The sequence below is a fragment of the Salvelinus alpinus genome, chromosome 16 (genome assembly GCF_045679555.1).
Source record: "Salvelinus alpinus chromosome 16, SLU_Salpinus.1, whole genome shotgun sequence".
In the NCBI taxonomy this organism is placed as follows: Eukaryota; Metazoa; Chordata; class Actinopteri; order Salmoniformes; family Salmonidae; genus Salvelinus; species Salvelinus alpinus.
In genome coordinates this window covers 12,620,215-12,762,307 of record NC_092101.1, presented here as the reverse complement: position 1 = coordinate 12,762,307, position 142,093 = coordinate 12,620,215, and the positions used below count along the sequence as shown (strand labels likewise).

General features: G+C 42.5%; 5 protein-coding genes and 1 long non-coding RNA gene across 13 annotated transcripts; 4 read left to right on the top strand and 2 right to left on the bottom strand.

Moving 5' to 3' along the window:
• Nucleotides 1–20,636: 20,636 nt before the first annotated feature.
• Nucleotides 20,637–28,677, bottom strand: LOC139540835 (U6 snRNA-associated Sm-like protein LSm4). The gene is made up of 5 exons (XM_071344832.1): nt 28,505–28,677; nt 26,295–26,336; nt 26,020–26,118; nt 25,558–25,747; nt 20,637–21,321 (listed from the first exon to the last, which is right to left on the bottom strand). The coding sequence occupies exons 1-5, from the start codon at nt 28,505–28,507 to the stop codon at nt 21,212–21,214; spliced, it is 444 nt and encodes a 147-aa protein (XP_071200933.1). The 5' UTR covers nt 28,508–28,677; the 3' UTR covers nt 20,637–21,211.
• Nucleotides 28,620–33,031, top strand: LOC139540833 (pyroglutamyl-peptidase 1-like). 2 transcript variants are annotated; one of them, XM_071344831.1, is made up of 5 exons: nt 28,620–28,723; nt 30,798–30,850; nt 31,545–31,661; nt 31,776–32,008; nt 32,182–33,031. In XM_071344831.1, exons 4-5 carry the CDS (start codon nt 31,803–31,805, stop codon nt 32,372–32,374), a joined length of 399 nt encoding a protein of 132 aa, XP_071200932.1. In that variant the 5' UTR covers nt 28,620–28,723; nt 30,798–30,850; nt 31,545–31,661; nt 31,776–31,802; the 3' UTR covers nt 32,375–33,031. The 2 variants fall into 2 exon arrangements, with proteins under 2 accessions (XP_071200932.1, XP_071200931.1); XM_071344830.1 differs by having other exon boundaries at nt 28,647–28,806.
• A 4,692-nt stretch (nt 33,032–37,723) lies between these two features.
• LOC139540830 (regulator of nonsense transcripts 1-like) lies at nt 37,724–64,113 on the top strand. 4 transcript variants are annotated; one of them, XM_071344827.1, is made up of 24 exons: nt 37,724–38,114; nt 38,792–38,931; nt 39,082–39,171; nt 39,320–39,487; nt 40,274–40,454; nt 40,727–40,888; nt 41,027–41,111; nt 41,341–41,439; nt 42,055–42,163; nt 42,422–42,581; nt 42,849–42,967; nt 43,179–43,343; nt 46,315–46,429; nt 46,628–46,771; nt 46,923–47,136; nt 47,578–47,695; nt 47,829–47,985; nt 48,249–48,391; nt 48,747–48,921; nt 49,206–49,287; nt 57,445–57,606; nt 57,886–58,112; nt 59,970–60,092; nt 60,234–64,113. In XM_071344827.1, exons 1-23 carry the CDS (start codon nt 37,944–37,946, stop codon nt 60,087–60,089), a joined length of 3,306 nt encoding a protein of 1,101 aa, XP_071200928.1. In that variant the 5' UTR covers nt 37,724–37,943; the 3' UTR covers nt 60,090–60,092; nt 60,234–64,113. The 4 variants fall into 4 exon arrangements, with proteins under 4 accessions (XP_071200928.1, XP_071200926.1, XP_071200927.1 ...); XM_071344825.1 differs by having other exon boundaries at nt 42,040–42,163; XM_071344826.1 differs by having other exon boundaries at nt 41,027–41,114.
• A 7,370-nt stretch (nt 64,114–71,483) lies between these two features.
• On the top strand, nt 71,484–114,359 carry LOC139540873 (homer protein homolog 3-like). Of its 4 annotated transcripts, XM_071344889.1 has the most exons (11): nt 71,916–72,045; nt 72,999–73,031; nt 73,647–73,696; nt 89,534–89,690; nt 90,304–90,435; nt 90,541–90,648; nt 100,746–100,882; nt 102,316–102,472; nt 110,839–110,952; nt 113,146–113,226; nt 113,575–114,359. In XM_071344889.1, the coding sequence occupies exons 3-11, from the start codon at nt 73,674–73,676 to the stop codon at nt 113,758–113,760; spliced, it is 1,095 nt and encodes a 364-aa protein (XP_071200990.1). In that variant the 5' UTR covers nt 71,916–72,045; nt 72,999–73,031; nt 73,647–73,673; the 3' UTR covers nt 113,761–114,359. The 4 variants fall into 4 exon arrangements, with proteins under 4 accessions (XP_071200989.1, XP_071200992.1, XP_071200991.1 ...); XM_071344888.1 differs by lacking the exon at nt 72,999–73,031 and having other exon boundaries at nt 71,484–72,045; XM_071344890.1 differs by lacking the exon at nt 72,999–73,031 and having other exon boundaries at nt 71,858–71,991.
• Nucleotides 114,360–119,035: 4,676 nt separating this feature from the next.
• Nucleotides 119,036–121,309, bottom strand: LOC139540874 (ubiquitin-ribosomal protein eL40 fusion protein-like). Its single transcript, XM_071344892.1, has 5 exons — nt 121,007–121,309; nt 120,434–120,545; nt 120,205–120,291; nt 119,629–119,731; nt 119,036–119,202 (listed from the first exon to the last, which is right to left on the bottom strand). The coding sequence occupies exons 2-5, from the start codon at nt 120,534–120,536 to the stop codon at nt 119,109–119,111; spliced, it is 387 nt and encodes a 128-aa protein (XP_071200993.1). The 5' UTR covers nt 120,537–120,545; nt 121,007–121,309; the 3' UTR covers nt 119,036–119,108.
• Nucleotides 121,310–128,010: 6,701 nt separating this feature from the next.
• Nucleotides 128,011–136,503, top strand: LOC139540871 (uncharacterized). The gene is made up of 4 exons (XR_011668281.1): nt 128,011–128,299; nt 134,843–135,163; nt 135,323–135,487; nt 135,850–136,503. It is a non-coding gene; the product is annotated as an uncharacterized lncRNA (long non-coding RNA).
• Nucleotides 136,504–142,093: the final 5,590 nt, after the last annotated feature.

The window sequence follows — 142,093 nt, the reverse complement described above, 5'->3', positions numbered from 1 at the left end:
TGTATTGCTAGGCTGGGACAAAAGCCTGCACACACGGCAGCCCTCAGGGAATGAAGAACACTGCAATGGGGCCGCTTCCAATGAACTTGTTTCCACGATGAGTCTTGATTTCACAAAGAGCTAAGGAAATCCCGAGATATTGTCTAATGTCATCTGCTGACGCTATCCTGCTTCACTAACACCAGGAACCTGGGTCATGTTTAGTAAGCACGAAATCAGGGAAAAAAATGCCCGAAACGGAGTGAAACGGGGACATATCTGATCTTGTGCAAAAATAAATGTTCGTTTTCTGTTTCAAACTGTTTTGCTACAGTGTACCCCAATGAACACAAACCTATACTATAACTGATACTGCAACAACAGGTTAATGATACAAATAAATCAGGAGAAGAGAATCAAACCTGTATAGACAGACGGTGGATATAGACTACACATCTTTCAATGCTACAAGTCAAGGCACAGTGAGATAACACATCAGGAATGTTTGGCATCACTAATGCACGCTGGGAAAGGAACACCTTTAAGCCGTGGCCAGGCCCAGGTAATGAATAGGTAGTGTGTGTTTATGTTGAGCAACATGTCATTTGCTGAGCTGTTGTATGCGAGGCATCGCCCAGGATTTATGTCCCTGATTGGAGTGGTTTAGCGTTGTTAAAAGGTATTTGGCGAGAGCATCTGTCTTCATCTAATCAAATAGTACCAGTCAAAGGTTTGTACACAACTACTCATTCAAGGGTTTTTCAATATTTTTACTATTTTCTGCATTGTAGAATAATAGTGAAGACATCAAAACTATGAATTAGCACATATGGAATCATGTAGTAACCAAAAAAATGTTAAACAAATCAGAATATATTTAATATTTGAGATTCTTCAAAGTAGCCAACCTTTGCCTTGATGACAGCTTTGCACACTCATGGCATTCTCTCAACCAGCTTCACCTGGAATGCTTTTCCAACAGTCTTGAAGGAGTTCTCACATATGCTGAGCACTTGTTGGCTGCTTTTCCTTCACTCTGCGGTCCAACTCATCCCAAACCATCTCAATTGGGTTGAGGTGGGGTGATTGTGGACGGCAGGTCATCTGATGCAGCACTCCATCGCTCTCCTTCTTGGTCAAATAGCCCTTACACAGCCTGGAGGTGTGTTTTGGGTCATTGTCTTGTTGAAAAACAAATGATAGTCCTACTAAGCCCAAACCAGATGGAATGGCATATCGCTGCAGAATGCTGTGGTAGCCATGCTGGTTAAGTGTGCCTTGAATTCTAAATAAATAACCGACAGTATCACCAGCAAAGCACCCCCACACCTCCTCCTCTATGCTTCATGGTGGGAACCACAAATCCAGAGATAATCTGTCCAACTACTCTACATCTAACAAAGATACGACAGTTGGAACCAAAAATCTTACATTTTGACATGAAGGTGTTATTCACGCAGTCTCCTCTGAACAGTTGATGTTGAGATGTGTCTGTTACTTGAACTCTGTGAAGCATTTATTTGGGCAGCTATCTGAGGTGCAATTAATTGCCGATTTCTGAGGTTGGTAACTCCAATGAACTTATCCTCTGCAACAGAGGTAACTCTGGGTCTTCCTTCCTGTGGCGGTCCTCATCATAGCGCTTTATGGTTTTTGTGACTGCACTTGAAGAAACTTTCAAAGTTTTTGACATTTTACGGATTGACTGACCTTCATGTCTTAAAGTAATGATGGGCTGTCATTTCTCTTTGCTTATTTGAACAGTTCTTGACATAATATGGACTTGGTCTTTTACCAGATAGGGCTATCTTCTGTATACCACCCCAACTGATTGGCTAAAAACGCATTAAGGAAAGAAATTCCACAAATGAACTTAAGGCACACCTGTTAATTGAAAATGCATTCCAGGTGACTACCTCAAGAAGCTGGTTGAGAGAATGCCAAGAGTGTGCAAAGCTGTCATCAAGGCAAAGGGTGGCTACTTTGAAGAATCTCAAATATACTTTGATTTATTAATACTTTTTTGGTTACTACATGATTCCATATGTGTTATTTCATAGTTTTGATGTCTACACTATTATTCTACAATGTAGAAAATAGAAAAAATAAAGAAAAACCTTGGAATGAGTAGGTGTGTCCAAACTTTTGACTGGTTGTAGCCTCTGATACAGAACGCGTTATATCCCCTCCTATGGCAAGTCTGGGATGGCAGTAACAAGCACAAGGATGTTAATGATTGCATATCTCAGAAAATATAAATCACCTAATTAGTTTATACCTGATGCCATGTATCACAGCATGACTTGCTTTGATATGTGTTTTCTACCTTAACCAAATTGTGGTTCTGCAGCGTTTTTACCGTTAGAATGAGCAAGGGCAGCAGTTTCACAGTACGTTGTCTGCCTTCACCTCTGTTCCCACAGATGTGCACTCTACCATGCCCATGACGCAGTTTCAACATGTAGATGACGTTCCACACTCACGGCTATGGGGGAATCCCCGTGTGCGGGGGGGTAGAGTAGTTTCACATGCGAGGTTAGAGGGAGCCTACGGTGGCCTGTCACACACACCCACACACAGACATGCACTCAAAGCCACAAACCCACAGCCACGCATCACAGCAGTGGTTTTGTGTTATGGCTTTGATACTGATGTGTTGACTGTTATACAACATGCAATGGACAGGACAGGTGGACAATTAGCATTTAGTTAATTCATCATCATTATGTCCTTCTGAACAAGAAAAAAAACAAAACCTCAAAATACTATTACGAAATGTCAAGATTTTTTCCATTCATTCTCATCTCACTTTCTAAAAGGAAAGAGGCATGCAAATTAGTGATGTTTGAGGGAAAAACTTGATGGAAAGTAATATGCGGCCAACAACACAGCAATAATTGAACAATATTTTTATGGAAACCATGTTACTAAGATTAATATTAATGTATGAGGGGAAAACGGTGAAACAAATCCATAATTTGTTTAGTGGGATCAAATGTTCTGGGTGTGTTGACTCCTACAGAAAAGGAATGACATATTAAACAGTATTTTCTCTGTAGATTTTTTCCTGAAAGTCAAAGGAACACTACATCACTGAACTAAGCCTAGAAGGAATTCTGTGATTCAGACAAAAAGTTGACCTGCCCTCAGTGCCCAAAAATGTTTAACATGCCCCTCTGATATCCAGTCACAACGAATAAGTCTTCACTTGACACCCTCTTGATAAGATCAAAGAATTGGGGAATGAATAAGTAATTCCTCAATGACAAGAAACAACAATAAATGCCACTTATAGCCACACAAATATGCAAAGGTGTTTAGCACTAACAGTGAGCTCCAAAAGTATTGGGACAGTGACACATTTTTTTGTTGTTTTGGCTCTGTACACCAATACTTTTGGTCCCCTAAAATGGGGGGGGGGGGGAATGTACAAAAAGTGTTGTAATTTCTAAATGGTACCTTCAAATTAAAGCTAACAGTCTGCACTTTAACCTCGTAGTCACTGTAATTTCAAATCCAAAGTGCTGGAGCACAGAGCTAAAACAACAACAAAATGTGTCACTGTCCCAATACTTTGAGCTCACTGTATGTTTGGTTAAAAAAAGTCAGAGTGGTTCAATAAAGCGGAATAAAAATGGAATCAAAACAGAGTCTTTCTTGTGGGGCTTGAAATTTTGACAGATGTCCTTACAAGAGAACATTCTGTAGGCCTACGATGTTTCAGATCAGTCCATCCAGGTACTTAGTATAAGGAAAAGACCCTGTAACATCATGTCTCACAGTGAGTGTTAAATCCATTCACAGGATGCTCAACAAACTCAGACAACTGCTCAGGAGACATTATCCAAAGTAATAGAACGCCTTTCAAAACAGCAGCACTGGAATAATCTTATTTCACCACTTACACTGAAATCAAATAGACCAAAATTACAGGAAAGGAAAAGCTTCTCTTTAATGTGATCGGTGAGAGAAACTAAAAATGTTTCCTGGCAGCCTGCATTAGATACAAGTTTCCATAAATACATGGGCAGGCTGGTATATCTGTGCCCTGCAGTAAAAATAGCCCCGATTCCAAAGGGAAGTGATGACGTCCACAGCCTGCCTGCATCAGCAGTCGTCATCATCATCCTCGGGTAGCGGGGGCATTGTCGACCATCGCCATGGCAACACCTACATGCAGCATGACGCAGGAGAGTGTGGCAGAGGAGCGTGAGGCTGCGATTGGATGGGCTGGTGCAGTGTTGTGTGGGCAAACAATGCGTGGGAGGATGGGAGCAAGGATGTGAGGAGAGGGAGAGGAAGAGGAGGATATAAAGACCATCTCTCAGATGACTTCCACCCTCCAGGTCAAAGCCAGTTATCACAGCTAAAATTTCAGCGAAGCAATTACCGAAGATCTGATCCGCACGCCCCTTGAGCAATGTCTGAGAAGCAGAACAAATGTTTTTCCTCCCTTAGCAATTCATTTTTTTATATTGTTCTGCATTTGTGGTGAAATTCTGTCTCTCAGAATGAAAGGGAAACTGTGAATTAATTCCAATGCAGCAAGAAAAAAGCATTTGGCAACACACTTAACACTGGTGATTCAGAGATGCCGAATCCTTTCGATATTATAAGAGGTTTCCTTTGATTTAGTACACCCACAGATATGGTATTGTAGGGATAGTGGGAAACTGTATTCCAATGCATATGGCATGACACAGATTGATCCACCATATGAAAGCTGATGGTAAAATTAATATCCTTCCAATCTTCAACTCCTTGGGCACCCTGTACTTCCCTTGTTCTAGCATGATTTGATTAATTCCAATACCACTATTGATCCCTTCAGGGACAATTTATAAAGCATAATCCACCCACATACAGTTACGATACATCCTCCACATCCTCCACAACGCATGATACAGTGGCAGACAAATATATTGGCACCCTTGCACATTTCTTAAAGGTCCAATGTAGCCGTTTGTATCTCAATAGCAAATCATTTCTGGGTAACAATGAAGTACCTTACTGTTATTTTAAATTAAAACTGTAAAAAATTAAACACAAATTGCTTCTAAGTAAAGAGCAATTTCTCAAACAATTTTTGCCAGGACTGTCTGGGAGTGGTCTGAGTGGGGAAGGGAAACCTGAAATGTAGCTGTTATTGGCAGAGAGGTTAGGAACTCTTTCTTATTGGTCTATTAACAAAATTTACAGCCTGGTGATGTCCCCAGGCAGGTCAATACTCCATCCCACCAAAACAGGCTGAAATTTCAGACAGCCTTTTCAAACATCACTAAAAGACCATTATCATCATTTTCACAGTATTATTCCAGAGGTGGCAGAATGAAGTGCTCGAGTTGGGGTGTAGGGTTTGAGCATAGCCTGTAGGTAGGGAACTGCCCCTCCCTACCTTCAGGCTGTGCTCAAACCCTACAACCCAACCACTCCGTTCTGCCACCTCTGGTCACTTGCCCCTCCCACCCCTACAAGAGGGCAGCTCACACTCAGCCCAGTCCAAGCTCTTCTCTGTCCTAGTGCCCCCAACCAACTTCCCCCTGAAGTTAGAACAGCAGAGTCCCTGCCCATCTTCCGAAAACATCTGAAACCCTACCTCTTCAAAGAGTATTTTAAATAATCCCACAGCATCCTGACCCCTCTCTAAAAAAAAAAGCATTTTGTGAATTAACTCGCACTTGACTTTTACTAGCTCTGACCTTGCTGATAGCTACTTTAAGGAAAATGTAGTTACTATGACTGTGATATGTCGCTGGCCCACCTAGCTATCTTAAGATGAATGAACTAACTAAGTCACTCTGGATAAGAGCATCTTCTAAATGACTAAATTGTAAATGTATTCCAACCTCAGTGTGGAAATATATGACACAGGAAAATCACGTTGACTGAAGATAGCCTGCTGCCACCCCAGTGCTTCACGGTTGGGATGGTGTTCTTCGGCTTGCAAGCCTCCCCCTTTTTCCTCCAAACATAACGATGGTCATTATGGCCAAACAGTTCCATGTTTGTTTCATCAGACCAGAGGACATTTCTCCAAAAACTACAATCTTTGTCCCCATGTGCAGTTGCAAACCGTAGTCTGGCTTTTTTATGGCGGTTTTGGAGCAGTGGCTTCTTCCTTGCTGAGCGGTATATGTCGATATAGGACTCGTTTTACTGTGGATATAGATACTTTTGTACCGGTTTCCTCCAGCATCTTCACAAAGTACGTTAATCTCTAGGAAACAGAACGCGTCTCCTTCCTAAGCGGTATGACGGCTGCGCCATGGTGTTTATAATAGCGTACTATTGTTTGTATAGATGAACGTGGTACCTTCAGGCGTTTGGAAATTGCTCCCAATGATGAACCAGACTTGTGGTCTACAATTTGTCTGATTCCTTTTGATTTTCCCATGATGTCAAGCAAAGCGGCACTGAGTTTGAAGGTAGGCCTTGAAATACAGCCACAGGTACACCTCCAATTGACTCAAATGATGTCAATTAGCCTATCAGAAGCTTCTAAAGCCATGACATAATTTCCTGGAATTTTCCAAGCTGTTTAAAGCCACAGTCAACTTAGTGTATGTGAACTTCTAACCCACTGGAATTGTGATACAGTGAATTATAAGTGAAATAATCTGTCTGTAAACAATTGTTGGGAAAATTACTTGTGTCATGCACAAAGTAGATGTCCTAACCGAATTGCCAAAACTATAGTTTGTTAACAAGAAATTTGTAGAGTGTTTGAAAAACTAGTTTTAATGACTCCAACCTAAGTGTATGTAAACTTCCGACTTCAACTGTATATCTGGCTGCCAATGTATGTACACCTACATTCCTACTAGGGTTGGGCAATATGGCCAAAATATCATATCAAGGTATTTAAAAAAAAAAAATGGATGGTATTTTATGTTTTTTAATAATAGAAGTTCTTACATTTGCTTTATGAGTAGTGCGTGACCCTAGGGTGGCAACAAATACATTCAAATACAAGTCATTTCAATGGGTCTTTCTCCATTCTGATTGTTTTATACTGTTCAATTCAACCAAAAATTATTTAAGACTCATCAATTTCTGCATTTCCCGCACTCCTTTGAGATCCTTTCCACACTGCCATGTAGGGCTGCCACGATATGGGCAAACAACCTAGGCCTTATTTTTAATCAAATGTTGCAATTCCGATTTGACTTGCGATTTAGTGAAAAACACTTGGGTGAACTGCTGGAATCATAGAAATAAAATGATTATTCTAATTCTACACTTAGAATATAATACTGGGCACTTTGAATAGTGTTTGACATGACAACGAATTAAAATGCCAGGGAGGAGTTATTGTGACAGGGTAGTAACCAAAGTGTTGACAAGTGTTTCCTAGGAGACCCTATAATCTTTGGCTACATTTTCTTTTAGCTACTTTATGTAGCTAACATATTCATGCTTTGCGTATTCCGCTTTGATTTAGAATATACTATTGCACAAATAACATGCTGATTTAGGTCTACACCATCACTGGTATTATCAGGCTGTATAGCTAATTACGTTTGCTCTGACTCAGTACATTTGTTAGCTAGCTAGCCAGCTAACTAGCGATTAGTGGCTAACAAGTTTTAGGCCCAACTTGCTAAGAAAAAGACAAACTATCTGTTTGCAGATGTAAGACACACAAACTAAGTGTAATTATAGAACGGTAGTGGATTTATATTAAAGAAGCAAAGTGAAAACAGCAACCTTGTCATCAACATTATTGCATGTGCTGCATTGACCATGCAGACTAGACTGAATGCAAGTGTCTCATGGTCTAGGAACAACAATGGCGCTCTTTGAGTGACAGGGGGTGGGGCTAGGTCTGTGTGGAAAGTGGCATGTAGAGAGAGCATAGAGAGATGACTCAAGTAGCGAAGTAAACTATAAAAATGGACTTCACACGCGGCTTGTCCCAATTAACAAACATTCCAATACAGTTATAGAAGGTAAAGTAAAAACCAAAACCGGTCTGTGCATCAATACCGGTATATCGTAAAATACTATATACCGCCCTGCTCTAATTCATACACGGCCATTATCATCAGGCATGAGTCACAGGCCTTCTGACTGACTGTCCATTGTCTACCAGCTAGATGTACTAGTTCCAGTTAGCTGGTATGGGGATAAAATAATTGCAACCTGTAGTAATTTTAGTTTGACATGTTTTGCTGTCTGCTAGGTTTAAAACTATGAGCAAAGAAATAGGCTAGTTCTAAGGTTGTAATTAACTCTAAGGGTATCATTTGGAAACTGAAAGACAGCAAAGGTAGGCCTGTATTAGTCAAGCTTGTAAGTTTTGTCTTGGCCCTTTTGAGAAGGCAGATGAGAGGGCATTGGGCTCTAATTGAAGAGAACCATTTGTCTTTATCTCAGGGCTTAGCAGTACTGTGGCATAACCTGTCAGAGGAAAATATCTTCCAACCAGAGGACATTAGCTCAAACCTCTTAACACAATATCTTTCTCCCTCATACATTGCTACACAAACACTCACCTACCCACACACACATTCTCTTAAGTAGTCCCCCACAATGGTGTGAAATTGTAGCTTACAAGGACATATAATACATATGAGTAATGCTATACCCATGGATTTGGGTACAGGGTAACTTCAACCGTCATTAAAGTATCTCACAATCGAGGCCTCCAAAAACTAAAAGTCGGAAAAAGAAAGCACATTAGCATGAAACTTCTGTTAACGTTATCTTTCACGACGTCCCAAAAGTGCTGTAAAAAAAAAAAAAAACATTCCCCACAGGCAGGAAAAAGGCGAGCAAGCATTTTTCATGACCGAGCGCCAAATATGGAGAACAACATTCTGCTAATTTGATAATATAAGTGCTAGATAACTTTTATATCCTGGGTCGTATCCTTCAAGAGAGCTGTGGTACATTGGTCTCATAACATTTATGGGACACAAGGGACACAAAACCAGTGCCTAGGGATTTTGGTATATTCTGGTAACACTTTTGCCTCATACAAATACAGTGCATTCGGAAAGTATTCAGACCCTTTAACTTTTTCCACATTTTGTTAGGTTACAGCCTTGTTCTAAAATGGATGAAATAGTTTTTTCCTCCCCTCATCAATCTACACACAATACCCCCTAATGACAAAGCAAAAACAGTTTAGAAATTTGTGCTAATTTATGAATAAAATCTGAAACGTCACATTTACATAAGTATTTTGTTTAAGCACCGTTGGCAGCGACTAAAGCCTCGAGTCTTCTTGGGTATGACGCTACAAGCTTGGCACATCTGTATTTGGGGAATTTCTCCCATTCTTCTCTGCAGATTCTGTCAAGCTCTGTCAGGTTGGATGGGGAGCGTCGCTGCACAGCTATTTTCAGGTCTCTCCAGAGATGTTCGATCGGGTTCAAGTCAGGGCTCTGGCTGGGCCACTCAAGGACATTGATACTTGGCCGAAGCCACTCCTGCATTGCATTGGCTGTGTGCTTAGGGTCGTTGTCCTGTTGGAAGGTGAACCTTCGCCCCAGGTCCTGAGCGTTCTGGAGCAGGTTTTCATCAAGGATCTCTCTGTACTTTGTTCACTTCACATTTCTCTCAATTCTGGCTAGTCTCTGCCAGGCCCTGCCGCTGAAAAATATCCCCACAGCATAATGCTGCCACCACTGTAAATAACAGCTGGTGCACGATATCTAAGGAAGTCTCGAGCTATTGCTCGCCTGAGGTAGAGTACTTAGACCACACTATCTACCTAGAGAGTTCTCATCTCTATTTATCGTAGCTGTTTACATACCACCACAGTCAGAGGCTGGCACTAAGACAGCATTGAATGAGCTGTATCACCCAGAGGCGGTGCTCCTAATAGCCGGGAACTTTAATGCAGGGAAACTTAAATCCGTTTGACCAAACTCAGGACCACCTGAGAGAGACGCATACAAAGCTCTCCCTTGCCCTCCAGTTGGCAAATCTGACCATAATTCAATCCTCCTGATTCCTGCTTACAAGCAAAAATTAAAGCAGGAAGCACCAGTGACTAGATCAATAAAAAAAGGTCAGATGAAGCAGATGCTAAGCTACAGGACTGTTTTGCTAGCACAGACTGGAATATGTTCCGGGATTCCTCCAATGGCATTGAGGAGTACACCCAATCAGTCATTGGCTTCAGTAGTAAGTGCATCGATGACGTCGTCCCCAGTGACCGTACGTACATACCCCCAACCAGAAGCCATGGACTACAGGCAACATCCGCACTGAGCTAAAGGCTAGAGCTGCCGCTTTCAAGGAGCGGGACTCTAACCCGGAAGCTTATAAGAAATCCCGCTATGCCTTCCGACGAACCATCATACAGGCAAAGCGTCAATACAGGACTAAGATCGAATGTACTACACCAGCTCCGACGCTTGACGGTTGTGGCAGGGCTTGCAAACCATTACAGACTACAAAGGGAAGCACAGCCGAGAGCTGCCCAGTGACACGAGCCTACCAGACAAGCTAAACGGCTTCTATGCTCGCTTCGAGGCTATTAACACCGAAACATGCATGAGAGCACCAGCTGTTCCAGAAGACTGTGTGATCACGCTCTCCGCAGCCGATGTAAAACCTTTAAACAGTTCAACATTCACAAGGCTGCAGGGCCAGACGGATTACCAGAACGTGTACTGCGAGCATGCGCTGACCAACTGTCAAGTGTCTTCACTGACATTTTCAACCTCTCCCTGTCTGAGTCTGTAATAATCAAGCAGACCACCATAGTGCCTGTGCCCAAGAACACTAAGGTAACCTGCCTAAATTACTACCGACCCGTAGCACTCATGTCTGTAGCCATGAAGTGCTTTGAATGGCTGGTCATGACTCACATCAACACCATTATCCCAGAAACCCTAAACCCACTCCAATTTGCATACCGCCCCAACCGATCCACAGATCGGAAACACCTATATGAGAATGCTATTCATTGACTACAGCTCAGCGTTCAACACCATAGTGCCCTCAAAGCTCATCAATAAGCTAAGGACCCTGGGACTAAACACCTCCCTCTGCAACTGGATCCTGGACTTCCTGACGGGTCGCCCCTAGGTGGTAAGGGTAGGTAAAAACACATCCGCCACGCTGATCCTCAACACAGGGGCCCCTTAGGGGTGCGTGCTCAGTCGCCTCCTGTACTTCCTGTTCACTCATGACTGCACGGCCAGGCACGACTCCAAAACCATCATTAAGTTTGCCGATGACACAACAGTGGTAGGCCTGATCACCGACAAGACAGCCTATAGGGAGGAGATCAGAGACCTGGCCATGTGGTGCCAGGACAACAACCTCTCCCTCAACGTGATCAAGACAAAGGAGATGATTGTGGACTACAGGAAAAAGAGGACCGAGCACACCCCCATTCTCATCGACGGGGCTGCAGTGGAGCAGGTTGAGAGCTTCAAGTTACTTGGTGTCCACATCACCAACAAACTAACATTGGCCAAACACACCAAGACAGTCGTGAAGAGGGCACGACAAAACCTATTCCCCCTCGGGAGACTGAAAAGATTTGGCATGGGTGGGTCCTCAGATCCTCAAAAGGTTCTACAGCTGCACCATCAAGAGCATCCTGACTGGTTGCATCACTGCCTGGTATGGCAACTACTCGGCCTCCGACCGCAAGGTACTACAGAGGGTAGTTCGATCGGCCCAGGACATCACTGGGGCTAATCTTCCTGCCATCCAGGACCTCTATACCAGGTGGTGTCAGAAGAAGGCCATAAAAATTGTCAAAGACTCCAGCCACCCTAGTCCATAGACTGTTCTCTCTGCTACTGCACGGCAAGCGGTACCGGAGCGCCAAGTCTAGGCTTCTAAACAGCTTCTACCCCCAAGCCATAAGACTCCTGAACACCTAATCAAATGGCTACCCAGACTATTTGCATTCCCCCCCTCCCTTCCCCTCTTTTACACCGCTGTTACTCTGTTATCATCTATGCATAGTCACTTTAATAACTCTACCTTCGTGTAGATATTACCTCAACTAACCGGTGCCCACAAAAATTTACTCTGTACTGGTACCCCCCTGTAAATAGTCTCACTCTTGTTATTTTACTGCTGCTCTTTAATTACTTGCTACTTGTATTTCTTATTCTTATCTGTATTTTTTTAACTGCATTGTTTGTTAGGGGCTCGTAAGTAAGCATTTCACTGTAAGGTACCTGTTGTATTTTGCGCGTGTGACTCATATAATTTGATTTGACTAGGGCTGTGGCGGTCACGAAATTTAGTCGGCTGGTGATTGTCAAGCAAATAACTGTCGGTCTCATGGTAACTTACCGTTAATTAACAAACACATTTAGCATCTCCTGGCTCCCCTGATGCAGAACATCTACATTTTAAAAAGTCTAATAAATCCATGTAATATATCCTACACCTTCGCAATAAATCCATTATTATTTTAGACAGGTCTAAAGAAGTATGATATGAAGAAAATCGAATTCAGAAGAACAGAATAGCATACTCTGAGTTGTCCTTATGTTAGGCTCTGATCTGGCTATGCCAAATGGCTGTGGGCTACATTAGTTAATTTAGCAGACAAGATTTGCTTAGAATTCCTTGGGATTATTTTATATAATCTTTTTAGTATGAAGAATACACTTGAACAAAGCTGAATAAAATAGAAAGGCGATTTACTCCAAACAATTTGAGTGCGCAATTCTGTGTTAACAAAGAAATAGGTATTCCTATATGCTTAATTTAGTTATTATTGTAACTTTAGTTGTTCTACAAACATTGATCTATATGTTTTGATTTTTAATACATTGTAAGGCTGCATGACGTGACTAAAGATGATTTGAAAAAAAGTTGCTTTAAAAAAGGCATGAGCTCTGCTTTGTGTGCTTTATTTGTTGCGCAGGACATACACTCTACATCAGTCACTCATTCACAATTTCACGGCAGCATCCCCTTTGTGTGGCTGTAATGCACCCTAAAACAAAATCTGTGCCTTTTGCGGCCAGTGGCCGTTGTGCCCTTCTGCTGCTCGCTCAGAATCACCTCTCACTCACATGACTCTCCATCACGTGATCGGGTCTTTTTCACAGGCTACAAGTGAAGACAGACAAATAGGGGACGCAACTGCGTGCATCCTTATCTAATTCTGAGGTGCATATTGAAGATGTTGGAAGAACTGTCCACATTTACTTAGTCAGCCAACAAGATGAGTAGGCCAAATGAACAGCAAAAGCACTAGCCTATGTCAATCTACTATCCCCCATAGTACAAAAGTCGACCTATTCTATTAGAGAAATAAATATTCCAAACATAGTCTGGGACAATTGTGGGATGCGATAGATCCCGAATTAATACAAACACTAGCATCAAATAAAACTTTTTTACGCAATGTGGCTGACGCAGCAGATCAGAACGTTTACTTAAAATGTTGATAAACTATTAGTCTATTTCTTCACATTATAAGCGCAGCAATGCACACATGGTAGTAGGCTAGGCGTGAATGTTCCATTAGCAGGAAAACACCATTATCATAAGTGACCGCAATGCAATTATGAATGTAATGCTTTTATTATAAAAGGTGCAATTTTATGGTGAAAATAATCTTCCCCAAACTTGAAACTCATGCGCTGCTTGTGTATGCCAGTTTGGCTCTAAACCCCTTGTAAAGCGGATTAATATGCTTAAATTTTAAGAAGTTATCAAAACATATAGGGCTAGGCTAATTTGAAAATGAGCCAAAAATAAATAAATAAAAAGGCTTTGTTTCTTATGCTGGGCATCATTCACAAGTGATAGGCTAATATTGTCACCCATCAGACTACTCTTGATTTAATCGTCTTTGCATATACTAAATAATATATGTGTGAAATTTGTTTTGATTTAGAATGGACATTTATCATGCACCTTTATCGAAACAGGGACAGCAGGAAAAAAATACATGTCATCTATGCACATAAATAGCGAATGGAGGACACTTTTTCCGTGGTTCATTTTCATGCCAGCCAGGTAGGCTATACTCCTGTTATAAATAAGTAATGTGCTTAATATTAGGAAAGTTGAGAAATAAATATAGTAGGCCTAGCCTATAGAAAGCTGATGGGATCCTCTTTTTAGTAGAGGCCATCACTCTGTTTTCTCATGTAATTGCATAGCCTATAGAAATGTTGTGCAACATGAGCTCATGGGCTCTCATGAAGTGTTTGATTAGATTTTCAATTACATTTGCATTGATGTCAGTGTGATTAGAGGGACAATAGTGTTGAGTACCAGGCAGTTAGCACGTTTGGTAGGCTACTAATGAGACCAGCAGCAGCATCAGAGCTTGGAGAAGCCTAATTACCATGACCGAACGGTCATGTGGAATTTGACTGCCTTCATCACTCGTGACCGCCGGTGTGGCAGTAATATGGTAACCTCAACAGCCCTAGCCACCACCATGCTTCATCATAGGGATGGTTTTGGCCAGGTGATGAGCCTGGTTTCCTCCAAACGTGACTCTTGGCATTCAGGCCAAATAGTTCAATCTTGGTTTCATCAGACCAGAGAATCTTGTTTCTCATGGTCTGAGAGTCCTTTAGGCAAACTCCAAACGGGCTGTCATGTGCCTTTTACTGAGGAGTTGCTTCAGTCTCTCCACTCCACCATAAAGCCTGATTGGTGGAGTGCTGCAGAGATAGTTGTCCTTCTGGGAGGTTCTCCCATTGCCACAGAGGAACTCTAGAGCTCTGTCAGAGTGACCATCGGGTTCTTGGTCACCTCCCTGACCAAGGCCCTTCTCCCCCGATTGCTCAGTTTGGCCGGGAGGCCAGCTCCAGGAAGAGTCTTGGTGGTTCCAAACTTCTTCAATGCTGCAGAACTTTTTTGGTAGCCTTTCACAGATCTGTGCCTCGACAAAATCCGGTCTCGGAGCTCTAAGGACAATTCCTTCGACCTCGTGGCTTGGTTTTTGCTCTGACATGCACTGTCAGCTGTGGAACCTTACATAGACAGGTGTGCCTTTCCAAAACATGTCCAATAAATTGAATTCACCACAGGTGGACTCCAGTCAAGTTGTAGAAACATCTCAAGGATGAACAATGGAAACAGGATGCACCGGAGCTCAATTTCGAGTCTCATTGCAAAGGGTCTGAATACTTATGTAAATAAGGTTTAAAAAAAATATAAAATGTATTACATTTGGAAAAATGTATTAAAAACCTGTTTTCGCTTTGTCACTATGGGGTATTGTGTGTATATTGATAAAAGTTCAAATGTTCCTCATCAATTTTAGAATAAGGCTGTATTGTAACAAAATGTGAAAAAGTGAACAGGTCTGAATACTTTCCGAAGGCACCTTATTTCAGAGGTAGGGAAACCATCTCCTCATAATTTCCAGCAACCCATTGTCAAAAAACACTTATGCATTTTACATTTTCAATTGAAGCTGGCTTTTCATGCAAATGAAGGTGAGGTTTGAGTTCTTTTTGGGGGTTTCATGTGGTTACTGAAACTAATACAGATGTTCCATTTCAATTCATTAGAAACAGCCACAATACTTGCAACACTACAGTAATAAAACTCATGGAACAGCATCCTAAATCAGTCAGCATCATGTGATATTTAACTTCATGAATTATAACTATGTTAAATCACGGCTTGCCTTGCTAGCTAAACCCCTTGCTCTGGCCAAATGCTACGCCACGCCACAGACATCAGTTTCTTTTCCGCAATAGAGCCCCACAGTGGAGGTGTCATAATACCCATAAAACCTAGCTGTTACAATCATTTTTCCACCATTCATTTTATCCTCTCAATTTTTTGGGAAAAAGCTGTTGCGCGGCAACTCACTGCCTTCCTGAAGACAAACAATGTATACGAAACGCTTCAGTCTGATTTTAGACTCCATCATAGCACTGAGACTGCACTCATGAAGGTGGTAGATTACCTTTTAATGGCGTCAGACCAAGGCTCTGCATCTGTCCTCGTGCTCCTAGACCTTAGTGCTGCTTTTGATACCCTCGATCACCACATTCTTTTGCAGAGATTGGAAACCCAAATTGGTCTACATGGACAAGTTCTTGCCTGGTTTAGATCTTATCTGTCGGAAAGATATCAGTTTGTCTCTGGATGGTTTGTCCTCAGACAAATCAACTGTACATTTTGGTGTTCCCCAAGGTTCCGTTTTAGGACCACTATTCTTACACTGTCAACTGCATATATTTTCAGCAAACTTAACATGTGTAAATATTTGTATGAACATAAGATTCAACAAGTGAGACAAACTGAACAAGTTCTACAGACATGTGACTAACAGAAATGGAATAATGTGTCCCTGAACAAAGGGGGGGGGGGGGTCAAAATCAAACGCAACAGTCAGTATCTGGTGTGGCCACCAGCTGCATTAAGTACTGCAGTGCATCTCCTCCTCATGGACTGCACCAGATTTGCCAGTTCTTGCTGTGAGATGTTACCCTACTCTTCCACCAAGGCACCTGCAAGTTCCCGGACATTTCTGGGGGAATGGTCCTAGCCCTCACCCTCCGATCCAACAGGTCCCAGACGTGCTCAATGGGATTGAGATCCGGGCTCTTCGCTGGCCATGGCAGAAGACTGACATTCCTGTCTTGCAGGAAATCACGCACAGAACGAGCAGTATGGCTGGTGGCATTGTCATGCTGGAGGGTCATGTCGGATGAGCCTGCAGGAAGGGCACCACATAAGGGAGGATGTCTTCCCTGTAACGCACAGCGTTGAGAATGCCTGCAATGACAACAAGCTCAGTCCGATGATGCTGTGACACACCGCACCAGACCATGACGGACCCTCCACCTCCAAAATCGATCCCGTTCCAGAGTACAGGCCTCAGTGTAACGCAAATTCCTTCAATGATAAACGCGAAACCGACCATCACCCCTGGTGAGACAAAACCGTGATACGTCAGTGAAAAACACTTTCTTTTTGCCAGTGCTGTCTGGTCCATAGATGGTGGGTTTGTGCCCATAGGCAACATTTTTGCCAGTCATGTCTGGTGAGGACCTGCCGTACACCAGGCCTACAAGCCCTCAGTCCAGCCTCTCTCAGCCTATTGCGGACAGTCTGAGCACTGATGGAGGGATTGTGAGTTCCTGGTGTAACTCGGGCAGTTGTTGTTGCCATCCTGTACCTGTCCCGCAGGTGTGATGTTCGGATGTACCGATCCTGTGCAGGTGTTGTTACATGTGGTCTGCCACTGCGAGGACAATCAGCTGTCCGTCCTGTCTCCCTGTAGCGCCGTCTTAGGCGTCTCACAGTACGGAATTGCAATTTATTGCCCTGGCCACATCTGCAGTCCTCATGCCTCCTTGCAGCATGCCTAAGGCACGTTCACACAACTGAGCAGGGACCCTGGGCATCTTTCTTTTGGTGTTTTTCCAGAGTCAGTAGAAAGGCCTCTTTAGTGTCCTAAGTTTTCATAACTGTGACCTTAATTGCATACCGTCTGTAAGCTGTTAGTGTCTTAACGACCGTTCCACTGGTGCGTGTTCATTAATTGTTTATGGTTCATTGAACAAGCATGGGAAACAGTGTTTAAACCCTTTACAATGAAGATCTGTGAAGTTATTTGGATTTTTACAAATTATCTTTGAAAGACAGGGTCCTGAAAGGGGGATGTTTCTTTTTTTGCAGAGTTTATTTTACCTCTTGGTGATGCCATTCGGAAACATAATGTTAACTTTCACTACTATGCGGACGATATACAGCTGTACATTTCGATGAAACATGGTGAAGCCCGAAAATTGCCCTCCCTGGAAACCTGTGTTTCAGACATAAGGAAGTGGATGGCGTCAAATGTTTTACTTTTAAACTCAGACAAAACAGAGATGCTAGTTTTAGGTCCCAAGAAACAAAAGAGATCTTCTGTTGGATCTGACAATTAATCTTGATGGTTGTACAGTCGTCTCAAATAAAACTGAAGGACCTCTGCGTAACTCTGGACCCTGATCTCTCTTTTGACAAACATATCAAGACTATTTAAAGGACAGCTTTTTCCCCCCATCTACGTAACATTGCAAAAATCAGAAACTTTCTGTCCAAAAATGATGCAGAAAAATGTATCCATTCTTTTGTCATTTCTAGATTAGACTACCGCAATGCTCTACTTTCCGGTTACCCGGATAAAGCACCAACTTCAGTTAGTGCTAAACACGGCTGCTAGAATCTTGACTAGAACCAAAAAATGTGATCATATTACTCCAATGCTAGCGTCTCTACACTGGCTTCCTGTTAAGGCTAGGGATGATTTCAAGGTTTTACTGCTAACCTACAAAGCATTACATGGGTTTGCTCCTACCCATCTTTCCAATTTGGTCCTGCCGTACATACCTACATGTACGCTACGGTCACAAGACGCAGGCCTCCTTACTGTCCCTACAATTTCTAAGCAAACAGCTGGAGACTGGGCTTTCTCCTATAGAGCTCCATGAACGGAAAGGCACTGGAGCAACGAACCGCCCTTGCTGTCTCTGCCTGGCTGGTTTCCCTCTCTCCACTCGGATTCTCTGCCTCTAACCCTATTACGGGGGCTGAGTCACTGGCTTACTGGTGCTCTTCCCTGCCGTCCCTAGGAGGGGTGCGTCACTTGAGTGGGTTGAGTCACTGACGTGATCTTCCTGTCCGGGTTGTCGCCGTGGGGGAGATCTTCGCGGGCTATACTCGGCCTTGTCTCAGGGTAGTAAGTTGGTGGTTGGAGATATCCCTCTAGTGGTGTGGGGGCTGTGCTTTGGCAAAGTGGGTGGGGTTATATCCTGCCTGTTTGGCCCTGTCCGGGGGTATCGTCGGACAGGGCCACAGTGTCTCCTGACCCTTCCTGTCTCAGCCTCCAGTAATTATGCTGCAATAGTTGTGTGTCAGGGGGCTAGGGCCAGTCTGTTATATTTGGAGTCTTTCTCCTGTCTTATCCGGTGTCCTGTGTGAATTTAAGTATTCTCCCTCTCCCTGAGCCCATGCCTCAGGATTAACTGGCCTGATGACTCCTTGCTGTCCCCAGTCCACCTGGTCGTGCTGCCGCTCCAGTTTCAACTGTTCTGCCTGCGGCTATGGAACCCTGACCTGTTCCCCCGGACGTGCTACCTTATCCCGGACCTGCTGTTTTCGACTCTCTCTCTCTACCGCACCTGCTGTCTCGAACTCTGAATGATCGGCTATGAAAAGCCAACTGACATTTACTCCTGAGGTGCTGACCCGTTGCACCCTCTATAACCACTGTGATTTTTATTATTATTTGACCCTGCTGGTCATCTATGAACATTTGAACATCTTGGCTATGTACTGTTATAATCTCCACCCGGCACAGCCAGAAGAGGACTGGCCACCCCTCAGAGCCTGGTTCCTCCCTAGGTTTCTTTCTAGGTTCCTGCCTTTCTAGGGAGTTTTTCCTAGCCACTGTGCTTCTACATCTGCTTTGCTTGCTGTTTGGGGTTTTAGGCTGGGTTTCTGTATGGCACTTTCTAACATCGGCTGATGTAAAAAGGGCTTCATAAATACATTTGATTTTAGAAACACTTAAAATAAGGTCTGCGTTTTGTATAGGCTTACGCTCGCGTGATGTTTTGATAGCCATGCAAATCTCTCTCGGACAAGGTGACTTTAATATATTCGGAAATATTTACTCTCAGATTTGAAAAGTAGACATCATGCAAAACTACAAATCCCTGCAAATCATCTCTGGCAGACACCTTTGCTAACAGGTATTGTGTCAATTTAAAACTTGCACAAGGCAGTTCACAGAATTGACCATTTAAATAAATTTTGCCAATTTATTAATTACTACATTTTGCTAACATTCGATAGTTAATCCAGAGATTCTTACCTTTGCCTCGATTAGGCAGTCTCGTCCAGATCATCATGTCATTTGTAGTTCTTTATGATAACCACATTAGCATTTCATTTTTGGGGGGTAAATACAGGCAAATATATTGATAGAAGTCACCTTCTCCTAGAAAGATTTACAGGGTTATCAAAACGTCACGGTAAGCCTACACAGCCCTTATTTTAAATGTTTCTAAAATCACCTAATGGAAAAACTATTTGAACGATTTCCCTGTTGGACCGCTAGGTTTTATTGGTATTATGACTCATACTGTGGTACTCTACGAATCTGGATCTAAGTACCTTGCAGATGATTTCTAGAACGCAAACACATTCTAACCGTTCTGATTGGTAACAGAAACCAGTTGGGCCAGAGCCAGAACACACGTGGGTAAAGCGGCGTTTTGAAAATCAGTCATTTGCATTGATACTCTGATTGGTTAGAGATGATCCAATCGCTAAGGACGTTGTTTTGTACAACACCCCTCATTTTGACGTCACCACAAACGACTTCAACGATGGCAGTCTCAGATTGACGTATGCAACGAACTTAAAGCAGTGGAAGAATTCAGTTTAAGTCGTCACGCAAAATCTTGGCTGCATTATTGCCGATTCAGCAGCTCTGTGATTGAGGTTGTGCTTTAGGGGGTTAGAGGGTTACACCAGCTTTGTTATATGCACGCCTTATTGTTTGTTGACCAACGACTGCTTATTTTACAGCTAGTTATACAAGAACATAAACCTAATATGCAAATTGTGTTTTGTCACTTTAGGAGATAAGTGAGCATGAGTGTAACAAAAGGCTTTTTAATTCTGTATGTAGACCAATTCAAACAGATCTGAATTCGTTTTTTCTTCTTTCATATATAAAGTACAGTGTATAACATAAAATTGTTTATTCTCATATAAGTAAATTACAAAGTTATTTTCTTGGGTTACAAAATGCAAATAAAATTCAAAAAGTAGAACATTTAGAAACACCCAATTGGGACTCTTTAACCAACTAGGTATTTTTCGCTCATATACCCCAATCAACTTAAGTTTTCAAATTCCAAGGGCATAAAATGTGCTTTAAGTTGAAAACAATTGGATATACATTAAAAACAATTGGGTAGAATCAGTTGAATGTAAATGTCTCTTGGCACAATAAAAACAAACTTCTGGACGATAATTATACGTTTTTGACGGTGGCCTAAAATGATAACTTAACAAAAACTAAGTAGGGGAAAAGAAAATTGTTGATAAAACAAAACCCTGCATTTTCTGACCTGAACGGACTATTCATAGTTCTCACAGTGGAGTTCAAACTCACACAACACGCATAGCTAGAAACAAAGCACAGAGGGAGCAGTAATGGCCATTATACAAGACATTGTGTGAGATGATCTCCACTGAGTTGTTATTCTGTGAAAACTACACTCTCTCTTACATCTGACCTGTCTGTCTGTCCCTCTCCTCAGTGCTGGTTCTTGACTCCCTGAGGTTTGCCACCACCAGGCTTCTTCTCCTGCTGCTGCTGGCCTCTGCCCACTCCTGGCATACCCCGGCCACGGCCTCCAAATACACCTAAACATTGAGCAGAGACATACAGCATGACCAAAGTTAAGCCACATTAGGAGCACCAGAAAATAATGATTGACAAACAGCTTATCATTGGGCAAATATAATTTCTAGGTACCTTTGAAGCACACACTGTGCCCTAGAAACATTTATTTTTTAACTAGGCAAGTCAGTTAAGAACAAATTCTTAATTACAATGATGGCCTAGGAACAGTGGTTTAACTGCCTTGTTCAGGGGCAGAACGACAGACTTTTACCTTGTCAGCTCAGGGATTCGATCTAGCGACCTTTCAGTTACTGGCTCTAACCACTAGGCTACCTGCTGTCCCAAATGTGGATGCATATGCCCATCATTGAAATTACAGATCTGCGACACACACTGCCTAAATCATAGGCAAATGCACCTTTTTTTTGCCTAATAATGATGTTATCAGAAGACTGCCTCAGTAAGAATGGGAGGCCAATGTTGGCTTAAGGTTGGGTAGGGGGGGGGGTCCGGAAGTGGTCAGTCAACTTCCCTAACTGAAAGTTGGAGCAATTAGCATTTTTGAAAAACCTGGAACTGCCATTTCCTGAAACCTAAACTGTGTTCAAATACTCATACGAACCGCACTATTTGTGACATAAATTGAGTATGTAGTATGCTAAATTGGGGGCGGCAGGAAGCCTAATGGTTAGAGCGTTGGGCCAGTAACCGAAAGGTTGCTAAATCAAATCCCCGAGCTGACAAGGTAAAAGTCTGTTGTTCTGCCCCTGAACAAGGCAGTTAACCCACTGTTCCTAGGCCGTCATTGTAAATAAGAATTTGTTCTTAACTGACTTGCCTAGTTAAATAAAATTGTTCACAGATATCGTACTAAATTCGCCAAATTACGAAGTATACAAGCAGTGGACACTATTTATGTGCTTTTAGGGCCTAAAAAGCAATTCTTCAGAAAATGGTCGTGGCTTCACATTTTCAGATTTGAAGAAAATGGCAGCCCAAGTCCGACGGGGGCGGATACAAATTCATTGCTTTAACTAATGACAAATGTTAAGAAAATGTTGAACAATGTAATAAAGTAATGCCTTATCAAATAAGTTACACGTTATGTTGGCTGACAATTTGTTAGCTACGCTATCTTTACAAACCGCATACCGGTACATACTGCTGTAATGTTATGTTAGCTAGTTACCTAACGAGTAATGTTAATGTTAGTTGGCTACTAATACGTCAAACTTGCCAGGCAGTATAAACTATAATCTAACTAACTATCCAATGTTTATTGACTTGATTATTCACGTCATTCTTAGCTAAGTGGTATAGTCGTTGTGCGTTCTCAATGGACATGGTTCATTTCTGGCCATCTACTCCGATTTCAGAGCACTCTCGTCTGAGTGTGCCAGAGCGCAGAATAACTGATGAATTTACGAATTTTCAACACCCGTTGAATATATGGCCAGTGTCAGTAAACGTTGGCAAAAAAAAGCGTAATTAAATTGTTGCCAGCATCATAGTTACAGTCACAAACGCTCTGGATAACATGAACCAGCCTAACCAGCTCTGCTAAGGCCGAGTAAAACGGTCAGAGTAAGGTATTCTCTCATTTGTGTCTGGAAATAGTTAGCAAGCTAGCCAACGTTATCCAGTTAGCTTGGGTGCTTTACTGTGGTTGTAAGGTCAGAACGCTTGGATCAACCCTATTCCTCAGCCAGAGCGCGCTCCGAGAGTGAACCACTCTGAAACGGACAATCTGACAACGTTCTGGATTTACAAACACCCAGCGCACTCTGGCACTCCAGATGGAATTTACGAACACACACAAAATTGTAAAATGTCTAGCTAGTCATTTATTATGCTAACAAGCTAGCAAGAGGTTGCACAGCAACAACATCAACTTCCGATAGACAGGCGAAGCGCTAGTTCGCTCAACTGAAAGGATACAGTTTGTTTACAGTATACTAAAATGAACTAATAGTATATACTCAAACAATGTGTCCAACAAAATAAGTCTTGTTTGATCCTACATTAAATTGAGGTGGTCTCAATGACACCTTCACATCTTTCTGTGTAAAATTTAGGGGTAATGATTATTCGATTTCATAGGTGTCTTTATGTGGATAGTCTAGTGAAAATGTGAACTGACTTCGTAATTGTGTTTGGGGAGAAAATTCTCAATTCAATTACTAGATGCAATGTAGTAGTCTAGTTTACTGTAGACTATTTGAAACAACTGAACTAGGCCTATATGAGCTGGTTTCAGATCTCCATCCCTGACCTAATCCATCAAGGTCTGACTACTAGTCTACCATTCACTCAACATGCCTTGTCGTCATTGGTGAACTGACTATTATGACATCCTTAGCAGCCTACTGTTGACATACAGAGGACAGATCAATAACTGATTAATTAACATAGGCCTACTAATCTTTAAACCGTCTAAAATAACTTTCTGTGAAGGACGGTATTAGCGGAACAGCTCTCTGCCATGTCTGTTTCCATCCACACAGGAACATGCTCTAAACTACCGCACGTTTCCTTGATCGGCAATGCGCTCGTGACTACTACCGTTGCGGAATACAAAGCATGTGCAAGTTGACAATGTTGTAGCCAACTATCTTCATTGTAATGACACCTTAGCTAAGGAGCTGACTACGAAAGAATAGTGATTATGTGCTTGACTAACATACAATTTTGGAAAATATATTTGGCAAACAGTTCATTCTCCATTTTTCGTACCCTTTCCCCCCCACACATCAGTGGTATCAACGGATGATGTGGACATCTGCCATCCAGCTCAAGGGTGGAAAATAGTACTATGACTACAGGGGCTGGCCTGAGCTTACAGCTAGAGAATTTTTCTCCTAACCCAAGTCCTCAGATTGGCTCAGCTCCAACTTCCGACCGTTGAGTCAAAAACCACAATGTGCCAACTAGAAGCCTATTTTTTCTGTGTATTTTAGGGTCGTTTTAAAGTCATGTACTTTGACCTCAAATTGCGTGCATGGTACGCAAAATACATGCAGGTTGGCAGGCCTGAAATTACAAAGTAATTTGTGGAAAATTTGGTATATCTAATTTTGCTATTGCGATGCATTACATTGAAAATTGTACACGTCTCTTGATTGACAGCCTATATTGGGCCTATATGAATTCTAGCTACTTTTGAAGCACATGCTGTCCGCTAGAAATTATTATGTAACACTGTAAAGACAGTTTATTATAAAAGCTAACATGTTGATAAAATACCAGTCACTGAAATTACAAAGTCATTTGGGTTATATTAGGTTTCTACATTGAGTAAAAGCAGCATTTTCCTATTGAGATCCATAACATTGAACATTGTACACTCTAAGAACGGCAGGTTTGTGGTGATGAATCCAGGAGATCAGTCATTCATTCATTGATCTCCTGAAGAAGCTATCTTTTTTCCTTTCTTTCTATGCCCCCAAATGTTTGGATATACTGGTAAAGTTACCAGAGGGGTATACTACAAAGCAGAATCAATGAGTTAGCCAGCTGACTTGCCTAAGTGTTAATTTTTTAAAGGTGAGCTTAAAAAAAATGGACATGGTCTCATTAACTAAACAACCAAAAACACAAACATAAGTTTAGCTTACTTAAATTTAGCTTACTTAAAAGGTATTTAGACAGGTTACCTTGGTATTCTTGGGTACAGGGACCACAGTGGTCTGCTTGAAACATGTACAGTTGTAGTAAACTCCTCAATGTTGAGGGTAGGCAACTAGATTCAGTCGCGGGACGATTTTTGTCGAGGCAGATGGTTGGTGGGCCCCCCCAAAAAAGGCTGCCTCTGACCCCTGCCTTAGAGTATACTTTGTTCAACAATACATACACAAAATTCACCAAATCAAACACGGAATTTTCAATATTTCTGTTTATATTTTTTGCTTTGTTTTCAGCTTCCAGCTTAACACCTACAGATGAAACATTATGGACTCTTAAAGGGGGCCTGGGTAAGGCCACAATGTCAATTCAATTATGCGTTTCGATACATATGTTAACAATCCTTCTGCCAAAGGACCATTCTATGGATTACATTGAACATTTTTGAAAATCCCCAATATCATGGCCTTTTTTTGGTCCTGGTTTCGTATGGAATCACTCAATAATGAAAAGAAAAAAAATATATACACTGTGTTTACTTAGCTCATAAATATAAATCCCAATTGCATCACACTACCAGCACCTCAACCAAATGTTACCCATTTGCCTCCACAGAAAGAGAGGTTCCATCTTACCTCTACCTGCTCCTGCTCCTCCCCCTCGGCCCTTGCCCTGCTGTTTGTTCTGCTGCATGCCTCCTCGCCCGCGGCCCTTGGACACCACCTCCTCCTTTACCATGTCGATGATTTCATCTGGGATACGCAGGTACTTTATGGTGCTTCCTCTGATGTAACACTCGGGCATCCTCCAAAATTTATCTCCATCCTAGACGATAGGAGTGAATGGGATTAGGGATGGGATTAGGGGAGAATTTCAGCATTAGTCTTAGTAGAAGCACTCTTAAAAGCTGAATCTTTTGAGTGTCAATAGTGCCATCTTGTGGCTAGACATGGAAATTTTTCTGATAACTGATTTGTGAAAAAGACAGCCATGTAGCCTCTTCATTCGTGGCTGTCACGTAAGCAACCATATACATATTTCAGATCAGTGGTCACAACTCTTGAGTGTCGACAAGTACTTATAGACAAACCCTGTACCCTTGAGGTGCAGATGACTTCTCGTAAGTTGATATTCATCCAGTTGTCACAACTGACCAAGTGTCCGTTATACGTCTCTCCATTCTTCAACTCCACCAGCTGAGGAGCATAGGGAAGAAGCATGAGTAAGAAATCAAAGCGATGTGGTTTCATGTTTGTACCACAAAAACCAATGACCACATTTACATGAACAACCGTGAGAAATTCACATGACTCAAGAAACAAAGTAAGAGTAAAATATCACAAAAACTTAGACGAGTTGAATCCATCCTTACCATAGGGTGGTTCTGTGCAGTCTTCAGCAAAGATAGCGGTAGCTGTGAATTTCAATGTTTTTTTAAAGTCATTGCGCATGTTGTCTTGCTCGCTAGCTAACACATGATTAAATTAGCTAGCTAGCTTTGAAAATGTTTGCTAACTAGCTGGTATGATAGCCAACTATACTGAACAAAAATATAAACGCAACAATTTCAAAGAATTTACTGAGTTAGTTCATATATGGAAATCAGTCAATTAAAAAAAGTCATTAGGCCCTAATCTATGGATTTCACATGACTGGAAATACAGATATGCATCTGTTGGTCCCAGACACCTTTATAAAAAAGGTAGGGGCAACCACCATTTGCCTCATGCAGCGCGGCAGCTCCTTCACAGAGTTGATCAGGCTGTTGATTGTGGCCTGTGGAATGTTGTCCCACTCCTCTTTAATGGCTGTGAAAAGTTGCGGGATATTGGCGGGAACTGGAACACGCTATTGTACACGTCGAACCAGAGCATCCCAAACATGCTCAATGGGTGACATGTCTGGGGAGTATGCAGGCCATGAAAGAACTGGGACATTTTCATCTTCCAGGAATTGTGTACAGTCCTTGTGACACATTAGGTGATGGCGGCGGATGAATGGCACAACAATGGGCCTCAGGATCTCGTCAAGGTATCTCTGTGCATTCAAATTGCCATAGATAAAATGCAATTGTGTTCTTTGTCCGTAGCTTATGCCTGCCTATACCATAACCATATATCACAACGTTTGCTGATGTCAATGTAACAGTATAGCTTCCGTCCCTCTCCTCGCCCCAACCTGGGCTCGAACCAGGGACCCTCTGCACACATCAACCACAGTCACTCACGAAGCATCGTTACACATCGTGCCACAAAAGCCACGGCCCTTGCAGAACATGGGGAACAACTACTTCTAGGTCTCAGAGCAAGTGACGTCACCGATTGAAACCACCGCTAACGAGCTAGCCATTTCACATCGGCCACACTCACCCCCCTTTTGACCTCCTCCTTTTCCGCAGCAACCAGTGATCCGGGTCAACAGCATCAATGTAACAGTATAGTTTCCGTCCCTCTCCTCGCTCGAACCAGGGACCCTCTGCACACATCAACAACTGACACCCACGAAGCATCGTTACCCATCCCGCCACAAAAGCTGCGGCCCTTGCAGAGCAAGGGGAACAACTATTTCTAGGTCTCAGAGCGAGTGACGTCACCGATTGAAACGTGGCACCACCACAGGGCACTCTGTTCACAACGTTGACATCAGCAAACAGCTCACTCACACAATGCTATATACGTGGTCTGCAGTTGTGAGGCTGGTTGGACGACCTGCCAAATTCTCTAAAATGACATTTGAGGCAGCTTATAGTAGGGTTTCCCTAACTCAGTCCTGGGGCCCCCCCTGGATGCACGTTTAGTTTTGCCGTAGCACTACACAGCCAATTCACATAATCAAAGCTTGATGATGAGATGGGTATTTGAATCAGTTGTGTAGTGCTAGGGCAAAAACCAAAATGTGCACCAGGGGGGTGGGTAGAAGAGGCACCCCAGGACTATGTTTGGTGGACATTCCTGCAGTCAGCATGCCAATTGCACACTCCCTCAAAACTTGAGACATCTGTGGCATTGTGTTGTGACAAAACTGGACATTTTAGAGTTGCCTTTTTTTGTCCCCAGCACAAGGTGCACCTGTCTAGTGATCATGCTGTTTAATCAGTTTATTGATATGCCACACCTGGATTATCTTGGCAAATGAAAAATGAACACTAACAGGGATGTAAACAAATTTGTGCACAAAATTTGAGAGAAATAAGCTTTTTGTGCTTATTGAACATTCCTGGGATACTATATTTCAGCTCATGAAACATGGTACCTACACTTTACATGATGCGTTTATATTGTTTGTTTAGTGTAGATAACTAGCTAGGTCAAATTTGATTTGAAATGCAAACCATGTGTTTAGATACTATAACAATAAACATATGTCAATGTTTTAACTAGATTACTATTATATTTTTAGTTAGCTATTAGCTAGCATTAACACAATGAGTTAACCATTTAGCTACGTTCATGTTACGTTACAGTAGCTAACTATCCAAGCTGCATGGTAAACAAAACAACCACGCGTTTGTGCTCGAGCTATTCCACGGTCCCACACATAACAGTCCTCATTTTACTGTAACCCGATAAAATATATACTTACCATTATAACAGATTATATTACAAACTATCCGGTCAACTGAACGTAATTTCTTTTTGTTTGCTAATGCTAACTCCGTTGGACGGAAGTTGTCGCCAAAATGTGTAGCTACCATACGTCATTACGTCAGACTCGCCGAGAAAAAAATACGCAAAAAAACACAGAAACAGATGACTGATCAACTGTGAAAGGACAGCAAAATCCCAGACAGCTGCATCCCTGGTAAAATTTAGAATAACAAACGAAAACATTCACTACAGCTAAGAAAAATATGGACAATAGTAAGCAAACTGTTGTTGTAACAGGTTAGTGGGGTTTCCTCTACTTGCTCGACTGTACGTAGTTTCTAGCTCGACAAAGCCAACTAGGGCGTGCATGTCAAGAATGTTACTCTGTTGAAAAGTTGTGTGAAGGACATGCAGCTGAGTAGTCCAAATAGTTGCAGTTTGTTATTTGTATAATGGCAAGCATACCTTCAAAGTGTTTGTCAAATTGGCAATAATTTGTTTATTGTATTCCAAAATAGTATGCCTATGGATAACTGCCTATGGACATAATTGCATAACTTTAGGAACGTGTCATGGTATGACCTACTTGACCCTGTATGTACCAGAATAAAATGGAAGTTGTAATATTTCAGACCTCCAGTCATGCACTTATTAGGCAATTTGCCTAATTTTTTATGTCTTCCTTGTGTTTAGCAACATTCTAGTTTCAATAAACATTTGCTTTACACACTAGCAGTCTTAAACATAATTGTGAAACTTTTAGGGTGTTTTCACATAGTCCTCTTTTTAAAAGAAATTATCTCAGTCCTCTTTAAATTGAATTGGGGTAAAACATTTAAATTAAATTAAAATAACACAGTTCTCTTTGTAGTCACACTACCCTTGCCTTTGAATGAGGACTCAACTATTTTTTTCCAGTTCACTTCACCTATTTTGTGGGCTGAGTCCTCTTTGCACTCACATTGCTATGTTTAGAAAGGAACCAAGATATTTTTCCAACATGCACTCTGTGTTTTTATAAAGTGCAGGACAAGCCATTCAATCAGAATTGTGTTATTGGACAACTAGATATACATACATTTTGGAAGCTAATAGATTGCGTTTAATTAAAATATGCGACATAATAATTGTAATTAGAAGATACTATTAACATGTACATTTTATTGCTAACATAATAAATAGCAGAAGAATAACTGCAGATTTAAATAATGCTGTAATTGAAAATTGTACACCCAATATAGGCGACTGCCCCTTTAATAGCTAGAATTGATTTTGTACCCTACAGTATGTTGTTGTTCTCACCAAATTATGTTGTCTTCTCACACTTTTCAAAACGCACAATCAAATAAACATTTTATGAAGCTCTCAGCCTATAGATAACATATTGCAAACAAATAATCTTGAACTAAAAACACACATTTTGGAATTCTGCCGACCCCACGCTCTCTCCTTTTCACCTTCCTGCCGGACAGACAGATCCCTGTGTCCCCAAGGGAACACACCACTAATCAGTAACCAAAAACATTTTTTTTTGTACGAACCTGCACATAATCTTCTCTCTTTTGTGGCACCAATATGATGGATAATGGCAGGGGAATCGGTGTTGCAGTATTCAAGTGTGTGGTGTGGGAATAATGACAAACGAACCTGGGGAGCTTTGTGTTCACATTTCCCTAAAAGAGGGAACCGGACCACGGAATTCAAGCGAACCGCTTCGGGGGCTCTTTTGAGGTGTCTGACTTCCTTTGGAGTGTTCACAGTGCACAACAAATGTTGCAAACCGTGCTGAGTTCACAAAAATTGTCCGAAAGAGACCAAGTGTGAAAACACCCGAATTCTTCTGTCTCCCAGACACAAAGGCCAGTTGAACATGGGATGGCCTGATAAAATATGTTAGATTGCCTGGGAACAGAGGGCCTCACAAAAGAGCTGGCCAGCAGCTGCCGACCCCACGCTCTCTTTTCACCTTCCTGCCAGACAGACAGATCCCTGTGTCCCCAAGGGAACACACCAGCCCATTCATTTCACAGGGATTCAGAGTGATGTCTCAACGTTACTGCAGCTACACTCACACATTTATGAACACATCATATAAAGTGAGCTTTTTATTGGATTGTGCATATTTCTTTAGTGTCCCTTCGAGCATGGGTTCTTAGGACAGTTATTTCCCTTCAAGCAAATGTATTGCCAAGCAATCCTATAAGTAAGCGTCAATCTCAATTTAATTGAATCTGCTATTTGAGTTTGGCACTTTCTTTTGATTTTATAAATGCTGCCATATTTTGCAGGGTTTGAGCCATTTGGAGAGCACACTATTAATGCCAGTTGGGTAGCAGTCCAGGTATGTATATTTTGCATATTTCACGTAGGCTAAATTGAATTAATTTGTCTTCTTTATAACTATAAGGATGGGTTTATTTCCCTGACAATAACACAAAACTGCCCACCTTGTTCATGCTCAGCCTGTTTGGTAGAACACATTAGTTGTCATGGGATCTCATTCAGAAAATGTTTTCTTACACGTTCTATAATGTGAGAGAAGCATTATAGGGCCGAAGTGGTGGTGTGGGGCTGTATTGGGAAATGTGATGGGGACAATGGTTGTCAGGGTGTCTAGACAGACTTGATAAGGATATTCAAATCAAACAAAGGGCTGCTTTGTGGCTGGTCAATCACGCCACTTTTAAATGTTTATGGGAACTTGCCTGGTAGCCATGGCCAGTTGTCCTGTAGCAAATTATAGAGCCAGCTGTGAACATTACACTTTAGAAATGTCGTCTCCTCCAGACATTTTCCATCTTTTCCTGTTTGTGCTTTCCCAATTTGTATTTTTAGGATATCAGCCAATCATATTTCTGTTGTGCACATTTTTTTATGGACTAAATAGACAAAGTAAAGATGACCACAAGGAAATGTCTAACATGTTACAAAACATCTATTTATTTTAAAATCAATGAGTTTCAAAATAAGATGAAGACATTTCTATTATCTTTTATGAATATTAATCACCTGTCTACTCTTCTCTTTGTTTTAAGGAACTGAAGAAGCTGGGCCTGGGAAAGGACATAGACCTGCATGTGTATGAGGTGCCTGTCGACTACCAGGCAGTCCAGAGTTTGATTCCATCACTATGGAAGCAGTATCATCCCCAGGTAAGAAGGCAATGAATGGGCTCCTATCTCATTTCCTGCTGGTCAATTATGCACCTTGATATGCACCATATTTGAATTTGTTTGTTTTGTATCCTTCTCTACATGGGGAATCAGTTAGTGGTCCATGTTGGAGTCTCAGGTATGGCCACCACCGTTACCTTAGAGAAATGTGGCCGTAACCATGGCTACAAGGGTCTGGACAACAGCCGCTTCTGTCCCCATTCTCAGTGTTGCATTGAGGGGGGCCCAGACTGCATTGACTCTGTTATTGACATGGAATCGGTCTGCAAAAGAGTGACAGCCTCTGGACTAGGAGTAGCAGTGTCCGTCTCAAAAGATGCTGGCAGGTAAGCATCCTCCTCCTGTGTGCTTTTGTGTTTGCGACATTGCTAATAAAATCAATATGCATGCATACACCTGTATTTCAAAGAAAGTTGTAGGCCTATTTCCCCCCCCCCAAATCTTACTGTAGAACCACCACTTAGCACCATTATATTAATTCCTGTGTCTTTCCTGACAGATACCTCTGTGACTTCACCTACTACACCTCTCTGTACCTGAGCCATGGGCACTCAGCATTCGTCCACGTGCCTCCCATAGAGAAGCCTTATAGTGGAGTGGACTTGGGTAGGGCCCTCCAAGCCATCATACAAGAGATGTTGGACATGCTCGACCAAACCGAAGAGAAGATCCACTGCCAGCGTGTGCACTAATTTACCTGTGAAAGCCAACTGCCTTTAATCCCTTACACACGAGAGATTATGCACTTAACCACAAATAGCCAAACAACGTTTTTGTTTCATTACCTCTTCTGGTGCAAATTCAAAAATGGCAACCATACAGACACTTCCAGTTGACTTATTTCACAGTCATTTCGTCACATTCTTCGTTGCTGTTTCCTCAAGCTCTTGACCTAGCCGTTTTTTTACATTTTTTATCTTAATGGTTATGGTGAGGTGAGTAAAGCTGGTTCGGTGTTTTGGTGTAACGAGCTTTCCCCACATTCTGTCTACATAGAAGAGATTGAGCAAGACGAATTGAACTGGAATAACAGGAATTGACAGAAGTGAGCCACATGCTTGTTCTAGGAGCGCTACTCTTTTTGAATCTGTTGAGAAGCTTCCATGGTTTTGACTCTTTATCCATACTTACACTGCGATCTCAGAAACAGGGTTAGTGTATGGAATAGCCCTTTTTTGCATCAACTCAATGTACAAGTTCCACATTATTTATTGGTATCTATCTAGTTATTCAAAGGGAATTTCTGTCTGTGGTTGTTATTCATCATCTTGAAGAGTTATTTTTGTCACCAGCTTTTTCATTAAAGTCTTAGGCGTCCACTTGTTGGTGCAACTTAAGGCATGCTGGTACTTCCTGGATTTGATGTATATGAAATGCCCGGCCTTTTCCTCTCCACTCGCCAACATAACCAGCGACCTACAACTTCTGATAAGGATAAAAAAGGACTTCTCGCTCTCACCTCACATTTCTTTTTTATGCTGTGGGTCTAGCCAGCTTCCAGGTCTACGGGGCTGATCGCATCTCCAAAGGAGGTGGTTTGTGTTTCTACGTCACCCAAGGCTGGTTCAATGATGACACTTCTAAGTCTCCAGATCTGGAATCTATTTTCATCCACTGCAAACCTTTTTATTCACCCCGTGAATTTTCCTGTCATTCTGGCTGGAGTCTACATCGCTCCGAGCACCTGTGCACACACAGAGCAACATCTACTGGCTGATCAGATCACAGAGGTGGAAAGAAAATACCCAGATTCTACTTTGACCATCAAGGGGGGATTTTAACCACACCAACCTACAACAGGAACTTCCCAGATACAAACAATTGGTGAAATGTTCAAGTCAAGAAAAAATTGTGGACCATGTTTACAGCACTATTAAAGGGGCATACCATGCTGTCTCCCATGCTCCCTAAGGGAACTCAGACCATGTGATGCTACACCTCATCCCTGCATACAGACAGAAACTAAAAACTGCCAAGCCTGTCAAACATGCGGAAATAGACTGACGAGGCCATTGGGGAGTGAAAGCACTGCCTAGATTGAAACATATTCAAGGACAGCAATGCCAACATACACGACTACACAGACAGATTCACATCCTACATCAGTGTATGTGAGGAGTACCATCAAATAGTACCAGTACCAACTACATACCATCAAATACTTTTCTATCACACCTCAACGACAAGCCATGGGTCACTGGTAAGCTTAGGGCTCTCCACAGTGCCGAAGAGCAAGACCAGGGTACTCTATAGAGGTCAAGAAAAAGCTACTCTCAAGAATGAAGGCAGCCAAACAGCAGTACAAAGACAGGCTAGAGCAACTTCTCGTCTGTCTGGAAAGGACTGAAACAAATTTCCAACTGGAAACCTAAAGCTACAAACCCTAACCCCTCACTGCCGAATAAACTAAACTAGTTCTACTGCCGATTTGACACACCCTCCACCTACCCCTCCTTGCCACTTCCCCCTCTCACCCATCTACCCCATCCCACCCCTCCCTTTCCCATTCCTCTCCAGGCTCCTCTCTCCTCTTCTTAATACTTAAGTCTATTGGCGCACACGTGCATCAACCTAAGTAATACAATTTTAAAAAATCATCAAAATCCCCAATTTTTAACTTGGGTTACGTCTCAATCCACCGCATCCGCCTATGGCGGCCTTACCGCATCTGCGGTGGAAGGTAACAGAGCTACAGCTGTCAGACCATGAGACATCCTGAAAAAATCTGTCTTCTCACGAAAACGTCTGTAGCGTCCGAACGGTTTGGCCTACAAACTATAATAACCACTCAATGGAAAGGGGAGACTCTCACAAACACAATGGTATTCTCCCGTGTCACGGGACTTATCTTAAGATACTTCCATTAATTTGTATGGGTTATGGGAGTAGTTTTGTGCCAACATAAATAAGGGGTTAAATATGTATCCGACCTTATGATTTATTTTCGGAATTTTTTTGTTGTTGCCATTTATAAATGTTTATTCAATGCTTTTCTATGGGATATAGTAATAATGGCAACAATAAGTTCAATATTTTATCAACACATGTTTTATTTAAATGTTTACACCTAAAGGTGTGCTAAAATTCCAAATCCAAATAGCTAAATGATCCATGGTATGACCATCTTAAAACAATTCCACATGTTATGTCAGCTTAGTAACCCTCCCCTCAAATGGCTTAGATATTTAGAGGTTTAAAGCACTGCGCGGACCAGCTCTCCCGTATTCACTGACCATATTCAACCAGTCATTAGAACAATGCACTGTTCCTGCCTGTTTCAAATCTTCCATCATTGTTACAGTCCCAAAAAAAACTAAAGGTGTCCTGCCTGAACTTTTACAGACCTGCAGTGCTCTCCTCGGTCATCATGAAAACCTTACAGCGCCTGGTACTGTCCCATCTCAAAACCATCCCTGACGCCCCCCTCAACCGACTGCAGTTTGCCTACAGAGCTAACAGGTCTGTGGACGACACTGTCGAAATGGGCCTACACTACATCCTCAAACACATCGATAATCCATAGACATATACAAGGACATTGTTTGTGGACTTTAGCTCTGCTTTCATAACATCATCTCAGAACTGCTACAAGACAAACTGTCCTAGCTGAACGTGTCAAGCTCCATCTATCAGTGGACTACTGACTTCCTAACCAGCAGGACGCAACACGTGAAGCTGGGAAAACATCTCTCTGACTTTTTATCCCTCAGCACCGGAGTGCCGCAAGGATGCGTGCTCTCACCTGTACTCTACTAACTCTGCACCTCTAACAACGCATCTGTCAAACTACTCAAGTTTGCAGATGACACCACTCTGGTTGTTCTCATCACCGACGATGATGAGTACATGTACCGTGGAGAGATCAACCAACTAGTGGCCTGGTGCAGTCGCAATAACCTGGAACTCAACAGACAAAACCGTGGAAATGGTGGTTGACTTAAGAAAACGCCCCCCACCATCTCTCCCCCTCGAGATTGTTGGTTCAGCTGTTAGCACGGCTGAATCATTCTAATTCCTGGGGACCATCATCTCCCACAACCTCAAATTGGAGGACAACATCACAGAGGTCACCAAGAAGGAACACCAGTGGATGTACTACTTGCGGCAGCTAACCACTAAATCTCCCAGCCAATCCTTATCCGGTTTTAAGCATCAATCGTTGAGTCCATCCTTCATCTCCATCACTGTCTGGTTTGGGTCTGCCCACTGCAAGGGAAAACTGCAACACATGATCAAAATGTCTTGCCACCTGAATAGTTACTTCCCCCAGGCTGTGGCCCTCACCAACCGGCCATCTGGCCCATAGAGATTAAAGCACTATGGCCTGATGCGGTGTGCAGCATAGAGTGCATCTCTGAACTGTATACAAAATAACTGCATTTCACTCTGTCCATCTCTCTGCATTTAGATAGATTTATACTGTAAATGTGTACATCCACTGTATATCAATCATATACCCACTGTACATTTGTATATCTGCTCATTCTCTATGTTCACTTTACCTAGTTGTATATAATGTGTGTAAACTTCGTTGTCTGTATTCTGTTTCTAAATGTTGTCATCACTAGCAGCTGGCACCATATCACCAAGTACAACTGAGTATTTGTAAATGTACTTAGTGAATAAAGGTGATTCTGAAGGTGCTTTCATAAGGTGTTTAGCTGGATTTATATGTTGTATAGAAATTTTCAGAATGGACCTGAAAAATGTTCTGTAGAGGAGACTTTTATTTAAAGTGAACTGCATATTGTGTTTTCATATTCCCCCCCCAACGTTATCTAAACTTTTTTTGTTTGTTTTTCTTGGGGGGAAAAACAGCAATTTCAGATAGTTTCTCTTACTTGCAAAAGCCAAATGTTGCTCGTTTACATGGATTTCTTATTGTTTCTTGAGTCTTTTTATAAGAAGTTGTAGTTGTGCCTTCTTTTACTAAGGTTATTTATATCAGGGAACGGTTTGGTTCTATCTCATATTTTCAAGTATGTGGGCCCAACTTTGATTGATAGCTGTATGGCAGATATGTGTTCAATGAACTTCATCAGATCAGTATGCTTATTCCAGCCGAGGATTTCATTTGATGAAGTGGGCAGGTAGGCAGCCAGGTGAGAATTGGACCCAGTTCTTGCATTTCTGTAGCACTTTCATTTTTACTTTATTGACCGAATTGTTTTGGATGTTTCAGCTTTATGAACGTCAGTGAGCTGGTTTACTTTTGTTCTTGTATTTTTGCCATAACACAGTATTTTTTTTCAGTTGTCTCCCATTACGGGTTCTTCCCGTGTTGTATCTATATTTTAAAAGACATGTCATACCTCTCGTGGTACAACCACATAATAACGTACAGTAACTGATCCAGATGAATTGTATCTTCTTCCCAGAAAAACTATCATATGCAATTTTGTTGCCTAGAATATGTTTTGTGTTTACTGGGTATTTGAGTGTTCATGGACTGTATTCATGGAGATTCGTGTTTGTGTATTGTTTATGTGTTCCTTCACACTGTCACATACTGGTTATTACATATGTGATTAAAATGTGACTATACTCACAGATGTGAAACCCTATGTCCCCAAATGCTTGTTGAGTTGACCAATTTCCTTTGAGATACTCTTCTGACCTGTGCCATATGTAATAACGGTAAGGGCTGTAGAATATTCACTAGGTTACTATTTAGAAATAAACTTCCTACATACATTGATCCCAGTATGCCTAACATCTATACCAACCTATAGATGCTCCTCTGTCTCAATGTGTAGGCCTATTGTTCTTAGATGTATATCAAATTCCTCTGTATTTTCCCGGATTTCTATTTAGTGGTTGGTTTTGTAAACAAAAATAAACATTGAAAAAGATGACCCTCATTAACAATACAGACTTGTGTTAATTATCTTCCAATCATAAGTATATTCACAGTAAACTCTTCTAGTTGACAGCTACTGATTTGTTTTTACATGATAAAAAATAGATTGTCACCAATATCAATCAATCCATCAATAATAGTTTCATCCTCCTTCATTTGCATTTGTGTGCTCTGCACGTTGTGTGGCTAGGAAGTTCGTCACTGTTTGGTGTAGGAGTTCAGGCGCCTCGAGTTGTTTTCGGTTTAATTTCTGGTGCGGTTAGAATTTTGTTTAGGTTCAAATCAGACTCGAAGCAGAAGCGGTGATCACAAATATCAGCATTGATAAACATATCACTGAGGATCTTGATCATATTCATCGCCGCATCGGAGTCCGTTTAGTCAGCGCAACTTGTGTCGAGATGAGTGTGGAAGCGTACGGGCCGAGTTCTCAAACGCTCACCTTCCTGGACACCGAAGAAGCGGTGCTACTTGGAGCAGATACCCAGGGCTCGGAGTACGAGTTTACCGATTTTACCCTACCTAGCCAGACACAAACTCAAGGCCACACCCAGAGTCAGCTGGACAATCAGGTTTGTATTCTTCATGTCAACAGTTAGCTAGCCAAACACGCTAGCTAACAAAACGCGTTAGTTTGCTTGCTCGCCTCCACCAACAATGTTGACTGTTTGCTTACGCTATCAACAGTTAGCTAGCCAGCTAATATTATAAAGCGTTGTTAGCCAGTTATCCTACTAGCTAGCTGTCTAGCTAACTTGTTTGCTAACACACTGGAATATTGCTAACTAGCTAGCGTTATATGTATCAATAACTGTTTACACGTCACTTGGCTGACTATTACAAAGTTAGTTAGTGATAGCTAGCAGTAGAAGGTAGCGTTAGCTAACTTAGCTTCTTGTCTACCACCGTATCGCCACACATTGACTTCCTCCTCCAAGATGAAAGGCCAAAAACGTGCTAAATGTTGGTCATGCTAAAATTGCTAACTAACAACAACAGTACCGATGTGGGTAACGACGTTCTGCAGCAGTTCCAAGTATTCATCAAGTGGTTTGACTACAAACCAAAAAAATCGTACACAAATTAAAAGTTTGCTTGTGTTGTTTTACCCACCGTATGTACCCTTTTAAAGTTGTATGTGTTCATAGTAGTGGCAAATAAAATATGTTTCTAACGTTACCTAGTGCCATAGCAATACTTCAATTTTTGGCCTTGTTACAGTCTTAATTCAACCATACTCTGTCTGTAGGTGAATGGTCCTAATGAAGGGCTTCACAATGGAGGGGTTGATGATGTTGCCAAGGCGAGCCAACTCCTCTCTGAGTTGAACTTTGAGGAGGATGAAGAGGACACCTATTACACTAAAGACCTCCCACTGCATGCCTGCAGGTAGTTTGTAAATTAAGTAAAATAATAACTGTTGTAATATAAGCATATTATAACTCTGTTATTGCTTTCAGTGCTGCTGCACCCTATTATGAGTAAATACGTATGACCTAGAAGTCATAAAAAGGCCTGTTGCTCTGTTTCTTTTTTCAGTTACTGTGGCATCCATGATCCTGCGTGTGTGGTGTACTGCAACACAAGCAAGAAGTGGTTCTGCAATGGACGTGGCAATACATCTGGCAGGTATGCTACACGACAGCATCATATCCACCAAAAAATATTTATTCATAACATTTACATTTTACATTTAAGTCATTTAGCAGACGCTCTTATCCAGAGCGACTTACATGCGTGCGCATGTAAATTGATCGTCTCCCATGCTCTCGTTCAGCCACATCGTAAACCACTTGGTGAGAGCCAAATGCAAAGAGGTGACTCTGCACAAAGACGGGCCGCTGGGCGAGACGGTGTTGGAGTGCTACAACTGTGGCTGTCGCAACGTCTTCCTCCTGGGCTTCATACCCGCCAAGGCCGACTCTGTGGTGGTGCTGCTGTGCAGGTGTGTATAATGGGCTGTATAGTGTGTGGTGTGATAGAGAGACTGATTGTGTGTGTGTTATTACCATAGATTTGACAGTACAGTAATCCCTCGTTTATCGCGGGGGTTACGTTCCGAAAATGACCCGCGATAAGTGAAATCCGCGAAATAGAAAACTTTTTTTTTTTTTACAATTAGCAACTATTACATGTATACAAATACAGTGACTCACGTGTAGGCCGTTTCGTCGACATTATGGGTTTAGGAGATGTTCGAAATTACAAGATAATTTGGCCAACTTAATGTAAATTTGCCAAGCTGTTTTATGTACGTACACATAACTGCACGAGACGACAAAATGATAGCACAATTCGTAGCATGTTTTGATACAAGAAGCGGGAGTGAGTTTTTAGCGAATCAGAATGCAGAGCACAATGCACCAAAAAAAAAAAAAATGCATTATGAAAATCCGCGAAATAGCGAATCCGCGATAAGTGAACCGCGAAGTGGCGAGGGATCACTGTATACACACGTGTGTTGCCATAGAGACCGTGATGTAAACGTAAGTATCAAATCAACGCTTATTTGTCACTTACACCGTTTACAGCATGTTTAAAAGGTGCAGCGAAGAGTTTGCAAGTAAGCATTTCGCTGCACCGTTTATACCTGCTGTAAACTGTGTATGTGACTTATAAACTTTGATTTGAGTATGTCCTATTATGGCAAGAGATCAGCACAATCTTCTGTCGAACAGACTTTCGATAAAGCAAGTGTATATTGACTGTATCCAAATGTTTGTGCTCTTAGGCAGCCATGTGCCAGTCAGAGCAGCCTGAAAGACATAAACTGGGACAGTTCCCAGTGGCAGCCGCTGATCCAGGACCGCTGCTTCCTGTCCTGGCTGGTGAAGATCCCCTCGGAGCAGGAGCAGCTCCGGGCCCGTCAGATTACCGCCCAACAGATCAACAAGCTAGAGGAGCTCTGGAAGGTACTGGGCTGACTCAACCCATCCAGGGCCATGAAGTAGACAACGCACTGTACACGTAGTTTAACTTCAGAAATAACCATGAAACACCACAGCATCATACTGGGGCGGGGGGGGTTCATTCAACAAATCAAGGCCTCTTTTGGGGCAGAAGGGCAACAACTAGGCAGGGACAGTCCCTACCAACACCTATTAGTAGCTGTAGGAGGAATCAGTCAGTGTTACTATATATGGACGTGCATGAAAGCTTGAACCTGTGCATCCTCTTGTCTCAGGACAATCCAACAGCCACTCTGGAGGATCTGGAGAAGCCCGGTGTAGACGAGGAGCCTCAGCACGTGCTGCTGCGCTACGAGGATGCCTACCAGTACCAGAACATCTTCGGCCCCCTGGTCAAACTGGAGGCCGACTACGACAAAAAGCTTAAAGAGTCCCAGGTATAGCCTCCACGTCCCCTTTAGGGAATTGTACTTGAACTTAGCAGGAGGGCTGAGTTTTCTTATATGTAGCTAATAACAGTATGACTAATAATTTGTCCTATTGTTTCCCTTGTTCTCATCTGGAACTCTTCATAGACCCAAGATAATATAACGGTCAGGTGGGACCTGGGGCTGAATAAAAAGCGGATTGCCTATTTCTCCTTGCCCAAGACGGATTCAGGTGGTAATTCTTTCAATTGACTTTTCTCTGTCTACCAGTTTTTCTGCTGTGCATAGAGAACCCTTGCATCCCATACCTGCATCCCTGGTGGTGTGTTCGTTTTGTGTCGTGCCGTGTGTGTACGGTATTGTATTTTCTCCGCCTCATTGGAACCATTATTCGTATATTTTGTGGTATAGTTTTGAGCAAAGTGTTTCTAATGTGTCTCTGTTTGTGGTGGTTTGTACAGACATGCGGCTGATGCAGGGAGATGAGATTTGTCTGCGCTACAAAGGAGACCTGGCCCCACTTTGGAAGGGCATCGGCCATGTCATCAAAGTCCCAGACAGTATCCTTTAACTAAATGACCATTCTGAAGAAAAACTTTAATTCTTCAGTGGTTGCTCATCTCTACCTTCTGACCACCTTTTCAAAGTGGTCCCTTTTTAACAAATAGGATCCACCTCTCCATCTTTATTTTTCCATGATGGGTGTCAGGAAAAAAAAAGAAGCAATTTTGTGTCTCAATTTATCAGCCAATCTGAACATTCTCAATGTCTCAAATGCAGACTAGTTCTTGGTAACCAATGCAAAACGTGAGCTAATCAGTCTAATGATACTAGCCACGTTATTGGGTTGCAATGTTCAAAGGCTTGCAGAAATAAATTATATTTTATTGGGAGATAATTACCTAATTTAAACCAAATTATTAAGGGTTCATTACACCATAGAACTCCCTTAGGAGAAGCCCATCCATTAGTTAATGCCCCTCTAGTTTGCACCTGTCTTGTGTATCTGATATATGCTAATGTAGGGGAAAATCTACAGTTTTGTAGACCTTGCTTTTCTTCCCTACTATTAGCCCCGTTCAAGTGTGTGGGGGGGACGTCTTTTTCTTTCTAACATTCCACAAGGAGGAAAGGCTATTTTGCTGTACTTATTTCCTTAGCACCCTTTGTGAAAGACTATGGAGATGAGATTGCTATAGAATTGCGCAGCAGTGTCGGAGCACCTGTGGAAATAACCCACAACTACCAGGTCGATTTCGTGTGGAAGTCCACTTCCTTTGACAGGTGTGACAAGCAGATCAGAATATTTAATCAGTTCTACTTTGGTTGTTGATGCTCTGGTGTTCTTAACGTGACGTCCAGAGTACTGATTTTCTTTAGCCTCAGCAGCATTTCACATGATTTATCCCTAACATAACTCCTGACGTATATTGAAGAATTGAATGAATAAGACATGATATGAAGGTACTAGCTTGTATTATTATTGTTAATCACATCACTCTTTATCGCCACTATAACCCATTGGTTTCCACTGGGTTTCAGAATGCAGAGTGCCCTGAAGACCTTTGCTGTGGACGAGACGTCTGTGTCAGGCTACATCTACCACAAGCTGCTGGGCCACGAGGTGGAGGATGTCATCATCAAGTGTCAGCTGCCCAAACGCTTCACTGCCCAGGGCCTGCCCGATCTCAACCACTCTCAGGTCTGACCCACACACATACTCTTACCACCTCACTGACCCAACCTGACTGCCTGAAACTGAAGTTGTTTGCATTTTTAACCATTCGTTTTAGTGAATGAATGATCACAGAAAAGTTGACATTTCCTCTTATAATGGTGAAACCTTATTATAGTAATGTCATCTTATAATCATGAAGAACTTCATTTGGAGTTAGATGTTAATTCCCCGTACTACTATGTGCTCTTTGCGCAGCTTTCATAAATGTTTTGATTTGTGTGTTTAAAATAGGTTTATGCTGTGAAGACTGTGCTGCAAAGACCCCTCAGTCTTATCCAAGGCCCCCCTGGCACTGGGAAAACTGTCACCTCTGCCACCATAGTGTACCAGCTCGCCAGGCAGGGCAATGGGTAAGATGGGTAACACTCACTATGCATATGTGTCTTTTTTAAAAGCATTTTCGTGTGCGGTTTACATTCAAGTCGTTAAGCAGAAGCTCTCATCTAGAACGACTTACAGCAAGTGTATCGTACTTAACGAGCATCTGAAGCGACGCTCATCAAAAGCATCTCCACGTTGTCCAAGCTTTCTGCGTTCATCTGTTGTGTTTGGTTCCTGCAGACCCGTGCTGGTGTGTGCTCCCAGTAACATCGCGGTGGACCAGCTGACTGAGAAGATCCACATGTCAGGTCTGAAGGTGGTCCGGCTGTGTGCTAAGAGCAGAGAGGCCATCGACTCCCCCGTCTCATTCCTGGCGCTGCACAACCAGATCCGCAACATGGACAGGTGGGGCATTCTGGGAAATGAAGTCTTTGTTAGCACTGTCTGAAATTGTATCCTACACGTAGTAGTGCTTTCGTAATCACTCATGTTAATGCTTGTAGCAATGTATTATCCCTGTTTTGAATATCAAAGAATTACGGAAAGGGAAGGATGGATTTTTTAAGCACTTCCAACAGAACCATTGAATAGATCTGCCAGACTTTTGATATAATAACTCTAATTCTGTGTGTTTCTAATGGGGGTGTTACTCTGCTCAGGCTTTGCTTACTCATGCCAAATCTTAAAACGCCTGGGTAAGTATTTTAAGTTTCCGCTAACCACATTGTTATAGCAATCTGTAAGTCGATGACTTGGCACGTAAACATTGGTTAACTTCTTGCAACTATAGGGGGTGCTGTTCCGCATTAGCATATTTGGGTCTCCAAATTAAACTGCCTCGTGCTAAATTCTTGATCGTACAATATGCATATTATTGTTATTATTGGATAGAAAACAGTCTATAGTTTCTATAGGAGTTGAAATTTTGTCTCTGAGTGGTACAGAACAATTTTTACAGCACTTTTCATGACAGGGTTCAGATTTCAGAAATTTTTACCTCTGATCTGGGGTCTGTTTATAAGGCCACAGTGAATGCTATGAAGAAACCGACACTACCTACGTCTTCCTCTGGGTGTCTGTACGTCATCACGTTTTCAATGAACTCGATGGGATATTCCCAGCCATTATAAAAGCCCAAAATGTACAGAGACCCCCCTTTCTCAACGTGCGCCTCAAGCGTGAAGGCCATCGGACCTGCCTCGTTCCAAATCGTTTTCTAACCAGCTATATTTCTCCGGTCATGTTTTCAGTCGTTATAGTTGTTAAAAACATCATAATGTAGTTAATTTTAATCGTTTTATAGCAATTTATATCCGTTTAGTGCGATTCTGAGGAATTTATTTGTCGTGCACTTTCTAGCTTTGGGAACGTTTCGCGGTCTCGGTCGTTGTTAGTGGACATTTCGAAGGACAGAGGACATCTATCGACCAAAAGACGTTTATAACATAGAAAGGATACATTGCCCAAGAATATGATGGAAGATCAGCTCAAAGTAAGCAATATTTAATATGATAAACCGTGTTTCTGTCGAAATATTTTAAACGCATACATCGCCATTTTGTTTGGTGTAGCTTCACTTGGCCAACCCTGTATTGAAAAGTAAGGATAATTTTAAAAATGTAAATCAGCGGTTGCATTAAGAACTAATTTGTCTTTCGATTCCTGTCAACCCTGTATTTTTTAGTCAAGTATATGATTAGCTTTTAATTAAACTAGATCACTCTGATAGATGACGTCAGACATATTGAGGCTTGATTTCCTAGTATTTTTATTGTGTAACCACGGTTTTGTATGGCTAAATATGCACCTTTTCGAACAAACTGTATATGTATGTTGTAAAATGATGTTACAGGAGTGTCATCGGAAGAATTCTGAGAAGGTTAGTGAAAAAATTAATATCTTTTGGCGGTGATTACGTTATAGCGCTCTTTGGCTGGAATCGATGCTCTGGTAACGTTTTCACATGTAGTATGCTAACTTATCGATTTATTGTGTTTTCGCTGTAAAACGCTTAGAAAATCTGAAATATTGTCTGGAATCACAAGATCTGGGTCTTTCCATTGCTATGCTTTGTCTATTCTTATGAAATGTTTTATGATGAGTAAATTGGTCATACACGTTGCTCTATCTAGTAATTCTAGTGGATTTGTGATGGTCGGTGCAATTGTAAACTGTGATTTCTACCTGAAATATGCACTTTTTTCTAACAAAAACTATCCTATACCATGAATATGTTATCAGACTGTCATCTGATGGTTTTTTTTATAGGTTATTGGCTATCAATATCTTAGTTGAGCCGAATTGGTGATAGCACCTGAAGGAGTAAGAAACTGATGGAGTTAGAATAGTGGTGTATTTTGCTAACGTGTTTAGCTAATAGATTTACATATTTTGTCTTCCCTGTAAAACATTTTAAAAATCTGAAATGGTGGCTTTATTCACAAGATCTGTATCTTTCATCTGGTGTCTTGGACTTGTGATTTAATGATATTTAGATGCTACTATCTACTTCTGAAGCTATGCTATCTATGCTAATCAGTGTGTGGGGGGTGGGGGGTGATCCCGGATCCGGGGTTGAGGTTCTAGAAAGGTTAATGCATGCAACGTCTGAGCAGGGGAATGCAACCACAGACTTAGTTTCGCGTAGCCATACCTCCAAATCGCATTGTTGTCACACCTCATTTGGAGGTCTGGAGAATTTTATATAATCCGAAATGGCTTGATTGGTCTGATGGCTTCCAGCGGCTACATTTTATTGGATGTTCAATTTCAAGAACCGTCACTCACATGTGACCGTGGCCACACTTACAGAGGGTTGTTGCGTATGCTAGTTTGCAACATCGCAGAAAATAGAAGAGAACCTGAAGAAAAAACTGAATTCTGTTTTGGCAGAAATGTGCTCTATACACATCGAGTCGAAGGCATTACAACTTCTCTGCACCCTACAAAAAAAAGATACGTTATGGCGTGTCTACCTACAGGCTGTGGTAATAGTTTAGTGTGGCAGTCGGATTTATTGAAAGTGGAGAAATCGATGGTAATAGTAGTTTCTCATCTGATGTCAATAATCAAGGATCAGGTTTGTGTCCTTAACTCTCAATGAATCGCCGCCGCATGCTCGGTTTGAAGTGAGATGGAGAACCGTTGCTCCTACGGCACTATTCTAGTGGGCACCTTCAGAGCTCCGCCCAAACAAGGCATTTCATTAGTTTGAGGTGTTGCGAGGCGTCACTGATTCACTCCGGCTTTATACCCCTTTGGAACTACTTTCTGCCATTAACTTCACCAGGTTTTCCGATTAGGGTAGCCAGGTTCTCGACAAGGCTACTAATGACTCAACCCACTTTGCCTGCTCTGTGTCTGGTGTGACCCTCAGTATGCCAGAGCTGCAGAAGCTGCAGCAGCTGAAGGATGAGACCGGGGAGCTGTCGTCTGCTGACGAGAAGCGTTACCGGGCCCTGAAGCGCACCGCTGAGCGAGAGCTGCTCACGGTGAGGAGGACTTTCTTTTACAACACTTACACCTTTGTCGCCCGATATGTCACAGCAGTATTAGGAGAAGAGTATGGCAGATGCTGTCAAGTAGAATGTTTTTTTTGACCTAGCGAAGATGATATGGGTTCCCTGTTCCTTCAATTTCAAACCAACTGTTAACCTGTTAACCACTGTTCCTCTTCTGTACCTCGGCAGAATGCGGATGTGATCTGCTGTACCTGTGTGGGGGCAGGAGATCCACGCCTGGCCAAGATGCAGTTCCGCTCAATCCTGATTGATGAAAGCACCCAGGCCACCGAGCCAGAGTGCATGGTGCCTGTGGTCCTGGGTGCCAAGCAGGTACAACCACACACCAATTTATGCTCAAGATAAACAGCTCAACTAGGTCAATTGTCCGTGACTTACTCAATCCAGACGAAAACAATGTAAAAGCCCATGCGAATATTTGGTTAATTGATTGTCATTTCATTATTAATTCCCCCCTTCACAGCTCATTCTGGTGGGAGACCACTGCCAGCTGGGCCCAGTAGTGATGTGTAAGAAGGCAGCCAAAGCAGGCCTGTCCCAGTCTTTGTTTGAGCGTCTGGTGGTGCTGGGCATCAGGCCCATTCGTCTGCAGGTGCAGTACCGTATGCACCCGGCCCTCAGCTCTTTCCCCTCCAACATCTTCTACGAGGGCTCCCTGCAGAACGGAGTCACCGCTGGTGAGTTAGACGTTTTCACAAAGGTTTCTTGGTCATATTATAGCTTTTGAATTGGTCATGTGTAAAAAAAATATATTAAAGAAAATATAAATAATTCACACTTATTATCAGCAATGTACTGGTGTCTTGCATCTAGAACATGTGACGTTTTTGTAGAAAGTGTGTTTGTTCACCCCTAGAAGATCTAGAAGTAGCAGTGTAGATCTGCTTTGGATTCAAGAGGTGTTTGTGTTCATACACTGAGTAGAAAGCATTTACTCTACTGTGGAAGTTTGTTAGGCCATTCTGAAATCGACTGTAACTCAAAGCATATTGCTTTTGGGCGTGTATTTGCTGTTGAATAAAATGGCAAATTTTAGGTTTGTTCACAATCTCACTGAATTATTGAAGACCAATTCCCATACTAACCATGTTGACAAATTCTCTGTTTATACTGGGAAGCTGACCGCATCAAGAAAGGCTTTGACTTCCAGTGGCCGCAGCCAGACAAGCCCATGTTCTTCTATGTAACTCAAGGCCAGGAGGAAATAGCCAGCTCTGGAACGTCCTACCTGAACAGGTACGGCTAACAGTCCTGTCAAGGTTAATCTCAAAGTATCAACAGAATTTATTGCTATTTTGAAATGCACATAGAGTGCGTCTCTTCATTTAGTTTGACTGGAACAATTTTAAACACTGTCCTCTCTCCCCAGAACTGAGGCGGCCAACGTGGAGAAGATCACAACTAGGCTGCTGAAGGCTGGGGCCAAGCCTGACCAGATAGGCATCATCACCCCCTACGAGGGCCAGAGGTCCTACCTGGTGCAGTACATGCAGTTCAGTGGTTCCCTCCATACAAAACTCTACCAGGTACGGCAGTATAGCTGAACTTGCACTGTCTTGGGAAAAAACAATTCAATATATTTTTGTTGTCGTAGTCTTCTCAAGAACATGATTTGTGATATCGGTTTGCTTTATTATTGTTCTGCAGATGGTAGCAGACTTATAAAATCTTAAAATGATATTGCGTTACTAATTATGTCGATACCTGTTACCATTTGACCAATGCCAAATGCAACAGGTCTCGATGACCGATGTTACAACACTGTTCTATCCTCTTGTCTTGCTATCAGGAGGTTGAGATCGCCAGCGTGGATGCGTTCCAGGGCAGGGAGAAGGACTTTATCATCCTGTCGTGCGTACGAGCCAACGAGCACCAGGGCATCGGCTTCCTCAATGACCCGCGCCGTCTCAACGTGGCCCTCACCAGAGCCAAGTAAGCATCTGGACCATTAGTCTTCATTCTCACCACAGCTTCTCTGGATGGACAGTTACAAATCTGTATGGACAAAGTCATAGAATTACATATAAAAGACCTAGAATGGACAATGGGATCCTAGCAATAGTTACTTCATAGGATGTCTGTGTTCAAAGTCATGGTAGTTTAGAAGACTTGATGATGAATTGTGATGAGCCTCAGTGGAACAGTATAGAATTCATCATCAAAAAATGTATGTGAATCACTGTCCACTTTCATCCTTGACACCGTAGACAAAATGGTGCATTTTGAGACTGCCTTGTCCTTAAATATATTTCTCCCACTGACGTGTGTGTGTAACGTATGTTTTCAGGTATGGGGTGATCATTGTGGGCAACCCAAAGGCCCTGTCCAAGCAGCCTCTGTGGAACCACTTACTCAACTACTACAAGGAGCAGAAGGTTCTGGTGGAGGGACCCCTCAACAACCTGAGAGAGAGCCTGATGCAGTTCAGCAGGCCCCGCAAGCTGATCAATGCCATCAACCCTGTGAGATATCACACTTGCATGAACACACATTATATGTTGGATGTGTCGGAGTGTACAGTTGGCACGTTTTGAGTGTGGGTATTGAACCCATGTTGAGTCTATTCCCCTCATATCCTTTTTTAAATTAATACATAACACTTTTTCCTCAGTAACACTTTTCCCCAGTAACACTTTTAACTCGGTAACACTTTGGCCAATATGTAATGCCATTTACAGCAATGTTATGACAACAGTACAGCAGTTCCACTGTGTTTGAGGGTATTGAACCCTTGTCTGTGTTCCAGGGAGCCCGGTTCATGAGCACTGCCATGTATGATGCCCGTGAGGCCCTCATCCCTGGGTCTGCCTACGATCGCAGCAGCGCAGGTTAGTGGGAAAGTGTTTTATATAAGGCCGTGGCTACGGATACAGAGTTTTTGTCCACACCCTCCGAAATCCTCTTTCTCTAAGCTAAAGTTCCGGATCACCTTCTGCACGTGTTATTTTATGCACACATTCGTTTTTCTAACGTATTTGCTGCTCACACTCCTCCCTTTACGTTTAGCTCTTTACTCACCCTCTTCTGAACCATAATGATGTCTCTGACTCGTATTTTTAAACAGCTAAATTAAAAACCCTGCACCGATTTGAACGTACAATAAATCTTGCTCGACCGAGAGTCATCTGTCAAGTTTTCAAACGTGTATTTCCCCATATACAGTATAGACACATCCTATGTGTTGAAATCAACTTTAAGCACACTGTTTGTTTGATTAAATAATTAAGACACACGAATGACTCAAGCGGGGGCCGATGACCACGCTGTGTAATATTATTTTTTTTACAGCGAGTGCCTGTGTGAATGTCGCACATTGTCTCTCTATCCTCCCTGTTGCAGCGAAAAGGCACTACAGCACAGCACGTGTTTATTGTGCTGTCTGTGCTGAAGCTACAACATAATTACAGCCATTTAGTTTCTTAAACTCTAACCGAAAAGTTCTGTTACCGAAGTCCCTCATTTGTTTAGGAAAATTATTGCCTATTCCTTCAACCCTTGCTCTCTTTACGTGAAACATGTATGTATCGCATGCACATGGCCAGTAGGGCCATCAATAAATTGGTTATAACAAACTCTGAACACCGTAACATGTATCAGCAAAATTAATACGGAAAACGTGAAAAAGAAGTCCAATGTGTGGAAGACTCTTGACTTAGTTGTGGAAGCACTGGAGATCAAGAAAAATTAGGGTATAGCAGCAAGCGCTGCGGGAGTATTGTGTGTGCCAAACAGGTTCTGTTAGATTACAATATTATTTTACTGACCGTTTGGAACATTTGTAAAGAAAATGTAAGAAATTATAAGTGTACCAGAGAGTCTGTTGTAATGGAAAACATTAGCAATTATTCAAAGCTCCCATTGTTATTTAATTTTAAAACTAAAATGCTTGATTGCATTTCAAAGCATGAATGACTCATACTGTGTGATGACATGAACAAACAAATTATTTAATGATTTTAGGGCTGACTCCATTTAGTTGACTTGTCGATTGCTTGGTTGATAGGATGTTGGTCGATCGAGATTTCTTTAGTCGAGCAGTAGCAAAATATCTATCTATAGACAGGTGTCTTGTACACCATGATGAGTGGACTAAACCATTGTGGAGGCCATGGGGATGGCACAGTCCATCACTCTGACATGTGCTACTGAAATTGTATATGGGAAAGGGGGATACCTAGTCAGTTGTTCAACTGAAATGTCTTCCGCATTTAACCCAACCCCTCTGAATCAGAGAGGTGCAGGGGGCTGTATGGTTATATTACATAAGAAAAATGGTGCAACACCTAATAAAAAATAGTTATTTTATAACAAATGCGCTTTCTCCCGCGTTGGATAGTGGTCACTGTACACGGTTCTGAAATACATTGGTGCCTTTTCCTAGACCATGTTGCTATGCATAATAGCAAAGTTACCCAGCATATTGGTGTTGTGAACAATGCGGTGGAGGCAGCAGCAGAATGAGCAGGAGAAAACAGCCTTTGCCTTATTGTCTAAGAAAAGTGAAGAGAGAGGAAACCCCAACTTAGTTAGGTCTATAATCAATAGTCTAACTGTTAAATGTACCTGGTTTTATAAATCATCCATATACAGTGGGGCAAAAAAGTATTTAGTCAGCCACCAATTGGGCAAGTTCTCCCACTTAAAAATATGAGAGAGGCCTGTAATTTTCATCATAGGTACACTTCAACTATGACAGACAAAATTAGGGAAAAAAATCCAGAAAATCGCATTGTAGGATTTTTTATGAATTTATTTGCAAATTATGGTGGAAAATAAGTATTTGGTCACCTACAAACAAGCAAGATTTCTGGCTCTCACAGACCTGTAACTTCTTCTTTAAGAAGCTCCTCTGTCCTCCACTCATTACCTGTATTAATGGCACCTGTTTGAACTTGTTATCAGTATAAAAGACACCTGTCCACAACCTCAAACAGTCACACTCCAAACTCCACTATGGCCAAGACCAAAGAGCTGTCAAAGGACACCAGAAACAAAATTGTAGACCTGCACCAGGCTGGGAAGACTGAATCTGCAATAGGTAAGCAGCTTGGTTTGAAGAAATCAACTGTGGGAGCAATTATTAGGAAATGGAAGACATACAAGACCACTGATAATCTCCCTCGATCTGGGGCTCCACGCAAGATCTCACCCCGTGGCGTCAAAATGATCACAAGAACGGTGAGCAAAAATCCCAGAACCACACGGGGGGACCTAGTGAATGACCTGCAGAGAGCTGGGACCAAAGTAACAAAGCCTACCATCAGTAACACACTACGCCGCCAGGGACTCAAATCCTGCAGTGCCAGACGTGTCCCCCTGCTTAAGCCAGTACATGTCCAGGCCCGTCTGAAGTTTGCTAGAGAGCATTTGGATGATCCAGAAGAAGATTGGGAGAAGGTCATATGGTCAGATGAAACTAAAATAGAACTTTTTGGTAAAAACTCCACTTATCGTGTTTGGAGGACAAAGAATGCTGAGTTGCATCCAAAGAACACCATACCTACTGTGAAGCATGGGGGTGGAAACATCATGCTTTGGGGCTGTTTTTCTGCAAAGGGACCAGGACGACTGATCCGTGTAAAGGAAAGAATGAATGGGGCCATGTATCGTGAGATTTTGAGTGAAAACCTCCTTCCATCAGCAAGGGCATTGAAGATTAAACGTGGCTGGGTCTTTCAGCATGACAATGATCCCAAACACACCGCCCGGGCAACGAAGGAGTGGCTACGTAAGAAGCATTTCAAGGTCCTGGAGTGGCCTAGCCAGTCTCCAGATCTCAACCCCATAGAAAATCTTTGGAGGAATGGGCCAAAATACCAGCAACAGTGTGTGAAAACCTTGTGAAGACTTACAGAAAACGTTTGACCTCTGTCATTGCCAACAAAGGGTATATAACAAAGTATTGAGATAAACTTTTGTTATTGACCAAATACTTATTTTCCACCATAATTTGCAAATAAATTCATAAAAAATCCTACAATGTGATTTTCTGGATTTCTTTTTCTAATTTTGTCTGTCATAGTTGAAGTGTACCTATGATGAAAATTACAGGCCTCTCTCATCTTTTTAAGTGGGAGAACTTGCACAATTGGTGGCTGACTAAATACATTTTTGCCCCACTGTATATCTACAGAAATAAGACCGATCCTGCGTCTGTTGCCTGTTTGATTGTTTGTTTAATTAGCCTACTGATTCCATGAGTACCAAGCATCACACAACAACATGAAATGTAAACATTTTCTTATTATTTTTTTTACATCTTTGCTTTGCTGTAATAAAGGCTTTACACTTTTTTTTCATTAGAACAGCCTCTGGTATTATTTATAATTTATTAAGTGTTTATTCTGTTCCAAATTTTTCAAAAATGTATATTTTATAATAATAACACTCCTTTTTCTTGATCTCCTTATTGTTAAATTTTACTATTCAGCGACTTGTTCCGAAGCCACTCCTGCATTGTCTTGGCTGTGTGTTTAGGGTCGTTGTCATGTTGGAAGGTGAACCTTTGCCCCAGTCTGAGGTCCTGAGCTTTCTGAAGCAGGTTTTCATCAAGGATGTTTCTGTACTTTGCTCCATTCATCTTTCCTTTGAGCCTGACTAGTCTCCCAGTCCCTGCTGCTGAAAAACATCCCTACAGCATGATGCTGATGCACCACCATGCTTCACCGTAGGGATGTTGCCAGGTTTCCTCCAGACGTGACGCTTGGCATTCAGGCCACAGAGTTCAATCTTGGTTTCATCAGACCAGAGAATCTTGTTTCTCATGGTTTGAGAGTCCTTTAGGTGCCTTTTGGCAAACTCCAAGCAAGATGTCATGTACCTTTTACTGAGGAGTGGCTTCTGTCTGGCCAGAGGAACTCTGGAGCTCTGTCAGTGACCATCGGGTTCTTGGTCACCTCTCTAACCAAGGCCCTTCTCCCCTGATTGCTCAGTTTGGCCGAATCAGACAGGTGTAACACATACAATTTCAGTAGCACATATCTTAGAGCGATAGACTGTGCCATCCCCACGGCCTCCACAATGGATTAATCCACTGAGACAGGCGCGAATCAGACAGGTGTCTTGTACTCCATATTAAAAAATATATATTTGCGTCTGCTTGACTAAAGAAATATCGGTCGACCAACGGCCTATCGACAAAACAATTGACCAGTGGACTAAATGGGGTCAGCTCTATATATTATGAAGGCTACAACCTTCTGTCTGTTGTAACGGATATTGCAGGTGCACAAGCAGGATGCAGGCCCTACACTTTGGAGCAAAAACAATCAGTGTGTTGTGTGATGTAGGCTAATCTTTATAGGTGCTGCCATATCGTATACATGTCTGCCTCCTGTGTGAATTAGTCAGTGTTTGGGTTGATGATGGAAAAATTTGAATTCAATGGCTAATTACACTGCGTGTCTGTCTCGCTCCTTTCCACCTCTGGGCAGCCGAGCATGTATCCAGACCAGTAAAAAGAGTCTGACAATGGGCAAGTTTGTTTTGCGTCGCCCGGTGCCATAGTTATGCCATATATGCCGCTGTACCGTGGCGAGAGTAAATGGCTGCATGTAACTCCACAGCTAAGAACATGATATCGCTAGACTGCCTGTTTGTGTCATGCTTATGTTTGCAATACTGGCAACAAAGTTTGTATGAACATGTCTAATGTATTTTGTGTAAAACATGTACATAGCTGTAGCCTACTCCTCTCCTGACAAAATTACTTGAAGTCGTGCTTATGCTTACTGAGGCATGGAATGCAATATTTAGAACAGGTAAGTGTACAACATGAAGTTTGTAGGCTACACCAGTGACCCGACGAAGGCGACCAAAGTAGGGGGGAGCGGCAGCGGAGCACTGAGCACAGCAGTACGTAGGCAGCAGAGTGGTCACTGCTACGTAAAAAAAATCCTGCACATCCGCAGGTATATCTGTATTTTTAGCCTGGGCAAATTGGGATACAGAAACTCTGTATCCGTAGCCACTTCGTTTTAATTGTTTTATAATGCGTCTTAATAACCTCTTCAATAGCCCACTTACATTTTACAGTGCATTCAAAGTATTCATACCCCTTGACTTATTCCGCATTTTGTTGTTAGTCTGAATTCACAGACTAACAACAAAATATTTGTTTTCAGCCATTTACCCATACCCCATAATGACAAAGTGAAAACATGTTTTTAGAAATGTTTGCTAAATTTATTGAAAATGAAATATTTCATTTAAGTATTCACACCCCTGACGCCATACAGCTGTGAGTCTTTCTGGGTAAGTCTCTAAGAGCTTTCCACACCTGGATTGTTCAACATTTGCCCTTTTATTCTTTTCACAGTTCTTCATGTTCTGTCAGATTGGTTGTTGATCATTGCTAGACAACCATTTTCAGGTCTTGCCTTAGATTTTCAAGTAGATTAAAGTCAAAACTGTAACTTGGCCACTCAGGATAATTCACTGTCTTCTTGGCCAAATCTACACTGGAGTCGCTTACCATGTGTTTTAGGTTATTGCCCTGCTGAAAGGTGAATTCATTTCCCAGTGTCTGGTGGAAAGCAGACTGAACCAGGTTTTCCTCTCGGATTTTGCCTGTGCTAAGCTCCGTTTCTGTTTTCATACTGAAAAACTCCCCAGTCCGTAACGATTACAAACATACCCATAACATAATGCAGCCACCACAATGCTTGAAAATATGGAGTTTGGTACTTCGTAATGTGTTGTATTGCATTTGCCCCAAAGATAACTTTATTCAAGACAAAAAAAAGTGACTTGCTTTGCCACATTTTTTGCAGTTTTACTTTAGTGCCTTGTTGCAAACAGGATGCATGTTTTGGGAAAAATGGATTCTGTACAGGCCTCCTGTAAAACCTCCCAGGTCTTTGTGGTTGAATCTTTGTTTGAAATTCACTTCTCGACTGAGGGACCTTACAATTATTTTTATGTGTGGGGTACAGAGATGAGGTAGTCATGTTAAACATTATTATTGCACACAGTTCATGCAACTTACACTGAACCAAAATATAAACGTAAAGTGTTGTTCCCATGTTTCATGAGCTGAAATAAAAGATCCCAACAACTTTCCACATGCACAAAAAGCTTTTCTCTCAAATTGTGTGGCCAAATTTGTTTCCATCCCTGTTAGTGAACATTTTCTCCTTTGCCAAGAGACTCCATCCACCTGACAGGTGTGGCATATCAAGAAGCTGATTATACAGCATCATCATTACACAGATCATTGCACCTTGCACTGAGGACAATAAAAGGCTACTCTAAAATGTACACTTTTGTCACACAACACAATGCCACGGATGTCTCAATTTGAGGGAGTGTGCAATTGGCATGCTGACTGCAGGAATGTCCACCCAGAGCTGTTGCCAGATAATTTAATGTTAATTGCTCTACCATCAGCTGGCTCCAGTGTCATTTTAGAGAATTTGGCAGTACACGTCCAACCGGCCTCACAACCGCAGACCACGTGTATGGCGTTGTATGGGCGAGTGGTTTGCTGATGTCAATGTTGTGAACCGAGTGCCCCATGGTGGCGGTGTGATATGGGCAGGCATAAGCTACGGACAACGAATACAATTGTATTTTATCGATGGCAATTTGAATGCACAGAGATACCGTGACAAGATCCTGAGGCCCATCGTCGTGCCATTCATGCACTGCCATCACCTCCTGTTTCAGCAGGATAATGCACGGCCCCATGTCGTAAGGATCTCTACGCAATTCCTGGAAGCTGAAAATTTCCCAGTTCTTCCATGGCCTGCATACTCACCAAACATGTCACCCATTTGAGCACGTTTGGGATGCTCTGGATCGACATGTACGACAGCGAGTTCCAGCCTATATTTTTTGGGGGCTCCCGGTGGCGCAGAGGTCTAAGGCACAGCATCTCAGTGCTAGACCCTGGTTCGATCCCGGGCTGTATCACAACCGGCCGTGATCTGGAATCCCATAAGGCGCGGCACAATTGGCCCAGCGTCGTCCGGGTTTGGCAGGGGTAGGTCGGCATTGTAAAATAAGAATTTGTTCTTAACTGACTTGCCTGGTTAAATTAAAATGTAAATATCCGGCAACTTCACACAGCCAATGAAGAGGAGAGGGACAACATTCCACAGGCCACAATCAACAGCCTAATCAACTCTATGCGAAGATGTGTCACGCTGAATGAGACAAATGGTTGTCACACCAGATACTGACTGGTTTTCTGATCCATGTCCCTACCAGTTTTTTTAAGGTGTCTGTGACCAATATATGCATATCTGTATTCCCAGTCATGTGAAATCCATAGATAAATCCATTAGGCTCTAATTTCAATTGACTGATTTCCTTATATGAACTGTAACGCAGGGGCGGGAGGTAGCCTAGTGGTTAGAGCGTTGGACCAGTAACCAAAAGGTGCTAGATTGAATCCCCGAGCTGACAATGTAAAAATCTGTCATTCTGCCCCTGAACAAGGCAGTTAACCCACTGTTCCGAGGCCGTCATTGTAAATAAGAATTTGTTCTTAACTGACTTGCCGGGTTAGATAAAAGGTTAAATAAATAAAAAAACGCCGTAAAATCTTTGAAATTGTTGCATGTTGCGTTTTATAATTTTGTTCAGTATATTATGTGACTTGTAAAGCACATTTTTACTCCTGAACTTTTTTAGACTTGTCATAAGAAAGGGGTTGAATACTTATTGACTCGACATTTCAGCTTTTCATTTTTTATTAATTTATTATTATTTTTTAAACTTAATTCCACTTTGTGGTATTGTGTGTAGGCTAGTGATGAAAAAATCTAAATTGAATGCATTTTAAATTCAGGCTGTAACACAATTTTTTGGGGGGAAAGTCAAGGTTGTGAATACTTTCTGAAGGTACTGTAGGCTAATGCCTTGCTAGAACTGTAAGGTGGCACCAGAATATATTGCATTGCTAGATGCAACAAACGCATCCTACAGGAATGGGACCGCTCACACACTACTGTGACATGTTTTCTGTGTGTTTCTTTCTACAGGGCGTCCATCCAACATGTATTTCCAAACCCACGATCAGATCGGCATGATTGGGGCTGGGCCAGCCCACCTGGCGGCCATGAACATGCCTATTCCCTTCAACTTGGTGGTGCCACCCATGCCTCCGCCAGGCTACCTGGCCCAGGCCAACGGCCCTGCTGCAGGTGAGCAGGAAGGGAAACAACTACTATTCATTAGTTGTTCATATATTGACTGGTGGAATATGTATTTGGCCCTGTGAAGTTGGACAGTATCCAAATAACCAGAAGTCTCAGTGTTGCTTAACAGAGTATTCTTCATGTGGTACTGTTGTTGGTGATATTATGTTATGGGGGTTTGGAGATGTCCTCGTACCCCTACTATTTCTCATCTGTAATGCATGTTCATTGTTTGTTCGTGTGTTTGACAAGTGAGCGGGAACTTACTCTCTCTGTGCCACCCAGGTCGTGGTGGGGCGCTGAAGGGCAAAGCGGGGCGTGGCGGGCGCCAGAGGACCCGCGGCATGGGGAACCACGGTAGCAGCGGGCAGGCCAACGGGCACAACAGCCAGGCCAGCCAGGACGTGTCTTCCCAGCCCTTCTCCCAGGGGCCACTCACCCAGGGCTACATCACCATGAGTCAGCCCTCCCAGATGAGCCAGCCTGGCCTCTCCCAGCCTGAACTTTCCCAGGTAACAAGACCGGCCTAAACTCCACTCTTTACTACCTAATACCAAATCAGAATCTGGCCTCGTACTCCTATGCCCAATCCCAAATCGTACCTTACTCTTTATGTGATTGTGGAGATCTGAGAGGATTGGATGGGTATAAGTGAAAATTATAATCGCTTCACCTTGCCCATTGGTTAGATGTAATGTTTCTGCCATATTGCTTGAACCAAGCAAGAAGCAGTATGGTAATAATAACGTAAGCAATATGGTAATAATGCCACCTCTGATTTGCTGGGTGGAGGTTCATATTGCTGACATCATCTGATACTCTTAGGGGAATGTGTTGGAAGCAATGTCCCCTTTAAGCTGCGTGCGGGCGCGCAGTAGCCTCGAGACTGCCGCGCAGGTCCCCTGAGACTGCGCAGAAGAAATACAGTATCGTCCCACGGAGGGAAGCACGAGATTGAACTTCACTCAACTTTTTAGAGTTTTCCCTGTTAACACTATCAACGTTTCCCTTTATTGTGGCAATTGTGATCGAATCAACGCAATATTATCCACTTTCAATGCAACATACCAAAACAAAAATAACTATGCAAGACTTAGAATGCAAAACTAACTACACGAGATTTTGTTGTAGCGTGCGGCATTACCAATCAGAGCTGCAGTAGGCCTATATGCAAATAGACCATTGCCATATATGGATCTGTGCCATTTACTTTGAACTGGACAGTTTACAGCATGAGCAGTCGTGAGTAGATTAGCCATGTGTGCACATATTGTTCATGTTCTTTGCTAGTTAGTGAGTTATTAACCCAGTTATAGATCATTTATAGTCAGCAATAGGGGAGCGATTGCTTCCTACAAGAGCACAAAACGTGTACATTTCTAGACATCTTTGAAAAGACAGTCAGGAAAATATATATTTTTTTTTACCCCCAATTTCGTGTTATCCAATTGTTAGTTGTTAGTCCAATTGTTAGTTGTTATCCAATTGTTAGTCCAATTGTCTCATCGCTGCAACTCCCGTACGGACTCGGGAGAGGCGACGGTCGAGAGCCATGCGTCCTCCGAAACACGACCCAACCAAGCCGCACTGCTTCTTAACACAGCGCGGCGCATCAAACCCGGAAGCCAGCCGCACCGATGTGTCGGAGGAAACACCGTACACCTAGCGACCTGGTCAGCGTGCACTGTGCCCGGCCCGCCACAGGAGTCGCTAGTGCGCCGCCGGCCAAACCCTCCCTAACCCGGGAGGGTGCCTTAGACAACTGCGCCACCCGGGAGGCCCGGCAATGTTGTATTTTGAGGCAGGCTTGAATAAGCTAAGTAGGCAGAGGGTAGCATAATTTGTCTGATTCTCTGTAATAATGTTATGGGAATAATAATGCATTTTATTTTGTAAAGAGGTTTCTTGCATCAAACAACACAACATTTTCAGTCACCTTGTCTGAAGGATAAACAGGTTAATGTCAAGCCCTGCATGTTTTTTTCAAAAGTCTCATGGAATGTAGACCTACATTTAACACCACACACTGGCTGCTACTGTAGGCTGAATGATAGAACAGCTATTTCCATGTTAAAATGGTATGAGATGCATTTTCTCCATTGTTTTTGATGGTAGGCCACTCTGGTAGACCTACATTATGATCAAATAGCCACAGTAGCCTACTTGGCCACTGTTAAAACTAACTTAAACCGGGTACAGCCTCAGTGTTCACAGTAAACGCACGCTGGAAGTTGCACAGAATTTTCACAACATTCAAGTTTGCGCTCAGCAGACCTGAAATTTGCTCAGTGCTGAAAAAATGTAGGAAACATTAGTTGGAAGAATTATGTTTTGGATGTAATTGGGTGTTTCTCCTTCTGTTTTAACAGGACAGTTATTTAGGTGACGAGTTCAAGTCCCAGATCGACGTGGCTCTGTCGCAGGATTCGACTTACCAGGGTGAACGTGCATACCAACATGGTGGGGTGACTGGACTGTCACAGTACTAGAGTGTAAGATAACTATTCCCATTCCCACGGTACTAGAGTAATCAAGAAGTGTTATTGATTTGACCTCCCCTGTACAGACGAGTACTTCCAAAAATCGTGTTGGTGGAAGCCATTTTGAATATCCTTATTGTTTCCTTTTCTCAGGTTGTTGGAAGAGGAGCTAGGCTTGAGCTGAGCTTAGTTCATCAGCATTTTAATCTGGGTAATAATAAAAACAAAAAATGGATACCTGTTTTCCTCTGCTACAACTGAAGCACCACCGTGTGAAATCAACGGGAGAGAGAAACCAACCAATCGCGAGAGAGAAAGTGATGGAAAGAATGGACGACCAGGAAGAGGGAACGTGTGGGAGTGAGGGACCACTGCCGGCACATGGGAACGAAAGCGAGAGGAAGACGGTGGCCAACGGTCGAGCTGTCGTGAGGAAGACGAAACGAGGAACAACTCCCTCCCTCCACAACCCTTTTCCCACCTCCCCTTCCAACCTCACGCCTCTGTCTGAGAGAATGACCAGTTATCCAGAGGACCTTGCTCTTTGATCAGCTAACAGAGAAAGAGAAGTTCTCAAGCAACTTGGCTGGGGGAGCACTTTCCACTAACTCTCAAAAGCAGATAACAAGAAAGTAGAGGGGGGAGGGTGTGGAACACTTCAAGCAGGCAACATAGGAAATCCTCACCTCAATGTTGATCGCTTGCCAAACCCGTTTGATACCCAGACTCATTTGATTGGATTGATGTGGAGGACGAGTGGCGGTGTTGATCTCAACTCTCAGACCTGAAATCTCATCAAATGACCGCAAGAGGAACAGTCTCCAAGAGGAACAGTCTCCAAGAGGAACAGTCTCCAAGAGGAACAGTCTCCAAGAGGAACAGTCTCCAAGAGGAACAGTCTCCGTTCACGTCGTCGTTCAACTTTGAGTTGAAAAGTTTTCTCCGCTAAAGTCTGATAATAAAGAACTTTGAATTGAAATGCCTTTGATGGCCTTCGGAACCATTTGGCTTTTTCAACAGGTCTTTTCAGAAACAGGTGGTTAACTAGAAGTCTGGTGGAGTTGAGTGGCATGGGGATATCAGAGGAAAGTTTCTGAAGTGGTGAGCTCTGGATCCAAGAGATCTGTAATCGTGAGACTATTTGTTTTTGAAGTACCTTTCTTATTGCAGAGCGCAAAAGGCAAAAAATATTTAATTGAAAAATGACCAGCATTGAATAATATTAACTCAATATTATTTGAAGTTGCAGCAAAGGCTTTTTTGATCTTTTGAAAGGGGGGGTGGGGTGACATGAGATGTTGCCCGCTGTGCTGTTCAGCGGATAATTTTCTATGTTTTAAACGTTTTTATGCTTAGATTGGCAGCGGCTTTGAAGTAATGCTTTACTTGGGGGAATTCCTTGTGGATGTAAGATCCGTCTGCATGAACACTGAGCTATTAATGGAAACTGATAGTCCACTATCACTATAAAGCATTATAGGCTACACACTTTTGTGTCACTATTGAAGTTGCAAGAGGCAGGTGGCTTGGTGTGAAATACGCTACATGGCCTAAAGTATGTGGACACCCCTTCAAATTAGTGGATTCGGGTATTTTAGATACACCTGTTGCTGACAGGTGCATACAGTCGAGCACACAGCCATGAAATCTCCATAGACAAACATTGGCAGTAGAATGGCCCGTACTGAAGAGCTCAGTGACTTTCAAAGTGGCAACGTCATAGGATGCCACTTTTCCAACAAGTCAGTTGGTCAAATTTCTGCCTTGCTAGAGCTGCCCGGGTCAACTCTAAGTGCTGGTATTGTGAAGTGGAAATGTCTAGGAGCAACAATGGCTCAGCCGCGATGCGGTAGGCCACACAAGCTCACAGAATGGGACCGTAGCACGTAAAAATCACCTTTCCTCAGTTGCAACACTCACTACCGCGTTCCAAACTGCCTCTGGAAGCAACGTCAACACAAGAGCTGTTCATCGGGAGCTTCATGAAATGGCTTTCCTTGGCCGAGCAGCTACACACAAGCCGAAGATCACCATGCGCAATGTCAAGCGTCGGTTGGAGTGGTGTAAAGCTTGTCACCATTGGACTCTGGAGCAATGGAAACGCGTTCTCTGCAGTGATAAATCACGCTTCATCATCTGGCCGTTGACGGACAAATCTGGGTTTGGTGGATGCCAGGAGAACACTACCTGCCCGAACACTACCTGCCCGAATGCATCCAACTTTAAAGTTTGGTGGAGGAGGAATAATTGTCTGGGGCTATTTTTCATGGTTCGGGCTAGGCCCCTTAGTTCCAATGAAGGGAAATCTTAACGCTACAGCATACAATGACATTCTAGACGATTCTGTGCTTCCAACATTGTGGCAAAAGTTTGGGGAATGATCTTTCCTGTTTCAGCATGCCAATGCCCCCATGCACAAAGTGAGGTCCATACAGAAATGGTTTGTCTTTTGGGATGAATTGGAACGCCAACTGCGAGCCAGGCCTAGTTGTCCGACCTCACTAATGCTCTTGTGGCTGAATGTAAGCAAGTCTCCGCAGCAATGTTCCAACATCTAGTGCTGTTATAGCAGCAAAGGGGAGCCGACTCCATATTATTGCCCATGATTTTGGAATGAGATGTTCGATGTGCAGGTGTCCACAAACTTTTGGTTATGTAGTGTAACAGTTAAGGAAAAGACTAGGATGGTGGCTGGAAGAAGGATAAGGCTTGTGAACTCCTTGAAGATGCATCCTCCGAATCTGGTTATTTAGTATGGAGAGTCAATTGGCGTTCAAATTTGAATGTGATTCTTCCCCTGTGAAATGCAGTCGTGCGTATAGAATGTTAGATACATGACTAGAATTAAGTTGTCAAATCCAAAGTATTTGAAACCATTTCACACCAGTTACACACAATCAGTAAAATTACCACTGGTACTGATTTTCATACAAGGTGACAGTGATTTCTCACATAAAAAGAATGAATGCATCCGAATCAGTACCCGTAACTTCCTTTTGGTTATTTGCAGGTATAAAGCAGCACAAACATGAATGAAGGTGAAAGCAACCTATGCCAGCATATACCAACTTCATAGAAAGAATCACTGAATGTGACCAGTATGTTGTGACATTGAAACCAGAGTCCTAACTTGAACCTGAGTCAGTGTTTCTGAATGGTTACTGAATGTACGAACTGGTTTAAGCCACCTTCCTTCTCTTAGGAGTTGCCACTAAATGGCCTTCCTTTTGTAACTTCTATTTTATGAGTGTTTTACATTTTTGGCTTCCCTATAGTTCACCCATCTGTTTGCTCCAAATTCCTATGGCTCCCAAACCCTCCATTCTTACTCCTCTGTGAATTGTAATGTAATCAGCCCCCCAGTATTTCCTTTTTTGCATGATTTGCCTGCCATTTTTTGAAGGGGCGAGGTTGTGAACAGCAAAATGAGACTTAAACCACACTATATGGTTTAATTTGTTATCTGATGACAAAGGGGGATTAAATAATGTTTTTGTTTTTTTTAAAGTTTTAAATCAATCATTTAAATAAACTGTACATGGGACTGTTTTATATTGAGGAATCCTTGTCTATTTGAGGAGTCCTCTATCAGTTTTTAGGAATGTTATTTGGATGCTTAGAGCATCAAATTGAGAATGATTTCATTTTAGCTCACCACCTGCTTTGTCCTCTGATGTCCATTCATTTTTCTTTTTCTTTGTCGGCACCTGACTTTGAATATGTCAATCCAAAACACATTGTATGACAATCTTGCTGTTAAATAGCTAGTCATGGTTGAAAAAATACTTACAAATTGTCTTTTTTGATCAACATTATGCATTTTTTCCCATGTTGATTATGTTACTGTATTTCACATCAAGAAATACAAGAATTCCAGCAGGGAATATAGCATTGCTCCTTATACTTTTTACTAAGATGGTGACATTATACTTATGTTGAAATGAAATACAGCAATCCTGCTATCATAGTTTGTCATCTGTTACATAGCCAGCACTGCTAACTAGAAATGTATTAAAAGTATATTACCAAACTATACTGCAGGAATCAATGGATAAGAACAGACATTTTTTACCGTAATGGTAATACGGTAATGTATGCCTTCCTTCTTCCCAGCATTTGGATTCTCACTATGGAAAAACTGCACTGGATTTGCAAGAATTCGTATTTTTGTTGCAGTGAAGATTAATCAAGACATTTCGCCTGATGATTCCTTTCTTGTGAAACTGAAACAAAGGTTGCTTATATGTCAAAGGGTTTGAGCAATGAGAAAGTGATTTAGACATTTATTTGGCATTTACAGATTATGAAACATGTTGCACCTGAACTCGGCTCAATAATGGGCAACTGGTCTTGTTATACAGTTGAAATCGGAAGTTTACATACACTTAGGTTGGAGTCATTAAAACCTATTTTTCAACCACTCCACAAATTTCTTGTTAACAAACTATAGTTTTGGCAAGTCGGTTAGGACATCTACTTTGTGCATGACACAAGTCATTTTTCCAACAATTGTTTACACACATTGTTTCACTTATAATTCACTGTATCTCAATTCCAGTGGGTCAGAAGTTTACATACACTAAATTGACTGCCTTTAAACAGCTTGGAAAATTCCAGAAAATGATGTCTTGGCTTTAGAAGCTTCTCATAGGCTAATTGACATCATTTCAGTCAATTGGAGGTGTACCTGTGGCTGTATTTCAAGGCCTACCTTCAAACTCAGTGCCTCTTTGCTTGACATCATGGGAAAATCAAAAGGAATCAGACAAATTGTAGACCACAAGTCTGGTTCATCATTGGGAGCAATTTCCAAATGCCTGAAGGTACCACGTTCATCTGTACAAACAAGAGTGCGCAAGTATAAACACTATGGGACCACGCAGCCGTCATACCGCTCAGGAAGGAGACACGTTCTGTCTCCTAGAGATGAAAGTACTTTGGTGTGAAAAGTGCAACTCAATCCCAGAACAACAGCAAAGGACCTTGTGAAGACGCTGGAGGAAACGGGTATAAAAGTATCTATAACCACAGTAAAATGAGTTCTATATCGAAATAACCTGAAAGCCACTCAGCAAGGAAGAAGCCACTGCTCCAAAACCGCCTTTAAAAAAGCCAGACTACGGTTTGCAACTGCACATGGGGACAAAGATTGTACTTTTTGGAGAAATGTCCTCTGGTCTGATGAAAGAAAAATAGAACTGTTTGGCAATAATGACCATCATTATGTTTGGAGGAAGAAGGGGGAGGCTTGCAAGCCGAAGACCACCATCCCAACCGTGAAGCACGGGGGTGGCAGCATCATGTTGTGGGCGTGCTTTGCTGCAGGAGGGGCTGGTGCACTTCACAAAATAGATGGCATCATGAGAATAGAAAATGATGTGGATATATCGAAGCAACATCTCAAGACATCAGTCAGGAAGTTAAAGCTTGGTCATAAATGGGTCTTTCAAATAGACAATAACCCCAAGCATACTTCCAAAGTTGTGGCAAAATGGCTTAAGGACAACAAAGTAAATGTATTGGAGCTGCCATCAAAAAGCCCTGACCTCAATCCCATAGAAACTTTGTGGGCAGAACTGAAAAAGCAAGGAGGGCTACAAACCAGACTCCGTTACACCAGCTCTGTCAGGAGGAATGGGCCAAAATTCACCCAACTTATTATGAGAAGCTTGTGGATGGCTACCCGAAACGTTTGACCCAAGTTAAATGCTACCAAATACTAATTGAGTGTATGTAAACTTCTGACCGACTGGGAATGTGATGAAAGAAATAAAAGCTGAAATAAATCATTATCTCTACTATTATCCTGATATTTCACATTCTTAAAATAAAGTGGTGATCCTAACTGACCCAAGACCGAGCATTTTTACTAGGATTAAATGTCAGGAATTGTGAAAAACGGAGTTTAAATGTATTTGGCTAAGGTGTATGTACTGTATATACACAATTCGTTAATGTACAGTGTTGCATTATATGGACCTCTCTGCCTTCTTTTCTTTTGAATGTGTTTTTGCTTCATCAGTTTATTTTTCTGAATCCCATGTTGCGTCTTCTGAATGGTTTCATGTATCTTCTCCCTGAACAACTTCTCACCCCTTATCGTATCCAGTTCAGCCTTTCTTTCCAGGATCCTCTGACAGGATAGTAGTTGGAATGTCGGGAAAAACCCTAATCGGCTAAAACCCTAATCACAGCAAAAAATGTAAGTCTATCCATGGTGTTGTGGCTCATGGTGAGTGTGTATACTTACTTTCCCCTCCAATCATATTCTCTAGTTGATCTGTTGACTCAGGTTTATGCAACACGAAAGGAATGGTGAGAAGTCACAGCTGTAATATGAGCCAACAGCCACATTATCCAACAGCCACATGTTCACGATGGGAAATATCTATATAAACAGAATAAGTGTTCATACAATTTCACACTAGCGTCTGGCCACGTTGATTTGAGTCAGGATTTTCAACAGGATACTCCTTCAGTTTGGCCTCTGGACAAACGAGAAAGCAAAACAAATAATAATATAGCTTTCTGCCCCAAGATCATATCCTAAGTGGTGATACTGCGCTAATGGGGATGTCTGAATTGAAAAGGGTAGCAAGCAATACTAAATCAACTATGTGCAATTTATACTTTTCCATGTAGTAAATTTACACTTAACTGACCTTCCCCTCGATGGAATGAACCAAGTGTATGTCATACTGTGTCACCAGTGTGATCGAGACACCATGCCTTTCTGTAGACATATCAGAGAAAAGTGGATTGTGTTTTAAGTCTACAGTAACGGCCTGTGTGATAACAGACAGATACTGAAGGAGGAATATTACCTGCTCTGGCAGTTCGGCCGACTCTGTGAATGTAGATCTTGGGCAGACCTGGCGTGTTGTGGTTGATGACAACCTGGACTGTTGGGATATCCAGGCCCCTGACAGTAAGGACATGAACATCATGAGATTCACAATGGTTTGTAACCTTTCCATATATTGAGAAATGTTTTTTGGTCTGATTATACACACTACCGTTGAACACTGAGCTTTCTTACCTGGAAGCTACATCAGTTGCAATCAGGATTTTGAAGACACTGGACTTGAACTTTGCGAGGTTGGCAAAACGTTTTTCTGTGAAAAAGGTAACTAGTGTCTTAATTCTGTGTACATTGTCCAAATTAACGTTACTTATTATGACGCGTGTTAAATGTGCTTTTAACTTGTCCTGTAACCCATTAATGAATACAAAGCTACAGTCTGAGCTCAGGTTGTTTACCCGAGTCATCATTGAATGCAAGGAGATGGTAGGAAAGTTGAATTTCTGCCGCATCATTGTGAGGATTTGGCCATTCCTGTAGGAAGAATGCATTAATGATTCAATGTCTAACCATCATTCTATATTGATGTGTCTGAAGGCCCTGATACAGCAGCATGTTCTATTGGTTCCATTATAATCCACATAGTCATTGTTCTAGGTTCTTCCGTCATCTCCGAGTGAAGGAGTCCTTACTTGCAGGTCTTGGTGAAGATCATGATGGACCAGTCGTCGTGCTCGTCTTAACTTCTGGATCAGATGCACCAGGTAGGCATCTTTCTCTGGCGTCAGGATGTACCTTTTGATCCAACTCCTCTACTGTGCGGACCCTATGAGAAAAATATTTACAATTTAAGTATGTTGCACCAAGACAAACGTCCTGTTTTGAACGGCTTGTCACGTTTAGCAGAAGAAATGTAACTAAATTGGTTTGAATTCCTATTAGAAGGCAATACAAAAAAATAAACCCTAATGGGGGGGGGGGGCTGCTGAGCACCTGAGGAAATAAAGGTTCTTCATGACACACTGTTTTGGTTGACAGTGAAATCCTCACCTAGACATCCTCAAACATAGCCTTTGTGGAAGAAACAATATCTTTTAAATCTTTGTTTTACCAGAAACTGGATCTTCTTGATGCTGAATGTGTTGGAGCTCCAAATGTGGTCTTCCTGGAGTGGCTACAACGACGTGGGGCTTCATGGAGAGCTCCAAGGCCTATGTGATCATATGTGTATGGAACATCACCTGAACATTAGAACATGCTGGACAAATTAATAACAATGCAATAAGAGGCAGTGTCATTGGTAATCAAGATTACTCATTCCACCAACAATGATGCGGTCCCGCAAGCCCATTGGTTTTGCCAGGACTCTGAACTGTTTGGCAATCTGGTAGACCAATTCCCTACAAAGGACACAAGTTTAAACATTACACAACATTGACCATTATATTACATTGTTGTTTTCCAGAAGATATGCCTTTTAAATGACATTTTGGTCAATTATTGCTCGAGAATTTATACTTAAATTATCCGAAGATGCCCAACATGGTAGGTGTGAGCACCAAACAGAAGATGCCATATGGGTCATCAGATAATTTCTGTAGCACTGGTAACATAAAGACAGCCGTCTTTACACTGCCAGTCTTGGCCCAACCCATGCAATCCCGACCTAGACGACGGGGGGGAAATTATATTGCATCAAAAGGCTATGATATTGAAAACTAGCTAGATAGTTAGCCTACTCTGTCTTGGTCAGGCCGTTATTGTATAGGTCGTGTGTTTTATTAAACTGTTACCTGGGTAAATAAATGTAAAACATAAACAACGTAACAAGGAATAATGAAATTGCTTGCTAGCTAGCAAAACTGTTACATTCCAGAATAGGTGGCATACAGTTTTCCTGGACTTAAATTCGTTTACTGATCCCCATTGGTTTACATTGGTTGATTCAACAATCTGACAGCCCGAGAGGAGAAATCCAACATTTTACAAAGTTACAGATGACAATAAATAGAATATACTTTATTTTGTGTTCAGAATTATCATCTGAACTGCCAGAAAATCATACTCTTGGTATCGGACAATTGGCGCATTTTGTTGACGTCACTATGCTTCTTCAATGGATGACGGGATTGGTCGTTGGATACGCTCGAACTCGCCCATTCATTCTAGCCTGGTCCCAGATCTAATCTGTTTGTGCTTTTGCCCTACTCAATTGTCTATATGGACATTCCAGCGAATCACTTTTGTCAAGTGGTCACCGCCTTTCAAAGTGTGTTGCATTATGGGGGATTAATATTTTCAAATTTGCGCCTACATGTCCACTGCATGAATTTGACAAAAACCAGGTCGTCAAAGGACATGTAGACCAAATCCCAAATCGATCCCTGTCTTGCCATCTGATAGGCTATGTTAATTAACCTAACCTGATGCGGTTAGTTCTAACCTGCGACGTTAATTATCCTATGTAAACAAACTATCTGTGGCGACAAATCATCAGTATCACCACACATGAACCAAGTTTGCCATGATTCTAAAGCTACAGGGGGATACAAATGAAAGTGATATGAGACCTCTCTCTAACCAATTAATTGTACACAGGTTATGTTTTCGTCTGGGCATGGACTCTAGAACGTGTGGAAAGCGTCCCACATGGACGCTGTCCCATGTAAACGCCAATGCTTCCAACAGTTGTGTCAAGTTGGCTGGAAGTCCTTTGGGCAGTGGCGTGTATTCACGGATGCCAAGGGAAGCCAGGCTTCCCCAAAAAATTGACCAATAAAAAATCTTTCGTCCTTTTTGTGTTTCATAATTTTCTTTAATTCGCAAGAGGCCTAATGGATGTCACAGGAGAAAGCATACGAGCGAGGAAAACAGCGCCCCTCTGTTTCTCTAAGTGTAGGCCATCTATCCGATGCTGTCTGGTCCAAACGAGTATCTGTACTGGCCAATGATTATAATGGAGTTCTGATCCAACTATTAATTCATACATTGTTGTGCCCCTGGCCTGAGAGGATGGACATTTAATATGTAGCTAGATGTAGAAGGCTAATGTTAACTAGCTAATGTTGCCCATGAATGGAAGTTAGGCTAGCGAGCAAGCATCTTAGCCAGGTAGCCTAGGATAACAAAATAAAAGTGTGTACTGTATGACAGAGTGATAGACTGTTTCCTCAACATGAAAGAGAGGAAGATGGCATTGGCGTTTTCTTTACAAGTAAGTTGAGTCAACATGTTATTCTACTTGCAGGAACATGCGCACACACACAGAAATCAGAACCATGGACAGCCACATATTTAGCGTACTTTGATTGGACTAAATTGTTTTTGGTATCTTTTAGTTGTCACTGTATTAGGCTAAGCAGAGGTGATTTGTTGAATTTAAAATGGTGCTGGAATAGTGTAGCCTGGTTGAGAGAATGCCAAGAGTGTGCAAAGCTGTCATCAAGGCAAAGGGTGGCTATTTGAAGAATCGAACACTTTTTTGTTTACTGCATGATTCCATACGTGTTATTTCATAGTTTTGATGTCTTCACTATTATTCTACAATGTAGAAAATAGTAAAAATAAAGAAAAACCCTTGAATGAGTAGGTGTTCTAAAACATTTGACCGGTAGTGTATGTTTCAGTAAGATTGGATTTTTGGCATTTATAGTCATGGTTATCAACTGTACTGCAGATATGGAACATAAGTTGTAAAAAATAGAGGTTGTGGTGGAAGCTGCAGAGAGGTATTTGGGTGTAAGAGACTTTCCATCAGAAGAGTTACAGGGTGTGTTAAGTGGTGGTGGCCCATCCTTTCAGGCTGTAGGACTAAATCGATTTAAATAGTGGAGTATGGTATTTATACTTTTTTTGTGAGTGTAGTGTTAGATGGTAGGGTATTTGTTGTAGTATTAAATGTTTTTGTTGATTTAAAAAATAAATAAGCCAAGTATAAGGGAGTTATACTCCAGTCTAGTAGGTGGCGGTAATGCAACATTTATTGGATGCCAACTGCCATTAAACCTCATCGAAGAAGAAGCAACTCCCCTCACCTGGTTGTCTAGGTCTTAATTGAAAAGAAAACGGTGGAATGAGTTTGACGCACCTGATTTACAATATGTATTTCTATATTGTATTAATGCCTTAGGGAGGTTTTCAACATGATGCCAAATACACACCAATATAATATGAACACCTTTTTGTTTCAAGCATATTTTGAGCACCTACATGTCACAAAAGCTTAGAGATTGAAGGAAGACAAAATAAAATGCTTCAGAGACATTTACACCGACCTTTCAAGAACAGCTCAGGGGGAGTTTTTGGAACTACAGGAGAGAAAAAAACGTACAGCAATTAAAACATTTATAATTTAGGTTTACCTTAATAGACAGAGCATTTCTATTCCAAACAGCAATTACAATGTACTTTTACACCCATAATGTGAATGTATTCCTCATTTCAGCCATCAATCGCTGGAAATATACTTATTTTAATCCCATTATGTCAATTAAACCTCATTACAAGTGGGGAGAGTGCTTTCAAGACAACGTGCAAGCCATTGGAATATTATATTTCACATTTCAAATGGTGTAAAGTGGGTTATGTTAGAGGCAATGTAATTTGATTCGTCAAACAGCAGCCAGCAGGTGGTGTTAGACTTAGTGTCTCTGTCTCCATTGAGCAAGGACAATTCTTGAATGGGATACCGGAATGGGCAGAGCAGGGGGAAACAACAAACTGCAGAAGGATCTCATTACCGTGCGCTGACACTCAGCAGGGGCAGAACGCATTTATACTTTTGTAGAACATAGTTCCCTCGTGTTTTTGAGAGGCGTTAAATCACAAGATTAGTGTGCCACCACAAAGGAAGAGCGACAAAGAACGGGATTCGACGGACAAAGGAAAGCTGTTTTAATTGATTTCAAACAACAGAACTACTACAATTGGGAAAACATTACATGTTTTCAAGTATTCCCCCCCCCACTGAACGTTTGCGGTATTCCTGTTACAGAAATGTAATGCAACGTACTGTACAATTATAAAGGAATTCACTTTACAGTGACATTCGAGACAATTTGTTAACCATCTATTCGGAGACAAAGAGCAAGACATTACCTATCGCTTGAGGTAAGACTGGAATTTATATTCTGCAAGGACACCGAAAGCGTTCAACAATATGGGGTGAGTGCACTGCAGCTTTATAGTTTCTCAAATCAAGCTGCGCTTTCTCTACAATCTCTTGAAAAGGCAAAGACAAAAAGTGAAGTTTGGGATGAGTTCAGGGTGGTATGTATAAATTACCCATGTTGTTGTATGAATTTGATTGGAAATATTCTTTAAGATTTGGCATGTTATCGCCCTAATGTATGGGCGTAATGTATGCAGGCATTGACCCCCCCCCCCCCAAAAAAAAATGTTTCTGTGAATTCTTAAATGTTTTGTCCATAAGTCTTAATCTTTTCTTAATGATCTTATTTGAAAGAAGGGTTTAATCTTCTTTTTCAACTGACCTAATTTCAGCGCCATCAGCTTTTAAGCAGCATGGTTGATGCCCTCAGTCTACTGTATGAATGTTCACCTTGACTATGGCTACATTGTTCCACACTGTCGAACATATCATACTGATGTGTTGAAATAATCAGATTAAAATGCCACAGTTCACATACACAGAAATGTTGATGGCCTTGGTTGTATTGTGTGGTGCAATAGCCTAGCATTACAGAACTTACTCTAATTCTTAGCCCTTTTCTCCAATTAATATTTACTCATGTTTACCATGGTAACAGACAGCTTTTGAAGCCACCCCATAATTTGATAGTCAAGCTGTGCTCAAGGCTCCATAGCTCAATAATGGACTAAAGGAGCCTGAAGTTACTCCTTTATGGTTCAAGGGCCTTACATGTTCTTTTTAGAGGCGAATTGGCTCTGGCAGCCAAATACTCCATCTAAATGTGAATCGATTCTCAATAGTGGTACGGATCTAGAAACATAAAGACCTCTACTTTCATATCACATCAACATATTTTCACAAATGCAAAATATACACTCACTGTACACTGTTTTAACACAGTTGCAGCACACAGTATTTTTCAGTGACAACACTTTTGTGCCATCTGTCTTCCGTTTACACACAGGTGTTTGGAGACGCAGATAGCTAATTAGCACAGGTAGGCTATGCCTCTGTCTGTTGTTCGTACACAAGCGCTGTAACATGGAAATATGGCTGTGTGGGAAGCCTATAAAGGTGTAATACATTTCAAATGTTTTAAACGTATTAGTATTTCTCGCTGATAAGAACAATACGTTCCTTATGTTTCCAAAAACATACCACAAGCGTTCAGAACGAGCGTCGGGGCTGTTAACGAAACTTCCCCAGCCAGAGGATACTATTGCCAATAGGAGCTGAAGGTAGTTGGCGTCTATGAATGGGTTAAAGGCTCCATTGATGGTGAAATCATTAGTTGAAAGATTTATGTTGTCTCTTTGAATTATTTAACTAATGATATTTAAGAAGGGCCTTGGGGCCTTGGAAACCAATGGGGGGGTTTAGTGTATTGTAAGTATGTCTGGGTAAGGATGCAGTCAGCTCAGCTTCAGAGAAACTAGTGCTGTCTTTAGTTCCCATAGTTCTCCACCACAGACAAACGGTTGGGAAAGAAGAAGAACTAGTCTAACCTCATGCTGTTTTCATTTGACCTTGAAAAACCTCAGTGATTTTTGAAGTTTATTCCACTTTATTTTTAAAGTCTAATTTGTAGTGTTACATTCTTTTTCCATCACAGAAAAGGAGCCTTCCCTGAGCTGTAAACATGTATCCATCACACAGAGAAAGGTATTATTGACACATGTCATATGTGTTGTGCTAATTCATTGTCCATTTTCCCTGTCCCCAAAAATGTGCCCTCATCTACAAGTCTCCCCTCCCAATTGCCCCATCTTGTCACGTCATGTATGCTCTTATCATATTCTAATCCAGGGATAAAAATTAGAGCACCTACAGTACGAGCGGCAGGTAGCCTAGTGGTTAGAGCATTGGACTAGTAACCGAAAGGTTGCAAGATCGAATCCCCGTTCTGACCCTGAACAAGGCAGTTAACCCACTGTTCCTAGGCTGTCATTGAAAATAAGAATTAGTTCTTAACTGACTTGCCTAGTTAAATAAAGGTAAAATTAAACTGGGACAGAAGTCCAAACTGGATTTTTCATGCCTCATCTTTTTTATTTCATCTTTATTTAACCAGGTAGGCCAGTTGAGAACAAGTTCTCATTTACAACTGCGACCTGGCCAAGATAAAGCAAAGCAGTGCGACACAAACAACAACACAGAGTTACACATGAAATAAACAAACATACAGTCAATAACACCAATAGAAAAGTTAATATACAGTGTGTGCAAATGAGGTAAGATAAGGGAGGTAAGGCAATAAATAGGCCATAATGGCAAAATAATTACAATTTAGCAATTAAACACTGGAGTGATAGATGTGCAGAAGATGAATGTGGAAGTAGAGATACTAGGGTGCAAAGGAGAATAAAAAAATAACAGTATGGGGATGAGGTAGTTAGATGGGCTATTTACAGATGGGCTATGTACAGGTGCAGTGATCTGTGAGCTGCTCTGACAGCTGGTGCTTAAAGATAGAGAGGGAGATATGAGTCTCCAGCTTCAGTGGTTTTTGCAATTCGTTCCAGTCATTGGCAGCAGAGAACTGGAAAAAAAGGCGGCCAAAGGAGGAATTGGCTTTGGGGGTGACCAGTGAAATATATCTGCTGGAGCGCGTGCTGCTATGGTGACCAGTGAGCTCAGATTAGGCTGGGCTTTACCTAGCCAAGACTTATAGATGACCGAGAGCCAGTGGGTTTGGCGACAAATATGAAGCGAGGGCCAGCCAACGAGAGCATACAGGTCGCAGTGGTGGGTAGTATATGGAGCTTTGGTGACAAAATGAATGGCACTGTGATAGACTGCATCCAATTTGCTGAGTAGAGTGTTGGAGGCTGTTTTGTAAATGACATCGCCGAAGTCAAGGATCGGTAGGATAGTCAGTTTTACGAGGGTATGTTTGGCAGCATGAGTGAAGGATGCTTTGTTGCGAAAATAGGAAGCCGATTCTAGATTTAATTTGGATTGGAGATGCTTAATGTGAGTCTGGAAGGAGTGTTTACAATCTAACCAGACACCTAGGTATTTGTAGTTGTCCACATATTCTAAGTCAGAACCGTCCAGAGTAGTCATGCTTGATGGGCGGGCAGGTGCGGGCAGCGATCGCTTGAAGAGCATGCATTTAGTTTTACTTGCATTTAAGAGCAGTTGGAGGCCACGGAAGGAGAGTTATATGGCATTGAAGCTCGTCTGGAGGTTAGTTAACACAGTGTCCAAAGAAGGGCCAGAAGTATACAGAATGGTGTCGTCTGCGTAGAGGGGGATCAGGGAATCACCAGCTGCAAGAGCGACATCATTGATATATACAGAGAAAAGAGTCGGCCCGAGAATTGAACCCTGTGGCACCCCCATAGATACTGCCAGAGGTCCGGACAACAGGCCCTCCGATTTGACACACTGAACTCTATCAGAGAAGTAGTTGGTGAACCAGGCGAGGCAGTCATTTGAGAAACCAAGGCTGTTGAGTCTGCCGATAAGAATGTGGTGATTGACAGAGTCGAAAGCCTTGGCCAGGTCGATGAATACAGCTGCACAGTATTGTCTCTTATCGATGGCGGTTATGATATCGTTTAGGACCTTGAGCGTGGGTAAGGTGCACCCATGACCAGCTCGGAAACCAGATTGCATAGTGGAGAAGGTACGGTGGGATTCTAAATGGTCGGTGATCTGTTTGTTAACTTGGCTTTCGAAGACCTTAGAAAGGCAGGGTGGGATAGATATAGGTCTGTGACAGTTTGGGTCTAGAGTGTCTCCTTTGAGGAGGGGTATGACCGCGGCAGCTTTCCAATCTTTGGGGATCTCGGTTGAACATGTTCAACCTACGAAAGATAGGTTGAACATGCTAGTAATAGGGGTTGCAACAATTGCGGCGGATAATTTTAGAAAGAGATGGTCCAGATTGTCTAGTCCGGCTGATTTGTAGGGGTCCAGATTTTGCAGCTCTTTCAGAACATCGGATATCTGGATTTGAGTGAAGGAGAAATGGTGGAGGCTTGGGCAAGTTGCTGAGGGCTGTTGACCGGGATAGGGGTAGCCTGGTGGAAAGCACGGCCAGCCATAGAAAAATGCTTATTGAAAATCTCAATTATCGTGGATTTATTGGTGGTGACAGTGTTTCCTAGGCTCAGTGCAGTGGGCAGCTGGGAGGAGGTGCTCTTATTCTCCATGGACTTTAGTGTCCCAGAACTTTTGGGATATTTGGTTTCTGCACTGAGATGCATTTACCCTGAAATTGTCCTCATAAATTATTGCATTGTGTCAAAGACATTGTGCCTAAACCAGAACAGGATTTGTTTTGCGTTGTGCAAGCTTGAGTAAAATTAGACAAATTATATATGCCATGAAATGGTATTTTGTGGCCTATAGGTTATTGCGCAATGAGAATTCTGAGGTTGAGGAAGTGCTTGCTAATTGCTGTCTTTGGGATCTTTGCTATTGCTTATGCATGTAATATTCTCTCTTCCATTCATTTTAATTTCTTGACTACAGCATTTTATCAGTCAGACATATACAAGAGCCTACTGACCAAGTTAAGAGCCTGCACTTCATAATACAAGTGAAGATGATGCTAAGAACGTTTTGACAAGTTTCCAGATTATTTAGCAAAAGGCAATGTTGTATCGTTAACATTCTTAAATTGTTGAGAATTCCTTTTGATGAGAACATAATTTGGTCCCTGGAGAGGAATGTGTGGATTAAAGAATGAAACACCTTAGCACCTTGATAGAAGACCATATGTGAGCTGAGATGTCTACTTGTTGTTGAGTAGTAGTGAGTTAGCGTTTCCACCGTGCTATTTTGGTATTTAGTTGTGCAGTGTCATGTTGCTGAAATGGCCGGACACTTTCGCTGGCTCAGGAATGTTGACGTGAGGCTCACTCGACTCTCAGGGGGGTCATAGAATGAAACCCTTAAAGGAGAACTACAGTCAAAATTAGTTTTTCTCTCACACATTTTATTCTCTATACAAAAACAATAATCTAGGTTTCTGGAAAGGAATAGGGGCAATTCCACAGTAACAGACTCAGGTTTTCACTTAAAATGTATGCCAAACAAAAAACATTGATTTTAAAGTTTAACAAACCAAATAACTCTATTCACAAGGACTACTTTTAACAATTTACACTGAACATTTTACAAAAACACATTTACTGGAAGAACTGTGCAGGTGCAAAGTTTAGGATCAGAATTTTGGTACAATTTATGTGATGACGATTCAAGATGTCTGCAGAATGAATGGGGTATCAGCTATGACATGACACCTTGACTTTGAATTTGTTTTCTTCTTTTCGTTATTGAACTACTGTAGGTGAAGTGGATTTACATCCGGTAACAGAATTGTGGTTACGGAATTTCATCATTGGCCCCTGATCTGTAAATCAAATCAAATGTTATTTGTCACATACACATGGTTAGCAGATGTTAATGCGAGCGTAGCGAAATGCTTGTGCTTCTAGTTCTGACAATGCAGTAATAACCAACGAGTAATCTAACCTAACAATTCCACAACTACTACCTTATACACACAAGTGTAAAGGGATAAAGAATATGTACATAAAGATATATGAATAAGTGATGGTACAGAACGGCATAGGCAAGATGCAGTAGATGGTATCGAGTACAGTATATACATATGAGATGAGTAATGTAGGGTATGTAAACATAAAAGTGGCATAGTTTAAAGTGGCTAGTGATACATGTATTACATAAAGATGGCAAGATGCAGTAGATGATATAGAGTACAGTATATACATATACATTATATTAAGTGGCATTGTTTAAAGTGGCTACCACACAGAAATGCATATTTATGGTTATGAGTGTAATTCAGTTCATGGTGATGTATCCTAAATAGGTACACAAAGGTAGAAATATGCAATATCCTCCTTTGCGTATTTGGGTATTATTCTACACACTGGCTATTCGTTTTAAAGAGCTCGGCCACCAAACGACCAAATTACGTCGGTCCAGACAGGACCAAATCTGAACCAATCATGGACGTTTATGTTCCACAAGTTTGGACATCAAAGTAGAGCACAGTACAGCACAATAGAGTACAGTATAGTTCAGGAGAGTATAGTTTAGTACAGTACATTAGTGTACTCAACTCTAGTATGCTCTACTGTGTACTGTACTGAACTCTACTCAATTCTACTGTACAGGACTGTACTGAACTATACTCTACTTTTCTTTACTGTACTGTGCTCTACTGTACTGTGCTGTGCTGTCCAAACTTGTAAAACATAGATGTCTGATCCGGACCAAATCTGAACCAATCATGGACGTCTATGTTTGGGCTAAATGAAGGCCGGTCCAGACGTCTGTGGACATTGAAATCAAGGCTAGGGCAGACAGACCAAATTACTGATTTGGTAACAGAATTTTCCATTTGAATCACTTAAGAATTCTTAAACTAAGTTGGTATCAGTAAAAACACTAACTAATTGGTAGTTCTACCTTTACTTCTTACTTCTGTGAACTTTTGTTATCCACCCTCATGAGGGAGAGAAATTAGAAAATATCTTAAAGATGTGTGGGTTTTTGGTAACGGAATTTGAAGGCATCAGGTATTCTTAAACTTAAAGAAGCAAGAAAAAAATGTCAACTAAATATACTGTGCATTCGGAAAGTATTCAGACACCTTGACTTTTTCCACATTTTGTTACATTGCAGCCTTATTCCAAAATTGATTAAATCATTTTTTCCCTCATAAATCTACACTCCGAGACAAGATTGTGTCGAGGTACAGATCTGGGGAATGGTACCAAAAAATGTCTGCAGCGTTGAAGATCCCCAAAAACACAGTGGCCTCCATCATTCTTAAATTGAAGAAGTTTGGAACCACCAAGACTCTTCCTAGAGCTGGCTGCCCGGCCAAACTGAGCAATCGGGGGAGAAGGGCCTTTGTCAGGGAGGTGACCAAGAACCCGAAGGTCACTTTGACAGGGCTCCAGAGTTCCTCTGTGGAGATGGTTGTCTTTCTGTAAGGTTCCCCCATCTCTGCAGCACTCCACCAATCAAGCCTTTATGTTAGTGGCCAGACGGAAGCCACTCCTCAGTAAATGGCACATGACAGCCCTCTTGGAGTTTGCCAAAAGGCACCTAAAGGACTCGGAGCAAAGTACAGAGAGATCCTTGATGAAAACCTGCTGCAGAGCGCTCAGGACCTCAGACTGGGGCGAAGGTTCACCTTTCCAAGAGGACAACGACTCTAAGCTCACAGCCAAGACAACTCAGGAGTGGCTTCAGGACAAGTCTCTGAATGTCCTTGAGTGGCCTAGCCAGAGCCCGGACTTGAACCCGATCGAACATCTCTGGAGAGACCTGAAAATAGCTGTGCAGCGATGCTCCCCATCCAACCTGACAGAGCTTGAGAGGATCTGCAGAAAAAAAATGTGAGAAACTCCCCAAAAACAGATGTGCCAAGCTTGTAGTGTCATACCCAAGAAGACTCGTGGCTGTAATCGCTGTCAAAGGTGTACAACAAAGTACTAAGTTAATGGTCTGAATACTTATGTAATATTTCTATTTTTTTATACATTTGCTAAAAAATGGAGGAAAACCCAATTGAATCCATTTTAGAATAAGGCTGTAACGTAAGAAAATTTGGAAAATGTCAAGCGGTCTTAATATTTTCTGAATGCACTGTAAGTGTTGATATTAGTTGGCCGTCTTTACTTCAGCATTGTTTTGAGGTTAAGACTTTTTCTGGTAAATGTTTTCTAAGACTCCTTTTCCATCAGTTGGACAAGAAATCAAAGCCTTTGTTTTATTCCTAATTTTTAGATTGGAAATGGTTCAAAAATGTATATATGCCTTAATCTCTCAAAATATAGACTCTTAGCTTTCATTTGACACCCACTTTGTCATGCTCCTATGAACTTCACACGTTGGTGCTCATGGGTCCTTTTACATGGAATTGACCATAGTCCCCTGAGTGTCATCCCCGTAATGCTTACAGCAGGGGTAACAACTTCGTTTTTTTACCTCAGGGGCCATTTATATAGTTGTCGGCGGAAAACATTGCGAAATAACTCGCATTATTCTATTACCTACATGCAAATATGGCACAAGATTACAATAGCCTAATTGATTTGACAGTTGTGGAGTCCTAGCTTTTTTTTTTATATCATCAGATCTTTTCAAATAATCAGAGGTATTATATGGGGGATATTTACACCCCAGAACTTCTGCATGAAGTAGGTCATTTAGAATCTTTTATCAAATTATTTTTCAGTATCAGAGTTTACCTGTGGTATTCTGCCATCTGTTTCCCCATTGAAGATGTGTCCTTTGTAACATACCACGTGTAGTTTGGAACAGCTTGGAATTATATTTCTATTATATTTCTAGTTATCTGGAAGCTATTGCTTCCAGATAACTTATTTTGATGCTTTCATAGACCACAGAATAACTCATAGGTATTTTCAGGCAGCTGATTGGAATAGGGGGGCCATTTTACAGATCAGTGACTTTGGAAGATGAATTACTGAGGGAGCTTAAGCATGAGATGAAGATCCAAGTGAGGGGGATTAGCCAGTGATGACACTGACTCTGGGTGAACCCACACACCCACGGGTCACTGGGAAAGTGAGTTTTAGAGTTTAACTCGGAACATGAGCAAGAAGCTAATGTCTAATGCGGTTTCACTGTAAATGCAGTTACTGATTTCAGAAAGAACCAATCAATATCACCTGCCTTCACTGTGAAAGGTTCAGAGTTAGACTTTTTTTTACTGACTTACATTTGAAGTCAGTGTGATGAGGAGTAATGTTGATTGAGAGTCGGATCATTTTACCACAATGGACTTTCTTTTGTGCACTTATTTTTCGCTGAGAGGGTGTTTGTTTGGCCAGAATTTTACATTCTGTTGTCAAGTACTACTGACTCAAAACTGATGGACTGGCCTGATGCCAGCACGTTTTTCCATTTGCCCTAAAAATGCAGATTCCTACAGAAGTGATTTGACCAGATACAGAAAGTGGCCCATCCATCGTCAACACCGCCCATGATTAATTCATTGTTGTGAAACGTTTAGATTAATTTATAATATATGGGCGTGCGTACAGCACGGGAAAGGTGATGAAATATAGATACGTGGGGAGAGTAGTAGTCTTTTCCTTCAGTTCCCTCCCTCTCATCCTGCTGGCTGCCAGCCCAGCAGCTGCTGTCCCACTCACCTCGCTAGCCATCCGCTGCTCACCGTCCCCTCTGATCATACAGCTCCAACTTGTTTGTTTCAATGATTCCTTGTACGTTTCATGGTAATCGACTACAGTGTATATATAGGCTAGTCAATGCCAACACACTCCTGGAATGTGTTACATGTAGCTATACAGTAGTACACACTTGTTTTTCCATGAATCAGTTTCATGTAATAATGTACACAAATGTAATTCAGTTCATGCATGAGTGTGGGTGTGCATGTGTGTAGAGAGGCAGGGAGGGGGGCTGAATATGACCTGGAATAGGTTTACAATAATCTATCCGGACAACCCTGACTTTATTAAGACCTTTGCAGAGCAGTGCCATGTTGAATTGAAAATGTCACTGCCATATTTCCCGCATCTCTAGGATACCTGTGCACAACACTGTAAGGGTGGTTTGACATGGCTGCGTAGAGGCTAGTAGTGCAATGAAGCATGTTGGTAGAACGTTGGCGGAGCGTTGAATTGACGGTTCGGTGAGCCCCCCCCCCCCCCCCGGGTCCTCCTTGATCCTGCAGGGCAGCATGGAATGTGCCAGCTGGCCAGACAAAGGCCTGTGTCCCAGAAATGTGTGTCACGGTCATCCCTCCTCCACCCCCCTGCCTCCTCTCCACGGCTCTTTGCTTTCCCTTCTGAGGCCTCGCTTTTGGCTTCCAACCCACTCCCTCCCGGCCAGGGGGAGGGCTCAAGGCCCCATTTTCTCTCTCTCCCTCTGCCCACTCTTGCACTCAGACATGAGGCTTCACAGCGTGAGACATGGCTTCTTTATAACCAAGCTCTCCTGGGCTCCTGTAGAACCTAGATCTGATCCTCTAATGGGAATGAATATGTAATGTATTTATGCTGCAGGACTGATCTTCAGGAGGATTTGAATCCATGTTAATCTATACGTATCATCAAGTCTGTTTATTGTCTAGGCATAGTCACTTTACCCCTACCTACAAGTACATATTACCTCAATTACCTGGACTAACCTGTACCCCCACACATTAACACATTAACTATTACCCACTGTGTGTATGTGTGTATATATAGCCTGGTTATTGTTTTTTTTATTGTGTAACTTTTTTCAACTTTAGTTTATTTAGTAAATATTTTCTTAACTCTTATTTTTCTTAACTGCATTGTTGGTTAAGGGCTTGTAAGTAAACATTTCACGGTAAGGTGTATTCGGCGCATGTAACAAATACAATTGTATTTTATTTGAAGTCTCAACCTGATGCAACTTGACTGATACACGTTGCACTCTGGAGAGATTGGCTAAAAGGGATCTTTTTTTGATTTAACTAGGCAAGTCAGTTCAGAACAAATTCTTATTTTCAATGACGGCCTAGGAACAGTGGGGTAACTGCCTTGTTCAGGGGCAGAACGACTGATTTTTACCTTGTCAGCTCGGGGATTCGATCTTGCAACCTTTCAGTTACTAGTCCAACGCTCTAACCACTAGGCTCCAGCTGTCCTGGAGCTGATCCATCAAGTCAATTGATTAAAGCATAATTCTAATGGCATATTTAATTTTCAAACATTGTCGCGTGTTGCTATTTTGCAAACATTTATAAAAGCAATATGAACTAGAGGAGACAATGGCCTCTGCTTAAACGTTTATTTTCTTTTATTCCAGATCATCAGATTGCATTGTTACTTCCGTCCCACGTGTCTTTCCTGTAACTTCTCCCAGGCTAACACCCAAGATTAGCTACCACCCAAGATTAGCTAGCATGATACTTGATACTTATGCTGGCAATTAGTCGCCAAGTTACCAACTTTTTGTTGGTAACTTGGCGAAACATGGTCAGACTGGGCTGTTATTTTGCAGGGAGGTTGTCCTCCGAATTAGTAACGTGCCCGACTTCATTACATCATTCTAGCTTCCTTGTTATCTGAGAAAATGGGATATGTTACTTTCGTCCTGGTTCTCCCCTACATTGCATAGATTAACATTGTATAAACTCAGCTAGTTGTGTAATGTTGCATTATCTTGTAATGTGTTTGAATCTCCCTACAACATCTGGTAATGGATGTCCTTGACTTTCTGCTTTTATTTTCTTCTAAGAGAGATACAATTGACCCTTCTCTACTGTTGTAACCTCGGACAACAGTTTCTAATAAGACCCACTGTCAAAATCCCCTCACAATGATCTCAAACGTTGTTTTTAATACACAATGAAATTAAACACACTATCCCTTGCTAATCAGGAAATGCTTGGGTATGTTGTGGTGTACCGTAATTACAATTGCTTCACGGAAACCTGGTAAAATTGTTTGTAGTGTGGATAGCCACTAACTGTCTCTGAATTCACTGTCAGCATGCAGTCAAAGCTATTAACCACTTTAAGCTAACTAGCTAGTGCTTCCATTGTATCCTGATGTCGACAGCAGATGGGAGTTGTGTTCATAACATGGCTAGCTAGAAAGCCAGTATGAGGGTTAGCGCTCAGGCTAGAATGAACGGCGGCCGGTGCGTGGGAGAGAGAATATTTGTAGAGTGTAAAAAGTACTTGCACTCAAAACCATGAACAGGAGTAACCCAAGGAGGCTGAGATGCAAAAATAATATAATACAAAAAGTGAAAGGTGCTAATAAAAAAATGTACTGGACATACGTTTCGGCCTTATGCTTTTATCAGTGCTGTACACACAAATTAAGAAGACACGTACTTAAGACCTGCTGTGTGTAACAAGTGCAACAGGAGCAAGCAGATAGTTCATTCGAGACTGGCGAATCGGGAGTCAATGCATATTAATAAGGAATATATAGAAGAGTATCAAAAATCGATAATTCAAATGCCACATAATTGGAAAGAGACAACAGTCTGGGGTACATAACAATATCAGAGGCAAAAGATATGAAATACTCGAGTAGGCTAAAAAGTTCAGCGGGGGGGACGGGGACTGTTAGTGCGTGTAGACAACACTACAAGAAACATACAAGGTCCAATTCCTCACTAGGCCCTTGGGGGTGTAGAGTTTTTAAGTACAAGATCCATCGGGCTTAGCACTGGAGAAGGCGCTCATCCTATATTGCATCTGCAGTTTGAGAGAACACGGTCAATGGCACAGAACTTAAGATCATTCACAGCATGATTAGCCTCATAAAAATGTCTGGCCACTGGTGATTTTAGGTAATTTCTTCAGATGACACTGCGATGCTTATTATTGCGTAACCGTAGTTGCCTACGTGTAATAAATCCAAATAAATAAAATGTTATTGGTCACATACACGTGTTTAGCAGATGTTATTGCGGGTGTAGCGAAATGCTTGTGTTTCTAGCTCCAACAGTGCAGTAATATCTAAAAATGTCACAACATAAACCTAATACACACAAATCTAAGTAAAGGAATGGAATTAACAATATATAAATATATGGACGGGCAATGTCAGAGTGGCATAGACTAAGATACAGTAGAATAGAATACAGCATATACATATGAGATGAGTAATGCAAGATATGCAAACATTGTTAAAGTGACTAGTGTTCCACTTATTAAAGTGGCCAGTGAAAGTCTATGTATATAGGCAGCAGCCTCTGTGCTAGTGATGTCTATTTAACAGTCTGATGGCCTGGAGAGAGAAGCTGTTTTTCAGTCTCTCGGTCCCAGTTTTGATGCACCTGTACTGACCTTGCCTTCTGGATGATAGCAGGTTGAACAGGCAGTGGCTTGGGTGGTTGTTGTCCTTGATGATCTTTTTGGCCTTCCTGTGACACCGGGTGCTGTAGGTGTGCTGGAGGTCAGGAAGTGTGCTCCTGATGATGTGTTGGGCAGACCAAACCACCCTCTGGAGAGACCTGCGGTTGCGGGCGGTGCAGTTGCCGTACCAGGCGGTGATACAGCCCGACAGGATGCTCTCAATTGTGCATTTTTAAATGTTTTAGGGTTTTAAGGCGCTGTTGCGCCTTCTTCACCACACTGTCTGTGTGGGTGGACCATTTCAGTTTGTCAGTTATGTGTACGCCGAGGAAATTTAAGCTTTCCACCTTCTCCACTGCAGTCCACGATCATCTCCTTTGTTTTATTGACATTGAGTGAGAGGTTATTTTCTTGGCATCACACTCCGAGCCCTCACCTCCTCCCTGTAGGCTGTCTCGTCATTGTCGGTAATCAAGCCTACTACTGTTGTCATGTCTGCAAACTTGATGATGAGTTGGAGGCCTGCTTGGCCACACAATCATGGGTGGTGAACAGGGAGTACAGGAGGGGGCCGAGAACACACCCTTGTGGGGCCCTAGTGTTGAGGATCAGTGAAGTAGAGGTGTTGTTTCCTACCTTCACCACCTGGGGGCGGTCGGTCAGGAAGTCCATGACCCAGTTGCACAGGGTGGGGTTCAGACCCAGGGCCTTGAGCTTAATGATGAGCTTGGAGGGTGCTATGGTGTTGAATGCTGAGCTATAGTCAATGAACAGCATTCTTACATAAGTATTCCTCTTGTCCAGATGGGATAGGACAGTGTGCAGTGCGATGGCGATTGCACCGTCTGTGGATCTATTGGGGCGGTAAGCAAATTGAAGTGGGTCTGGGGTGACAGGTAAGGTAGACGTGATATGATCCTTGACTAGTCTCTCAAAGCACTTCATGATGACAGAAGTGAGTGCTATGGGGCGGTAGTCATTTAGTTCAGTTCCCTTAGCTTTCTTGGGTACAGGAACAATGGTGGCCATCTTGAAGCATGTGGGGACAGCTGACTGGGATAGGGAGAGTTTGAATATGTCCGTAAACACACCAGCCAGCTGGTCTGTGCATGCTCTGAGGACGCGGCTAGGGATTCCGTCTAGGCCGGCAGCCTTGCGAGGGTTAACACGCTTAAATGTCTTACTCACGGCCACGGAGAAGGAGAGCCCAGAGTCCTTCATAGCGGGCCGCGTCGGTGGCACTGTGTTATCCTCAAAGTGGGTGAAGTAGGTGTTTAGCTTGTCCGGAAGCAAGATGTCGGTGTCCGCGACGTAGCTGGTTTGCCTTTTGTAGTCCGTGATTGTCTGTAGACCCTGCCACATACGTTCATGTCTGAGCCGTTGAATTGTGACTCCACTTTGTCTCTATATTGATGTTTTGCCTGTTGGATTGCCTTGCGGCAGGAATAACTACACTGTTTGTATTCTGCTATATTCCCAGTCACCTTGACAATGGTTAAATGCAGTGGTTCGCACTTTCAGTTTTTCGTGCGAATGCTGCCATCTATCCACGGTTTCTGGTTAGGGAAAGTTTTAATAGTCACAGTGGGTACAACATCTCCTATACACTTCCTGAAAAACCCAGTCACCATATCAGTATATTCGTCAATATTATTCTCGGAAGCTACCCGGAACATATCCCAGTCTGCATGATCAAAACAATCTTGAAGCTTGGATTCAGATTGGTCAGACCAGCGTTGAATAGTCCTTAGCAAGTGTTCATCCTTTTTGAGTTTCTGCCTCCAGGAAGGGAGGAGCAAAATGAATACCAGTGTATTGCAAGCCGCATGGACAAGACAGTAGATACACTACATTGTTAGATCCACAGGCAATTAATCTATTGATGGTGTATTCTTTATTTGTAATGAACGATCTGAAGGTGTTGGACTTTTTAATACCTGTACAGGCCACACAATATGTGACGGGAAGAAACCACGGGCATCATCCAAACGTTCCTTAGGAGATTTCGATAAGTCATAAGTGACTTACGCCTCGATCACACCGACAGTGTCATTGCATTTTGGTACGCCAAAACATTCATTTCCAATGGAACGCTGTGTTTGCCTTGCAGCGTTGTGTTGCAGAGGCAGTTGCAGTGCATTCTGTGTGGTGAATACGTTGGATTTATCAAACATGGAACATATGCATCAAATTATGGTAGCAAAAGGTGAATGTTGAACTTTTGTTGCACACATGTAGATGCTGCTGCGTACCATTTTGTGCAATTACGCTGAAGGTGTAATCGAGGCATTACGCATACTTTTGATAAATCCAACATATGCAACACACAGAACGCCCTGAAACTGCCTTTGCAACGCAATGCTGCAAGGCAAACGCAGCGTTCCATTGGAAATGAATGTACTTCAGTACCACTGGTCAATTATTTCAACTATATATTTTTTTACTCACTGGCTTTCATGTGTTGCTATCCATTGGAGCACAGATTGGTTGGCCAAAATTCTGGGGCAGGGCTTAGCGAACATCAAATCCAGCAAGGTTTCCCAAACTCGGTCCTGGGCCCCTCCCCTCCCCGGGTGCACATTTTGGTCTTTGCCCTAGCACTACACAGCTGATTCAAATAATGAAAGTTTGATGAGCTACGTAGTGTGTGTGTGTGTGTAGTGCTAATCAACTGTGTAGCGCTGAGGCAAAAACCAAAGTGTGCACCCAGGGGGGGCCCCAAGACCGAGTTTGAGAAACCCTGAATTAGAGGATGAGTTGGCTTCTGGAAATATCAAATCACTATCCATTGATATAGGTTCTTTTAACAGATAGCCTCCAGGGTTTTTTTTGGATCCAAAAGTGGCTTAGGCGGTGGGCGTGGCAGGGGCCGTAACAGGGTGGTGCGGTCTGCCCCCATCTTGGTGGTGTAGAGAAATGTTTGCATTTTTAAGCCAATTTCCTGCAATTCTACAATGGAGCTAAGAGTTGTTTTCAGTTTTCAAGCTAATTTCCTGCAATTGTATGCATTTTGCCATGGCTAATGCCATGTTATTTTGATCAAACATAATAACAAAATCTATACTGCTAAATTCATTGTTTGGGGAATTTTCAATTCTCCCTGTTTAGCTTTTATTTTGGTGATTTGTTAGTTATCAAAGATTATATGATTAAAAAACAACATTAGGTACACCCATCTAGTACCGGCTCAGACCACCCCCTTTGCATCCATAACATCTTGAATTCTTCGGGGAATGGAAACATTGATCAATTGGTATCAAAGAACCTAGCGATGCCAGGAAAACAATCCCCACACCACCGCCACCAGCCTGTACCGTTGACACCAGGCAGGATGGGGCCATGGATTCATACTACTTACGCATAACACAACAGGAACCGGTATTCATCAGACCAGGCAATGTTTTTCCACTCCTCAATTGTCCAGTGTTGGTGATCACATGCCCACTGCAGCCGCTTCTTCTTGTTTTTAGCTGATCGGAGTAGAATCCGGTGTGGTCATCTGCTTCAATAGCCGATCCATGATAATTATCAACGGGTTGTGTGTTCTGGGATGCCGTTCTGCACACCACTGTTGTGCCATTCTACTTCAACGAGCTGTTTTCACCTACAGGACTACCACTGACTGGATGTTTTTTGGTTTTGCGCACTGTTCTCGGTAAACCCTAGACACTGTCATACGTGAAAAGCTCAGGAGGCTGGACGTTTCTGAGATACTGGAACCGGCGCGCCTGGCATGGACGCTCAAACCATGCTCAAAGTCACTTAGGTCACTCGTTTTGCCCATTCTAACATTCAATCAAACAGTAACTGAATGCCTGTCTGCCTGCGACTCACTGTATGTTGGAGCGAAAAAACTGGCCACTGAGTGTGTACGTCCATTATCTTTTCTACATACTCTATATCTGGTTTTAGTCGTTTAAGTTTACACTGAACGCGCTTTTCAAGCCTTACATATTCTCCCACTGTTTTTTCTCCACTGTTTGGACTTTAAAAAAATGCTTAGGCGGCACTACACAAGGATTTAAATGGCAGAAAAAACCCTGGCCTTTCCTTCTAACCTAGCCTCTGTCGAGTACCCAACAACCAGATGTTCCAGGTTTTCAAAGGAAAAGGAAAGTGAGCCTGTGGTGCAACTTCCGCTTTTGGACATTAACAAGGCGACACTCCATCTTAACTCCTCCACATTTACTGGATTGGTTGAGCAGTGCAGTAGAGAACCTGCCCCCGGTAGTTATTTACCAGTAGGTAGAAGATCTAGCTTCAGGCATTTATTTTATGCCTGCTACATTAGGTCATTCCTAACCTAAACCCACAACAATACCCACAGGCTATAGAAATAATGAAATGCCATCCATTTAAAAGATGGGAATGTCTGAGCAATATGTGCCTCTGCAGAACATTTTCTTTTCAGAACTATTTTGTTTGTTTGGCCTTTAAGTTGTTAATGCGTTGTGGTGGCTCATTTGAAAGAGAGCCATTTCCAGCGCTCAAAATGAATCCGAGTGTGAATCTCAAACAGGGGCTCCCCTCCCACAGCTTGAGTGGCAGCAATGGAATCATGTAAAAGTAACATGCATACGTCCTCCATTTCACCTCCTTGTCTTAGAAGAGAATGGCAGTGAGTGACAGGGCTGCATTGCTAAATAACCTTGTGTGTTTCTCCCCTGAAGGGAACAACCCATCTTCAGTGCCAGAGCGCACGTCTTCCAGATAGACCCGGCCACCAAGAGGAACTGGCTTCCTGCCAGCAAGCATGCCGTCACCGTCTCCTTCTTCTACGATGCCAATCGGAGTGTGTACCGCATCATCAGTGTGGGGGGCACCAAGGTGAGATGTGAACCCCGCTGGCTCTCTCTTACCAACATGGTCCTCATTGTCCAGATTGCCTTTGATGCAGTATGATTGAACAGCAGAGTCCCCTTTGAGTAACACCATTAGTAAGGACCTGCTGTGTCATGTCTGGTAGAGGGTAGTTAGATGTACCCCTGGCTGCTTCCCAACACACATTATAGGGGACCTGGCCTGCTCTTGACTAATGAGCATGTAACATTTTCTAGTCCTGCCTCCCTATACTTGTCCTACAAAGGGTGCTTCAAAGGTAGTCAGCAGACATATTATTATTTTGCTTAGGTTTTTGTCAGTACTAGAGTGAATGGATGTCCTTACTCAATGAGAATGTTAATGCTCTCGCTCACTGAATGGGTTGATGGATTAAAAAGGGAAATGGTGAACTTTAGACACGTCTGCAATTTAGTACATTTTGTACAATAATGCCTTTGTCTGATGTGTTGGTAATGTTGTTTTTCTCTGTGAATGTATTATCAGTAGGCCCCAGGCAAGGTGGCAGAATCAAGCAGTGATGTGTGAAGTTTTCCTTTGTTGCTTTGTTGATTAGAAATAAGCGGTTGATTTATTCCACGGCCTCTGCCATCCATCACAGGCCATCATCAACAGCACCATCACCCCCAACATGACCTTCACCAAAACCTCCCAGAAGTTTGGCCAGTGGGCTGACAGCCGCGCCAACACCGTGTATGGCCTGGGCTTTGCCACCGAGCTACAGCTTCAGCAGGTTAGTCACCACTATAGACTGTCTCAAATTCAGAAGAAACACATTTCTAATGGACACTGGTTGACTAATTACTCTGATACTTACATTTAACTTTTTATTCCGTAGTTTTCAGACCAGTTCAAGGAAGTGAAAGAAGCAGCACGTCTTGCAAGGGAGAAATCACAGGAGAAATTTGAACTGACCAACCCCGCGCTGAATATCGCCGCCCCACAGGTGAGGCCTGGAATTGCAGCTGTTCGATTAGCCCCATAAGTTAACTGCTGAGGCATGACAGATAAGCACATGGCTTAGCAGTGCTACCCTCAGGATCGTGTGTGTATATGACAGATAAGCACATGGCTTAGCAGTGCTACCCTCAGGACCGTGTGTGTGTGTGTGTGTGTGTGTGTGTGTGTGTGTGTGTGTGTGTGTGTGTGTGTGTGTGTGTGTGTGTGTGTGTGTGTGTGTGTGTGTGTGTGTGTGTGTGTGTGTGTATATATATATACATACAAAATATTATTATATTTTTTTACTATTTTCTGCATCGATAAATAATAGTGAAAACATCAAAACTATGAAATAACACATATGGAATCATGTAGTAACCAAAAAAGTGTTAAACAAATCAAAATATGTTATATTTGAGGTTCTTCAAAGTAGCCACCCTTTGCCTTGATGACAGCTTTGCACATTCTTGGCATTTTCTCAACCAGCTTCACCTGGAATGCTTTTCCAACTGTCTTGAAGGAGTTCCTACATATGCTGAGCACTTGTTGGCTGCTTTTCCTTCACTCTGCAGTCCAACTCATCCCAAACCATCTCAATTTGGTTGAAGTCTGGACATTGTGGAGGCCAGGTCATCTGATAAGGCACTCCATCACTCTCCTTGGTCAAATAGCCCTTCCACAGCCTGGAGGTGTGTTTTGGGTCATTCTCCTGTTGAAAAACAAATGATAGTCCCAATGATAGTCCCTGCAGAATGCTGTGGTAGCCATGCTGGTTAAGTGTGCCTTGAATTCTAAATCAATCACAGACAGTGTCACCAGCAAAGCACCATCACACCTCCTCCTCCATGCTTCATGGCGGGAACCACACATGCGGAGATCATACGTTCACCTACTCTGTCTCACAAAGACATGGTGGTTGGAACCAAAAATCTCAAATTTGGACTCCAGATCAAAGGACAGATTTCCACCGGTCTAATGTCCATTGCTCGTCTTTCTTGGCCCAAGCCAGTCTCTTCTTCTTATTGGTGTCCTTTAGTAGTAGTTTCTTTGCAGTAATTCGACCATGAAGGCCTGATTTCACGCGGTCTCCTCTGAACAGTTGATGTTGAGATGTCTGTTTCTTGAACTCTGTTAAGTATTTATTTGGGCTGCAATATCTGAGGCTGGTAACTCTAATTAACTTATCCTCCGCAGCAGAGGTAACCCTGGGTCTTCCTTTCCTGTGGCGGTCCTCATGAGAGCCAGTTTCATTATAGCGCTTGATGGTTTTTGCGACTGCACTTTTAGAAACTTTCAAAACCCAGTGCACTAAATTTGTTAAACAATATTTTTTTCAATTTATTCTTTATTTTTGTTAATATATACTTTTTTTCACTGTTCAAACATTTACATCAGAAGGTGCAAAGTTGGGGCCTCCCCGAGTGGCGCAGTGCTTGAGGCATCACTACAGACCCGGGTTCGATCCCAGGCTGTGTCACAAGTGGCCACGACCTGGAGTCCCATAGGACGGTGCACAATTGGCCCAGCTTCATCCGGGATAGGGGCTTTACTTGGCTCATTGCATTCTAGCGACTCCTTGTGGCGGGTCGGGCGCCTGCAGGCTGACTTCGGTCGTCAAGTTGAACTGTGTGCAGCTGGCTTCCGGGTTAAACGGGCGGGTGTTAAGAAGTGCGGTTTGGCGGGTCATGTTTCGAAGAACGCATGACTAGACCTTTTCTTCTCCCAAGACCGTTGGGGAGTTGCAGCGATGAGACAAGATCACAATTGGATATCATGAAAATGGGTGTTAAATACAAAAAAAAATACAAAAATACAAAAAAAGGTGTAAAGTAATGGGCAAAGACACAAAACATCCACATCAAATTTGTATATTTTCTTGATCAAATAACATGGAAAACAACCAATTTTTGTGCGGTATTAATTTACCGTCCTTACAAACCACTTCATGTAAATGTACATTACTGTGTTGTAAATAGGCTGGTCATCTAGGTTTGTACCTGTAGACTTTCCCTCACCATGAAGAAAAACAATGCACAATACAGTAATTGAGTACATTGAGACATCAGCTAGTTTGTGGTGATGTGGTTGTTGGTAGATCATGGTGATTGCAATGCTAGGGTTGTGGGTTTGATTCCCACGGGGGACCAGTACGAAAAAGTATGTGAATTGATGCACTCACTACTGTAAGTTGCTCTGAATAAGAGCATCTACTAAAAAGGAAAAGGAATGAATATACCATTTCAGTTTTCACATAGAAATAAGTCTTTTAAGAAACTAGAAAACATAAGCTATATCAAGCAAGTATTTTTATATTCCATAAGTATTATCAGATTAACGTTTTTGTACAGATAATTATCAATTACAAAAGCTGGTAAACACTCAAATACATTTTTGTAAAAACATTTTCACAAAAGTGGTGCACTGGGTTAGTCCTGTATTAGTGGACTGATATAGACGTCTTCAGTGCGGGCAATCATTTCTTTCTGCATCCCTCCTGTCTGCTAAAAAAACGGAACACCCCCACCCCAAACTACTTCCCATGGCTATTCCTCCAAAGATTCTCTTGTACCATGTTGTGTGCTGAAAGGCATTATGGTTGTTTGTTTCTTGGGAATTAATATGGGATATATAATCACTGGGTTACGTTTGAAGGATTTGCTGTATAAATAATGACAGCTTGAGCCAATGTGGGCGGGAGACACAACTTATACACCGCACAAACTATGTAAATACAAACTAATTGCGTTTGAAAATCACATTGTTATACAGCTCGTTGTTACAGAGCCAACCTGAATCGATGGCTCGGCCAATTCATTCGAATGGCTATTTCAGCAAAGTAATTGGAATCCATTGCTTGATAAGTGCTAGGGCCATTTTGGTTATTTGTTTTTGTACCAACATGCATTGAATGAGAGCTGTGTGTGTGCTGCAAACCACTAACAAGAAGCCATTGAACATGAGTAGCTGCCAACAGTATAAGGCAAACATGTTTTTTTCAGAATAGCGCTAGTCACGGGGGAAGCAGTTTTCCATACTGTCTACAGCCAACCAGAGCCTTTGTGTAACTGTACAATAGCCTTGCTATTTAGCATATTGGATAAACAGGCATTAGGCAGCATTCTACTGGCATGAATTCCTATTATGCACGACTATGAACAATGGGCAGTATAGAGTAGGATACCCCGGGAAGTCATTGTTTGGGTATTCATAAATGTGACATAACTCCAACAATACAGCAGAAACAACGGTACATTCTTCTTCATAGCTTTCCTGGTTTGTGATATTCTCGAGTCATGTTTTACAAGGCACATCTTACAGCTGGGCTTATTTTGATGTGATCTGATTTCACTCTGTTTTATCACATTAGTTCCACAAACTATGCCCCCGTGCCCGTTGACACCAGGCAGAAACATTCCTTTGGCTACTGTGGGAATGTATAATGTAATTGCAATGGGGTCACCTAGGAAACTGGCTGGAGCACAGCGCATTTCTTTGTACAGTTCACTGACTCATTCCTCTCCTCCATCTAGAGTGCACTCATCCCTGTACTTTCAGACACACACACACACACACACACACACACACACACACACACACACACACACACACACACACACACACACACACACACACACACACACACACACACACACACACACACACACACACAGTCTGGCTTTGGCTTTCTGTTTGACTTGTAGATAAGTTAAGTCAAACGTATCGATTTGTGTTCTGTGAATTAAACACAAGTGGTGCAGTTTCATGTATGAAATATATGCTGACATTTAGCATACACATGGCGGTCCTAATATGACACCACTTCATGAAAGAATTATTGTAATTGACTTAAGTCATTATGGTTATGGCAGATGTGTTGTCACGTCTATGATATAACTGTAAAAGCTTTGTCTGGAGGTCCTGCATTTTAGTGTTGTAAAGCTTATTAGTGACTTTATTTTGTAGCTGGAGGGACAGCTACAAAAGAAGCGTTGTTGATGCTCCAGGTTTTGGTTCCTCTCCCATTGTATTAATTCACCCACACTCCAAACCTTACAAGCCCTGGCCACTGACAAATAGCATGGGTACACCCACTTCTTTCACTGCCTCCAAGGCAGCAGTACACTCCCACTGATGCAGAGCTATGTCGTTAGGGTGCATCTCAACAGTCTAAAGTATATTACTTTCATCCTCGGCTTCGTATCTGATAGGTGAAAGCAATATGCTTGATGTCTATTGGGAATTAGCTTTCACCTGTCCACTTCTTCTTTCACATATTTTGTCAGAGCAGATGACGGAAAGGAGATCAGGAGGCAACGTTAGTCCCCTGAGATGTGAAGTCTGCATTCAGGCGTCAGTCATGCTGTAGGCGCATCATGGTCATTCATGACAGGAGCTAGGAACTTCCCTGTGAACCGGGGCTATACATGATGGCAGCCATATGAAAAGGGCGAGTACGAGGGTTGTCTATATTTAATATGACCTCACCGTTAAGAACCCACAAAGAGAGCCGGCATGTACCGAAATATGCCTCTGATGCAAGGGCTTATTAATTAATAACGCTGGTTCAGGGTCTCAAGGAAACCAAGTGTAAAGGAAAGGTATAAAGCAAGGGAAATAGGTTTGACAAAGACTCCGATAAATAAGTCAACAGTGGTGATGTACTTGGTTTGCGGTGGCACAGGGTTATAACTTTGGTTTAATATTTTATAGCTGTTTGAAATTAAAATGTATAGTTTTTAATCATTTCATCCTCTTCCTTTTATGGTCATGAAACTCAGTAGAGCTTTATTCTATAGCCCTACTACATATGATATTTTCCTAGAGAAATTGTTGTAACAATGGGTACTTAATTCTACACAATTAGTAATTACCTAGAACCAAATTTCACAGAATCCAAAAGGAAATTAGCATGTAATTATCATTATACAAGGTAATTACAAAATATGAAGGGAATAGCTGACTGAAATAAAGCATAACCAGCGACTATCTTTGTTTTATTTTTTTGCATAAAATGGTGTGCACTGGACCAGACAGTATGACACTGAAATATTGCTGATTATTGCTCTTTTTTTTAAGCTCTGTTCATGAAAACACACTTATCTCTCTCTTCTCACCCATTCTCTTTTCCCCCCACGTGGGTGCCCTCTGCCTCGCTGCCACTGATGCACCATCTGCTTGCTCATCTCACAGCTCTCTCAGGTTAGTGTCATGTCTATTACACCTCTTTTCTCTCTGCTGCCGACTGGCACAGAGAGCGCACTCCCTGCACGTTATTCCAAAGTCATTCTCCCCATCACATCCCAGATGCCCTACTTCATGATGCATTTTCAATGGGACTTGGGAGTTCCTAGAAGACCCCCTAGTGTTTCCATGAGCCATTGTTCTCAATAATGCAGTAACAGTATGATGAGGGTAGATTTGGAGAGCGGGAAACAGGAAAAAAAGCATATCATTCCATGATCAAATACAATCTGTCTGTACATTTTAAGGGAAAAGATTCCACTTGAGATATGATCATTTGAACTACAACCCTAATGAGCTATTCCACTCATTAGGATGTAGTACTGTTGTATGTTTGCACTTGCTCCAATTGGAATGCACTAGTCAACGATGAGGGGAAACTGTTGGAAATTTGTAATCCATTATTACTTAAACATGATCCACATTATGAATAATGTAGAGAACTGTGGTCCCTAGCCATTGACTTTGGTGTGTGGAGTTGTCTTAGCTTTGATTTCTTGCTCTTCACTTTTGGACCTAGCTAGCGCTAGCTCTGTTTGAATGCTGGCCCTGTGCATTTTTTATCCACGTTTTTTAAGTATAGTGAGGGAGTAGCTAGGTCGTAGAAACAACTTCCTTGGGGGAATACACACAGGCTGACTCTGAGACGAATTAATAATACAAGATTTTCTGAGTGCAGGGGTGTAATGCCTCACGGATGCACTCGGCGCTTGTCGAGCTCAAGTTTAGTTCCCTTTCAGTCAGTCAACTTTGGTACAACATACTATGGGGTGTCGAACTCTCACGACTTCGGTTGAAGGATCTACAATCACTCCTGACAAGGCCAATGAAATCCGGGCCTCACTGGAAGCCCCGCCTTCCACAGGTGATAAGCGTGAGGCTCGGATTCATTCCTTCAATTATTCCGCACTTCACCTCTGTGTGAACAGGAATGATTCACGCTACTAAAACAAACAATTGGAACACGAGAATGTCTTACTTTGCATCAACTAAACTGCCCCGTAGTGGTAGAGCCTGCTCACCCCCTGGACGTTGTGTGCTAACGTTTGTATGGTTCTCATAAGTTTCCTAATCACAAACAGTTATTCCTCTAATTATTTGGCCTGGCTATAGCAAATAAGTAAAATGGCTTACGTGACCGAGATGAAAAAAGGCTAACAAGCCTCCACATTTTGTTATGTTATTCTAAAATTGATTAAATTGCTTTTTCCCGGGGCCTCCCGGATGACGCAGTGGTCTAACGCACTGCATCGCAGTGCTAGCTGCGATGCAGAGACTCTGGGTTCGGGCCCAGGCTCTGTCGCAGCCGACCGCGACCGGGAGGTCCATGGGGCGACGCACAATTGGCCTAGCGTCGTACGGGTTAGGCCGGCAGGGATATCCTTGTCTCATCGCGCAATAGCGACTCCTGTGGCGGGCCGGGCGCAGTGCACACTGACCAGGTCGCTAGGTGTACGGTGTTTCCTCCGACACATTGGTGCGGCTGGCTTCTGGGTTGGATGCGCGTGTGTTAAGAAGCAGTGCGGCTTGGTTGGGTTGTGTTTCGGAGGACGCATGGCTCTCAACCTTCGCCTCTCCCGAGCTCGTACGGGAGTTGTAGCGATGAGACAAGACAGTAACTACTAACAATTGGATACTACGAAATTGGGGAGAAAAAGGGGGTAAAAAAATATATATAAAAAAAATTATTTGCTTTTCCCCCGCAACCCCATAATGACAAAGCAAAAACAGGTTTTTATAATTTTTTGCTAATTTATTTAAAAAAAAAATATATATATATATCACAATTACATAAGTATTCAGACCCTTTACTCAGTACTTTGTTGAAGCACCTTTGGCAGTGATTACAGCCTCAAGTCTTCTTGGGTATGACACCTCGAGCCTGGCACACCTGTATTTGGGGAGTGTCTCCCATTCTTCTCTGCAGATCCTCTCAAGATCTGTCAGGTTGGATGGGGAGCGTCGCTGCGCAGCTATTTTCGTTCGATCGGGTTCAAGTCCGGGCTCTGGCTTGGCCACTCGATGACATTCAGAGACTTGTCCCAAAGCCACTCCTGCATTGTCTTGGCTCTGTGCATAGGGTCACTGTCCTGTGGAAGGTGAATCTTCACACCAGTCTGAGGTCCTAAGCACTCTGGAGTAGGTTTTCATCAAGGATCTCTCTGTACTTTGCTCTGTTCATCTTTCCCTTGATCCTGACTAGTCACCCAGTCCCTGCAGCTGAAAAACATTCCAACAGCATGACGCTGCCACCACCATGCTTCACCGTAGGGATGGTGCCAGGTTTCCTCCAAACGTGACACATGGCATTCAGGCCAAATAGTTCAATCTTGGTTTCATTAGACTAGAGAATCTTGTTTTTCATGGTCTGAGAGTCCTTTAGGTAACTTTTGGCGAACTCCAAGCGGGCTGTCGTGCCTTTTACTGAGGAGTGGCTTCCTTCTGGCCAATCTACCATAAAGGCCTGTTTGGTGGAGTGCTTCTGGAAGGTTCTCCCATCTCCACAGAGGAACTCTGTGCTCAGTTTGGCCGGGCGGCCAGCTCTAGGGAGAGTCTTGGTGGTTCCAAACTTCTTCCATTTAAGAAAAATGGAGGCCACTGTGTTTTTGGGGACCTTCAATGCTGCAGACATTATTTGGTACCCTTCCACACATCTGTGCCTCGACACAATCCTGTCTCGGAGCTCTACGGACAATCCCTTCGACCTCGTGGCTTGGTTTTTGCTCTGACATACACTGTCAACTGTGGGACCTTAAATAGACAGGCCTTTCCAAATCATGTCCAATCAATTGAATTTACCACAAGTGGACAATCAAGTTGTAGAAACAGCTCAAGGATGATCAATGGAAACAGGATGTGCCTGAACTCAATTTCGAGTCTCATAGCAAAGGGTCTGAATACTTATGTAAATAAGGCATTTCTGTTTTTTATTTTAAATACATTTTCAAAAACGTATAAAACACGGTTTTCACTTTGTCATTATAGGGTATTGTGTGTAGATTGAGGGAACACATTTATCTAATCCGTTTTATAATAAGGCTGTAACTTAACAAAATGTGCTAAAAGTCAATGGGTCTGAATACTTTCCGAATGCACTGTACAATACAGAGAATTGTCTTTCAGTATCCACTGGCATACAAATGAAAGGAAGCATTGCAACTCGGGCAATGTTCCTTAGAATTTAAGTCATTTTAAAAGGAAAGAGCCATATGCTGCTTCATGCTCTACAAAGTAATGCGTTTAGCAGCTGTGTGGCTCCCCATGGTTGCTTGTTCAACTTTGAACCTGTGTCGCGGATACAGATGTGGGATCTTCATTTGATCACCCTGTTGCAGGAGAATTTCCTGCAAGGCTTCTGAAGTTTGTAATTTTCACTTTGAAATGTCAGACTTGATTTTCCCTTATGGAAAACGTATCAACCCCTACAAAAATGTCCAATAATTATAAGCCCCATAATAATTCACATTTCCTGTTGCTGTAGGATTATTTAGCAAAGTGGCTCAAATTAAGATCCTACATCAGTATGGTGGTTGATAAATGACCTAATTACTTTTGGCAACCTGTTGTTTTGGATGAGGTGTCTGAATGTATAGCGACAGCTTGTCATCTTCTTCCTGTCATTTTATTGTACTAACGAGGGCTAATGAGTCAACCATTTATCTTTGTCAGGTAACAGAAACGGTACAATACTAATACAGAATAAAAAAAACAGTTTGAATGTCCCTCGAACAATAAATATCTACTCACATCACAAATGCTGAGCTGCCCTGTTTCTGTCTCATTGTACAGCCCCTGAATGTCAATGCTCTAACTGGCAGGGGAATAGCTATGACAAATAGAAATATGCCGTGTGAAATGAATAGTCATTCCGCTCCCTTTTCAGATCAAAACAAGTTATTCTAATTTAATGGGAACACTGTAGGATATGCTCAGTCCTTATTTTCAGCGTTCATGTTTTCTTAAAGGGATACTTTGTGTTTTATCTACTTCCCTTGAGTCGGATGAACTCGTGGATACCATTTGTATGTCTCTGAAGGAGACTGAAGGAAGTTAGAGGTAGTTTCGCGAGCCAATGCAAACTAGCATTAGCGCAATGATGAAGTCTATGGGCATCTGCTACCATGCTAACATATATACCCATAGACTTCCAGTCATTGCACTAATGTTAGTTAGCAATTGCGCTAGATAGCAACTTCCTTCAAACTGCACACAAACATAAAAATGGTATCCACGAGTTCATCTGACTAGGGAAGTTGATAAAAGGCCTCATTGCCAAAATACCGAAGTATCCCTTTAATTCCCATAACAAGCACACCAAACTCAGATACAGACAGAGATATCAGAGAGAGATCCCTATGTGTGGTCTGTTAGTTCAGAAAGACACATGAGATGGACACATCACTTATTCATCCACGATTTTTAACCAAGAGCTCACATTTGTATTAAAAACGTATTGAAGTGAGCCCTGGTTTGTCTAAACCAATCCTTAGGCCTTCATAGAGTTAACAGGCCTATGTCAGATTTGTCCAACTCATCTCCTGGAGAGCCACTGGAGTATGCTGGCTTTTGGAACACCTTATGCTGTAACACACCTAATTTAAGCATATCAAAGTCTTACTGAGCAGCTAATTAGTAGAATCAGGTGTGTTAGAGCAGGGCTTGAGCAAAAACCTGCATACCCAGTAGCTCTGCAGGAGACTGGTTGGCCACCCCTTCCCTTCATAATGTAGAGTAGTTGTGGTCAGCTTCATTGAGCTCCGACAGCGATGGAAGAGTTGGACATACAGTAGCATTGGGGGTGTCCGGGTAACTCATTTCCATGATATCCGTCCTGTCACTAATCATGTCCCTGTGGTCCCCCAGGACTTATCAGAGGACCGCCACTCGCCGCCGCTGCTGACTGTCAACGGACCCGAGGACAAGCTGTTCCGCAGCAAGAGCGCCGACATGGAGCAGCTGACGTCGGAGAAGGAGCGCATTAAGAAGATGCTGTCTGAAGGGTAATGTTATGGAACAGCCCCCCCCCCCCCCCTGCAGTTCGCAAAACACACACCTTGTAGTTACACAATGAGATCCAAAAAAGTCGACTTCCATTGTGCCACCATGGTCATTGTTTACAGTGGCTAGGTCTCCCTTGGGAAAGAGGTATTCTGACTTCCTGGTTAAATGAAGGTTAATTTAAAATACTGTAGACCATGTATAAAATGTAAAGCAAACAGTGCACACTATTTTTCTCCAAATGCTAATAATGTGCCACCCCATTGGTGTGAAGTCACACTGGTGTCTTCAAATAACCTTTCAAATTAGCTCGCACCAGATTGTGACATTTTATTTTAATTGTGGTAGCATAGTGTGACATTTTAAATGTAAAATGTAAATGTAGCCTATTGTCTCCCACTATCTGGCGTTGTCATGCAACTGTTGGGTTACCTAGTGAGTCACTGAGCAGCTATCACGTGTCGCCAGGAATAGTGTGTGTTCCCCGTCATCTGATTTCTGGGGCAGAGTTTGCGCTAACGTGCCAAATGATGATAAAGGTTCAGTGGGCTTGTGGTGCGAAAGCATAAATGTGATCACAATGGCAGAGGTGAAGCCTTTTTAGAACATGGGATATATGGTGCCTAAGTGAATGGAACGCCACACGGACGCTGAGCTCACTTAATAGGATGATGTGACCCGGAGACTGTCGCACACGATTTAACTCACCACTACATTAGGGAGGAGAGTGCGTGGCGAGAGGAAAGCAGATTAGTGCTTAAAGCAAACCATTAGATAATAACTCCTATATAGAGTGTATGGGACGTGTTTTAGCTGTGGAAATGTACTAGCAAAATCAAGACATGGCTCTAGGCGGTATGGTTTCTCCTATTGTGGAGGTTGTTGTGAGTGGGAGGTTGAGCCCAATGACAGGTGGCCACTGACCTGTATGAGGCTGAGTCATGTGTAGTTAAAACATGGTCATTAATGAGGCTCTACAACAGAGCCATTCAGACACCAGTCTGCCTTCCATCCCACCCATGCACACAAAATACAATTTTCAAATGTTCTCTGACAACCCCTCCTTGTTCTTTTCTTGCATGTAACGAGGGTTGTATGTTTTTTTTAGTGCCTGTTGCTATGGTGAGTTGGTTGGTAGTTGGCAGACAGTTAGAAACGGCATGGAGGCTGTTTTTTGCCTGAGGCCTCAGTACTTTAGAAGATGCTGGTCTTAGAAGACTGGTGTAATTTTCCCATCTCCCTCAAATTATTTGAAAGCTCTTGTTCATTCAATATAATGACTCTAATGGTCCCACATTCTGGCATGACAGGGATTTTAAAACCCCTTAATAGCTGTACTGTATATCACTCAGTGAGCAGTACTTTGCACCTGACTATCACCTCTGGTTAATCTAATCATGGTGCACTTATCTTCTGATTTGGTTTTTCCCTCCAGGTCCATATGTGAGATTAACCTGGAGGCAGAGCTGTTCACCCTGCAGGATAGCAACGCTAAGCTAGTGGCGGCGCTTCACGAGGCTAACACTGGCGTGGAGGAGTGGAAGAAACAGCTGGCTGAGTATCAGGAGGAGACTGGCAGGCTCCGATATCAGGTAAGAGCTATGGTGACAGACCACTGCTATTCCAGTTGCTTGCATCCCACTTAACTGGTCTGGATCCATAATAGCAGATTATTAGGTTTAAACAGGGGGTAACCCTTAGACTTTGCCACTTTGGTGGTCAAAGTGGGATCGTGCCCATGAGAGAGACCATTCTCAAAGCAACAGCATATGAAGATCTACTGAAGATCAGTGGTCACATGGTAGTTACACCTGGGTTATGTCAAAGGACCGTGCTGACATTTGGTAAATGCTGCACATTCAGTGCTGCAGGTACCACCGGTTTGATAACATGTTCTATGTATCACTGTTGACGTGCCTCGATAATCAGAGGGAGAAATGTGTTTTGCTTAACTTGAACTTAATTGGAAAAAGAGATGTGTCCTTGGTCAAGCTTAATGAGGTTATTTCATGTGACAGATTAAAGTACCACCGGAACATCTTCTGGAAGAAATTGGCTGTCAACAGTCCTATTTTAGCTTCAGGCACTGAGGGGATCAACATCCATCTCAGTCTGAAAACAAGCTAAGGTTATCCACTTCTGCAACAAAGTCAACCAGGTGGTTGGAAGTAGACCATGTCTCCAGGGCTTGGCGGAGCGGTAAAGCAGTTTGAGGACAGGACACCCTATTTCCCCCTGCCCTAGTTAGGGAGGAAGTGACAAATCACCCAGAGGGAGAGCAGGCAAGACATTGGCTAGGATTTTCTACCAAGCCACCATTCAAAGTAAGCCCTTTCCTCTCCAGGCTCTCCAAGCGGTAGACACGCTTTACTGAAGGGGTCGGTTTATTTTCGGGGGTATCTCTGACACTGCAGAGATGCTCTGGTTCCCAGCCTACTCGCTCATGTCTTGCCTTGCACTTCTGTAGACAGTAGCTGAGATGCGGTAGGAGCGAAGCGAGGAAGTCCTTTTTAAATACAAACTATACCAAGGGATAGTAGAGTGCACACTGTTTTAAAATCCCATTTGTTGGTTTTCTCAAAATGCTAACATTGTTCATACAAGCTCTTTTCAGCTAATTTCACCATAATGTATTCGACTTGGGCTCCTATTCATTTTCCTGCAAGGCAATTTGATAACTGTTTTAGAGATGAAATGAGAATTTCAGAAAGGACTATTTTCATGTACTTGTATGTTGAGGTTAGATTGGCTTCAGGTCTCATCAGTAATACTGTTGTCCATGTTGTCAGCGGTGGTGTGAAAGGGCTGTTGTGAGCAAGCAGTACCATCATCCCCCCGGGGACTTGCTGTCACATGGATTTGACAGGATGGGGTTGGGTCCTATCGGAATGCTAGATACCCTTAGAGCAGCTTTCTCAAGCGCCGCTGGATGGCATGACATGGAATCTTAAAGGGCCACTTTGAAATTCACTCTGAAGATGCGGAGGAGATATAAAGGGAGAGATGGTAATTGCGAAGGCTGAGCACAAACCCATGCAAACTTCAGTTTTCAATAAACAAGTCTGTTTTGTTATACAATTCTCACCATGTTCCTGTCTGGTGTTAAAGTGAAGATAATTGGCGAAAAGTAAAAAAAAGTTTTGATTTCAAGGTGATTTCAAGGGATAAATAGTTTCTCTCTTTTAATCACTGTCACTCCCCACATGAGCATATGTGGAATTCAAAACTATGAGTCACAATTTATTTGTAAAAGTAGGTCAAATAAATCTGACTAAATCCCTCCGGCAATTAATAAAAGGAAAGGGGATACCTAGTCAGTTGTATAACTGAAATGTCTTCCGCATTTAACCCAACCCCTCTGAATCAGAGGTGGGGGGGCTGCCATAATCGCCATCCACGTCTTCCGCGCCTGGGGAACAGTGGGTTAACTGCCTTGCCTCAGGGGCAGAATGACAGATTTTTACCTTGTCAGCTTGGGGATTCAATCCAGCAACCTTTCGGTTACTGGCCCCAATGCGCTAACCACTAGGCTACCTGGTCTCCATGGTATTCTGCGTTATTGTGGTTCTTTAACACTTCATAGCTGACCGCCGAGATGAGATGATATTTAACCATCCACTGTCATTGCATTATGTTCCCCAGCAAGAAAACCAAGAAGGGTCACTGACAACAACCAATTAATTTATTGTTTTATATATTTTCCTTTATTATTTCCCACAAACCCTACCACCCCTCCCCTAATTGGAGTTAACTAATAAACAATAACACTTAGGCTTCTACTTCCAGATTATACATACTATATATATTTTACGGACACAATCTATCTATTTTATATTTTGTTTGTTTTTAGTTCTGCGGTTCTTAACACCCAACCGCTTAAACCGGAAGCCAGCCGCACAAATGTGTTGGCGGAAACACCATTAAACTGACAACTGAGGTCAGCCTGCAGGCGCCTGGCCCGCCACAAGGAGTCGCTAGAGCGCAATGAGCCAAGTAAAAACCCCCGGCCAAACCCTCCCCTAACCCGGATGACGCTGGGCCAACTGTGCGCCGCCCTATGGGACTCCCGATCACGGCCGGTTGGGATACAGCCCGGAATCGAACCCGGGTCTGTAGTGACACCTCTAGCACTGCAATGCAGCGCTTTAGACCGCTGCGCCACTCGGAAGGCGAGCTGCCACTACTGGCCAGCCCAGGTGAAACACCTTCACACAAACAAGATGACAAACTAGCACAGGTGTAAAACATATAGTCTAACGAGGTGACGCCAATCTGTGCGCCCCACGTGCTAATGTCCAACCTCAAAATATACTGTACATGGAAAAACCAAAGCCTTGGCCTAAGCAAGTGTCTTGAGATGTTGCTTCAATATATCCACATAATTTTCCCATCTATTTTGTGAAGTGCACCAGTCCCTCCTGCAGCAAAGCACCCCCACAACATGATGCTGCCACCCCCGTGCTTCACGGTTGGGATGGTGGTCTTCAGCTTGCAAGCCTCTCCCTTTTTCCTCCAAACATAAGATGTTCATTATGGCCAAACAGTTCTATTTTTCTTTCATCAGACCAGAGGACATTTCTCCAAAAAGTACAATCTTTGTCCGCATGTGCAGTTGCAAACCGTAGTTTGGCTTTTTTATGGCGGTTTTGGAGCAGTGGCTACTTCCTTGCTGAGCAGCCTTTCAGGTTATGTCGATATAGGACTTGTTTTACTGTGGATATAGATACATTTGTACCTGTTTCCTCCAGCATCCTCACATCCTCACTCCTTTGCTGTTGTTCTGGGATTGATTTGCACTTTTCGCACCAAAGTACGTTCATCTCTAGGAGACCGAACGCGTCTTCTTCCTGAGCAGTATGACAACTGCGTGGTCCCATGGTGTTTATACTTACGTACTATTGTTTGTACAGATGAACGTGGTACCTTCAGGCGTTTGGAAATTGCTCCCAAGGATGAACCAGACTTGTGGATGTCTACAATTCTTTTTCTGAGGTCTTGGCTGATTTATTTTTTATTTTCCCAAGATGTCAAGCAAAGAGGCCCCAAGTTTGAAGGAGGGCCTTGAAATACATCGAGGTACACCTCCAATTGACTCAAATGATGTCAATTAGCCTATCAGAAGTTTAGCCTAGTGCTTTGTCCTAAGTGACTTGCCAAAACTATAGTTTGTTAACAAGAAATTTGTGGAGCGGTTGAAAAACAAGTTTTAATGACTCCAACCTAAGTGTATGTAAACTTCCTACTTCAACTGTATATATATATATATATATATATATATATATATATATATATATATATATATATATATATATATATATATATATATATAAAAGATAGATATTACTTTTACAATCTTTTTTTATATATTTTCTTTTTCTTTCTGTAGTTGCCTAAAACTCTCACGTTTTAAGAAACAGGGAAGGACAAGACGTACGTTTCTATAACTCTCATCCCCTTGAAAGGAGCACAACCAAAACAAAACTCATCTCCAATATGGAAAAACGTGCAGTCATAATAAATTGACTGCCCACCCTTGAAAGACAATCAGCAACCAAGTTGTTCTTACCACGGACATGTCTGATTTCAAGGGGAAATTCCTGTAATATCTGTTTCAAGGAAACAAATAGCAGCGCACATGATGGTCAAGAGAAACTGATTATCACTCATTGCTTTGGGCAAAGGACCAACACAAATAGGCTGGAAACACTCAGTTTGTTATTTTAAGTAAAACATAACCAATCTTTGTTAAACATAAATACCAATCTTGTTTTTGCATGGGTTTCGTGACGAGGTTAGCTTTAAACAGCTAGGACCGCTATTTCTTGTTCCGGGATTCCTGCTTAAATGACAGGTTAAAGTCTACTTGAAAGAGCCGCTAAGCTGCTAACGTTAGCCATTAAGCTAACGAAGTTAGTCCCAGAGTTTTCCAATGGAGCCCCTCTTTGTCTGGAGAAGTAAATGAACGGTTCCAGCGTTGTAGGAGCTGTATCTACTATGCTTTGTTTCGGGACAATCTGAATCACTCAGTTCCAATGCGGCAATTGTTTGCTTGCTGAGGATTATTGGCTTGAGGTGGCTTCCTTGATCACGCAGGTCGCCAGTCTATGTAAGAAACTGGGGAAAACGCAGTGTGGAATGTTTACCTTTTCTACGCCGTGGCTGGGCGGCAATTGCGCATATTGGATGCATCTCCGTCTTGTTGTTTGTCGTTATCCTACTGGCGGAGTCGAAGGAGCACAGCGGAGTCAAAGGAGCACAGCAAGAGGAGCATCGGAAACAATGATTGTCACATGTCACGAGCCGTGGAAGACCAAGACAGCGGCCTCCCGCAAAGCAGTCTTCACTCCCAACGAGAGGCCCGGAGCGGATACAAACAACGAATAGTTTCGCTGCCCTGGAGCCTGATCTTCCTGCACCTTCGTTGCTGGGGATACCAGTGTTTCTGCGGCCGCTGTGCCTACTCCTTCCCCTACGATTTCAAAGTTGACGTCGGCAACCTTCCGTCCCTGCTCTGGATCGAGCGGGGCTTCTCCATCTGTCGCAGATCTGCGCCATCCTGTGAAGAGTAGGAGTTGGTGGATTTCATCGTCCTTCTCGCCAGCCATGATTTTGGGCAGCTCCATGATAAGAAATGTGACTGTTTTTGCACCAGGAACAATGTCCTATCCCGGAGCTCGAGTAAATTACATTACTAAGCTGCTCCCGAATGTACTACGCCAGGACATGGATATCGACTCAATCGTAGTCCATGTGGTCTTTAATGACATTATGAAGGGCAGCTCTGAACAGTTGAAACTGGATTTCAAAGAGCTTGATAATGTATGTGATATCAACAGATAGATATACAGTGGAGAGAACAAGTATTTGATACACTGCCGATTTTGCAGGTTTTCCTACTTACAAAGCATGTAGAGGTCTGTAATTTTTTATCATAGGTACACTTCAACTGTTAGAGACGGAATCTAAAGTCCAGAAAATCACATTGTATGATTTTTAAGTAATTAATTTGCATTTTATTGCATGACATAAGTATTTGATCACCTACCAACCAGTAAGAATTACGGCTCTCACAGACATGTTAGTTTTCATGAGCCAACCTCAGTATCTCTTGTCCAAGTGCAACTGGAAGGACAATTTGAGTTGCACTGGGCCATTTGTCCTGCCCAGAAGTGGCGCGAGAATGCCATTTCCTCATTAGAACACCATCTCTGTCAAAGTAACCCACACAAACTTAATCAAACTCCTCTGGATGTATCTCAGCAAAAAGAGGGGAGAGTGAAACATCTTTACTCTGTCTGTTAAGCAATCAGCTGCTTCCTAGACATCGAAGTGTAGGAACCATCTCTTCCTTCAGCGGTCCTATAAACTTGCTCACCTCTGGGGTTTTCAAAGGAGAGGTTAACTCAGGAGGTTTGCCTAAATCAGGATAAACGTGATGATACTGCGAGACGCTGGGGCAGCCCAGTCCTTCATTTTGGAGCGTGTTTTGCCTTTGTTTGACTCTACATTTCCCAAAAATGAATGAGACCTCCTTCACCGGTAGACTAAGCCTCACTCCAATGACAACAGAACCAGAAATAAGGTCAGACTCGAGTTCAACATTATACAGAGGAACTTCGATGCAACCCATCTCCACGCCTTGTACTAACACACTGTAATCAGTTGTTGAAGTGTCAAAGGCAAAATACTCTCCCAAATGAAGTACTGGGCTGCCACAGTGTCTCGCAGTATTTTCACTGGGTGCTTAACAGCATCGCCACTCTGCAGAGACACAAACCCGTCTGAAACAAAGGGTTCATACACATCTGATCCAACTCTTGTTTAGGAGATACCAGAGACTTAATCGGCTTGAGTGCTCCCACAAGAGAACTGCTTTTTCTCTAATTTTTCTGTTTCAACTTCGGACACTGAGAGACAATGTGTCCTTTCTCATGGCCTTTATGATAACTGCTTTTTCATATCTGCCGATCTTTATCTTTGGGCACTGTAGAAATTTAATGAAACCTTGCAGTAGGAGGTGACTTCTAGATTGCTTTTTGCTTAGAGATAACTACTGGGTGCTTTGTTAATGAAGGTAGTTTTATGTGTCAACACAAACACATCTGCAAAAACTGCAGCTTTCTCGAGTGAGATCCTTATGCTCATAAATGTAGGTAACCCTTTCGTGAAGGCAATTCTTAAACTGCTCTAAGTATGAGTCTTTAAATCCTCAAGTCCTTGACCTCTTGAGATCCACACCACCGATCAAAAAGACATGCTTGTTCCCTTGCGAACTCAACATGCCTTTGTTATTCTGTCTTTTGTAATTTACAGAACTGTTGTCTGTATGCCTCTGGGACCAACTCATAAACCTGAAGGACAGCAGCTTTAACAGTGTAATAATCTGAACTCTGATCAAGAGATAAAGCAGTGTACTCTTTCTAGGCTTTTCCCACAAGAACACTTTGGAGGGGAAGTGACCAAATATCTATGTACATAGGGCAACAGCCTCTAAGTTGCAGGGTTGAGTAGCCGGGTGGTAGCCGGCTAGTGATGGCTATTTAACTGTCTGATGGCTTTGAGATAGATGTTTTTAAGTCTTGGTCCCAGCTTTGCTGCACCTGTACTGACCTTGCCTTCTGGATGATAGCGGGGTGAACAGGCCGTGGCTCGCGGGGTTGTTGTCCTTGATGATCTTTTTGGCCTTCCTGTGACATCTGGTGCTGTATGTGTTGGGGAGGGCAGGCAGTGTGCCCCCGGTGATGTGTTGGGCCACTACCCTCTGGAGAGCCCTGCGGTTGTGGGCGGTGCAGTTGCCATACCAGGCGGTGATACAGCCCGACAGGATGCTCTCAATTGTGCATCTGTAAAAGTTTGTGAGGGTCTTAGGTGCCAAGACTAATTTCTTCAGCCTGCTGAGGTTGCCTTTTTCACCACACTGTGTGTGTGTGTAACGGATGTGAAATGGCTAGCTAGTTAGCGGGTACGCGCTAGTAGCATTTCAATCAGTTACGTCACTTGCTCTGAGACTTTAAGTAGGGTTTCCCCTTGCTGTGCAAGGGCCGCGGCTTTTGTGGAGCGATGGGTAACGATGCTTCGTGGGTGTCAGTTGTTGATGTGTGCAGAGGGTCCCTGGTTCGCGCCCGTGTAGGGGCGAGGGGACGGTACTAAAGTTATACTGTTACATGTGGGTGGACCATTTCAGATTGTCAGTGATGTGTACAAGCAGGCTGTTCCGTCCAAGACCAAACTCTGTTGAGGGTGCTGGATCAGCCTGACTGGATCGAGTGTTTCCAGATCTATATATCTCTGTTGAATGGCATGTTCATGTTCTTGTTATCTGATTAGAGCGACTACCATACACATGGGAAACAAGATCCCAGACAAGCCCCCATTTTGTTACATTCCCCAGCAAGAAAAAAATTGTCGCACTAACAAAGAGTCACTGACAACAACCAAAACAAAACAGGTGGGTGTTTTAGGAGGGGTACTGAAAGACACTCATGGGGGTGTTTACTGAAAGTTGACTAGCAACAACAACTGGGACCTAAAGACACCCACCATGAGCTTTCACTAAATTTGCCCAAGAACAGGAAAACAAAATTAAAGACAGGACGCAAACCAAAAAGTGGAGCAAAACAAAAACCGGTAAGATCAGATAAAGGATTGTTCTTTCAGAAATCAAATGAGGAGTGCCAACTAAAGGTGTTAACCCTCCACATCTCTCAAGACAACTGGAGCACTGGGCAAGCCACTCTCAAATATTACCTAGGCCAGCCCAGGTGAAACACCTTCCCACAAACGAGATGACAAACCAGCACAGGTGTAACACATACTGACTAACAAAGTGACGCGAATCTGTGCGCTCCACGTGCCAAAGTCCAAATATAAATGGAAAAAAACAAATCCTGTAATAGCATGTACACTAAGATTTAAAAAGTCCATACTTGTTATTCTCTCCGGTGTTGTGTGTTGGCAGGTGGCAGAGCTGGAGGCTCAGAGCGGGCGGCCTGGTCCCAGTGAATCTGAGACGAGGGATGAGCTGACCCAGACGTTAGAGGAGTTGGAAGCCTTGCTCAAAGCTAAAGACGAGGTGAGACCCGGGGCTCAGACACACTTTCCAGGCAGCCAGGTACTGCTCGCCTCCAGATGCCAGTCTTCTAGGCTGTCTAGATGGCACCGTTGAAAGAAACTGGTGAGGTACAAGCTGAGGTTTTCACTTGAGAATCTCAAGAAACCGATTTTTCGAGCACTTCCTGTGCTTTGCATACTCTGAATTCCACCTTTTGTTCAAAGGAAATTGCTTTACGTACAGTACCAGTCAAATGTTTGGACACACCTACTCATTCAAGAGTTTTTCTTAATTTTTTACTATTTTCTACATTGTAGAATAATAGTGAAGACATCAAAACTATGAAATAACACATGGAATCATGTAGTAACCAAAAGTGTTAAACAAATCAAAATATCTTATATTTGAGGTTCTTCAAAGTAGCCACCCTTTGCCTTGATGACAGCTTTGCACACTCTTGGCATTCTCTTAACCAGCTTCATGAGGTAGTCACCTGGAATGCATTTCAATTAACAGGTGTGCCTTGTTAAAATTTTATTTGTGGAATTTCATCCCTTAATGCATTTGAGACAATCAGTTGTGTTGTGACAAGGTAGGTGTGGTATACAAAAGATAGCCCTATTTGGTAAAAGACCAAGTCCATATTATGGCAAGAACACCTCAAATAAGCAAAGAGAAATGACAGTCCATCATTACTTTAAGACATGAAGGTCAGTCAATCTGGAAAATGTAAAGAACTTTGGAAGTTTCTTCAAGTGCAGTCACAAAAACCATCAAGAGCTATGATGAAACTGGCTCTCATGAGGACCGCCACAGGAAAGGAAGACCCAGAGTTACTACTGCTGCAGAGGATAAGTTCATTAGAGTTACCAGCCTCAGATTGCAGCCCAAATAAATGCTTCACAGAGTTCAAGTAACAGACACATCTCAACATCAACTGTTTAGAGGAGACTGCGTGAATCAGGCCTTCGTGGTCAAATTGCTGCAAAGAAACCACTACTAAAGGACACTAATAAGAAGAAGATACTTGCTTGGGCCAAGAAACACGAGCAATGGACATTAGACCGGTGGAAATCTGTCCTTTGGTCTGAAGTCCAAATTTGACATTTTTGGTTCCAACCTCCTTGTCCTTGTGAGACGCAGAGTAGGGATATCATCTGTTCACCTATGTGTGGTTCCCACCGTGAAGCATGGAGGAGGTGTGATGGTGCTTTGCTGGTGACACTGTCTGTGATTTTATTTAGAATTCAAGGCACACTTAACCAGCATGGCTACCACAGCATTCTGCAGCGATACGCCATCCCATCTGGTTTGGGCTTAGTGGGAATATCATTTGTTTTTCAACAGGATGAATGACCCAACACACCTCCAGGCTGTGTAAGGGCTATTTGATAGAGAAGGAGAGTGATGGATTGCTGCATCAGATGACCTGGCCTCTACAATCACCCGACCACAACCCAAATTAGATGGTTTGGGATGAGTTGGACCGCAGCGTGAAGGAAAAGCAGTCAACAAGTGTTCAGCATATGTGGGAACTCCAAGAGTGTTGGAAAAGCATTCCAGGTGAAGCTGGTTGAGAGAATGGCAAGAGTGTGCAAAGCTTTCATCGAGGCAAAGGGTGGCTACTTTGAAGAAATTTAACACTTTTTTGAATATTACATGATTCTATATGTGTTATTTCATAGTGTTGATGTCTTCACTATAGAAAATAGTAAAAATAAAGAAACCCTTGAATGAGTAGGTGTGGCCAAACATTTGACTGGTATTGTATATATACAGGTAACTGCCGAAATAAAGGAAACATCAACATGAAGTGTCTTAATAGGGCATTGGGCCACTTTATTAATAGTCCTTGGTATAGATTATACGAGTGTCTGGAACTATTGGAGGGATGTGACACCATTGTTTTACAAGAAATTCCATCATTTCCATAGTATTTTGTTGATGGTGGTGGAAAACTGTCTCAGGCGCCGCTCCAAACTCTCCCATAAGTGTTAAATTGGGTTGAGATCTGGTGACTGAGACTGCCATGTCATATGGTTTACATTGTTTTCATGCTCATAAAACCATTCGTGCCCTGTCGATGGGGGGCATTGTAGTCCTGTGGTAGCCAAAATAATGGTCAGTACCCAGCATTTTTATACATGATGGGATGTTAATTGCTTGGGAATTGCTCAGGAACCACACGCTTTCAATATACTTTGTCTTTTTTAGGAAATCCACAATCTACAGAGCAAGAATTCAGATATTCGTGATTTAGAGAAAGAGAGGGAAGAGGCGGTTCAGAGACTTCAGGTGAGTTTTAGGAATTGGGGCAGAACATGCATTTTTGGCTTTTCCAAACTACACTGAAGACGAGTGATTCTCAGCCAGGGGGTCGGGCACCGCTTGGGGGTCTCTGAGAGTTTAAAGGGTCTGAAAAAATGCAGGGGGAAAATCTAAAGATATGACAGTGGGAGAATCTCAATTACATACTCCTCGCATCCTCTCTACTGGCCTCCTCCTCAAAAAAATTGGATGAGAATGCCAGAGGATTCAATGAGTTTTGATAAGGAGACGAGTAGAGAGTATGCGAGGAGTATGCAATTGAGATCTTTAACATGAATTGATCCGAAGTCCTCTGTCACCTTGTGGACCTTCTAGGATCTGGAGACACGGAATGCAGAACTTGAGCAACGGGTGGAGAGAGCCGAGCAGACTCTGGCTTCCTCTCTGGAGGAGCGGGATAGGGCGGAGAGTGAGGTTCAGCGGGTCATCGACGTCCTGGATGTCAAGATCTACGACCTGAATGACCTGCGACAGAGCTTGGCCAAGCTCATCGACAAATAGCGCAACGCGATGACAGGATTTAGAGGGCGATGAACAAGGACGGAAAGGAAGCTAGCTCTTTTGGAACAATGTTTGCTCAAGCACATTATTACAGCGGTTAAGAGTAGAACCGTGGATCCACCCGTTGCAGCGGTACATTGTTATTTTCAAGGTGATGGATAGGAGCAGTCTAATTTTATTTTCTTCGTCGCTGTGAGAATTGTTAAGTCGACGTTTACACCATTTATCTAAATGTTTTGTTGGGTCTTGAACTTTTAAAAGAAGTTTAAATGAATCTGGACTTGTACTTAAAAATGTAGTTGCCAAATTATTGTTTCTGTTTGTCAGTATTAACAATTAATAATAGATTTACTTCTGTTGTTTTATGTATTGTATTACATTAACAGTTTACATAATAATTATTTGGTAATCCTACAGAAATGTTGCTGCGGAGGGTTTATCACCAAGGGTACTCAATGACAAAACTTAATGAGCTCAGTGAAGAACCTTGCCAAGTACAGTAATGTGAGTTATGCGCATTACCCAATGTGCAACCTTTTACAAATAGATTTAAAAGCACAAGTAGTGTTATTAGTAAAGATGTACTGTACTTGATTCAATGCAAAGCTAACCTGGTATCTCTACTTTCACTCATGCACACCATCGAGATTCTCTTCTGACCTAGGCATTGAGGCATTTTTTCTTGGTATTATATAGGTACAAATAAGGTTAAATCAGTGTTGAATTAGCAATACAGTTTTTTGACAAGTACTCTGTAGGTAATGTAATCTCACCTTGTTCATGTAGACAAACTGCAATTCTGTTGAACAATGACCACATTTACATGCATTTCGGATAGTAGCTCATATCCTGCTTAAGGTCTTATTCGGGATAAGCTGTTTACATGCACCTTTGACATCCCGCTCACAAGTATCCATGTGACTAAATAGAATATTCCTAATTTAAGTTCATATGGGTTAAATGGAATAGTAACTGAAATGTGGACACTGACTGTCGGCCTATAACCTCTCACATGTAGAACAATATAATATTAACTCCTGCAGAATAATGCATTTCTTACTGTAAAATGATACAACAAATATTAATTTTGTCTCGGGAACAGGAGTGGAGAAATATATATTTTTTTCTTTCAGCATCTCTTGAGAAAATGTGAATATGTGTGTAACATGTTATATTTGACACTGTTATGCAAGCAGACAGTAGTTCAACCACGCAAAATATGCACCTGAGACGAACTGAAGTCTCATCAGAAGTGTTTTCCCAGCTTTTCATTTAACCTTAACCAGTCAAATTGATGACATTTGGACATTTTCCACAGGAACAATTTTCCCACTGATTTGGAGTTATTGTGTTTTCTCCCAGGTCCCAAAACGAAACAGACAACTTTACTGGTAACTAGATTACTAATGCATTCATCTGGTAAACATTACTTTATTTCGTCTTCTAGGGCATCAAGTTATGACAAAAGAGAAGCTGCATGTACAGTGCATTCGGAAGGTATTCAGACCCCTTGACTTTCTCCACATTTTGTTACATTCTCAAATTGATAAAATTATGCTACATTCTACACAATACCCCATAATGACAAAGCAAAAACAATTTTGGGGAAAATTTATTACAAATAAAAAATGGCTATCACATTGTACAGTATTCAGACCCTGTACTCAGTACTTTGCTGAAACACCTTTTGTATTGACTACAGCATCGAGTCTTCTTGGGTATGACGCTACAAGCGTGGCACACCTGTATTTGGGGAGTTTCTCCCATTCTGCTCTGCAGATCCTCTCAAGCTCTGTCAGGTTGGATGGGGAGCGTCGCTGCACAGCTATTTTCAGGTTTCTCCAGTGATGTTAGATTGGTTTCAAGTCCGGGCCACTCAAGGACATTGAGACTTGTCCCGAAGCCACTCTTACGCTGTCTTGGCTGTGTGCTTAGGGTCGTTGTCCTGTTGGAAGGTGAACCTTCGCCTCAGTCTCAGGTCCTGAGCACTCTAGAGCAGGTTTTCATCAAGGCTCTCTCTGTACTTTGCTCTGTTCATCTTTCACTCTATCCTGACTAGTCTCCCAGTCCCAGTTCATCAAACCAGAGAATCTTGTTTCTCATGGTCTGAGTCCTTTTAGGTACCTTTTGGAAAATTCCAAGTGGGCTGTCATGTGCCTTTTTACTGAGCAGTGGCTTCCGTCTGGCCACTCTACCATAAAGGTCTGATTGGTGGAGGGCTGCAGAAATGGTTGTCCTTCTGGAAGGCTCTCACTTCCCCAGAGAGTAGCTCTGTCAGTGACAATTGGGTTCTTGGTCACATCACTGATTTCTCTTTCTCCCCTGATTGCTCAGTTTGGCTGAGTGGCCAGCTCTAAGGGTCTTGGTGATTCCAAACTTCTTCCATTTAAGAATGATGGAGGTTACAGTGTTCTTGGACTTTCAACGCTGCAGACATTTCTTAGTACCTTTCCCCAGGTGGACTCCAAGTTGTAGAAACATTTCAAGGATGATCAATGGAAAAAGGATGCACCTGAGCTCAATTTAAGTTTCATAGCAAAGGGTCTGAATACTTATGTAAATAAGGTATTTCAGTTTTTATTTTTGTATAAATTTGCAAAAAATGTTTTTGCTTTGTCATTATGGGGTATTGTGTGTGTAGATTGAGGGGGGGAAATAATTGAATCCATTTTAGAATAAGACCGTAACGTAACAAAGGGGAAGGGGTCTGAATACTTTCCGAATGCACTGTATCGAACTATAGTTGACAAACAAATGGTCTTCCAAATGTTGGAAATTATAAGCAGAAACATATCTAAATTAGAGGTGAAAGTATCCTAAGCCAGTAGGCTATACAGTCCAGTAGCCTGCAGAGTATCAGAAAAACGAATTATTATGGTGGATGGAACTGCGCATGTAGCCAACTTTTTGAAGTGATTTGTTTGAGAATCAGAGGAAAACATCACAACACCCATGATATGCGAAACTGAGCCTGCGCAGAACTCGAAAAACAACAGTTGGCCTAAACGTGATAAGATGTTAACATGCCACAGTATCTTGTCTAAGATCAGCATATCCCAGGCTCCCGAGTGGTGCAGCATCTCCGTGCTAGAGGTGTCACTACAGACCCTGGTTCGATTCTAGGCGGTGTCACAACCGGCCGTGATTGGGAGTCCCACAATTGGCCCAGCGTCGTCTGGGTTAGGATTTGGCCGGAGTAGGCCGTCATTGTAAATAATAATTTGTTCTTAACTGACTTGCCTAGTTAAATAAATGGGTTTCTCAAAACCGGGATACAAGATTTTTCGGGTTATTGTAAACAGGATAAGTTTTATATATGCGTCAACTCAAAAACAGAATACTTGAGTATCCCGAAAAATAACGGGATATTGGTATGCATGTAAACGTGGTCTCTGCTGCTCCTACCTAAAAGTGTGACTGTCATCCAAGAATTTATGTAAAGATAATCAGGAAGTGCAACCTGCTCTGTGTACTTCTTGATGCCTATATTCTTTTTTTTGGGGGGGGGGACATGGTCATATCGACATGGTTGTTTTCCTAGCCTATCTACAACCTTAAGGAGAAGACTGTTGACAAAATGTGATCACCCAACTGGAGTAAGGATACAAAATGCAGTACCAAAGATGCACTTTTCTTACCCACATAACTGGATGAAGCACAATCTGTACTGACTGGACAATACATTTCTATAATGGAAAATAATTGCCTTGGAATGCCTGTGGAATTATTCTGTAATTAAAATATAGTGTTCTCATACTCTTAATACACTTGACACAAGTAACTTATTGACAACCACTAATATTTAAAATACCTCAGCGACCTGCTTTGAACTCCAAGTCAGTGTTTGAGCACTTCCAAATACTATGATTATCCTTGTAATCACATTATTGGACAGGTGGTTTATATTTGCCTATCTTAACAAGGATACATTTTTCCAGTATTAAAACAGGTCCTTAATCACACTTGCCTGATTTGACTTTACTTTCTGCATAGGAGGAACCCATGTTTATAATAATGGAAGTTTCAATATATGAGGAACTAATTGTAGTGCAAGTATTTGTATACAATTCAAACGTAGCTAAAACATTTATTTTTCAATGCATTTGATGAATTGTAGTAGTAGTAGCCAGTTAACTACAGAGCTCTCTTTAAAATTGAGGCACATCAGTCATTAAGATGTATGAATTTTCCTTCGCTTTGGGGTCTCAGTATTTCACTTGCCAGCAATTTCTTTTTAATTTGTTTTGAACACAAGCTCTACTTTACAATGCCATAAAATCCTGTGTACTGTACTTTCCTATTCACCTCTTTTACATGACTTTATCTTGTAAATTATTTGTTGGTTGTGTACAAGTGCATCAAGCATAAACATGTTGGCCTTATCAGAAATCTTGCTTGCATACTGTTCAGTAAAAACAAATATCAGCCTACTGAGAATGTGTCAACTAATGCGCAATTGCGTTGATTCCCACCTTTAGTGCATTCCCTCATAATGAACGATCAGCTGTTGTCGAACAATTTTTTTCAAGTGTGCAACAAATACTGAACAGATAAACGCAACATGTAAAGTGTTGGCACTAAAATGAGCAGTTTTGTCACAACACAGATGTCCCAAGTTGGAGTGTTCTGACTGCAATAATATCCAGAGCATTTAATGTTAATTTCTCTACCATAAGCCACCTCCGTTGTTTTAAAGAATTTGGCAGTACGTCCGATCTGCCTCAACCGCAGACCACGTGTAACCACGCCAGCCCCAGACCTCCACCTGCGGGATTGTTTGAGACCAACCACCCGGACAGCTGATGAAACAGGAGTGTTTGTAATAAAGCCCTTGTGGAGAAAAACTAATTTTGATTGGCTGGGCCAGTCTCCCAAGTGTGTAGGCCTATGCCCAGTCGTGAAAACGATAAATTATGCCCTATTGAAAATGTTTATTTTTGTCTGTGTAGATTAAAAGCCAAAATTAGTGACATTTTAAACTGGCATTTAAAGCACACTAAATTAAAAAAAAAAAAAAAAAGCCTGCCATTTCAAACACATGTATGTGAATTCAGACAGCCATTGTGCGTTTGTCAGCTTCATTTGGGGCTGGTTCAATTAATTTGTCACACAAGTATGTACGCAAGTCACCTTGAATTGTCTGGCTATTTGATTTGTTTTAATGTTTTTTTGAGCTGTCCATGCCCTCATGAAGGCCTGACTATCAATCAAATTCAGACGGTCCTTTAGCTCAGACCGTTCAATTGTGGATTAACTTTACATCAAGGCCAGGCAATGTCATTTAAAAAAAATGTTTATTTTACATAACAGTTCTGCATATGTCCCACAGAAAGCACCAAGCAAACAGTTTACTTCAGCTTCTTCTTGGGGCGCAGGTTGCTGGTGTGTCCACACTTCTTCTTGCGGCAGTTGACAGCACGAGGATGGAGGCGAGCGTAGCACCTGCAGCACAAAAAGGCTCAGAACTGTCCAAAGTGTGTAGTCCAGCGGTGTAAACCACTGCCAGCTAGCGCTCCAAATGGGTTAATTTGAACTAATACATTATACTGATTAGCTACCCAGTCTTTTCAGACTTATGAAATCTGAATGTGTGGGATATGGTTGACGTGAAACAGAATTAACAGGTCCATTGTCCAGTCATCCATTCAAGGGGACACTCTCACATCAAGGGGAATTAAGTTGTCCTTTAACAGAGCAACATTACTGCAGTTGCTGAATGTTGCATTTCCATCACCTCAATCTCAAATGTGCATTTAGGTTTCTTAATGGTAAATTGACAACTAAAAATAAAGGGTGAGTTTAAAGAAACGCTCCAACCTTAACTATTTTGTAAAAACAGTTGTCATTACCGGCATTAAGTTTACTTACTTGCGGCAGATCATTTTGTCGCAGTTGTACTTCTGGGCCAGCTGTCTCAGAGATGGCTCAATGATGCCTCCACGCAGGCGCAGCACAAGATGCAGGGTGGACTCTGGAGGGGAACAAACATAGTACTTTTGTACACTTTTTAGCCAGTAGTTCTGAAACTAGCACGCACAAGTCAAAAGTGGTCCCCAAAAATGTTGTACTACATCACATGTACTGATATGTGCACCACATCATTGTACGCCCTCTCGTTCTGCTGTGCGTGCATCTTGCTAGCTGTCACTCAAATGGCAAGAGGCTGAAGCTCATTGGCTGAAAATAATTTAGGGGGCTGACCCAAGTGGGAGAAAATAGCACACAAAGCTTCCAGAAAAGAACTTTCTAACTATCTTAGGTAAAACAGTAATTCTGCTCATAGATAATGCATGTATGAACTACACATTGACACATCCAGCCTGAAGCAGGTTTTAAAAAAGTATAGCCCCAAAGTATGTCTTTAAAAGCACCTGTACCTTTTCACATAGGGCTAACTCATAACTTTGAGCAGCATTACATGCTCTCATTAACTCATTCTCTTACCTTTCTGGATGTTGTAGTCTGACAAGGTGCGACCATCTTCAAGCTGTTTTCCAGCGAAGATCAGACGCTGCTGGTCAGGAGGAATACCTGAGAATAGAAAGCACATTGATGACCCACTAATGAAATCACTCATGCACAGTGCTAGTATCAAAGTGTAAAATCCACCTCCCCTATGTAAATAAAACAGCCATACAGTATGACAAATGAGCTACAATTAAACTTAAAATACCTTCCTTATCCTGGATCTTGGCCTTGACATTTTCAATAGTATCGCTGGGCTCAACCTCAAGGGTGATGGTTTTCCCCGTCAACGTCTTCACAAAGATCTGCATCTTGGCAGGCTGTTGGGAGAGAAATTGGTGCGAGTTGGTGGCAAGTTAGCAGATTTATTTTAGAAGCTTGTTAACTAGCGGAGTCTGCTACTCCCTGGCACCAAGAATGGAAATCCACAAACAATGCTATGGAAGTCCACAACTCAGTCATTAACGAATATTAATCTCTTTGGAGGACAATAGTGAACACGCTGGCTATACCATCGGCAATAAGAATGAGTATCCAACCACCTCGCTAACGTATTAGCTAGCCATCAACTGCGGTCCAGCCAGTGCTTCTAATAAGGCCTCTGCCACATGCTGGAGCTCGTATTTCAATACTCATATTTACACATCTAACATGAGATAACCAAATGGCTACTGAGACACGTATATGGTAGCGGGCAGACACTGGTGTATTTCTATGACATTATTAATGCGTATTCTAGTCAATTTCCCAAAAATGGTTATGGACAAAAATGTGAACCCACCCGGCTGCTTGCTGAGCCTCAACGAAAAGAGTCTGTACAAGGCGGAAGTTATATTACATCACATCCTCTTCTGCTTCGCACCAGCTTTTTTAATTTGCACAAATCTGTTTGATTAATCCTGACTCTACTAACAGCAAAATGTGGGGAAAGTTAGCTTCAGGATCATATAAAGTTGCAATATACTACCGGTATCACTAAATTGTATCCTCAAACGAACACAAACGATCAGTCGCTTGGATCAGGTGTTAGATAATTACATTTTACTGCCACCCTCTGGTGTGACTGAGTAAACTTCTCTGATGAGGTCATTTATATTACCATACCTGTCTCAAGTGTGTATTATTTAATAATTTATTTGACTATATAATGAATTTATCAGTGGTGGGAGAAATGGGGAAGACAGGTTCACGGTAATGGATGAAAATATGTCACATTAACTCCATTTAAGATGCTCTCACAACAACTCTTAAGTTTCAAAACAACATCTTCCTAATTGCCATGCAAACAGCGTTGATACTGTACGTGAACGTGAGGCAAGGCACATTTATATTGTAAGGTTATCCACAGAAATGCTATTATGAATAAAATACTATTTTTTATGATATCTAATTGAACCCACCCGGCTGCTTGCCTTGTTACAGTCTTGTCCCATCACTGCAACTCCCCTATGGACTCAGGAGAGGAGTCAGGAGAGGCTTGCTTATCCCAGAAGCCAGCTGCACCAATGTGTCGGAGGAAACACCGTCCAGCTGGCGACCAAAGTCAGCTGAAGAGCTGACAAGGTAAAAATATGTCATTCTGCCCCTGAACAAGGCAGTTAACCCAGGCTGCCATTGAAAATAAGAATTTGTTCTTAACTGACTTGCCTAGTTAAATAAATGTGAAATCCATAGATTAGGGCCTAATGAATTTATTTCAATTGACTGATTTATAAACTGTAACTCAGTAAAGTTGTTGAAATTGTTGCATGTTGTATTTATACACTGCTCAAAAAAATAAAGGGAACACTTAAACAACACAATGTAACTCCAAGTCAATCACACTTCTATGAAATCAAACTGTCCACTTAGGAAGCAACACTGATTGACAATAAATTTCACATGCTGTTGTGCAAATGGAATAGACAAAAGGTGGAAATTATAGGCAATTAGCAAGACACCCCCAAAAAAGGAGTGATTCTGCAGATGGTGACCACAGACAACTTCTCAGTTCCTATGCTTCCTGGCTGATGTTTTGGTCACTTTTGAATGCTGGCGGTGCTCTCACTCTAGTGGTAGCATGAGACGGAGTCTACAACCGACACAAGTGGCTCAGGTAGTGCAGTTCATCCAGGATGGCACATCAATGCGAGCTGTGGCAAAAAGGTTTGCTGTGTCTATCAGCGTAGTGTCCAGAGCATGGAGGCGCTACCAGGAGACAGGCCAGTACATCAGGAGACGTGGAGGAGGCCGTAGGAGGGCAACAACCCAGCAGCAGGACCGCTACCTCCGCCTTTGTGCAAGGAGGTGCACTGCCAGAGCCCTGCAAAATGACCTCCAGCAGGCCACAAATGTGCATATGTCAGCATATGGTCTCACAAGGGGTCTGAGGATCTCATCTCGGTACCTAATGGCAGTCAGGCTACCTCTGGCGAGCACATGGAGGGCTGTGCGGCCCCACAAAGAAATGCCACCCCACACCATGACTGACCCACCGCCAAACCGGTCATGCTGGAGGATGTTGCAGGCAGCAGAACATTCTCCACGGCGTCTCCAGACTCTGTCACGTCTGTCACATGTGCTCATGTGCTCAGTGTGAACCTGCTTTCATCTGTGAAGAGCACAGGGCGCCAGTGGCAAATTTGCCAATCTTGGTGTTCTCTGGCAAATGCCAAACGTCCTGCACGGTGCTGGGCTGTAAGCACAACCCCCACCTGTGGACGTCGGGCCCTCATACCACCCTCATGGAGTCTGTTTCTGACCGTTTGAGCAGACACATGCACATTTGTGGCCTGCTGGAGGTCATTTTGCAGGGCTCTGGCAGTGCACCTCCTTGCACAAAGGCGGAGGTAGCGGTCCTGCTGCTGGGTTGTTGCCCTCCTACGGCCTCCTCCACGTCTCCTGATGTACTGGCCTGTCTCCTGGTAGCGCCTCCATGCTCTGGACACTACGCTGACAGACACAGCAAACCTTTTTGCCACAGCTCGCATTGATGTGCCATCCTGGATGAACTGCACTACCTGAGCCACTTGTGTGGGTTGTAGACTCCGTCTCATGCTACCACTAGAGTGAGAGCACCGCCAGCATTCAAAAGTGACCAAAACATCAGCCAGGAAGCATAGGAACTGAGAAGTTGTCTGTGCTCACCACCTGTAGAATCACTCCTTTTTTGGGGGTGTCTTGCTAATTGCCTATAATTTCCACCTTTTGTCTATTCCATTTGCACAACAGCATGTGAAATTTATTGTCAATCAGTGTTGCTTCCTAAGTGGACAGTTTGATTTCACAGAAGTGTGATTGACTTGGAGTTACATTGTGTTGTTTAAGTGTTCCCTTTATTTTTTTGAGCAGTGTATATTGCCAGCAGCATTGCACACTGCATCCCAATGCTAGCTTGCCTTTGAAGCTAAGCAGGTTTGGTCCTGGATGGGAGACCAGATGCTGCTGGAAGTGGAGGGCCAGTAGGAGGCAATATCCAAATGCCCCAAGTCAGTGATTGGGACATTGCCCTGTGTAGGGCGATGTCTTTTGGATGGGATGTTAAACAGGTGTCCTGACTCTCTGTGGTCACTAAAGATTCCATGGCACTTATCATAAGAGTAGGAGTATTAACCCCATTGTTCTGGCTAAATTCCCAATCTGACCCTCATACAATTAAATCATCCCCTTATTGCTGTAAATGAGATTGTGTTCTCAGTCAATTTACCTGGTACAATTAGGGTTAGATAAATACATCTTTTTGTTCAGTGTAAATGTACTTTAATACTCTGCATTTGCACACACTGTCTACAGATTTTCTATTGTGTTATTGACTGCACGTTTGTTTATCCCATGTGTAACTCTGTGTTGTTTTTGTCACACTGCTTTGCTTTATCTTGGCCAGGTCGCAGTTGTAAATGAGAACTTGTTCTCAACTGGCCTACCTGGTTAAATAAAGGTGAAATAAAAAATAAAAATCATTAATTGGTACAGAGGTTCCTGTACAGACGTTCCTGTGCCATTGGAATTGAAAACCAATACCGCTGAGAGCAACGACAAGTCAATTATGGTTATGTAAACGAACACTAGAGGACAGTATTGTTAATGCAAATGAATATTTCATAAGGGGGTCAAACTGATGTTTCTTCAGGCTTATTATGTGCACATTTCACTGTATGTTCCCTAGACACACACACAGCACGATGTGTAATGCTGAACAGAAATGTGTTGCAGTTGTCAGTGCTTAAGCAATGCAGATATCTGAGAATATCTCATCAGTGTTGGGAAGTAGTCAACTACATGTAGTTGAACTAGTCATTTAACTACACTTTGCAGTAGCTATGTGGTAGTTGAACTAACTTCAAATCTTGGTAGTGTATATTACTTTTTTATCATGTAGTGGTGTAGCTATCTACTGAAACTACACACTACCTGCCTAATTCTTACTTGAAAAACGTTTGTGCGTGCCTAAAATAAACTTGTGTTTAATAGGCTAAATTACACATTTTGTTAACATCTGATTCCAGAGTGATCTGTTTTTGCAATTTTTGGTCTGACATTTTAGATTTACATAGATATGAGAACTTTTCACAAAGTAGTTTGGATGTAGTGAACTACTTTTTGAAAGTAACTTTCGTTAAGTAAACTATATTTTTATTTAGTATAGCTTAACTTCTTCCAGTGTGAAGTAATTGGTTGTTTAGTAAACTATACTTTGAGTAGCTTCCCCAACACTGTACCACAGGAGGTTGGTGGCACCTTAATTGGGGAGGACGGGCTCGTGGTAATGGCTGAAGCGGAATGGTATCGAATACGTGGTTTGATGCCATTTTCATTTGCCCCGTTCCAGCCATTATGAGCCATTCTCCCCTCAGCATCCTCCACTGCTATCTAATACGTTCTCAGAGAACCAGTTGACACCAAGACACTGATTAATGTACACACAAGCTCTTTGTCAATCAATCAGTCAAATGTATTTTATAAAGCCCCTTTTACATCAGCAGTTGTCACAAAGGGATTGACAGATACCCAGCCTAAAACCCCAAAGAGCAGAAACATATAGATTGACACGCTCTTTGTCCCTTGTAGGCAAGCATCAGCAAATTGTTCTTATCTTAGTGTCTTTTAATCATCTCCCTCGCTCCCTCTCTCTCTGCCGGCAACCTGGTCTCAGAGCATTTCGTATAATTCTGTATTTAAAGCAGAGACTATTTAGTATATGTTACAATTCGTATGGTAAGTATTAATTTGTGAATGTCCATCACCCATTTCATATGATAGGTTACAAATTACAATTCGTATTATATGTTATGATTTTGTGAAACGTACAATACGTTACGAATTTGGAAAACGTACAATATCTTACGGATTGGCAAAACGTATGATATATTACAAATATATCATAGCTAGGTGGCTGTTAGCTAGCTCACTAACATTAGCTAGTTTGGGAGTTAGGTTAAAGGGTTAAGGTTATGGTTAGGTGAAGGGTTAGCTAAAAGGGTTAAGGTTAGCTGACATAAGTAGTTGCAATGTATCTAAAAAGTAGTAAGCAGTTGAAAAGTTTCTAATTAGCTAAAATGCCAAAGTTGTCTGTGATGAGATTAGAACTCACAACCCTTAGCTTGCTAGAAGTTCATGTTATACGCCTACCCATCCACCCTTCTGTTTTTGCCTTAAGTAACCATCTGGCTTATGTAACCATTCCAAACGTAACATATCATACTAAATGGAGTGTCTCAGATTTACATACATAATACAAAATGTTCTGAGATCAGGTTGCCATCTGTAAATTACAGTTTCTCAATTGCTTAAACACAATTCCTGGAACAACTCACCATTTTCTCAAATCGTCACACAATTTTAAAAACTCAAACCCAACGGTACAAACATCTAACATCTGGGTCCCAAATCAAACTTTGCCCTCAGACAACACACACAAGCTGTCAAAAACACAGACTACATATCTGTTTGTTACACACTGGAGGGATTCATTCAAAACACTGCTCTGGTCAATGATGGAAACGCTGATGCTGTCAATTCCTTGGAAGACTAGCTGGTCTTCAACTATTGGGGTTTGAATTTCCCTCAAACGGATAGCATTATTGGCAATCACCATATTCACCAGGGCAGTCTCCTACTCAGCTGTGAGAAGTATCCGCCTACCTCCAATAGACAGCCGCCTATCAGTTCTGCAAAAATGAAATTTGACCATTACTGACCTATGGTCATCCATTACCGTGGTAAAAACTACATTGAGAACAAAAGTGGAGATTTAGACTATATACACTACAACATTACATGTATCACAGTAACAAGGCAAAATACCTGTTTTCCCTTCTGAAGGTACGGACAATGGATGCAACCGTGTAACGGCTTAGGTTGAAAATAAGAATTTGTTCTTAACATAAAGGTGTAAAAAAATATATATATATTTTTTAATTGGGTTGCACAAGCTGTCCAGCTTCTCGCATAGTCCTCCCATGTAGGAGCACACGATGAATTTGGGTGGCACGGATTTCACCTGAGATTACTCGTCGTCGTCCTCTCTGTTGTCTTGCAACTTTGGCATTGTTAGAATCCATTGTTCCAAAGCACCTGGACATGCCTCTAGGCCCTATTTATTGATCATGCAATTCTGATTGGTGTGTTAACAATTTTGAGGCTTAGTGTTTGCACCTGGTGAAAGGTGTGCTCTTTGAGTTTAGGTTGTGATGACTTGAGTTAATTATATTGAGAGCATGTGTTTGCTGAATGAATATATAGTGCAATGAAGGATTTATTTGGCCACTTGTGTAAGGTTTTGCAGAGAGTTTAGAATATTGAAACATGTATGGAAACAGGTGAATAGTGTTTACAACTATGGGAAATGTGTGTGTGTTTTGGGGAATGACGTAAGGGTATGGTTTTTTGTGCTCCAAGAACCAGTTTTTGTGTTTAGTAAATTCAGCCACATCACCGCACCCTACAATGAGCAACACTTCAGCACGATCCATATGAAGGCTTTTGTGGCCAAGCCTCTCTCCAGGACCTGCCTGGACGACCCACATTAGCCATGTGCATTTACTCTACACTGAGTAAACAAAACATTAGCAAAACCTTCTCTTTCCATGACGTAGACTGACCAGGCGAATCCAGGTGAAAGCAATGATCCCTTATTGATTTCACTTGTTAAATCCACTTCAAATCAGTTTAGAAGAAGGGGAGGAGACAGGTTAAAGAATAATTTTTAAGCCTTGAGACAATTGAGACATGGATTGTGTATGTATGCCATTCAGAGGGTGAATGTGCCAGACAAAATATTTAAGTGCCTTTGAACGAGGTATGGTAGTACGTGCCAGGCGCACCGGTTTAAGTGTGTCAAGGACATCCAGCCAACTTGACACAATTGTGGGAAGCATTGGAGTCAACATGGGCCAGCATCCCTGTGGAACGCTTTCAAAACCTTGTGGAGTTCATGACCTGACAAACTGAGGCTGTTCTGAGGACAAAAGGGGGTGCAACTCAATATTAGGAAAGTGTTCCTAATGGTTTGTACACTCAGTGTATATCATCTTGTGACATTTTGGGGATTTGCAAGGAAAAAGCTCTGGCACAAAACAACGTTGTTTTTTAAAAACAAATAGGCCTACTCCTCTTGAAATGCATGCTTTATTCAATGCTTTGTTTGTTTATTGAGCAAATGGAGCATGGAGCAACTGCTTGCCTCTATTGGCTGAACTTGTACACTTGACTGCCTACACATGATCAAATAAATGTGGAAATAAAAGCCCATGCGGCACAATTTGGAAACCTGGTCCCAAATCGGTCATACCATTCACGTCTTAGGCATGACAATGACCATAGGAGTTGGCTATACACCGTAATTTAGATCTGGGACCAGGCTAAGCTTTGGTGTGTTGGCTGTCACATCACCTCCAGTGACTTGCATGCCTAGAGAGGAACCGTGCAAGAAGCCTGATAATCGCACTGACATGATAAGATAAAAACCTTGACCCAGAAGTTTGCGGACCGTGCACGTCGAGTGTGAAGTATCGAAGCAGTTAGGCGGTTTAAACACAAACCAGGGCCTCTGGATAATGTAGAGCAATGCTACACATTGCTGCACACTTTTGCATTGGTAAGCTTACTCACCTTCCTACTTTGTTAACATTGAAAACTTTGGCTGTTGATAAGGGTAACTGCCTTTAAAAAACATTTGTTGGTGATTTTAGCATGCACATCTTTGTAGGGCAAAAAAAAAAGTGGGATGCATGCCAGCGAAGCCACTACAACACATTAATTGCACTATAACAGTGACAAACCGTGCCCACAAACTGTTAGGGTCTACATAAACCTGTCCCAACAGCAGAGTCCCAAAGGCAGTCCCAACACCTTACCACTGTTACACCTGGCTATCAGCGCAGCCTTGTCTGGCAGCAAAACAGTTAATTCAGACTAATTTACTCCCTTTTAAAATAACATAGCTGATATGGCTGACTTGCTCAAACAAATGTGGTTTCTACTGACAATTGAGATGTACAAACTATGGCATAAGGGTACGACAAGCGGATAAGAGGCAATCCATAATTTCGTTTAAGACATTAATGACGGACGTAGTCAATATAACTATTTGTTCAGCACTTTTGAAATGTACAGCGACAGAATTCAGAACATGGGCCGTTCTTACAGTGTTCTCCCTGCACACCAAGTCAGAACCGTAGGATAAATAAAGGGTACATATAAGCAGACAATGAAAGTTCTTACAATTTTCGATGATTACATTTCTCAAAAACAGGTTATAGGCTACATGTGTACCACCAAGTCAGAACAGTAGGCGAAATTAAGAGGAGAAAATAGACCAAATTGTTAAGGTGAATGGGCTACTAACAGCTTACCACACAACATACACTTAATATTACTTTCTTAGCTACAGTATACATACACCTTACACGGAACCCAAACCAGCTGCACGCGTGCGCCATCGTGCATAAATTAATTTTGTCCCCCTACACCAAACGCAATCACGACACGCAGGTTAAAATATCAAAACAAACTCTGAACCAATGACATTAATTTGGGGACGAGTCGAAAAGCATTAAACATGTATGGCAATTTAGCTAGTTAAGTTAATTTAGCTAGTTAGGTTGTTATTTTACCTGAAATGCACAAGGTCCTCTACTCCGACAATGAATCCACATATAAAACGGTCAACCGAATCGTTTCTAGTCATCTCTCCTACTTCCAGGCTTTTCATCTTTGAACTTATATTGTGATTGGCATCTACACTTTCATAGTAATACCATGACAGCCGGCAACAGTTCGTCTTTCAATCACCCATGTGGGTATAACCAATGAGGAGATGGCACGTGGGTACCTGCTTCTATAAACCAATGAGGAGATGGGAGAGGCAGGACTTGCAGCGCGATCTGCGTCAGAAATAGGAATGACTTCTATTTTAGCCCTTGGCAACGCAGACGCTCGTTGGCGCGCGCGCGCGAGCAGTGTGGGTGCAATAATTGAATAACATGGATTTCTAAATGTATTTTGCAGCGCACACGACATGTCCGGTCTGGTCAGCATGTTAGGCAAATACATTTAAACTCAGTTTTTCACAATTCCTGACATTTAATCCTAGTAAAAATTCATTGTCTTAGGTCAGATAGGATCACAACTTTATTTTAAGAATGTGAAATGTCCGAATAATAGAGAGAATTATTTATTTCAGCTTTTATTTATTTCATCACATTCCCAGTGGCTCAGAAGTTCACATACACTCAATTAGTATTTGGTAGCATTGCCTTTAAATTGTTTAACTTGGGTCAAATGTTTTGGGTAGCCTTCCACAAGCTTCCCAAAATAATTTGGGTGAATTTTGGCCCATTCCTCCTTACAGAGCTGGTGTAACCGAGTCAGGTTTGTAGGCCTCCTTGCTCACACACACTTTTTCAGTTCTGCCCACAAATTTTCTATAGAATTGAGGTCAGGGCTTTGTGATGACTTTGTTGTCCTTAAGCAATTTTGCCACAACTTTGGAAGTATGCTTGGGTTCACTGCCCATTTGGAAGACCCATTTGCGACCAAGCTTTAACTTCCTGACTGATGTCTTGAGATGTTGCTTCAATAAATCCACATTATTGTCCTGCCTCATGATGCCATCTATTTTGTGAAGTGCACCAGTCCCTCCTGCAGCAAAGCACCCCCACAACATGATGCTGCCACCCCCGTGCTTCACGGTTGGGATGGTTTTCTTTAGCTTGCAAGCCTCCCCCTTTTTCCTCCAAACATAACGATGGTCATTATGGCCAGTTCTATTTTTGTTTCATCAGACCAGAGGACATTTCTCCAAAAAAGTACGATCTTTGTTCCCATGTGCAGTTGCAAACCGTAGTCTGGCTTTTAAATGGCAGTTTTGGAGCAGTGGCTTCTTCCTTGCTGAGCGGCCTTTCAGGTTATGTCGATATACGACTCGTTTTACAGATACTTTTGTACATGTTTCCTCCAGCATCTTCACAAGGTCCTTTGCTGTTATTCTGGCATTGATTTGAACTTTTCACACCAAAGTACGTTCATCTCTAGGAGACAGAACGCGTCTCCTTCCGGAGCGGTATGACGGCTGCGTGGTCCCATGGTGTTTATACTTGCGTAGTATTGTTTGTACAGATGAACGTGGTACCTTCAGGCGTTTGGAAATTGCTCCCAATGATAAACCAAACTTGTGGAGGTCGACAATTTTTTTCTGAGGCCTTGGCTGATTTCTTTTGATTTTCCCATGATGTCAAGGAAAGAGGCCCCAAGTTTGAAGGTAGGCCTTGAAATACATCCACAGGTACACCTCCAATTGACTCAAATTATGTCAATTAGCCTATCAGAAGCTTCTAAAGTCATGACATTTTCTGGCATTTTCCAAGCTGTTTAAAGGCACAGTCAACTTAGTGTATGTAAACTTTTGACCCACTGGAATTATGATAGTGAATTTTACGTGAAATAATCTGTCTGTAAACAATTGTTGGAAAAATTACTTGTGTCATGCACAAAGTAGATATCCTAACCGACTTGCCAAAACTATAGTTCGTTAACAAGAAACTGTCTATCTCCTTGGCATATTACATTATTTATGCAGCAACATACAAAACATTTTTGCCTCACCTTGTTGTGCTGTGCTCACTTGAACAGGAAGGTGGCGCGGCGGTCCATCGTTGGCAAATTTTGTCATCAAACTTTGTCATCAAAGTCTGGCATTCTCTGGATGTATGGTGCTTTCAAGACAACTTGGAACTCGAAAAAAAGTTGAATCATGATGACGTCAGTGATCTTCAGGTCGTAGCTGTTGAAAGAGGCCGGAGTTCGCGATTTACAATTCCGAGTTGGATGAAAGTTCAAAACGTTTTCCCAGTCGTAGCTGGTTTTTCTCGAGTTCCCAGTTGCCTTGAACTCACTAGCCAGATTTTGTAGTTCCAAGTTAACAGTTGTTTTGAGCACGGCACAAATCATGCTTCATTGACAGCATGGCCAATGTTGAATGTTTATAATTTTAAACTAGGAAAAGAGCCACTTAAGATTATACTTGGGACCACACAGCCACACAGCCACTCCACAGGCTAATGATTGCTTTGCAATGCTTGCAGTTAGCCAATGATTTCTTCCAAACAACTCATTGTTGAATTTGCAATTTCCAACTTGTTATGTAAAGTTTATGTCCAATCGCCAATAAGCACCGATACGTTTTAGCAACGATATATATTTTTTTACATTGTTTGCAAACTGATATGGGACACGTAGAAATATCAAAATAACACGCAAAACAGGCAACTCCACCCCCCCAAAAAATGTGATTTGGCTAAAAATGTGGGGCTCAAAACAGGTGTCGCCACTGAAAACATTGTAAGACTTGTCATGAGCATGTATGACACCCTTATACCTATATTATACCTGGGCTACCGAGGTTAGTTTCGGTTAGTGTCTGTTTGGCCAATGACAGGTTTAGTTTTAGGATTTACTCCCTTTAAAACATTTTTTTTTTTTTTTTTTTTTTTTACAAGTGATTAACTATGATCTGTGTAAAAATAAATAGGATAATGACGAAACAGCAAACTAACCTTAAAACCAAGATGCTAATTGCCATGTTTTGGGAGCTGCTTTGTTGAGCAAAACAGTGAGTTTGCGGGTAGACGTAAATATTTTACACCTGATTTCACCCACCTGAAAGGGCAATGACCCAGTTATCATGAGGAAACATAGCCCAAGGTCATTATTTCATCAACACGTCTTTTTGAAGGAGGAAATAAATATAGCAACTTTTTGCACTAGTCAGACAAGAAACAGGTGGTGTACTATAGGTATACACTAGATTAGGTCACCCAGGGCCGACCCTAGCCTTTTAGTGGCCCCCGTTTTGATGACAGCTGGCTATCAGCTTGTTTTACAGCTAATTTCCTGCAATTCTACGCATTTAGCGATGGGTTGGGGACCGTTTTAAAGCACATTTCCTGCAATTCTACACATTTTATCAAGACATGCCATTTGAATGATATCTGAGTGAGATTGACCAACAAAATCAATAGGGGGCCCCTTGGAGGTCAGGGCCCTGGGCACCCTAAGTGACTGTTTATGTCGTTTTAGGGGCGATCACGTGTTGGCCTTACCCCTTGGTTGGAGACTCCACCTACTGTTTGGTGGACACAGGACCTGCCGCAATCCTTGGTTACCCATTGGCGCTCATTGCAAAACTGAGGGAAAAGTATCTTGCTATTTCAACTACTTGAACTACTTATTTAAGTGATTCATACATTATATTAATCAAAAAATGTCCAGAAACTATTCGTCCAGCCTTCGTCCACTATTCGTCCAGCCTGCCGAGGAGCGGTGTAAAATCTTTTCTTTTTTAAGGATATTGTGGGGCTTTCCTGCTGCCCCATCAGATTCACCCCGACGAACGACCCCAACAAGTCTGGCAAGATCATAAAAACGTTTTCTCCCCAATTTCGATCTTGTCTCGTCGCTGCAACTCCTCAACAGGCTCGGGAGGCAAAAGTCAAGTCATGCATCCTCCGAAACATGACCCACCAAACCACGCTTCTTAACACCCGCCGCTTAACCCAGAAGCCAGTCGCACCAATGTGTCGGAGGAAACACTGTTCAACTGACAACCGGGGTCAGCCTGCAGGCACCTGGCCCACCACAAGGAGTCACTAGAGCGCGATGAGCCAAGAAAATCCCCCCTGGCCAGGGATCGAACCCGCGTCTGTAGTGATGCCTCTAGCACTGCGATGTGGTGCCTTAGACCGCTGCGCGACTTGGAAAGCCCCATTAATATGTATTAATTGTCAATTATCCCTATAGGGTATAGAAAGTATATACACTACATGACCAAAATCATGGGCATTAATATGGAGTTGGTCCCCCTTTGCTGCTATAACAGCCTCCACTCTTCTGGGAAGGCTTTCCACTAGATGTTGGAACATTGCTGCGGGGACTTCCATTCAGCCACAAGAGCATTAGTGAGGTCGTGCACTGATGTTGGGCGATTAGGCCTGGCTCGGAGTCGGTGTTCCAACTCATCCCAAATGTGTTCGATGGGGTTGAGGTCAGGGTTCTGTGCAGGCCAGTCAAGTTCTTCCAAACCGATCTCGAAAAAACAATTTCTGTATGGACCTCGCTTTGTTCACGGGGCCATTGTCATGCTGAAACAGGAAAGGGCCTTCCCCAAACTGTTGCCACAAAGTTGGAAGCACTGAATCATCTAGAATGTAATTGTATGCTGTAGCATTAAGATTTCCCTTCACTGGAACTAAGGGGCCTAGCCTGAACCATGAAAAACAGCCCCAGACAATTATCCCTCCTCCAACCAAACTTTACAGTTGGCACTACGCATTGGGGCAGGTAGCGTTCTCCTGGCATCCGCCAAACCCATATTCATCCTTCGGACTGCCAGATGGTGAAGCGTGATTCATCACTCCAGAGAATGCATTTCCACTGCTCCAGAGTCCAATGGCTGCGAGCTTTACACCACTCCAGCCGACGCTTGGCATTGCGCATGGTGATCTTAGGCTTGTGTGTGGCTGCTTTGCCATGGAAACCCATTTCATTAAGCTCCTGAAGAACAGTTCTTGTACTGAGTTGCTTCCAGAGGCAGTTTGGAACTCGGTAGTGAGTGTCGCAACCGAGGACAGAGGATTTTTACGCGCTATGCGCTTTAGCACTTGGCGATCCCGTTCTGTGAGCTTGTGTGGCCTATCACTTCGCGGCTGAGTTTCATCATTTCAAGTCAGCTATTTATTCTTAATAATATCCCTTATAAATGACTAATGAGCTGGCTGACCATTAGGCTGTCTGACCCATAGGCTGCATGACCCATATTCCAAGATCTGAGGCTGTAATAATAGCCTTCTCTCCATATTTTAACCTACATTAAATTGCAGTTCAAAACTTTAGCTTATTAGACACCTGTCAGTCCTACTTTGTGTCAAAAACAATAGTCAAAAGTATTATAGCAATGTACTATATAAAAACGACCTCATTTCCAGTCCTGGCATTAGGATAGAGGGGTGATAACATTAGGCTTACTGGCAGCACCTTCCTGCCCAGTGCCAACCTCTTCCCCTAAAAAAAACATAATCTGATGTCTCCATGAGTTGTGCATTCAGTACATTTTTCTTATGTGTTTTGCCCTTTATCTTACAAGGTATCTACACTGCACGTAATATGAACAGTTACCATTCCTTGGAAGCCCAATAACTTATTTGAAAGTGGATGGGTTCAAGTGATTTATCATCACAAACCTGAGGCGTCCGACCCCACCATCATGAAGGCTCAAGTCAAACCATTGTGGAGGGTGACGGAGGAATCACATCAGACATGGGTGGCTGTACACAGAGTCCTGGAGGTCAAGTGTCCTTTCAATTGGGCACAAGACAATAGCACTCTGGACGACTGGCTACAGAACAAGAGAGGGCATCTGGCAAGTGCAACTTCTTTGAGGAAGAACCACTTCTCCAACACTCAGGTTGGTGAACATTTACACTGAATTATATAGCAGTTATAAGGGAAAATACATATCAACATAGTTCATAGTTGACCTAAATGTTGTCTGACATAAAAAAGTTCATAGGAGCATAGACTGCTACGTGCTGAGTCAGTTTTCACTATGTTTTGTTCAACACAGGTGCAGATGTTTGTAAAACAATAACTGATTTCATCACGTGGACCCCCAAACAATGTATAATTGTCCCGTGAGATGCTGATTTCCTCACCAAGGCTCTGGACACAATAAACCGATTCTGGGCCAAGTATATCTACAACAAGATGGTTGGCACAGCCCATAGACAAGGTACAAACTCTAGGTTGTGATATAGGTCTACTGTATATTCATTTCATATACTGTAACTGATAGAATAAGAGATTGGGAATAAGTTAAGAAAACCAAGACTATGGGCTGAATTCAATCCGTGTCGAGGAAGATCCACCTTTTATTAGCTCGTCTGAAATTTAAAGGCCATGTTCCCGTGTTCGCGGAGACTGCATTCGCGTTAAACGCTGCATATGTCGGCTGTCGGCTCAATCGGAAATTACCTTTGCATTTTAATACGGATCTTCCGCGATACGGATTGAATACAGCCTTATATCTGGTTCCACGCTGGCTGTAAAAAACAACAACCAAAAACAATTGACGGTGATGCGTTTCCTTCTTAGGAGACAGACTCCAGTCTACAGACAGTCCAGGGTGGAATACAGTGCAGAGAGGAAGAATGAGACGCTGGTACATGAAGAAAAGTTAGGAATACAGTAGTTCAGTCGAAGGACTCAACCCTGAATCATGTAATCGGTCTGGTGAAAAAAAATGATAAATTAACTGTATTTAGATTGGCACTTCAGGACCCTTTTTAGGCATCACTTTGGCTGTCACATTCATTTGTATTCTTGTAAACGACACTATCAGACATGTTCACCATAGCAGCACATACGTGTAGTATGTTGTCAACCATCGTCTCTTCTCGCTTGTCAACTTCATCCCTAAGGGTTCTTCAAGAAGCAAAGTGGATGTGACCCATGGAGGATATGGTATCTTCCCTTCAGGACACCGATCACCCTCTCTATAGAATAGCAATCACCTCTAATCGCCATGTACATACATTTGACCTGGTGAAATGGTGCTACAGTGTATACAACACAGACTAAATATACAGACAGAATATGGACTGTCACGCCCTGGCCTTAGTATTCTTTGTTTTCTTTATTATTTTAGTTAGGTCAGGGTGTGACATGGGTATTTATGTGGGTTTTTGTAGTGTCCAGGGTGATTGTAAGGTTTAGGGGGTTTATTTAGAGTAGTTGGGTTTATGTTTAGTATAGTTGTCTCCTATGTCTGTATGTATGTTCGTACCACATGGGACTGTAGCGTTTGTTTGTTTCGTTTCGTTTCGATGTCGTCCGTTTCCTGTACGTAAGTTTATGTTTAGTTATGTAAGTTTATGTTCAGGTTTCGTTCAACGTCGTTTTCTTGTTTTGTAGTTTGAAAGTGTTTTGTTTCGTTTCGTGTTGCCATCATCGTTGTTAAATAAAGATGGCTTATTTCCCAAAGCCTGCGTTTTGGTCTGAGGATCCTTCTCTCCTCACCTCATCCGAGGATGAGGAGAGCGACAGCCGTTACAGAATCACCCACCATCATCGGATCAAGCAGCGTGTGCAACAACAACAGGACCCACCTACACTGGACTATTGGAATTGGGAGGAAATTCTGGACCGGGAAATACCAGGAGAATATAACCGCCCCAAAGCTGAGCTGGAGGCAGCGAAGGCAGAGAGGCGGAGATATGAGGAGGCAGCAAGGAGACGTGGCTGGAAGCCTGAGAAGCCCGTGAGTACTACCCAAAAATTTCTTGGGGGGAGGCTAAGAGGTAGTGGGCCAAGGGCAGGTAGGAGACCTGCGCCCACTTCCCAGGCTAACCGTGGAGAGCGGGAGTACGGGCAGACGCCGTGTTATGCAGTAGAGCGCACGGTGTCTCCTGTACGGGTGCATAGCCCAGTGCGGGTTATTCCACCTCCCCGCACTGGTAGGGCTAGATTGGGCATTGAGCCAAATGTCATGAAGCCGGCCCTACATATTTGGCCACCAGTACGTCTTCTTGGGCCGGCTTACATGGCACCAGCCTTACGCATGGTGTCCCCGGTTCGCCTACATAGACCGGTGCGGGTTATTCCACCTCCCCGCACTGGTCGGGCGACGGGGAGCATTCAACCAGGTAAGGTTGGGCAGGCTCGGTGCTCAAGGGAGCCAGTACGCCTGCACGGTCCGGTATTTCCGGCGCCACCTCCCCGCCCCAGCCTAGTACCACCAGTGCCTACACCACGCACCAGGCTTCCAGTGCGTTTTCAGAGCCCTGTTCCTCCTCCACGCACTCTCCCTATGGTGCGTGTCTCCAGCCCAGTGCCTCCAGTTCCGGCACCACGCACCAAGCCTCCTGTGCGTCTCCAGAGCCCTGTACGCACTGTTCCTTCTCCCCGCACTCGCCCTGAGGTGCGTGCCCTCAGCCCGGTACCTCCAGTTCCGGTACCACGCACCAGGCCTAGAGTGCGCCACGAGAGTCCAGTGTGCCCTGTTGTTGTTCCCCGCACTAGCCTGAAGGTGCGTGTCCTTAGCCCGGTACCTCCAGTTCCGGTACCACGCACCAGGCCTATAGTGCGTCTCAGCCGGCCAGAGTCTGCCGTCTGCCCAGCGGCGCCTGAACTGCCCATCTGCCCAGCGGCGCCTGAACTGCCCGTCTGCCCAGCGGCGCCTGAACTGCCCGTCTGCCCAGCGGCGCCTGAACTGCCCGTCTGCCCAGCGGCGCCTGAACTGCCCGTCTGCCATACGCCGTCTGAACTGTCCGTCTGCCATGAGCCTGCAAAGCCGCCCGTCTGCCATGAGCCTGCAAAGCCGCCCGTCTGCCATGAGCCTACAGAGCCGTCCGCCAGACAGGAGCCGCTAGAGCCGTCCGCCAGACAGGAGCCGCTAGAGCCTTCCGCCAGACCGGATCAGCCAGAGCCTTCCGCCAGACCGGATCAGCCAGAGCCTTCCGCCAGACCGGATCAGCCAGAGCCTTCCGCCAGACCGGATCAGCCAGAGCCTTCCGCCAGACCGGATCAGCCAGAGCCTTCCGCCAGACCGGATCAGCCAGAGCCTTCCGCCAGACCGGATCAGCCAGAGCCTTCAGCCAGCCATGACCGTCCAGAGCCGTCAGCCAGCCATGACCGTCCAGAGCCGTCAGCGAGCCATGACCGTCCAGAGCCGTCAGCGAGCCATGACCGTCCAGAGCCGTCAGCGAGCCATGACCGTCCAGAGCCGTCAGCGAGCCATGACCGTCCAGAGCCGTCAGCGAGCCATGACCGTCCAGAGCCGTCAGCGAGCCATGACCGTCCAGAGCCGTCAGCCAGCCATGACCGTCCAGAGCCGTCAACCAGCCAAGAGCGTCCAGAGCCAGCCAGCCAGGATCCGCCAGTCATTCTGGTGTTGTCCCTCATTCTGGTGTTGCCCCTCATTCTGGTGTTGCCCCTCATTCCGGTGTTGCCCCTCATTCCGGTGCTGCTCCTTATCCTGATGATGCCCCTTAATTTAGGTGGGGTTATTTGGAGGGTGGGCATTGTGAGGGGGATAAAGAAGCGGGGATTGACTATGGTGGGGTGGGGACCTCGCCCTGAGCCTGAGCCACCACCGTGGTCAGATGCCCACCCAGACCCTCCCCTAGACTTTGTGCTGGTGCGCCCGGAGTTCGCACCTTAAGGGGGGGGCTATGTCACGCCCTGGCCTTAGTATTCTTTGTTTTCTTTATTATTTTAGTTAGGTCAGGGTGTGACATGGGTATTTATGTGGGTTTTTGTAGTGTCCAGGGTGATTGTAAGGTTTAGGGGGTTTATTTAGAGTAGTTGGGTTTATGTTTAGTATAGTTGTCTCCTATGTCTGTATGTATGTTCGTACCACATGGGACTGTAGCGTTTGTTTGTTTCGTTTCGTTTCGATGTCGTCCGTTTCCTGTACGTAAGTTTATGTTTAGTTATGTAAGTTTATGTTCAGGTTTCGTTCAACGTCGTTTTCTTGTTTTGTAGTTTGAAAGTGTTTTGTTTCGTTTCGTGTTGCCATCATCGTTGTTAAATAAAGATGGCTTATTTCCCAAAGCCTGCGTTTTGGTCTGAGGATCCTTCTCTCCTCACCTCATCCGAGGATGAGGAGAGCGACAGCCGTTACATGGACAGAACAACTTACCCATAGTCTAGTTGTAGTACGTACACATAATACACAATAGTAAGTAATTTTTGTTAAAAAGTATACAAAATAAAGTGTGTGGGTGTAAATAGCTAATGCAGTTGATGAGGAGTTGTCAGAGATATACACTGACTGACTGTACTTTTGGGCATGTTCTCGTTATTTGACAGACAGCTTCAAAAGTACCGCTGAAAGAAGCCAACTTTGAATGACGGTCTATGGGACGAACCGGAACGTGTCCCCTGAACGAGGGGAATGGCTTTGCGTGTTGTAATTTATGACGTGAAGCGGACGCTGAGTATGCCTGGTGCTGGCCTTGTATCCAATGAAGTGCAAGCCTATGACTATCAGTATTTCAGCATCAGTTTCATTTCAATCTTTGTTTAACAACACTTTGCATCCATGTGGTTACCCATAATTAACCTCTAATATTGACATTAGGTGTTTATGTGTGTGTAAAGTAAGCTTTCTGATCCTGTGTTTTGTGCATGTGAATCCGATAGCCCTGATCATTGAACAATTTTAGTGAATGCACAATTACTATCCGATAGAATATGGGAAAATATTCAATGTTCACACCATATTTTCTTAAATATATACCTGTAACTATTAAATATATTGTATTTTATTTATTCCATGCATTGATATCTTACGCATCCTATGCATTATATCTTATCGATGCATACCCAAAAGGCTGAGAAGTCATGAAAACATTAGACACAGAAGTTAGTGCACTCATGTAGCCGGGAGGGAGGGGAGAGTAATCTCTGTAGCGAATCATCTCGTAAACCAATGAACTTTCAGGCTCTGAAAACAGTGGTCGTAAACACGAGTGGACGGCGTGACTCGCATGTGCTTTTTTTCTAATTTGTGTATGTTAAAGAAACCCATTCGTACTTGAGCATATAAATTATGTGGTAGAAACATTGTAACAATTTAAATATTACAGTGAAGAACTCAAATCCACCATCCCATTTTTTGAAGGTAGGTTTGGTTTGTGTTCTTTGACAGAACTTTGGTCTGCTGGTGTGAAATATTTAATTCAAAAACGGTTAAATGTAGTTTAGGCTGGTCCGTGTGTTTATGCATAATTCATGTTTTCTTTTCACAAACAACACGGCACCATCAGGTATTTGTGTCACAGGCTACATTTTCTTGTGGTATAATTAATAAATGTTCCCTCCAAAGAATGACTTTCAAGACAATTAAACGTTTTAAACTGGAGTTGGACGAGCCGGACGATGCTGTGTATGCCAGCGGCGAGATAGTGTCAGGACAGGTCGTTTTAGAGCTCAACAGGGAGACGAAAGTGCACTCCATGAAGGTCATTGGAAGAGGGGTTGCCACTGGCTTGAGGATCACAGTGTGGGCATGAATGCAGTTTACAACGACTACACCTCCAAGATCACCTACTTTAGGAAGAGACAACATCTCATCCGAGGTAATTCTTCTGCATTTCTGGAAAGATCACACTGGTTATTTGTCACCGGATATGTTTTAATAACCTAACCATGTTGAAATGTTCAAAAGGGTTAGTATCTATTGATTTCCTATTAATGCAATTATCCAAACTAAAATTCAAACTTTGAGCCCATTAATGGAACTAATTAATTGCATGGTAAAAAGCATGCATCTCTAAAAGTAGTGCACCTTGGATTTGACCAAGCCTACTGTAGGACACAGTAAATATGGAAACACTGAAGACACAGGCCCTACTTTTGGTTATAAAACATAAAACACAAATCTATTAGAAAATGACATTCTTAGAGGCACTGTAGAATAACACGAGACTGGAAAATAGTTGACAGCATGAACTTAATATGTACAATTCTGTCGCGTGTGAATGAAGCTCACGTGTAGCAGCAACTTACTTATAGGGATTGGATCTAGGCCATCAGACTGGCAGGTAAATAAATGCAGGACTGGTGGAGTTAATGTTTCACTAGAAAGTCAGCTGTCATGCATGACTTGCCTTGACAATCAAATCAAATTGTAATTTTCACATGCGCCGAATACAACAGGTATAGTAGACCTTACAGTGAAATGCTTACTTACAAGACCTTAACCAACAATGCAGTTTTAAGAGAAATAAGTGTTAAGTAAAAATAGATAAAATAACAAATAATAAAAAATTTACAACATTTTAAAATAATTAAAGAGCAGCAGTAAAATAACAGCAGCGAGGCTATATACAGGGGGTACCGGTACAGAGTCAATGTGCGGGGTCACAGCTTAGGTAGAGTTAAAGGTAAAATTAAAGTGACTATGCATAGATAATAAACAGATTTGCAGCAGCGTAAAAGAGTGGTTGGGGAGGGGGGGCAATGCAAATAGTCAGGGTAGCCATTTCATTAGCTGTTCAGGAGTCTTATGGCTTGGGGGTAGAAGCTATTAAGAAGCCTTTTGGACCTAGACTTGGCGTTCCGGTACAGCTTGCCGTGCGGTAGCAGAGAAAACAGTCTATGACTAGGGTGGCTGGAGTCTTTGACAATTTTTAGGGCCTTCCTCTGACACCAAATGGTATAGAGGTCCTGGATAGCAGGAAGCTTGGCCCCAGTGATGTACTGGGTCGTACGCACTACCCTCTGTAGTGTCTTGCGGTCGGAGGCCGAGCAGTTGCCATACCAGGCAGTGATGCAACCAGTCAAGATGCTCTCAATGGTGCAGCTGTATAACTTTTTGAGGATCGGAGGACCC

Excerpts from the sequence above, each read along its gene's own strand:
- LOC139540835 (XM_071344832.1), bottom strand. Across the intron at positions 26,119-26,294 it reads CTGCACAGAACCACCCTATG|CTGGTGGAGTTGAAGAATGG; the intron begins GTAAGGATGGAT and ends TATGCTCCTCAG. Across the intron at positions 21,322-25,557 it reads AGGAGCAGGAGCAGGTAGAG|GTGTATTTGGAGGCCGTGGC; the intron begins GTAAGATGGAAC and ends CTCAATGTTTAG.
- LOC139540833 (XM_071344830.1), top strand. The coding sequence starts at position 28,773 with ATGGACAATAGTAAGCAAACTGTTGTTGTAACAG. Across the intron at positions 28,807-30,797 it reads GCAAACTGTTGTTGTAACAG|GGTTTGAGCCATTTGGAGAG; the intron begins GTTAGTGGGGTT and ends CATATTTTGCAG. Across the intron at positions 32,009-32,181 it reads GTCTCAAAAGATGCTGGCAG|ATACCTCTGTGACTTCACCT; the intron begins GTAAGCATCCTC and ends CTTTCCTGACAG.
- LOC139540830 (XM_071344824.1), top strand. The coding sequence starts at position 37,944 with ATGAGTGTGGAAGCGTACGGGCCGAGTTCTCAAACGCTCACCTTCCTG. Across the intron at positions 48,392-48,746 it reads GTGGCCCTCACCAGAGCCAA|GTATGGGGTGATCATTGTGG; the intron begins GTAAGCATCTGG and ends GTATGTTTTCAG. Across the intron at positions 49,288-57,444 it reads CTACGATCGCAGCAGCGCAG|GGCGTCCATCCAACATGTAT; the intron begins GTTAGTGGGAAA and ends TTCTTTCTACAG.
- LOC139540873 (XM_071344888.1), top strand. The coding sequence starts at position 73,674 with ATGTATCCATCACACAGAGAAAG. Across the intron at positions 89,691-90,303 it reads TCAGTGTGGGGGGCACCAAG|GCCATCATCAACAGCACCAT; the intron begins GTGAGATGTGAA and ends CATCCATCACAG. Across the intron at positions 100,883-102,315 it reads AAGAAGATGCTGTCTGAAGG|GTCCATATGTGAGATTAACC; the intron begins GTAATGTTATGG and ends TTTTCCCTCCAG.
- LOC139540874 (XM_071344892.1), bottom strand. The coding sequence starts at position 120,536 with ATGCAGATCTTTGTGAAGACGTTGACGGGGAAAACCATCACCCTTGAG. Across the intron at positions 120,292-120,433 it reads CAAGATCCAGGATAAGGAAG|GTATTCCTCCTGACCAGCAG; the intron begins GTATTTTAAGTT and ends TTCTATTCTCAG. Across the intron at positions 119,732-120,204 it reads AGACTACAACATCCAGAAAG|AGTCCACCCTGCATCTTGTG; the intron begins GTAAGAGAATGA and ends GTTCCCCTCCAG.